At 43.2% G+C, this 133,182-nt stretch overlaps 7 protein-coding genes across 24 annotated transcripts in view; 5 read left to right on the top strand and 2 right to left on the bottom strand.

Moving 5' to 3' along the window:
* Positions 1–4,538, top strand: part of LOC109882158 (uncharacterized) — a 77,663-nt gene extending 73,125 nt beyond the window's left edge. The window contains exons 7-10 of the mRNA XM_031797262.1: positions 1–28; positions 156–287; positions 2,270–2,513; positions 3,104–4,538. The exon at positions 1–28 is cut by the window's left edge and continues 106 nt beyond it. Coding sequence (XP_031653122.1) covers positions 1–28; positions 156–287; positions 2,270–2,513; positions 3,104–3,375 — 676 coding nt within the window. The 3' untranslated portion in view covers positions 3,376–4,538. The remainder of the gene's footprint in view (positions 29–155; positions 288–2,269; positions 2,514–3,103) is intronic.
* Positions 4,539–17,401: 12,863 nt separating this feature from the next.
* Positions 17,402–22,039, bottom strand: LOC109883117 (ankyrin repeat and SOCS box protein 12-like). 3 transcript variants are annotated; one of them, XM_020475163.2, is made up of 5 exons: positions 21,826–22,039; positions 20,031–20,190; positions 19,549–19,731; positions 18,770–19,298; positions 17,402–18,495 (listed from the first exon to the last, which is right to left on the bottom strand). In XM_020475163.2, the coding sequence occupies exons 2-5, from the start codon at positions 20,151–20,153 to the stop codon at positions 18,362–18,364; spliced, it is 969 nt and encodes a 322-aa protein (XP_020330752.1). In that variant the 5' UTR covers positions 20,154–20,190; positions 21,826–22,039; the 3' UTR covers positions 17,402–18,361. The 3 variants fall into 3 exon arrangements, with proteins under 3 accessions (XP_020330752.1, XP_020330751.1, XP_020330753.1); XM_020475162.2 differs by having other exon boundaries at positions 21,752–21,902; XM_020475164.2 differs by lacking the exon at positions 21,826–22,039 and adding an exon at positions 21,757–21,820.
* A 1,090-nt stretch (positions 22,040–23,129) lies between these two features.
* On the top strand, positions 23,130–26,607 carry LOC109883120 (uncharacterized). Its single transcript, XM_020475175.2, has 3 exons — positions 23,130–23,999; positions 24,125–24,277; positions 25,611–26,607. The coding sequence occupies exons 1-3, from the start codon at positions 23,637–23,639 to the stop codon at positions 25,809–25,811; spliced, it is 717 nt and encodes a 238-aa protein (XP_020330764.1). The 5' UTR covers positions 23,130–23,636; the 3' UTR covers positions 25,812–26,607.
* A 6,479-nt stretch (positions 26,608–33,086) lies between these two features.
* Positions 33,087–38,692, top strand: cuedc2 (CUE domain containing 2). Its single transcript, XM_020475165.2, has 3 exons — positions 33,087–34,239; positions 34,415–36,998; positions 37,106–38,692. The coding sequence occupies exon 2, from the start codon at positions 34,429–34,431 to the stop codon at positions 35,266–35,268; it is 840 nt and encodes a 279-aa protein (XP_020330754.1). The 5' UTR covers positions 33,087–34,239; positions 34,415–34,428; the 3' UTR covers positions 35,269–36,998; positions 37,106–38,692.
* A 1-nt stretch (position 38,693) lies between these two features.
* Positions 38,694–77,708, bottom strand: LOC109883119 (zinc finger C4H2 domain-containing protein). Of its 16 annotated transcripts, none has more exons than XM_031797914.1 (7): positions 77,423–77,708; positions 55,339–55,550; positions 53,501–53,564; positions 48,634–48,805; positions 39,720–39,892; positions 39,470–39,632; positions 38,694–39,329 (listed from the first exon to the last, which is right to left on the bottom strand). In XM_031797914.1, exons 2-7 carry the CDS (start codon positions 55,340–55,342, stop codon positions 39,216–39,218), a joined length of 690 nt encoding a protein of 229 aa, XP_031653774.1. In that variant the 5' UTR covers positions 55,343–55,550; positions 77,423–77,708; the 3' UTR covers positions 38,694–39,215. The 16 variants fall into 16 exon arrangements, with proteins under 16 accessions (XP_031653774.1, XP_031653775.1, XP_020330759.2 ...); XM_031797915.1 differs by lacking the exon at positions 77,423–77,708 and adding an exon at positions 54,989–55,095 and having other exon boundaries at positions 55,339–55,485; XM_020475170.2 differs by lacking the exon at positions 77,423–77,708 and having other exon boundaries at positions 39,443–39,632; positions 53,501–55,095; positions 55,339–55,455.
* Positions 53,472–70,856, top strand: LOC109883121 (moesin-like). Its single transcript, XM_031797908.1, has 14 exons — positions 53,472–53,578; positions 54,612–54,695; positions 54,805–54,900; positions 55,370–55,492; positions 58,008–58,159; positions 58,459–58,542; positions 60,907–61,053; positions 61,890–61,986; positions 62,117–62,280; positions 62,375–62,505; positions 62,624–62,784; positions 66,770–66,853; positions 67,719–67,868; positions 70,262–70,856. The coding sequence occupies exons 1-14, from the start codon at positions 53,552–53,554 to the stop codon at positions 70,424–70,426; spliced, it is 1,665 nt and encodes a 554-aa protein (XP_031653768.1). The 5' UTR covers positions 53,472–53,551; the 3' UTR covers positions 70,427–70,856.
* LOC109883122 (androgen receptor-like) lies at positions 77,466–119,514 on the top strand. Its single transcript, XM_031797907.1, has 9 exons — positions 77,466–78,600; positions 85,295–85,434; positions 85,837–85,953; positions 114,297–114,533; positions 114,925–115,134; positions 116,528–116,672; positions 117,235–117,365; positions 117,450–117,601; positions 117,908–119,514. The coding sequence occupies exons 1-9, from the start codon at positions 77,762–77,764 to the stop codon at positions 118,073–118,075; spliced, it is 2,139 nt and encodes a 712-aa protein (XP_031653767.1). The 5' UTR covers positions 77,466–77,761; the 3' UTR covers positions 118,076–119,514.
* Positions 119,515–133,182: the final 13,668 nt, after the last annotated feature.

Genomic DNA, 133,182 nt, shown 5'->3' with positions numbered 1-133,182 from the left:
ATGGCAGGCCTCCGTCCTGGACTGGGAGGTAGGTACTGTGCACCACTCTGAACAAACCATCCCTCAACGGAGTGTGTGTGTGTGTGTGTTTAAAACAAGCGTTTTTAGGTCCTTGAATAGTACTAAATAAAGACATGTATTATTATGGTCCCCAGGGTGATGACATCCTGGACCGGAGCTCGGAGTTGATCTATACAGGAGAAATGTCTTGGATCTACCAGCCTTATGGACGCAGTCAGCAACGGGTCTTCTTCCTCTTTGATCACCAGCTGGTCCTCTGTAAGAAGGTATGAAACCTCCCCTCTCTGTCCTGAAACCTCCCCTCTCTGTCCTGAAACCTCCCCTCTCTGTCCTGAAACCTCCCCTCTCTGTCCTGAAACCTCCCCTCTCTGTCCTGAAACCTCCCCTCTCTGTCCTGAAACCTCCCCTCTCTGTCCTGAAACCTCCCCTCTCTGTCCTGAAACCTCCCCTCTCTGTCCTGAAACCTCCCCTCTCTGTCCTGAAACCTCCCCTCTCTGTCCTGAAACCTCCCATCTCTGTCCTGAAATCTCTCCCCTCTGTCCTGAAACCTCCCCTCTCTGTCCTGAAACCTCCCCTCTCTGTCCTGTTCCAAACCAGTTCAGGTATATGTAGAAGGTATGAAGCCTCCCCTCTCTGTCCTGTTCCAAACCAGTTCTGGGAGGATCTACAGTGCAAGGCATGATGGCCTGTGTCCTAACATGGCTTGGCCATCCTACACACACACACACACACACACGCACACACACACACGCACACACACACACGTACACACACACACACGCACACACACACACACGCACACACACACACACACACACGCACACACACACACACACACACACACACACACACACACACACACACACACACACTGCTCGGGGATGTCTGCGGAACATGCTTAATTATGAATCCCTCATCTTTGTTCTTGAGTTTCTTATTCACGATGTACAACACAACATGTGCAATGGCTGCCCTCAGGGTGTGTTTCTGGCATGTTCCTCTCTCTCTCTTCCTTCCTTCCTTCCTTCCTCCTCTATAATAAGGGCAGTGTTGTTCCCATCTCCGTCTCGTTGTGTTGAATGACCACTGGTATAAGACGTCTATAATTCACAGCTATGCATATCTCTGTTGCTTAATGGTTTAGCTTGAGGTTTGTGAGCTTTAAACCAGGGCTTTGTTTTTGTTATTGAGAAGAGAGGATAGAGATTTGTTGTTGGGGACAGAGAAGAGAGAGAGGGGGTGAGATAGGGTGAGAGAGAGACAAAGAGAAAGAGAGAAAGAAAGAAAGAAAGAAAGAAATGAGAGGATAGAGCTTTGTTGTTGAGAGTTTAAGGAGTTGTGTGTTTTTGTGGCAGATGGAGAGGGTTGCATAAGAGGATAATATGTGGAAACGTCTCCAGGATAAAACCAATCAGAGACACAACACACACACACGCACACACACACACACACACACACACACACACACGCGCACACACACACACGCACACACACACACACACACACACACACATACACACACAAACTGACACCACTTCCCTCTCTCTCCTCTAGGACCTGATTCGTAGGGACATCCTGTACTATAAGGGCCTAACAACACCTCTCTCTAGGATCTGATTCGTAGGGACATCCTGTACTATAAGGGCCTAACAACCTCTCTCTCCTCTAGGACCTGATTCGTAGGGACATCCTGTACTATAAGGGCCTAACAACCTCTCTCTCTCTAGGACCTGATTCGTAGGGACATCCTGTGCGATAAGGGCCTAACAACCTCTCTCTCTCTCTAGGACCTGATTCGTAGGGACATCCTGTACTATAAGGGCCTAACAACCTCTCTCTCTCTAGGACCTGATTCGTAGGGACATCCTGTACTATAAGGGCCTAACAACACCTCTCTCTCTAGGATCTGATTCGTAGGGACATCCTGTACTATAAGGGCCTAACAACCTCTCTCCTCTAGGATCTGATTCGTAGGGACATCCTGTACTATAAGGGCCTAACAACACCTCTCTCTCTAGGATCTGATTCGTAGGGACATCCTGTACTATAAGGGCCTAACAACCTCTCTCCTCTAGGACCTGATTCGTAAGGACATCCTGTACTATAAGGGCCTAACAACCTCTCTCTCTCTAGGACCTGATTCGTAGGGACATCCTGTACTATAAGGGCCTAACAACCTCTCGCTCTCTAGGACCTGATTCGTAGGGACATCCTGTACTATAAGGGCCTAACAACCTCTCTCCTCTAGGACCTGATTCGTAGGGACATCCTGTACTATAAGGGCCGTATCGACATGGACCGCTATGACGTGCGGGACGCCATCGATGGTCGTGACGAAGACTTCAACGTGAGCGTGAAGAACGCATTCAAATTGCACAACAAAGACAGCGAGGAGCTCCACATCTTCCTGTCCAAGAAACTGGAGGAGAAGATACGATGGCTCCGGGCTTTCCACGAGGAGAGGAAGATGGTGCAGGAGGATGAGAAAATCGGTTCGACACACACACACATTCTTACACACTTACAGACACACACACACATTCTTAAACACTTACAGACAATCACACACACACACACACACAAACACACACACACGCACACACACACACACCCACCACGTATACTCATGCACATACACACACACACACACACACGCACAGACACACCACACACACGCACAGACACACCACACACACACACCACTTATACTCACACACACACACAAACACACACACACCACTTATACTCTCTCACACACACATACACATACACATACACATACACACACACACACACACACACACACATACACATACACATACACATACACACACACACACACACAAACACACACACACCACTTATACTCTCACACACAAACACACACAAACACACACACACCACTTATACTCACACTCACCTTCTTCAGACATTTTTCACCTACTTGAGATGATGTCAAATGTTAATGTTACATTAAAGAAAGAGGGTCTATTCTATTCTATTTGTGTTCAGACAGTAGGCTTGCAGTCATGGTGTACACTCTGCATTAACTCAAGGTTAACATAGAGCCTGTGTGTTTCAGGGTTTGAGATCTCAGAGTACCAGAAGCGTCAGGCAGCCCTGACTGTGAGGAAGGTATCTAAACAGAAAGGTGAGACATCACGAAGACACCAGGTGATTTACCTTTCTCTCTCTCTCTTCTCTCTGACACTCTGTCTTCTCATCGCTGTTTACTTAACAAGCCTCACACACACTCCGTACAAACACACCGCACATCACTCTTTTACTGTAAATACACACCGCACATCACTCTTTTACCGTAAATACACACCGCACATCACTCTTTTACTGTAAATACATACCGCACATCACTATTTTACTGTAAATACACACCGCACATCACTATTCTACTGTAAATACACACCGCACATCACTCTTTTACCGTAAATACACACCACACATCACTCTTTTATTGTAAATACACACCGCACATCACTCTTTTACCGTAAATACACACCGCACATCACTCTTTTACCGTAAATACACACCGCACATCACTCTTTTACCGTAAATACACACCACACATCACTATTTTACCGTAAATACACACCGCACATCACTCTTTTACCGTAAATACACACCGCACATCACTATTTTACCGTAAATACACACCGCACATCACTCTTTTACTGTAAATACACACCGCACATCATTATTTTACCGTAAATACACACCGCACATCACTATTTTACTGTAAATACACACCGCACATCATTCTTTTACCGTAAATACACACCACACATCACTCTTTTACCGTAAATACACACCGCACATCACTATTTTACTGTAAATACACACCGCACATCACTATTTTACTGTAAATACACACCGTAAATACACACCACACATCACTCTTTTATTGTAAATACACACCGCACATCACTCTTTTACCGTAAATACACACCGCACATCACTCTTTTACCGTAAATACACACCGCACACCACTCTTTTACCGTAAATACACACCGCACATCACTATTTTACCGTAAATACACACCGCACATCACTATTTTACCGTAAATACACACCGCACATCACTATTTTACCGTAAATACACACCGCACATCACTCTTTTACTGTAAATACACACCGCACATCATTCTTTTACCGTAAATACACACCGCACATCACTATTTTACTGTAAATACACACCGCACATCATTCTTTTACCGTAAATACACACCGCACATCACTCTTTTACCGTAAATACACACATCACTCTTTTACCGTAAATACACACATCACTATTTTACCGTAAATACACACCGCACATCACTATTTTACCGTAAATACACACATCACTATTTTACCGTAAATACACACATCACTATTTTACCGTAAATACACACATCACTCTTTTACCTATGCCTCTCACCATGTGTGACCTGATCTTCGGCTTTCTGTTTACAAATCGATTTACAACCGTTCAAAAAGCGTCAAATCCATATATATACTATACAAATCCATATATATACTATACATATCCATATATATACTATACATATCCATATATATACTATACATATCCATATATATACTATACATATCCATATATATACTATACATATCCATATATATACTATACATATCCATATATATACTATACATATCCATATACTATACATATCCATATATATACTATACATATCCATATATATACTATACATATACATATCCATATATATACTATACATATCCATATATATACTATACATATCCATATATATACTATACATATCCATATATATACTATACATATCCATATATATACTATACATATCCATATATATACTATACATATCCATATATATACTATACAAATTCATATCACACATAGTTTTCCAGCAGAGACTTGTGAATCAAAAGACTGCTAAACACCTATGAAAAGACAGAGGGTTTTATGCATGGTGAATATTAAATCATAGTTTTCATGAAGTGAATATGCAGAAGGTGTAAAGAATGCCAGTTGGATGTGTGTTTTCCGTTGTTGATGTGATGTGTGTTTGGTACCGTTAGACTCATCATAACAGATGTGCGTTTGCCATTGTTGATGTGATGTGTGTTTGGTACCGTTAGACTCATCAACAGATGTGTGTGGTCTCTCTGTGAATGTTGTTTCTGTTAAGATGGCCCATTCCTCAGTCTAGGGGCTCTATTGGAATGAAATTGTCTTTGGAAGAGAGATGTGCCATTTGTACCGTATTTAGAAGCATAAAAACCATTTGGTCCCCTCCCCATTTTATTTCATTTGATAAGAAATCAAGTGTAGCCTCCCCTCCCCTTAATTAAGCCTGGTTTATAAGCATTGCATTTATCCTGGCCATTAGCCAAGTAGCCTCTGGATACAGGGCTTTTAAATTGTCTACTGAGAGTGACGTGAAATATTTTGGAGATTTTTGCCCTCATGCTTTTTCCATTGACATACCTGCATACTTCATTCAGCTTGTTCAGTAGGTTATCCATCCCCATTCTCAAAGAGAGCCCCTCGTTTGGTAACCAAACTATTCAGTCCTCCTATAAATGCTCTACCAACAGCAGATTGTTTTGAGGATCTGCCTCGCACATAGATCTGCCTCGCACATAGGCAACGATACAATCGACAGTATCCTAGTATTTTGTATAGATGTGCCAGTGTTATGTGTAAAGACATTTAGACCTACCTGTGCACACTGTGCCATGGGAACGAGCGATGCGCTTTATGACATCATGCTTCTGACCCCACCCTATTTATAAATATTGTTGCTGGTTTTTTCATTTATTCTTGTTTTCCATTTCATATCAGGCCCTACATAGTGCTACCCTTACCCTGGGCCTAGGGTACTAAGGCTGGTTCTACAGCAATACGTCTTGTCTGTTTTATCCTGGCCTGGCAACGCTGCCGATCCTTAAAAGGTGTTTAAATGTTCTATCCGTCAGAGTACCTTGAATTGAAAATATACTGCACATCCAACAACAGACACACACATGCCTACCTGCTTGCTACCTTTCACTTGTTCAGGTATCCATTCCCCATCTCCAAAGAGCCCATCTCCTCAGGTGACCAAAGACGCTCGCCTCCAAACTTATTTCAAATGTTCAGTCCTATAATGCAGCATCGGCGGTAGTCCTAGGCTATATCTGGCTTATTGAGAACCTGTCTCACACATACAATACAATTTACAGGAACCTAAAATGTTTTATTTCAGGAGAATTGCGATGCGCTTGTTGGCTAGGCTTGGTGAAGCCAATTACAACCATTTTGACTGCCAACACTCCCAAGTGTGGCTATTGAGCAAACACTGGATGTTTTTTAATTTACTGTTGCTATTAAGTTATTGTATGTAGCCTATGCTATTTAATAAACTGTAGTATCAATATACTATAAACTGTAGTATCAATATACTATAAACTGTAGTATCAATATACTATAAACTGTAGTATCAATATACTATAAACTGTAGTAGTATCAATATACTATAAACTGAAGTATCAATATACTATAAACTGCAGTAATGTCAATATACTATAAAGTGTAGTATCAATATACTATAAACTGCAGTCGTATGAATATACTATAAACTGTAGTATCAATATACTATAAACTGTAGTATCAATATACAATAAACTGTAGTATCAATATACTATAAACTGTAGTAGTCTCAATATACTATAAACTGTAGTATCAATATACTATAAACTGTAGTATCAATATACTATAAACTGTAGTATCAATATACTATAAACTGTAGTATCAATATACTATAAACTGTTTTATCAATATTCTATCAACTTTAGTATCTATATAATGTAAACTGCGGTAGTATCAATATACTATAAACTGCAGTAGTATCAATATACTATGAAGTGTAGTATGAATATACTATAAACTGTAGTAGTATCAACATGCTATAAACTTTAGTAGTATCAATATACTATAAACTCTACTATTATCAATATACAATACACTGTAGAATCCATATACTATAAACTGTAGTATCAATATACTATAAACTGTAGTAGTATCAATGTACTATAAGCTGTAGTATCAATATACTATGAACGGTAGTAGTGTCAATATACGTACTATAAAGTGTAGTATCAATACACTATAGACTGTAGTAGTATCACAATACTATCAACTGTAGTATCAATATACTATAAACTTTAGTACTATCAATATACTATAAACTTTAGTACTATCAATATACTATAAACTTTAGTACTATCAATATACTATAAACTTTAGTATCAAAATACTATCAACTGTAGTGGTATCAATATACTATAAGCTGGAGTGGTATCAATATACTATAAATGTTGTATCAATATACTGTAAACTGTAGTAGTATATATATATATTATGGACCAGGAGGAAAATATGCCATGTCCCCAGCCGAACTTAAAGACCGTCAATAACTTACAGAACTCGAGACAAATGCATGCAGTAGACTAAGCCATGGAACACATGGATTGGCCAGTGAGTGGCCAGGCCCTAGTCACACCTACAGGTTGTTTATTCTTCAAAACCCCGCCCTTTCACACCACCGCCAGCTACTGCACTCATAATTCTGGCTGTGAAAATAGTACAAATATTTTGACCTATAGCGCTACTGCCATCTCTGAGATTTACCACTGGGTTAGGCTTGTTAAAATAGAGCCCTAGATGTGTGTCAGAACTGTGTTGTTCTGTGTTTGGTTTGGTGTGTCACAGTACTGTACTGTCCTGTGTGTGTATTACATCGTGGTTTGACAGTAACTATGTGTGTATTACATCGTGGTTTGACAGTAACTATGTGTGTATTACATCGTGGTTTGACAGTATCTGTGTGTGTATTACATCGTGGTTTGACAGTAACTATGTGTATTACATCGTGGTTTGACAGTATCTGTGTGTAAGTATTACACGGTTGGCACAAGGTGAAGTACTGCTCTTGAATTTTCAGATTCATTGTTAGATATCATCTTGAGAAAGAGGGCCTTGTTTTATGGACATGGTTTGAAAATGATAAAGGTATATCATTCATTAGAGTTTTGTTTACTGTAGAGATAATGCAACAAGATGCCATGGCAACTGATAAGAAATCTACTACTACTATAATGACCAATGGCATTAGAGCATGTTGATCTAGTATGTTCTATTTTACTCTCAAGGCTCTCCAAGATCTCCATAGAGAAACCGTGTCTATAATCAGTTAAAAAAATATGAAGAAGGACACTGTGTTTTTCAAGATGCCATGGCAACTTTAAAACTTTCCATCATCAAATATTGATTATTCACAGTTTTATATTGGCTGTGGAGTAGTTGTTGTAATGCTCATAGATCGTAGTCCAGCAGCTTTCTATTCTTATAAATCTATTTTGATTGCTCTTACTTTGCGTAGTCTTAGGGTGCTATTCAATCAAACACGTAATCAGCAAAGACGGAATAACACTCTCCTTCGTCAATGGAAATGCCTGATTTCATATATGTGCTGGAAGAATGTTATTTCCCCGGGTCCTCGTGTTTGCCTGATTCAAGGATTGTTTGAATAGCATCTCTAGTTCTCCCTTGTGTCATTACTACAGCAGAGATGTGTATTTTCCATCATCAAGCATCATCATATGATCACAATATCACATGCTACAATAGTAACACAGAGCTGAACAACGTAGTACATAGTTGTAGTTGCTTGTTTGTTGTGAAAGCATGACTAGATGTTGTGTACAATGTTCTGTTTCTGATCCAATACTGACCATGTTTCTCTGGTTATCCACTTCTCCACCCCCTTGATTCTACTCTTTGCCTCTTCCCCTACTCTGTTCCCTCCTTCCTGCCCCCTACTCTGTTCCCTCCTTCCTGCCCCCTTCTCTGTTCCCTCCTTCCTGCCCCCTACTCTGTTCCCTCCTTCCTGCCCCCTACTCTGCACCTGCCTTCAAGGTGTGAACAGGTGCGTTCCCCCCTCCTACCCCCCTCCCCAGGATCCCCTACCCCTGGGACAGTATGACCTAGCAAAGGACTTGGCACATGCAGAGGTTTTTGAATTGAGTCAATCCAAACGAGGCCAGGCTCCTTTCTGGCACAACAATTTTACTAGATTAACACCTTTTAAGAAATAGAGAAACAGACTCTTTCCAAGGACCATCTATTTTTTTTCTGAGAAACACTCAAACTAAAATATTTGGAAGATTACATCATTGTCCTGTGAAAAATAATTGAAGACAAAAAAAAGAACTACTGGAAGAAGGACCAATGATGTTTATTTGTGAGTTTCATTGTGGAGACTGAGTTTGTGAGTTGTCACCCAGGAGACTGGAGAACTATGGATTCTAACTTCTTCACTTCATTCTAACTGTTCTTGGTTCTGAGTTCCAATGCTTCTCTACTCCAGTAGACACTCCTGTTCCATACTGAACTGTACTGTACAGGAATCTACTACCACATCCCTCAACCCCACCATCACCATCTGAATGTCCTGGATTCATGGAGATAGCTTTTATTTTGTTCTTTTCAGGCTCTGCCTCTTTTCCATATTTGAAGTAAGCATATTTAATGTTTCTTTACCAGAACTAGTGAGTCCACCTACCTACAGTACAGTATGATTGTGTAGATGACAGGCGTTGTGTTGATGTGTGTGTCTGTGAGGATTATGTTGTTGTGAGTGTGCACTGCAACGATGAGGCTGAAATGGCATCCTATTCCCTATATTGTTTGGTAGGTGGGGTGCCACTTTGACTGACAGGAGAGCTGTTGGCCGGTTCTAATGTTTCTCAGAAGTTCTGTCGTCAGCATCACTGACGACTGTCCCATTAAAGACTGGTCAGACCATATCTCTCTCTCTCTCTCTCTCTCTCTCTCTTCTCTTTACCCTCTGTCTCTCTGTCTCTCTCTCTCTCTCTCTCTCTTCTCTTTACCCTCTGTCTCTCTGTCTCTCTCTCTCTCTCTTCTCTTTACCCTCTGTCTCTCTGTCTATCTCTCTCTCTCTATTCTCTTTACCCTCTGTCTCTCTGTCTATTTCTCTCTCTCTCTTCTCTTTACCCTCTGTCTATCTCTCTCTCTCTCTCTCTCTCTCTCTCTTCTCTTTACCCTCTGTCTATCTCTCTCTCTCTCTCTCTCTTCTCTTTACCCTCTGTCTATCTCTCTCTCTCTCTCTTCTCTTTACCCTCTGTCTATCTCTCTCTCGCTCTCTCTTCTCTTTACCCTCTGTCTATCTCTCTCTCTCTCTTCTCTTTACCCTCTGTCTATCTCTCTCATTCTCACTCTCTCTCACTCTATTCATTCTGTCTATTTCTCTCTCTGTCATTTCTGTTTTTCTCTATTCCCTTTCTTTCTCTCTCTTTACCATCTGTCTCCTCTCTCTCACCCTCTCTCTCTCTCCCTCCCTCCCTCCCTCTCTCTTTCTCTCTTCTCAATCCCCATTCCCCTCTATATCTGTCTTATCTCACTCTTTCCCCTCTCTCTGTCTCTCTTTTCCCTCTCTCTGTCTCTCTTTCCCCTCTCTCTGTCTCTCTTTTCCCTCTCTCTGTCTCTCTTTACCCTCTCTCTGTCTCTCTTTCCTCTCTCTCTGTCTCTCTTTCCCCTCTCTCTGTCTCTCTTTCCCCTCTCTCTGTCTCTCTTTTCCCTCTCTCTGTCTCTCTTTCCCCTCTCTCTGTCTCTCTTTCCCCTCTCTCTGTCTCTCTTTTCCCTCTCTCTGTCTCTCTTTCCCTCTCTCTGTCTCTCTTTCCCCTCTCTCTGTCTCTCTTTCCCCTCTCTCTGTCTCTCTTTCCCCTCTCTCTGTCTCTCTTTCCCCTCTCTCTGTCTCTCTTTTCCCTCTCTCTGTCTCTCTTTTCCCTCTCTCTGTCTCTCTTTCCCCTCTCTCTGTCTCTCTTTTCCCTCTCTCTGTCTCTCTTTTCCCTCTCTCTGTCTCTCTTTCCCCTCTCTCTGTCTCTCTTTCCCCTCTCTCTGTCTCTCTTTCCCCTCTCTCTGTCTCTCTTTCCCCTCTCTCTGTCTCTCTTTCCCCTCTCTCTGTCTCTCTTTCCCCTCTCTCTGTCTCTCTTTTCCCTCTATCTTAGTTGTCGCCCTCTTTCTGTTCCCTCCCTTCTATCTGACTATGTTTTTGTTTAATGAGGTTAGACATCTAGTTGGATGTCTGCCATTATCCATGATATTACGGCAGGTCAGGGAAATAATCAATAGCCGTAACATCAATACAACATTTACATTATCTACTACGCACCAAACACTGTTGACAGGGTATAATCATTGCGTCCATCCACAGAGGCTGGCTGTTGGGTCACAAAGGGTTTCATGTTCCTGTCTGTCTGAGTACCAAGATGTAGACCAGTAGAATGTCTGTCTGTCTCACCTGTCTGCCTGAGTACTGAGCTGTAGACAGGTAGAATGTCTGTCTGTCTGAGTACTGAGCTGTAGACAGGTATAATGTCTGTCTGCCTGAGTACTGCGCTGTAGACAGGTAGAATGTCTGTCTGTCTGAGTAATGCGCTGTAGACAGGAAGAATGTCTGTCTGTCTGAGTACTGAGCTGTAGACAGGTAGAATGTCTGTCTGCCTGAGTACTGTGCTGTAGACAGGTATAATGTCTGTCTGTCTGAGTACTGAACTGTAGACAGGTAGTATGTCTGTCTGCCTGAGTACTGCGCTGTAGACAGGTAGAATGTCTGTCTGTCTGAGTACTGAGCTGTAGACAGGTAGAACGTCTGTCTGTCTGAGTACTGAGCTGTAGACAGGTAGAACGTCTGTCTGCCTGACTACTGCGCTGTAGACAGGTATAATGTCTGTCTGTCTGAGTACTGAGCTGTAGACAGGTAGAATGTCTGTCTGCCTGAGTACTGCGCTGTAGACAGGTAGAATGTCTGTCTGTCTGAGTACTGAGCTGTAGACAGGTAGAACGTCTGTCTGTCTGAGTACTGAGCTGTAGACAGGTAGAATGTCTGTCTCTCTGAGTACTGAGCTGTAGACAGGTAAAATATCTGAGTACTGAGCTGTAGACAGGTAGAATGCCTGTCTGTCTCACCTGTCTGTCTGATCGGACTAACACATATCATCTAATTCCATGACAGAAATGACAAAATGACAAAATTATATGACAGATAATTTTTCTTTTTTTCATTTTGTTCAGCTGTCCCATATAATTAACATTCACAATGAAGCAAATAGGTTTTTTCTTGTTTTTTTTTTATTCTGCGTATGGTGAGGAAGCAGAGCCAACCATACAGTTGTGTGTGTTCCCTTGTTTTAGACATTAGTAAGAATACTACACTATTGGAGATGGTGTCAACCAGCGGAGGCTGCTGAGGGGAGGACGGCTCATAATAATGTCTGGAACGGCATCAATGGAATGGTATCAAACACATCAAAGACATGGTTTCCATGGTTTCCATGTGTTTGATACCATTCCATTGATGCCGTTCCAGACATTATTATGAGCCGTCCTCCCCTCAGCAGCCTCCACTGATATCAACTGGTGTCGGGTTTCATTTCAAGTTCTGATGTGGCTCAGTTGGTAGAGCATGGTGCATGTAATGCCAGGGTTGTGGGTTCGATTCCCTTGGTGGACCAGTATGAAAACGTATCCTCTCACGACTGAAAGTTGCTCTGTATAAGAGCATCTTCTGAAAGGTCAATGTTTTTTAAGGGTGAGAATGTTGTAAACTAGAGAGAAATATCCACTGAATATCTCTGTTTATAGGTCTTTGTTTTCCTGTTTCAAAGTTTGAATTTAAGTTAATCAAATCTGTCATATTAATGATCAACTCTGTCATATTAATGATCAACTCTGTCATATTAATGATCAACTCTGTCATATTAATGATCAACTCTGTCATATTAATGGAAGCGATGTTCATACTTAGACACATATACAGAAACTTTTTTATCAGATAATACCAGTTGATGGAAATCAAATACAGTATGCCAACTTGTGCAATGTGATATAAAACAATTATTATATAGTTTTATGTCATTTGTTTGCCTTCTCATAGGCCCTATATACATTAATTATTGAAGAAAAATCATTTCGATTTTATTTGTATGGTGTGTAATTTACGTTTTTTCATTTCAGTAAAACAAAAGTGATAAAAGGATGATTTGATTCCTGGTATCTCTAGAAAGTGTTCCTAGAATGATTGCTTTAGATCAGGGTGGCCAACCCTCCTCCTGGAGAGATACCCTTCTCCTGGAGAGATACTTTCCTCCTGGAGAGATACCTTCCTCCTGGAGAGATACCCTCCTCCTGGAGAGATACTTTCCTCCTGGAGAGATACCTTCCTCCTGGAGAGATTCCCTCCTCCTGGAAAGATACCCTCCACCTGGAGAGATACCCTCCTCCTGGAGAGATACTTTCCTCCTGGAGAGATACCCTCCTCCTGGAAAGTTACCCTCCTCCTGGAGAGATACCTTCCTCCTGGAGAGATACCTTCCTCCTGGAGAGATACTGTCCTCCTGGAGAGATACCCTCCTCCTGGAAAGTTACCCTCCTCCTGGAAAGTGACCCTCCTCTTGGAGAGATACTGTCCTCCTGGAGAGATACTATCCTCCTGGAGAGATACTTTCCTCCTGGAGAGATAACCTCCTCCTGGAAAGTTACCTCCTCCTGGAGAGATACCCTCCCGTTTGATTTTATTCCAACCCTGCACGTACACACCAGACTCTACTAACTAGCTGGTCTCCAAGACCGTGATTATCTTGAATCAGGTGTGTTAGAGCAGGGCTGGAACAAAAGCCTGCAGGAGTCTATCTCTGATCTAACTGTGCCCTAACAAATATGCATCCCAAATGGCACCCTATACCATATACAGTGCAATACTTTTGACCAGTGCCCATGGTCAAAAGTAGGGAATAGGGTGCCATTTGGGACACACTTTAACTGTGCCCTAACAGAGATGCTATCTAACAGAGATGCCCTAACAGAGATGCTATCTAACAGAGATGCTATCTAACAGAGATGCCCTGACAGTGATGCCCTAACAGAGATGCTATCTAACAGAGATGCTATCTAACAGAGATACCCTAACAGACATGCTATCTAATAGAGATACCCTAACAGAGAGGCTATCTAACAGAGATACCCAAACATAGATGCTATCTAACAGAGATACCCTAACAGAGATGCTATCTAACAGAGATGCTATCTAACAGAGATACCCTAACAGAGATGATATCTAACAGAGATGATATCTAACAGAGATGCCGTAACAAAGATGCTATCTAACAGAGATACCCTAACAGAGATGATATCTAACAGAGATGCCGTAACAAAGAAGCTATCTAACAGAGATACCCTAACAGTGCCTTCCAGCGTCCCACTAGTGATTACTGGATCTATTCATGCAGCAACGATGATTCAGGCATGTATTCTCTTTCCCACTCCAGTGTAAGACTTTTCGTCTTTCTGGGCCGTCCCAAATGGCAAACCAATTCCCTATAGGTCTCTGGCCAAAAGCAGTGCACCATATAAGGAATAGGGTGCCATTTGGGATGCTCTGTGCCTGCGAGTGGGGATTCCCAGTGTTAGAGAAACCAGACAGACAGAAACATGAAGGGCAGGAGCCTGGGAGGCAAACTGAATATCACTCTAAATATCACTCAGAATATCCTTCTAAATATCTCTAAATACACCAGTCAAGCACAACAACCTCTGCTCACATATGCAGTGTGTATTCCAGGATAGGTCAGGCTGTTTCCATGTGAGCGGAGGTTGTTGTGCTTGACTGGTGCATTTACCCCCTAACAAACCCCAAAATGATTATTGTAGTACCAGAGCATCTGTTGAATATCAGGGACATTTCACTCTTTTTGCCTGACGAATCCTAAGACTATCTAAAACCTACATTTTCGCCTAAAATGACATACCCAAATCTAACTGCCTGTAGCACAGGACCTGAAGCAAGGATATGCATATTCTTGATACCATTTGAAAGGAAACACTTTGAAGTTTGTGGAAATGTGAAATGAATGTAGGAGAATATAACACAATAGATCTGGTAAAAGATAATACAAAGAAAAAAATATGTTTTTTTTTTCATCATATTTTAAATGCAAGAGAAAGGCCATAATGTATTATTCCAGGTTTGGTATGATTTTGATTTTGGCCACTAGATGGCAGCAGTGTATGTGCAAAGTTTTAGATTGAACCAATGAACCATTGCATTTCTGTTCAAAATATTGTATCGAGTCTGCCCAAATGTGCCTAATTGGTTTATTGATACATTTTCAAGTTCATAACTGTCCACTCTCCTCAAAGAATAGCAAGCTATTCTTTCACTGTAATAGCTACTGTAAATTAGACAGTGAAGTAAGATTAACAAGAATTTAAACCTTCTGCCCGTATCAGATACATCTATGTCCTGGGAAATGTTCTTGTTACTTACAACCTCATGCTAATCACATTAGCCTGCGTTAGCTCAATCGATCCCGTAGAGGTTAAATTAAATGTAGATTGAATCAGTTCATTTAGATTTTAATTCATTTTCCTATTGATCTCCTCAGTGTATTAATGAAAGACGTAGGGGGTTTGACTGAATGGTGGGAGATGATTATATAGTTAGTCAGTATTTGGTTTATTTACATTACTTTTTCATTTTCCAGTTCAACTTCCACATTTTAGAGAAGCAAACTGACATAAAATGGTCAGGAAACAGACAGAACAGGCATACTACCTGTGACTAGCAGCTAGCTACATGTGCATACTGTATAAACAACAGATCATATATTATATTACAATATTAGTATTTTCTGTTGGAGACTGCCAACAGTGTTGCTTCAGTTCTAGTTTGAATCTCAAATGACAACATAATCCCCAATATAATGCACTACTTTGGACCAGAGCTCCAAGGCTCCTGTTCAAAAGTAGGGCACTGTAAAGGGAAGAAGGTGCCATTTGAGGCCCAGTTCTATCCTCAGTACCAGAGACCCAGTTCTATCCTCAGTACCAGAGACCCAGTTCTATCCTCAGTACCAGAGACCCAGTTCTATCCTCAGTACCAGAGACCCAGTTCTATCCTCAGTACCAGAGACACAGTTCTAGCCTCAGTACCAGGTAGATCATTATCATCATATCATGGTGTTTTATGGCATTCAGAGTTCTGCATGACACATGAGATTAACTCTTTGAAGATTTCATTTTCTCTTTTAACAACCAACATGTTTGCCATTATTTTACAACCTTCCACTGTTTCATTCCATGTAATGATATGATGATTTCTCTAGGCCATAATATTCTGTTTCCGTCTCTCAAGGGATTATATGTATTCATGGCAGACAACAGTAGAATATGAATCCACAGACATGTCATAATAATATTATTATAACACTTGATTGTGGTTTGCTATCAATCAATAATTAATTGATTGGTGGTTAAGACATTAACATAACACTGGACTCTAGTTTATACTTTGATAAATCATGTGTTCATTTGATCAGTTAGTTCTCTGCCACACACTGACTATTGATAGAATATCCTACCACTCCTACAGAACAGATTCAAGGTAAATGGGTCATTTTCTATGGCATCGGCACACCACATAGGAGATTTATCTACTGTTCATGGTGTTCGAATGTATTTATGCTGAACCAATCAGAAACCTGGTAGGAGGAGCTATATGTAACCATGGTCCTGAATACATTCATGTACTCCGTCTATTCATGGCAGCAGCTCTACTCAACACAGTTATGGATTCTTTGAGGTGCATTTTGGAGACACACTATTTATTTTCCTTCCAATATTATCACACATATTTATGAAATGTAATATGGTGTATTATGTTGATATTAATGTTGTTGTTTTAGTCATTGACAGAATAAGCCCTTGATTCTGTTGTTGGCCGGGTGAGTCTATATTTAGGGCTGGAAGGAAGGAGAAATCTGTAGCAGCCATGATACATATGATGCACTGGTTTCGTCCCAAATGGCATCCTATTCCCTATATAGTCCCCATGGGCCCTCGTCAAATGTAGTGCACTAAACAGGGAATAGGGTACCATTTGGGACGTACACACAGTCATCATTGCAAATCCTTGTTGCTTTTCTCTAGTTGGTTATACAGTAGTATGTGGTTTCAGAACAATCAGGGTACTAATGTATGGACACTGAAACAGGTAACAAGACAAGTAACAAGTTTAGTTGGAGCTACTAGGCTATTCACTGTACATTCACATTGCCATCTAGAATGGGGGGGGGTTGGACTCTGGTATGACTTCTATTTTATCTGTCAGTCTGAAATGTCATCACCATGTTTGTACAGTACAAATAGCAGGAACATATATTTTCTCTCTGGCCTTCGATTAGGTTTGTTTTGATTTGTTGTAGAAATGGAAAAAAAACAACCCTGAAACTAAGTAATGCCTATTCAAATCCTGAAACTGTGAATGGGGATCGTGGAGAAGTCTATGTATATGTTTTGATGTAATCAAAGAGCACTGGGAATTATTATGTTGTATTTCTCTGTAAAAACTGAACCACATTGATATAACTGTACTTCTGTTGAAATTAAAACCTCTATATACTGAACTGTGTTCTAAGGTCAATGTGGACGTTCGACAGGATATCCTTATCCTGTAATGTGATGTAATATCCTGTCTGTGTACTAATCCTTCTGTTCAAATAAGGCAATGTCTTGTTTCCCTGTTTGTTTGCTGCTCCAGTGACTGACTGGGTTTGAACCTGGTTTGATGCACTACACCATACTGTGTCGCTGAGCTATCAGCAAGGACACTCCTAATGCCAGCAAGATTCCACAAATTACATTGTTTTTAGCTTGACTAAAGATTACTTGCCAACGGTGAGAAGTGATTTCATAGATGGAGAATACATCTACAGGGGTAGTGTGACACCTAGTGGTTACTCATAGTTTTACACTTACTAAATGTTTCTCCTGAAGCTCTGTGCACTTATATAACTGTCCAGAAGAGGGCAGTGTCTTCACCATAGTTTCTTCAACCAATTTCCAATGATGACATTTACCAAACACTTGCTGAATTCAATCACAGAGAATAAGTTAAATAAACATGTTTATTCTAATTCAACCTCTACAGCTATTCAAAGGCAAAATTGGCATAATTATTATTCACACCTACAATAGAAACAGAACAAACTGGACTTTGCAGCCCATGATGCACTCAGTAGAGACAGAAGAGGATGGTATGAAATTGTTGCACTTTTTTTGAAAGTTTTTCAGAAATCATCCTCCATATTGTTTCACCTAACATGTGTTTTCAGAACAGTGGAGATGAAGCAGAGGAATCCACTGTAGACTATTGAGACACAGCCATATAGCGTATCCATTTGTGACATCATCTTCATGCAGAGTTCAGAGGTCAGGCGATAGAGGTCATGTGAGATGTTTCAGGTAGTTCCTCAGTATCTGGGGAATGTCCAAGCGGTCTATGGACGTCATTTTATTAACCACGGGGAGGTGTCTCCGAATCGCAAGCCGTGTCAGTGACATCAGAGTATTGGGACAAACTGGAAATAAAACACAGGGGAGGTTCTAGTTAATTCAGGGGAGGTTCTAGTTAATTCAATGAAATATGAGAATGTCTCCAATGTTCTCATCATTAACAGCAATCAATCAATTAGAGATACAGAACAGACTGAATATGTGACAGTCAAATATGTAACAAATGTATAACTTATGTGCAACAAATGTAATGAATCTGTAACCACTGTTTAACAAATATGAAACAACTGTTTCACAAATATGATACAAAAGTAAAACAAGTGTGTGTGATGTTCTCACCTCTCTCCTTGAGCAGCAGAGCCACCGCCTCGTTCTGCTTGGTGGTCTTGTCAATAATCAGCGTAGGCAGATACACGTCTGCCCCAAAGTCTATGAGCAGCTGTATGTATTCCACTTTACAGCCATACCTCAGACACATCTCCAGCACCGTCTTGGGCTGCTTGATCCTGGCCAGCATCTTCTCTGACTTACAGTTATAGTCAGGATTAGCCCCGTGGAGCAGCAGCAGCTTGAAACAGTCCAGGTGTCCATATACAGCGGATATGTACAGGGGTCCCCTGCAGGCTGTGGCGTTGGAGGCCCACTCAGGGACTTTGGGCCAGACGTCGACCTCGGCTCCGAACTGAAGCAGCTCCCTGAGGACCTCCACGTCTCCCTCGCGGGCGGCGGTCAGCACCGGGGAACAGTTGTTGTACGGGCTGCCGTTGGGGTCGGCTCCAGCCTTCAGTAAGACCACAACACAGTCCAGATGTTTACCACTGACCGCTGTAAACAGAGGGGTCTGGGCCTTCACATCTAGACTGTCCACCTGCAAAACCAATCAATCACCAAACAATAATGAATCAATAGGTTAAATCACATTTATTTCTAAAGCCATTTTTACATCAGCAGCTGTCACAACATGCTTATACAGTAACACAGAGTAAATGACTGTTGTTTGAATCAACCTTAACTCTTAAAAGTGCAGAATAAATTAAACCAGGATTTTTTTGTCCATGTCAGGAGTAGGTGTCTGAGTACGAGAAGCTAGTCCAAAGTACTCTATCTGTATATCTCACCTCCGCTCCGTGCTCCAGCAGGAATTCCAGACACCTCAGGTGTCCGTGCGCTGCGGCAGTCCGTAGGGGGGTAACAGGGATCCCCCAGCCGCTTCTGCTGTTGATAGACTTTCTGTAGCTCTCCTGGGACAACAGCTCAGCTAACAACACCACGTCATCACTGCTCACTGCCTGGTTCAGAGCCTGGGAAACAGAGCAGTATTATACCTCCACTTACCATACACACAGTGTTATTGGGCTGCACTGCTGGGTGGTATTCACTACACTCAAAACAAAACAAACTGAAGCAGGGAGGTACTATCTGAACTTGTTCAATTAAATAAGCTTGTCATTTGTAAATGATGTTCTTATGAATACGACCCTGGTTAGGTCACACCCATGTAGACTTGGAAGTCACACCCTCTGATGCTGTGCAAGTCTACTGATGCTGTCTCAGTGATAGGTTGCTAAGTTACAAAGCACTGCAAGCTCATTGGCTGTACCTGGCCATGCTCATTGTCCTCCTCATCCTCTTCCTTGGGCTGAAGCAGAGAGAAGATCTTGGAGACGTCCATTAGACTCATCTTGAGAGGGTTGGTGGCTGTGTTGATACTGTCTAGGACCATACTGTTACTATAGCTGTAACAGTTACAACTCCCCCATCTGAGGAGAGAGAAAGAGAGAGAGAAGGGGGGATACAGTTCAGTTAATGAATAACCTTTATAGATCCTCTGAGAGAAAATTGGAATCAGACAAAGACAGGGAGAATACAAACACACAGGCATAGCTAAACTGTTTGGGTTTGTACCAACCAGGACTCACCTGTGCTTCAGGACAGTAATAGATAGTGACAGGGAATAAATAGAGACAGGAAATAGATAGAGACAGGAATAGATAGAGACAGGGAATAGATAGAGACAGGGAATAGATAGAGACAGGGAATATATAATAGACAGGAATAGATAGACAGTGAATAGATATAGATAGGAATAGACAGAGACCAGAAGGGATAGAGAGAGGGAATAGATATTGACAGGGATTAGATAAAAGACAGGAATAGATAGAGACAGGGAATAGGTAGAGACAGGGAATAGATAGAGACAGGAATAGATAGAGACAGGAATAGATAATAGAAAGGAATAGATAGACAGTGAATAGATATAGATAGGAATATACAGAGACCAGAAGGGATAGAGACAAGGAATAGCTAGAGACAGGAATAGATAGAGACCGGAATAGATATAGATAGGGAATAGATAGAGACAGGGAATAAATAGAGACAGGGAATAGATATTGACAGGGATAGATATTGACAGGGATAGATAGAGACAGGGAATAGATAAAAGACAGGGAATAGATAAAAGACAGGAATAGATAGAGACAGGGAATAGATAGAGACAGGAATAGATAGAGACAGGGAATAGATATTGACAGGGAATATATAGAGACAGGAATAGATAGAGACAGGGATACATAGAGACAGGGAATAGATAGAGACAGGGATACATAGAGACAGGGAATAGATAGAGACAGGGATACATAGAGACAGGGAATAGATAGAGACAGGGAATATATAATAGACAGGAATAGATAGAGACAGGGATAGATAGAGATAGGGAATAGATAAAAGACAGGAATAGATAGAGACAGGGATACATAGAGACAGGAATATATAGAGACAGGGATACATAGAGACAGGGAATATATAATAGACTGGAATAGATAGAGATGGAAATAGATAGAGACAGGGAATAGATAGAGACAGGGAATATATAATAGACAGGAATTGATAAGCCACTTAAGTGCTGGGAATGTTTGTGTTACATGCATCTCTCACACACACTACATAGAGACCAGTTCACAGAATAATATATACAATTCAGTTAATTTACTATCAGACATATGTAAATGTGTTATTGGAAGCCAAGTAGGATGAGCACTTGTTGGAACAGACATTACTATGCAAGAGTTAAATTAGTAAAATCCACATCCTCACCATATGGGTTTGCACAACTTTGCAGAGAGGGCATAATGGGGAAATGAAAATGAAATATTTCTAAATATGATCATGGAAAATACGATCAAAAAGCAACAGATTTGGGGATTGTTAAAAACTTCCAACCCAGACAGAATCCCATTCCCCATTTAACTCCTGCTATAGCTACCATGACCCAAAGACCCAGAGCCACACAGCAAATGGTGGTTAACAATGATTTCCACTTACCTCACCTACAGGGTCACCAACCAGGGATTTTTCTGCCAACAATGTTAATCAGGACGTTGGTAGTAAACACTTACCACTCTCTTATAACTCCATGGTCCGTTGGTCACGTGGAGGAAGAGGAGACTCCAAGAGGAATGTGTTGCTGTATCCACACAGGGTCTGAGAGCTGTGTGTGTGTGTGTGTGTGTGTGTGTGTGTGTGTGTGTGTGTGTGTGTGTGTGTGTGTGTGTGTGTGTGTGTATGTGTATGTGTGCGCGGGTGTGCATATGTGTTGCTGTCTAACACAGCAGAGCAGAGAGGGGGTCTGGCTGGCTAGGTGCTGCTTGGGGGCTATTTTTAGTCCCACAGATGGACCTATCTAAACTTCCATTCTTGGAGAACTGTGGGGGGTTATAATTAGATGGGTGATAGACTAGTGACACTGACACTCAGGCAGTGAGTTTGGTTGGTGGGCAGGGGCCTTGGTACTCCCTGGTGTTTCACTGTGTCCTGAGTAAAGATCACATGATAAGGCAGCACTTCTAGTTCTGATGGTCAGTAGTAGAAATACACAACTAGACTACTCTACCAGCAAACATGTCATTCAATGATGTGTGATCTGAAATCAGATAGGCTTACTTCAGTCCATTTTCATTTTAGCCATAATCACCTAAAGTAAGTTTAACCCTTTAGGTTTCATTTTTTTTTAAGAGTGTAAGTGTGTAGTGAAATCCTTTAAGATAAATGATTTGTGCTGTATTGTGTCTACGTGTAACAGGCCTGTCATCACCTCCATTTCTTTAGTTTGCACTGTGACTGGCAACCATCTTATAGTCTGTGCACAGCTGTCTGATTGTCAGAGAGGCTGTTGTAGACTATCAGCTGTTCACACAGCCCTGCCCTGCCCTGCCTGCAGAACCATGATCAAGAAGACCTCTGCATTTGTAGAAGTATGGTGGGCATGGTCATCTTACATTCCTTTCCAAGATGATCTACACATTCCAGGCATTTTGGGAAGTGAAGTCTGATTCCGCCTCTCAAAAACACAGGGAAGGGAAATTATTTGATGTAACCATTGTTTGCTTATAGCTTAGATTACTTTGTCCTTATAACTAAACTGAAAATGTAGCCAATTTCTCAAAGTAGGCCTGCTTTTGTAGTTTAATTATGCCTGCCTATAACACACGTTTCTACAATCAAATGTATGCAGGTAATAAAGTATACCATGATATAATATCATAAAGCATCATGATTTACATAAAATGTTGTCACATAAAAATATATAAGCAGGCAGATAACAAGGGTAGCCAAAAGTATTTCTAAATATGAACTTTTCCTTTTTCGGACCCTCTTCATCTATCCCCCTCCAGTACGCTAGGTGGCGGTAAATACTCGTTGTTAGCAGCACTGCGCTCGCAAGAAGAAAATATTTGCTCTGTTGTAGTTTGGGGTGTGTAACTAGCTATCTAACGAGTTTTACATTTTATATAATAGCTAGCTAATTCATCACAACGTATGGGGATACATAATTGCGCCAACAAAGTTAGGTTTTTAATGTTACGTGTACGTTGTAGTTGTGTGCTCTTTACTATATTCGTTGAGGCTAGACGTTATGGTCTGCTGGCAGCGGTAAAGCTAGCTAGTTTAGGTAGCATCAATCCAACTTTCGTCAACTCCTCTCGTTTCGTGATTCAGTTGTCCGTCAGTTGATCAGAAAATCACGAAAATAATATCACATAGTGGCCACAGTGTTTGATATTAGGTCGGTTTGTTCAACCTTTGAAAGTCGAAGTTACGTTGGCAACATCATAAACAAATGCGTCGCCATGTTGGCGGAAGTTGTGTTCCCTAGACATTGAAGTGGCATTTCTGGCGGCGTGAAAATAGCTTTTTCTTGGCCCTAGGTATGGAGGAGAACGAGGCACTGGAGATCTACTGCAGGAGAATGATAACACAGGTCAACAATCAACTAAACCCAGAAACTGCAGGGGAGAGGGGGTGGAGAGAGAGGCAGGAGGAGAGGGGGGAAGAGGGGGAGAGAACAGCTCGGAGAGTGGGGGGGAGGAAGGGGTTGCAGAGTGAGGTGTGGAGGAGGATGATCATACAAATACACAGAAAACAGAACACAGAAACTACAGCAGCGAGTGAGAGGCAGAAGGAAAAGACTGTGAGGAGACAGAGGGAGTGTGAGGACCTTGCAGGAGAGCCTGTCCCTTTACAGCTCATTTCTGCCCTGAAGATGAAGACTTTCACAGAGGAGATGAGACGGGTGAGACAGACACTTTATCTGGGCATAGTAACTGTCTATCAGTTCTGGTGGGTCTACCCTGGTTTAGTCTCATTGTATCTCAGCCGTATCTCTCTATGTGTGTGTGTTTGTGTGTGAATTAACAGGCCATGGACACGGAGCTACATGACCCATCAGTGTGTGGAGTGTGTGTGCAGCAGCAGGCAGCTTTGTCCCTAAACACCTTCATCAGGAGGAAGACTACTCAACTAGACACTAACATACTGGAGGATAAACTACACACACACCTCTATAACAGGGTACAACACACACACCTCTGTAACAGGGTACAACACACACACCTCTGCAACAGGGTACAACACACACACCTCTGCAACAGGGTACAACACACACACCTCTGTAACAGGGTACAACACACACACACACCTCTATAACAGGGTACAACACACACACCTCTGCAACAGGGTACAACACACCTCTGCAACAGGGTACAACACACCTCTACAACAGGGTACAACACACCTCTACAACAGGGTACAACACACACACCTCTGTAACAGGGTACAACACACACACACCTCTATAACGGTACAACACACACACCTCTGTAACAGGGTACAACACACACACCTCTGCAACAGGGTACAACACACCTCTGCAACAGGGTACAACACACCTCTACAACAGGGTACAACACACCTCTACAACAGGGTACAACACAACACACCTCTACAACAGGGTACAGTACAACACACCTCTACAACGGGGTACAACACACATCTACAACAGGGTACAACACACCTCTACAACAGGGTACAACACACCTCTACAACAGGGTACAACACACCTCTACAACAGGGTACAACACACCTCTACAACAGGGTACAACACACCTCTACAACAGGGTACAACACACCTCTACAACAGGGTAGAACACAGGAAGACGGACTGCACATAGAGTACAACACAGGAAGACAGACTGCATATAGAGTACAACACAGGAAGACAGACTGCACATAGAGTACAACACAGGAAGACAGACTGCACATAGAGTACAACACAGGAAGACAGACTGCACATAGAGTACAACACAGGAAGACAGACTGCATATAGAGTACAACACAGGAAGACAGACTGCACATAGAGTACAACACAGGAAGACAGACTGCACATAGAGTACAACACAGGAAGACAGACTGCACATAGAGTACAACACAGGAAGACAGACTGCACATAGAGTACAACACAGGAAGACAGACTGCACATAGAGTACAACACAGGAAGACAGACTGCACATAGAGTACAACACAGGAAGACAGACTGCACATAGAGTACAACACAGGAAGACAGACTGCACATAGAGTACAACACAGGAAGACAGACTGCACATAGAGTACAACACAGGAAGACAGACTGCACATAGAGTACAACACAGGAAGACAGACTGCACATAGAGTACAGGATATTCAATTGTGGTGTTCCTTTCTGCTTCTGTCTTGTCAAAACATTCCCTGCTTTGGTCTGTTATTATTTTAGGTTTCTGTGCCAAAATGGCCGTCTAAACTACCAACTGTCCCAGAAAAAAATATGGTGTGTAGTGGGTGAAGTAACCTGTGTTCTCATGTGTTGTAGGACGCTGTGTGTCTGTTGGGAGAGTTGCTAAGGGGCCTCTCCAAGCCCTCTGACGCCCCCAGTGGGATTTGGGAACAACTGCAGGCCAGAGGAAGACAGCAACTTGGGGTTACCTTGGAGACAGAACAGGAATCTGGATGTACTCAGACAAGAGAACGTCAATCTGGGGTTACCCTGATGACAGTACAAGAACTGAGCTAAGTGCACCCTCATGCTGGCCATGTGACTGAGCATAGCAGAAATGGCACCCTTTTCCCTATGTAGTGAACTAGTTTTGCGTCGAGACAGCCCTACGTGGAAGTGGATTGCAGCCTGTGATTTTCACTGAGTGTCATTGATCATGTGTATTATAATGAGATTCATCCTAAAGTATAAAAGAAAATACAATTCCAACTGCAGTACAAAATACATTTTATTTTTGTATTCTTGTATTCAAGTTTCACATACAACACTGTTAAAAGCAAATGAGCATCGTGGTTCTCAGTCCTTGACCGTCCATTATGCCTTCAGTAAACATTAGAACAACTTCCTGGGTTATACAGTCCAATATCACAAACAGTTACAACACAGTCATTATAGTTCAGCCATGGAGAGTGTTCATGCAATGTAAACATGTTAAATACAGAGGAACAAGTAAATGCAGTACGTTTCACATTTAATGCCAGAACCAATCACAACATGGGTACAGCTACAGTATTGTGTATTATTGCATATAACATGTTAAATACAGAGTAACAAGTAAATGCAGTACGTTTCACATTTCTAATGTTAGAGCCAATAGCAACATTAGCTGAAAAACGCTCAACTCCGTTCGCTTATATCGAGGCAGAGTTGAGTTTTGATAACTGGTTGCATGATATGCGAGCAACAACATTGAGTCACCATCAGTTGATACTTGTTAAAAACGCCTACCTGTCCCTATGTTTGTCTACATCCGCGGTCCTTCCATAGGGTGCCGAAATTCATACTTTGAATAAAAACTTTTAGCGAATACAGACCTCGACTTTTTCCTAATTTATGTTGCTTGTAAACTCGCTGTTTATTATCTATGCATAGTCACTTTACCCCTACCTACATGTACAAATTACCTCAACTAACCTGTACCCCCGCACATTGACTCGGTACATTGAAAATTCTAGCCCTTCGGCTGCTGCCATAGAAGTGCCCATCCATGAAGGCTCAAGGTCATTGGCCATAGATAAAATGACTTCAAATCACGTTATATGTACAGTCGCTTTGATTGGACTGATCATGTCAACATCATACTTTCACAATTTTAGCTAGCAAGCTAGACAAGCAGTCATCATCATGAATCAAGACGACAATCTACTGGCAAATCCAATTTAATCCTTGTCATAGGGAGAGAAATAATGAAGAGAAATTATAGATAAAACGTATCGGTGCTCATCGGCCATTGGACATTAACATTAAGTTGGAAATCGTAAATTCAACAAGTGGTTTGGAAGGAATCAGTGACAGTGGCTGTGTGGACAAGGCTCTCCTGGCCTCTTATAGTCTGCACTTGGGTAAGATGTAAGTATCCCATGTGCCTCACCCTAATAATTTACCCCTCTTAATTTTGCCTACTGTTCTGTCTGTAGCCTATAAACTGTTTTGGAGAAATGTAAAAATCATATTTTATGAGCTTTCCTTGTCTGCTTCTATGACCCCTTTATTCATCCTACTGTTCTGACTTGGTGTACAGAGAGAACACTATAAGAACGGCCCATCTTCTGAATTCTGTCCCTGTACATTTCAAAAGTGCTAAACAAATAGTTATATTGACTGACATTACGTCTGTCCTAGCTCGCTCATTGTCTTAATCGAAATTGCTGATTGCCTCTTATCTGCTTGTCGTCCCCTTCTGCCATAGTTTGTACATCTCAATTGCCGGTAGAAACCACATTTGTTTAAGCAAGTCAGCCATATCAGCTATGTTTTTAAAAGGCAGTAAATGAGGCTGCCAGAGGCTCTGCTGATAGCCAGGTGTAGCAGTGGTAAGATGATGGGACTGCTGTTGTGTTTGTGGTCACCGTTATAGTGCAGTTCATGTATTGTTTAGTGTTGTGTTGTGTATGGGCTTTTCTGGCATGCATTCCACTTATTTTTTGCCCCACCAAGATTTACACGCTAAAATCACCGTTGGAAACCTGGCACCATCCCTATGGTGAATCATGGTGGCGGCAGTATCATGCTGTGGGGATGTTTTTCAGCAGCAGGGACTGGGAGACTAGTCAGGATCAAGGAAAAGATGAATGGAGCAAAGTACAGAGAGATCTTTGATGAAGACCTGCTCCAGAGCGCTCAGGACCTCAGACTGGGGCGAAGGTTCACCTTCCAACAGAACAACGACCCTAAGCACACAGCCAAGACAATGAGGGATTGGCTTCGGGGCAATTGCTCTGCCAAAACCCGTACTGAAAATAGCTGTGCAGCGACGTTCCCCATCCAACCTGACAGAGCTTGAGAGTATCTGCATAGAAGATAGAAGCATAGAAGACATTAAAACCAAGGTGGCATAGCAGTTCAGACGTCTTTTGTCCTCGTCTTGTCGTGTCCTGTATATATATATATTTACAACTTTTTCACATACATTTTATTTTTATTTTCCATCAACTCATCTTCAAAACACTCTCCTGCAACCCGCCTCACCAATGTATATTTATAAAAAAGTATTATTTACCTCAGATCTGTAATCCTCCAAGAAGCTAGCCAGAAACTCCAAGAAGCTAGCCTGAAACTAGCCAGAAGCTAATCCAGAAGCTAGTTCAGAAGCTAGTTAGCTCCTTTACTGGCAAATCGTTAGTATTCAGCTAACCACGGTTTGTGGTCATCAGCTATCCTTTAGCTCGAAAATCTATCGCCAGTTCTGTACGGCGCAGCGCGGCTCGGAACGGAACATACCGGACCAATTTTTCTCTCCATGTCCCTGGATTTCGACTGCTCTCTGGACATTCATACCCGGATCTCACAGCTAGCTAGCTGCTATCCGTGTGACTATCGGCCTTCGTCGATTCCGGAGCAAACATCAATTATTCCGGAGCTAGCAAGCTCCGTCAATCACTCCTGAGTTCCATCAATCACACCTGGGCTGCAGTCACCTATCCGGACCCGTTTTACTGCTTTCGCGGAGCCCCACCAGGCCTTCACAACTGGACTGCCGACGTTATCTACCCGAAGGAGTTATTCGGCTGGCTCCTGAACGCCCATCTGCGGCCTGCTAACCGTTAGCTGTCTTACCGGCTGCTATCTGAATAGACAATCGGACAATTTTTTTTATATATATTTTTATTTATTTTTTATTATTATTATTATGTTTTCTTCTTGGGCCTCTATAACTATATCTATTGTTTTTATTTTTGTTGTTGTTGTGTGATTTGGATTAATCCCCTCTACCACACGGAACCCCACTAATCTACTGACGGAACGCAAGAGGTAGCTAACAACAGACCTCCATCCTATGCTAGCTTGCTACCGATGCCCTGGCTAGCTGTCTAAATCACCAACCAACCTCTCCATTCACCGGACCCTTTTGATCACTCGACTAAGCATGCCTCTCCTTAATGTCAATATGTCTTGTCCATTTCTGTTCTGGTTAGTGTTTATTGGCTTATTTCACTGTAGAGCCTCTAGTCCTGCTCACTATACCTTATCCAACCTATTAGTTCCACCACCCACACATGCAATGACATCTCCTGGTTTCAACGATGTTTCTAGAGACAATATCTCTCTCTTCATCACTCAATACCTAGGTTTACCTCCACTGTATTCACATCCTACCATACATTTGTCTGTACATTATACCTTGATGCTATTTTATCGCCCCCAGAAACCTCCTTTTACTCTATGTTCCAGACGTTCTAGACGACCAATTCTCATAGCTTTTAGCCGTACCCTTATTCTACTCCTCCTATGTTCCTCTGGCGATGTAGAGGTGAATCCAGGCCCTGCAGTGCCTAGCTCCACTCCTATTCCCCAGGCGCTCTCTTTTGACGACTTCTGTAACCGTAATAGCCTTGGTTTCATGCATGTTAACATTAGAAGCCTCCTCCCTAAGTTTGTTCTATTCACTGCTTTAGCACACTCTGCCAACCCGGATGTTCTAGCTGTGTCTGAATCCTGGCTTAGGAAGACCACCAAAAACTCAGACATTTTAATTCCAAACTACAACATTTTCAGACAAGATAGAACTGCCAAAGGGGGCGGTGTTGCAATCTACTGCAAAGATAGCCTGCAGAGTTCTGTCCTACTATCCAGGTCTGTACCCAAACAATTTGAACTTCTACTTTTAAAAATCCACCTCTCTAAAAACAAGTCTCTCACTGTTGCCGCCTGCTATAGACCACCCTCTGCCCCCAGCTGTGCTCTGGACACCATATGTGAACTGATTGCCCCCCATCTATCTTCAGAGTTCGTGCTGCTAGGCGACCTAAACTGGAACATGCTTAACACCCCAGCCATCCTACAATCTAAACTTGATGCCCTCAATCTCACACAAATTATCAATGAACCTACCAGGTACCTCCCCAAAACCTTAAACACGGGCACCCTCATAGATATCATCCTAACCAACTTCCCCTCTAAATACACCTCTGCTGTCTTCAACCAAGATCTCAGCGATCACTGCCTCATTGCCTGCATCCGTAATGGGTCAGCGGTCAAACGACCGCCACTCATCACTGTAAAACGCTCCCTGAAACACTTCTGCGAGCAGGCCTTTCTAATCGACCTGGCCGGGGTATCCTGGAAGGATATTGATCTCATCCCGTCAGTAGAGGATGCCTGGATATTTTTAAAAAATGCCTTCCTAACCATCCTAAATAAACATGCCCCATTCAAGAAATTTAGAACCAGGAACAGATATAGCCCTTGGTTCTCCCCAGACCTGACTGCCCTTAACCAACACAAAAACATCCTATGGCGTTCTGCATTAGCATCGAACAGCCCCCGTGATATGCAGCTGTTCAGGGAAGCTAGAAATCATTATACACAGGCAGTTAGAAAAGCCAAGGCTAGCTTTTTCAAGCAGAAATTTGCTTCCTGCAACACTAACTCAAAAAAGTTCTGGGACACTGTAAAGTCCATGGAGAATAAGAACACCTCCTCCCAGCTGCCCACTGCACTGAAGATAGGAAACACTGTCACCACTGATAAATCCACCATAATTGAGAATTTCAATAAGCATTTTTCTACGGCTGGCCATGCTTTCCACCTGGCTACTCCTACCCCGGACAACAGCACTGCACCCCCAACAGCAACTCGCCCAAGCCTTCCCCATTTCTCCTTCTCCCAAATCCATTCAGCTGATGTTCTGAAAGCGCTGCAAAATCTGGACCCCTACAAATCAGCCGGGCTAGACAATCTGGACCCTTTCTTTCTAAAATTATCTGCCGAAATTGTTGCCACCCCTATTACTAGCCTGTTCAACCTCTCTTTCGTGTCGTCTGAGATTCCCAAAGATTGGAAAGCAGCTGCGGTCATCCCCCTCTTCAAAGGGGGGGACACTCTTGACCCAAACTGCTACAGACCTATATCTATCCTACCGTGCCTTTCTAAGGTCTTCGAAAGCCAAGTCAACAAACAGATTACCGACCATTTCAAATCTCACCATACCTTCTCTGCTATGCAATCTGGTTTCAGAGCTGGTCATGGGTGCACCTCAGCCACGCTCAAGGTCCTAAACGATATCTTAACCGCCATCGATAAGAAACATTACTGTGCAGCCGTATTCATTGATCTGGCCAAGGCTTTCGACTCTGTCAATCACCATATCCTCATCGGCAGACTCGACAGCCTTGGTTTCTCAAATGATTGCCTCGCCTGGTTCACCAACTACTTCTCTGATAGAGTTCAGTGTGTCAAATCGGAGGGTCTGCTGTCCGGACCTCTGGCAGTCTCTATGGGGGTGCCACAGGGTTCAATTCTTGGACCGACTCTCTTCTCTGTATACATCAATGAGGTCGCTCTTGCTGCTGGTGAGTCCCTGATCCACCTCTACGCAGACGACACCATTCTGTATACTTCCGGCCCTTCTCTGGACACTGTGTTAACAACCCTCCAGGCAAGCTTCAATGCCATACAACTCTCCTTCCGTGGCCTCCAATTGCTCTTGAATGCAAGTAAAACTAAATGCATGCTCTTCAACCGATCGCTGCCTGCACCTACCCGCCTGTCCAACATCACTACTCTGGACGGCTCTGACTTAGAATACGTGGACAACTACAAATACTTAGGTGTCTGGTTAGATTGTAAACTCTCCTTCCAGACCCATATCAAACATCTCCAATCCAAAGTTAAATCTAGAATTGGCTTCCTATTTCGCAACAAAGCATCCTTCACTCATGCTGCCAAACATACCCTTGTAAAACTGACCATCCTACCAATCCTCGACTTTGGCGATGTCATTTACAAAATAGCCTCCAATACCCTACTCAACAAATTGGATGCAGTCTATCACAGTGCAATCCGTTTTATCACCAAAGCCCCATATACTACCCACCATTGCGACCTGTACGCTCTCGTTGGCTGGCCCTCGCTTCATACTCGTCGCCAAACCCACTGGCTCCATGTCATCTACAAGACACTGCTAGGTAAAGTCCCCCCTTATCTCAGCTCGCTGGTCACCATAGCATCTCCCACCTGTAGCACACGCTCCAGCAGGTATATCTCTCTAGTCACCCCCAAAACCAATTCTTTCTTTGGCCGCCTCTCCTTCCAGTTCTCTGCTGCCAATGACTGGAACGAACTACAAAAATCTCTGAAACTGGAAACACTTATCTCCCTCACTAGCTTTAAGCACCAACTGTCAGAGCAGCTCACAGATTACTGCACCTGTACATAGCCCACCTATAATTTAGCCCAAACAACTACCTCTTTCCCAACTGTATTTAATTTTAATTTATTTATTTATTTTGCTCCTTTGCACCCCATTATTTTTTTATTTCTACTTTGCACATTCTTCCATTGCAAAACTACCATTCCAGTATTTTACTTGCTATATTGTATTTACTTTGCCATCTTGGCCTTTTTTGCCTTTACCTCCCTTCTCACCTCATTTGCTCACATTGTATATAGACTTGTTTATACTGCATTATTGACTGTATGTTTGTTTTTACTCCATGTGTAACTCTGTGTCGTTTTATCTGTCGAACTGCTTTGCTTTATCTTGGCCAGGTCGCAATTGTAAATGAGAACTTGTTCTCAACTTGCCTACCTGGTTAAATAAAGGTAAAATAAAATAAAATAAAAAAAGATTGGGAGAAACTCCCCAAATACAGGTGGGCCAAGCTTGTAGCGTCATACCCAAGAAGAATCGAGGCTGTAATCGCTGCCAAAGGTGCTTCAACAAAATACTGCGTAAATGGTCTGAATACTTGGAAAAACTGAAATATCACATTTACATATTTTCTTTAAAATTAGCAAACATTTTTCAAAAACTTTTTTGCTTTGTCATTATGGGATATTTTGTATAGATTGATGAGGGGGAAAAACAATTGAATCAATTTTAGAATTAAGCTATAATTTTAACAAAATCTGGAAAAAGTCAAGGGGTCTGAATACTTTATGAATGTAAGGTTAACAATTACATTTTAACACTCAAGCACTGATTTAAAAAGAAAACACATAGGATAATGAAGATGATACTAAATGTAGGTTCCATGGCATGGAGAAGGTTATAAAGACATGTATTACTGAATTCCAGCGATTTAAATGTATCAAAATGAGGTGGTCGTAGGAGAGTGTGTGTGTACTCTTGTCAGGCTTCATCTTGGGTTTCTTGTGGGAGAGACTCTTGGCGTTACACAACGGACAGATAGGAGCGTTATGATGGATCTGTTGGTGGCATGGCAGACAGGCATAGGATACATTTACATTTTTGTAATTTAGCAGACGCTCTGCAATAAGTGCATTCATTTGAAGATAGCTAGTTGAGGCAACTACTTGTCTTAATATTCCTTTCCTGAATAAAGTAGTTATCAGAAAGTCAGTTTCGTAGGAAAATACACGTGCGGGTTATATATATATATTTTTTACAAATAATGGAGTAATGCGACATATAAGCGAACAAATGAAAGTGTAGTTTAAAGTATCGTTATTTTTTGGGGATCCTTTTCATGATCTAATCCCACTCCAGTACGATAGGTGGCGGTAAGGAATCACTGTTGACAGCGCTGAACTCGCTAGAAATAAATGGTTCTGTTGTGGTTATTCGTGTGTAAACAATTGTGTTGCTAGCAGTCTTTATAATCTCTTAGCTGGCTAATTATTCACACAGTTTGTAGATACACAATTGGAACAGCATTTTTATTTCTTGCACGTTTAAGGTTAGATTTGTATTTGCACGTCGTAGTTTTTGTTGCACTTTACTACAACGATATTCGTTTCGGCTTGCTAGCTTTTTGTTCTGCAGCAGTACGGCTTTGAAGCCCGTTTAGCTACTATAGATAGTTAACGTCAACCCGATTCTCGTCATCTCTTCTGATTACGTGATTGTTGTCCGTCAATAGATCAGAAAATCCTGAAAATAATATATCATAGTGGCCACTTTTCTTTGATATTAGTTCGGTTTGGTCAACCTTTGAAAACTTACGTTAGCCATTCTTGTCTGCTTCACAGTCAGCGGTGGCCGGTACGATTCATTTGGTTTATTCGTTTTGTTTACTAATAGCTAACTATCTATCATCAATTCGTAATGCATTCGTGATAGCCTATAGTGTGGTTAAAGGCGGCATAATTCGCTATCCCGTTGATTTCCGTCGTCACGTTTGAATCAATCTGAATTTGGTATTGTTTTTTGTTAACAGGTTTTGAGCCCATTATGGACCTTCACAAGATAATCCACGATACCCTGCAGGAGTTCATTCAGACATGCATTCCCGAAGCAGACCTGAGTTCCCTGGATGACGTGTTGCTCCCCTACATCACTGGAGTCCTGGAGGATCTGGGATCTCAGGAGAGCGTGGAGGAGAACTTTGACGTGGAGGTCTTTGTAGAAATGCTGGAGGCCTACATTCCTGGCTTTGCTGAAATTGACAGTGTTAACGTTTGTGATATGATGTTCAGCCTGGCTTCAAAACTAGCCACAGCCCGGAGTTCAGAAAATAGTGTGCCAAAGGCTAGAATGGAGGTCCCACTGACAGTCAGCGCTACCTCCACTGGGCCTCCTGTGAGGGAGATGCACTGCCTTACTACACAGACTGAGGGGGCCACCGCCAAGGTGCCATTCCCTGAGTGGGAGGCCCAGGAGCCGCTCCTTCTGGAGATGTTCCCCAAGTGCAGACTATCAGAGGCCAGGAGTGCGTTGTCCATTGCTAAAGGTGACATGGAGGAGGCTGTCCGCCTCATCATCGAAGGAGACATCCAGCTCAGCCACACACCTCTAAACGTAAACCATGGGAAGATGGGTTCCCCTCAGGCAGAGCAGAAGATGAAAGAGAGCATCCTGGAGAAGTACATGCTAGTGGACAGGGAGGAGGATAAGAAAACACACAGGCCTGTTGCACCTAAAGATGCCCCTAAGAAACTGGTGCGTTACCATAGCAACCAGGTGGTGACCACAAAAGGGGAGCGGTACCAACTGGTGAAGAAAGAGGAGACGGAGGAGGTGAAGAAAACTTACGTCAGCATCAAACCCGCACGCAAATACAGATTCCATTGATGACTGACTGGCACTCTTCTGGAACACCAGCCATTGACTTTGTTGTTTACATCCTTTCTGAATGCCTTGTTTTTTTTGTTTGCCTGGTTATGGAAAATGTTTGTTTTTTGGTATGTGTAAGTGTCTGATTTGAAAAGTATGTGGCCATCGTCTTGCTTCGAATATAATTGCTCCTTTGCAGTGGTTCTCTGGCATCATTGTTTTGTTCTCTAGGTGGGTCATGATGTGCTCTTGTAGTGGGCTGGCCATGTGTATAAGACTTGAACAACTGCTACATTTGATTCTCATGTCCAAACTGTGTACTGTTTTTTTTCTCCATTTCAGCAGGTCTGACATGGTACAGATTTTTGGGGGTCAGATATAATTGTTATTGGTATTTTTCCTGGCAGGGGGACTTAGTGATTTGGGGCCTGTTTCAAAACACTATTTTCAGTACTCTATCGCAATACCTTATTCCTCATATAAGGGTAAGTTTAGTCCATTCAGGCTGTGCACCCATTTTTTTTTTATAAAATAAAAATATATTTTCTTTTTTTTTTACTAAAAAGTTATCGGTGACCTTATAAACATGCGGCGCCATGTTGGAGGAAGTTGTTCCTTAGACTGGAAGTGGTATTTCCCGCAGCATTTTTTACTAGCAAGGCACTGGAGATCTACTTCTGGAGAATGATAACACAGGTCAACAATCAGCTGAACGCAGAAACTGCAGGAGAGAGGGGATGGAGAGAGAGGCAGGAGGAGAGGGGGGAAGAGCAGTCCTCCGAGGGAGGGGGAGGCAGGAGGAGGGGGAAAGAGCAGTCCTCCGAGGGAGGGGGAGGCAGGAGGAGAGGGGGGAAGAGCAGTCCTCCGAGGGAGGGGGAGGCAGGAGGAGAGTGGAAAGAGCAGCCTTCCAAGGGAGGGGGGAGGCAGGGGTTGCAGAGTGAGACGTGGAGGAGGATGGTCATACAAGTACATAGAGAACAACCAAGAAAGGAGAGGGGAAGCACCCAGCCCTAAAGGACAGAGAGAGACAGGAGCAAGGGCTGCAGAGGGGTAGGCAGCAGAGGCAGTGAGAGTCTGGACCTTGTTAAGAGCAAGGAAAGGACCAACCCTGCTGCCCAGACTGGGACATAGCTGGTCTCCCTACAGCTCATCTCTGCCCTGCTGCCCAGACTGGGACCCAGCTGGTCCCCCTACAGCTCATCTCTGCCCTGAAGCTCCAGACTGGGACCCAGCTGGTCCCCCTACAGCTCATCTCTGCCCTGCTGCCCAGACTGGGACCCAGCTGGTCTCCTTACAGCTCATCTCTGCCCTGCTGCCCAGACTGGGACCCAGCTGGTCTCCCTACAGCTCATCTCTGCCCTGAAGCTCCAAACTGGGACCCAGCTGGTCTCCCTACAGCTCATCTCTGCCCTGAAGCTCCAGACTGGGACCCAGCTGGTCCCCCTACAGCTCATCTCTGCCCTGCTGCCCAGACTGGGACCCAGCTGGTCTCCTTACAGCTCATCTCTGCCCTGCTGCCCAGACTGGGACCCAGCTGGTCTCCCTACAGCTCATCTCTGCCCTGAAGCTCCAGACTGGGACCCAGCTGGTCTCCCTACAGCTCATCTCTGCCCTGCTGCCCAGACTGGGACCCAGCTGGTCTCCCTACAGCTCATCTCTGCCCTGCTGCCCAGACTGGGACCCAGCTGGTCTCCTTACAGCTCATCTCTGCCCTGAAGCTCCAGACATTCACAGAGGAGATGAGATGGGTAAAATAATATTTCTCTTCACATAACTGTCTGTATATTTTGAGCTGCATGTCCCTACTGGCTGTGCCATTTACTGACACACTCTGTGTTTGTGTGTGAATTAACAGGCCATGGACACGGAGCTGCATGACCCATCAGTGTGTGGAGTGTGTGTGCAGCAGCAGACAACTTTGTCCCTAAACACCTTCATCAGGAGGAAGACTACTCAACTAGACACTAACATACTGGAGGATAAACTACACACACACCTCTATAACAGGGTACAACACACACACCTTTGTAACAGGGTACAACACACCTCTATAACAGGGTACAACACACACACACCTCTGTAACAGGGTACAACACACACACACACCTCTGTAACAGGGTACAACACACACACACCTCTGTAACAGGGTACAACACACACACACTTCTGTAACAGGGTACAACACACACACACCTCCGTAACAGGGTACAACACACACACCTCTATAACAGGGTACAACACACCTCTACAACAGGGTACAACACAACACACCTCTACAACGGGGTACAACACAACACACCTCTACAACGGGGTACAACACACCTCTCCAACAGGGTACAACACACCTCTACAACAGGGTACAAGACACCACACCTCTACAACAGGGTAAAACACAACACACCTCTACAACGGGGTACAACACAACACACCTCTACAACGGGGTACAACACACCTCTACAACGGGGTACAACACACCTCTACAACAGGGTACAAGACACCACACCTCTACAACGGGGTACAACACAACACACCTCTACAACGGGGTACAACACAACACACCTCTACAACGGGGTACAACACAACACACCTCTACAACGGGGTACAACACACCTCTACAACAGGGTACAACACACCTCTACAACAGGGTACAACACACCTCTACAACAGGGTACAACACACCTCTACAACAGGGTACAACACACCTCTACAACAGGGTACAACACACAGTACTTTAGACTGCTCACTATCTGTGTTCTTTGCTGTTTAGGTCCTGTAGCTGCTGCCATGTTATTATAGTCACTTTCTGTCCTTATGTTTCTGTACACTTAAAAGGCCCTCTGAATGGCAAACAGTCCCAAGAACAACAAGTCTTATGAGAACAGAATATTAATCGGTGTTGTAGGACGCAGTGGGAGAATCTCAATTGCATACTCCTCTTAGCCCATTGGAGGAGGTCAGAGAGGTGGTGCCTGTAGCTTTCTCATCCAATGGGTTTTGAGGAGACAGGGAAAGAGGACACCAGGAGAATGCAAATGAGGTTTTCCCAGTATGTTTGTTGGGTGAGTTGCTGAGGAGCCTCCCCAAGCCCTCTGACTCCCCCAGCAGGATCTGGGAACAAATGCAGCCCAGAGGAAGGACATAGCAACTTGGGGTTACCTTGGAGACAGAACAGGAATCTGGATGTACTCTGCCAACGCAATGTCAATGAAGGGGTTACCTTGAAGGCCCAGAATGTTAACCTGACAGCAGTACAAGAACTGAGCTTAAGGTGCCTTCGTACTGGCACTATCACCGTGTGGACATATCTGAAATATTTCCTACGTACTGCACTACTTCTGATCAGAGCCCTGGTGGACCCAGCCTGTGATTTTCACTGAGTGTCATTGATCATGTGTATTATAATGAGATTCATCCTAAAGTATAAAAGAAAATACAATTCCAACTGCAGTACAAAATACATTTTATTTTTGTATTCTTGTATTCAAGTTTCACATACAACACTGTTAAAAGCAAATGAGCATCGTGGTTCTCAGTCCTTGACCGTCCATTATGCCTTCAGTAAACATTAGAACAACTTCCTGGGTTATACAGTCCAATATCACAAACAGTTACAACACAGTCATTATAGTTCAGCCATGGAGAGTGTTCATGCAATGTAAACATGTTAAATACAGAGGAACAAGTAAATGCAGTACGTTTCACATTTAATGCCAGAACCAATCACAACATGGGTACAGCTACAGTATAGTATTGTGTATTATTGCATATAACATGGTTATGGTCTATTAAACCTTAGGTTAACAATTACATTTCAACACTCAAGCCACTTAAAAAGAAAACCCTTAATGACGATTACACTAAATGTAGGTTCCATGGCATGGGGAAAGGTTATGACGACATGTTTTACTGAATTCCAGATGTGAAATTTAGCAATATGAGGTGGTAGTAGGAGTGTGTGTGTGTGTCTACTCGTCAGGCTTCCTCTTAGGTTTCTTGGGGTTGCGGGAGCGACTCTTGGCCTTGCACAGTGGACAGATAGGAGCGTTACGATGGATCTGTTGGTGGCATGACAGACAGGCCTGGAGAGAGGACAGAGGTGTTAGTGTGTTATTACTATGTAGACACACAGACGTCAGTACAGTGTCATTATTGTGTTGGTACACAGACAGGGGAGAGGTGTGTATGTGTGTACCTTCATAGGAGGGTGTGTACTGTGTACCTTCATGGGAGGAGGCTGTTGTCTGAAGGTGGCGGTCTGGCGGGCATCTTGTTTCCGGGAGACCTGGAGCTGTTGGGCCGCGGCAGCCGCTGCTGCAAGGGATTCTGGGATGGTGGGCTCATGAGGCTCCTTCTGCCACTCAGCCTTCTGCTTCTCAAAGTAACTATGGCAACAGAGATAGAAGATAGCACAGAGAACAGTTGATGTGTGTGTGAGTGTGTGTGTGTGTGTGTATAGTATGTGTACTGACTCCAGAGAGAGTTTCTCCTCCTCTTCGTTGAGGTTGGGAAGTCTGTGAAGGCCCAGGGTCATCCTCAGGGCGTCGACATGTTCCTTCAGGGGTTTGTACTCATCATGGAGCCTCCGCGTCGTCTCCAGCAGCTTGTTCAGGTCGTTCTCTGACTGCTTTATCGTGCTCTCCATCTGGGGAGTAGGAGGACAGAAATACATAAACTATTAAAGGGTAACTCTCAACCCCTTCACCTTTAAAAAATGGATCCAGGTGAGAAGTTGTGGGTGGACGAACAGCTCTGGACAGTTATCTGACAGTGTTGAGGTGCAGAGTTCCTGACATCTAGTACCACTTGCAGTAGTGTACATTTGAATTCTCCATTGGGTGCATAATAAATTGTTGAAATGAGGTGTTCACTTTTTAGAAGAATGAGGAGTGTGTGGGCACGGGATGTATATTGTGTATGTATATATCTCTGCCTCGTGGGATTAGAACCCACAGACTGCACCACTAATCAGTTGTAGGAAGTTGCTATGACCACCATTGTCCTCTAGTTCTTGTTACAATGGATATAGTCTCGCTATTGTTATTTCACTGCTCTTTAATTACTTGTTCCTTTTATTTCTTATTCATATTTTTTTAACTGCATTGTTGGTTAGGGGCTCGTCAGTAAACATTTCACTGTAAGGTCTACTACACCTGTTGTATTCAGCATTTCACTGTAAGGTCTACTACACCTGTTGTATTCAGCATTTCACTGTAAGGTCTCCTACACCTGTTGTATTCAGCATTTCACTGTAAGGTCTACTACACCTGTTGTATTCAGCATTTCACTGTAAGGTCTACTACACCTGTTGTATTCAGCATTTCACTGTAAGGTCTCCTATACCTGTTGTATTCAGCATTTCACTGTAAGGTCTACTACACCTGTTGTATTCAGCATTTCACTGTAAGGTCTACTACACCTGTTGTATTCAGCATTTCACTGTAAGGTCTCCTACACCTGTTGTATTCAGCATTTCACTGTAAGGTCTACTACACCTATTGTATTCAGCATTTCACTGTAAGGTCTACTACACCTATTGTATTCAGCATTTCACTAAGGTCTCCTACACCTGTTGTATTCAGCATTTCACTGTAAGGTCTCCTACACCTGTTGTATTCAGCATTTCACTGTAAGGTCTACTACACCTATTGTATTCAGCATTTCACTAAGGTCTCCTACACCTGTTGTATTCAGCATTTCACTGTAAGGTCTACTACACCTGTTGTATTCAGCATTTCACTGTAAGGTCTACTACACCTGTTGTATTCAGCATTTCACTGTAAGGTCTCCTACACCTGTTGTATTCAGCATTTCACTGTAAGGTCTACTACACCTGTTGTATTCAGCATTTCACTGTAAGGTCTACTACACCTGTTGTAGTCAGCATTTCACTAAGGTCTCCTACACCTGTTGTATTCAGCATTTCACTATAAGGTCTCCTACACCTGTTGTATTCAGCATTTCACTGTAAGGTCTACTACACCTGTTGTATTCAGCATTTCACTGTAAGGTCTACTACACCTGTTGTATTCAGCATTTCACTGTAAGGTCTACTACACCTGTTGTATTCAGCATTTCACTGTAAGGTCTACTACACCTGTTGTATTCAGCATTTCACTGTAAGGTCTACTACACCTGTTGTATTCAGCATTTCACTGTAAGGTCTACTACACCTGTTGTATTCAGCATTTCACTGTAAGGTCTACTACACCTGTTGTATTCAGCATTTCACTGTAAGGTCTACTACACCTGTTGTATTCAGCATTTCACTGTAAGGTCTCCTACACCTGTTGTATTCAGCATTTCACTGTAAGGTCTCCTACACCTGTTGTATTCAGCATTTCACTGTAAGGTCTCCTACACCTGTTGTATTCAGCATTTCACTGTAAGGTCTCCTACACCTGTTGTATTCAGCATTTCACTGTAAGGTCCACTACACCTGTTGTATTCAGCATTTCACTGTAAGGTCTACTACACCTGTTGTATTCAGCATTTCACTATAAGGTCTACTACACCTGTTGTATTCAGCATTTCACTAAGGTCTACTACACCTGTTGTATTCAGCATGTCACTAAGGTCTACTACACCTGTTGTATTCAGCATTTCACTGTAAGGTCTACTACACCTGTTGTATTCAGCATTTCACTGTAAGGTCTACTACACCTGTTGTATTCAGCATTTCACTGTAAGGTCTACTACACCTGTTGTATTCAGCATTTCACTGTAAGGTCTACTACACCTGTTGTATTCAGCATTTCACTGTAAGGTCCACTACACCTGTTGTATTCAGCATTTCACTGTAAGGTCCACTACACCTGTTGTATTCAGCATTTCACTGTAAGGTCTACTACACCTGTTGTATTCAGCATTTCACTGTAAGGTCTACTACACCTGTTGTATTCAGCATGTCACTAAGGTCTACTACACCTGTTGTATTCAGCATTTCACTGTAAGGTCTACTACACCTGTTGTATTCAGCATTTCACTGTAAGGTCTACTACACCTGTTGTATTCAGCATTTCACTGTAAGGTCTACTACACCTGTTGTATTCAGCATTTCACTGTAAGGTCTACTACACCTGTTGTATTCAGCATTTCACTGTAAGGTCTACTACACCTGTTGTATTCAGCATTTCACTAAGGTCTACTACACCTGTTGTATTCAGCATTTCACTGTAAGGTCTACTACACCTGTTGTATTCAGCATTTCACTGTAAGGTCTACTACACCTGTTGTATTCAGCATTTCACTAAGGTCTCCTACACCTGTTGTATTCAGCATTTCACTGTAAGGTCTACTACACCTATTGTATTCAGCATTTCACTAAGGTCTCCTACACCTGTTGTATTCAGCATTTCACTGTAAGGTCTACTACACCTGTTGTATTCAGCATTTCACTGTAAGGTCTACTACACCTGTTGTATTCAGCATTTCACTGTAAGGTCTCCTACACCTGTTGTATTCAGCATTTCACTGTAAGGTCTACTACACCTGTTGTATTCAGCATTTCACTGTAAGGTCTACTACACCTGTTGTAGTCAGCATTTCACTAAGGTCTCCTACACCTGTTGTATTCAGCATTTCACTATAAGGTCTCCTACACCTGTTGTATTCAGCATTTCACTGTAAGGTCTACTACACCTGTTGTATTCAGCATTTCACTGTAAGGTCTACTACACCTGTTGTATTCAGCATTTCACTGTAAGGTCTACTACACCTGTTGTATTCAGCATTTCACTGTAAGGTCTACTACACCTGTTGTATTCAGCATTTCACTGTAAGGTCTACTACACCTGTTGTATTCAGCATTTCACTGTAAGGTCTACTACACCTGTTGTATTCAGCATTTCACTGTAAGGTCTACTACACCTGTTGTATTCAGCATTTCACTGTAAGGTCTCCTACACCTGTTGTATTCAGCATTTCACTGTAAGGTCTCCTACACCTGTTGTATTCAGCATTTCACTGTAAGGTCTCCTACACCTGTTGTATTCAGCATTTCACTGTAAGGTCTCCTACACCTGTTGTATTCAGCATTTCACTGTAAGGTCCACTACACCTGTTGTATTCAGCATTTCACTGTAAGGTCTACTACACCTGTTGTATTCAGCATTTCACTGTAAGGTCTACTACACCTGTTGTATTCAGCATTTCACTGTAAGGTCTACTACACCTGTTGTATTCAGCATTTCACTGTAAGGTCTACTACACCTGTTGTATTCAGCATTTCATTGTAAGGTCTCCTACACCTGTTGTATTCAGCATTTCACTGTAAGGTCTCCTACACCTGTTGTATTCAGCATTTCACTGTAAGGTCTACTACACCTTTGGTATTCAGCATTTCACTGTAAGGTCCACTACACCTGTTGTATTCAGCATTTCACTGTAAGGTCTCCTACACCTGTTGTATTCAGCATTTCACTGTAAGGTCCACTACACCTGTTGTATTCAGCATTTCACTAAGGTCTACTACACCTGTTGTATTCAGCATGTCACTAAGGTCTACTACACCTGTTGTATTCAGCATTTCACTGTAAGGTCTACTACACCTGTTGTATTCAGCATTTCACTGTAAGGTCTACTACACCTGTTGTATTCAGCATTTCACTGTAAGGTCTACTACACCTGTTGTATTCAGCATTTCACTGTAAGGTCTACTACACCTGTTGTATTCAGCATTTCACTGTAAGGTCTACTACACCTGTTGTATTCAGCATTTCACTGTAAGGTCTACTACACCTGTTGTATTCAGCATTTCACTGTAAGGTCTACTACACCTGTTGTATTCAGCATTTCACTAAGGTCTACTACACCTGTTGTATTCAGCATTTCACTGTAAGGTCTACTACACCTGTTGTATTCAGCATTTCACTGTAAGGTCTACTACACCTGTTGTATTCAGCATTTCACTAAGGTCTCCTACACCTGTTGTATTCAGCATTTCACTGTAAGGTCTACTACACCTATTGTATTCAGCATTTCACTAAGGTCTCCTACACCTGTTGTATTCAGCATTTCACTGTAAGGTCTACTACACCTGTTGTATTCAGCATTTCACTGTAAGGTCTACTACACCTGTTGTATTCAGCATTTCACTGTAAGGTCTCCTACACCTGTTGTATTCAGCATTTCACTGTAAGGTCTACTACACCTGTTGTATTCAGCATTTCACTGTAAGGTCTACTACACCTGTTGTAGTCAGCATTTCACTAAGGTCTCCTACACCTGTTGTATTCAGCATTTCACTATAAGGTCTCCTACACCTGTTGTATTCAGCATTTCACTGTAAGGTCTACTACACCTGTTGTATTCAGCATTTCACTGTAAGGTCTACTACACCTGTTGTATTCAGCATTTCACTGTAAGGTCTACTACACCTGTTGTATTCAGCATTTCACTGTAAGGTCTACTACACCTGTTGTATTCAGCATTTCACTGTAAGGTCTACTACACCTGTTGTATTCAGCATTTCACTGTAAGGTCTACTACACCTGTTGTATTCAGCATTTCACTGTAAGGTCTACTACACCTGTTGTATTCAGCATTTCACTGTAAGGTCTACTACACCTGTTGTATTCAGCATTTCACTGTAAGGTCTACTACACCTGTTGTATTCAGCATTTCACTGTAAGGTCTCCTACACCTGTTGTATTCAGCATTTCACTGTAAGGTCTCCTACACCTGTTGTATTCAGCATTTCACTGTAAGGTCTCCTACACCTGTTGTATTCAGCATTTCACTGTAAGGTCTCCTACACCTGTTGTATTCAGCATTTCACTGTAAGGTCCACTACACCTGTTGTATTCAGCATTTCACTGTAAGGTCTACTACACCTGTTGTATTCAGCATTTCACTGTAAGGTCTACTACACCTGTTGTATTCAGCATTTCACTGTAAGGTCTACTACACCTGTTGTATTCAGCATTTCACTGTAAGGTCTACTACACCTGTTGTATTCAGCATTTCATTGTAAGGTCTCCTACACCTGTTGTATTCAGCATTTCACTGTAAGGTCTCCTACACCTGTTGTATTCAGCATTTCACTGTAAGGTCTACTACACCTGTTGTATTCAGCATTTCACTGTAAGGTCTACTACACCTGTTGTATTCAGCATTTCACTGTAAGGTCTACTACACCTGTTGTATTCAGCATTTCACTGTAAGGTCTACTACACCTGTTGTATTCAGCATTTCACTGTAAGGTCTACTACACCTGTTGTATTCAGCATGTCACTAAGGTCTACTACACCTGTTGTATTCAGCATTTCACTGTAAGGTCTACTACACCTGTTGTATTCAGCATTTCACTGTGAGGTCTACTACACCTGTTTTCAGCATTTCACTAAGGTCTACTACACCTGTTGTAGTCATCATTTCACTGTAAGGTCTACTACACCTGTTGTAGTCATCATTTCACTGTAAGGTCTACTACACCTGTTGTATTCAGCATGTCACTAAGGTCTACTACACCTGTTGTATTCAGCATGTCACTAAGGTCTACTACACCTGTTGTATTCAGCATTTCACTGTAAGGTCTACTACACCTGTTGTATTTGGCGCATGTGACTAATAACATTTGATTTGACATAGATGTGCGTGAAACGGTAAACCAAAATGTATAATTTGTGCGCCTTACTGCCTTTTGAATTTTGTGTAACGTCAGTAGTCTAGTCAAGGAAGCATCAAGCAAAATATATTGGTACACTCCACTATATATTGGTACACTCCACTATATATTGGTACACTCCATTGCCAAATAAGGTGCTTGTTTCTATACGAAACCAGAAGGTGGTACCACCCAGCACATCTAGAAGGGAGTGTATTTCATACCGAACCCCTCCCTTGAGGTGACGTATAGGAACCTTCTCCAGGTGCCTCTACATCACAATTTCAATGGTAGAGTTGAACCACTGGGGCAAAAAGAGCTAGATGTACCACTAAAAGACCAAATTACAAAACATAATGAACACCTGCTCTTTCCATGATGTAGACCGACCAGGTGATACCAGTTGAAAGCTATTATTGATCTCACTTGTCAAATCCACTTCAAGGGGAGGAAACAGGTTAAAGAAGGATGTTTAAGCCTTGAGACAATTGAGATATGTATTGTGTATGTTTGCCATTCAGAGGGTGAATGGGCAAGACAAAAGATTTGTGTCTTTGAACGGGGTCTGGTAGTAGGTGTCAGGCGCACCGGTTTGTGTCAAGAACTGCAACGCTGTTGGGTTTTTCACGCTCTACAGTTTCACGTGTGTATAAAGAATGGTTCACCACCCAAAGGACATCCAGACAACTTGACACAACTGTGGGATGCATCGGCATCAAGATGGCCAGCATCCCTGTGTAATGCTTTCGACACCTTATGTCCATGCCGTGACAAATGTAGGCTGTTCTTAGGGAAAGGGGGTGCAACTCAATATTAGAAAGGTGTTCTTAATGTTTTGTAAATATCAAAATGAACACACCAGAATTTAGGTTTCACTATAACTAAGCCTAAAATGTATTTTTCAAACAAAATAACTATTTAAAAAATCATGCGTTACTTTTTAAAATCTTTTTGTGCATTCAGAAGTTGAATAGTGGCTTCTGTCTCACACACACTCTTTATTGCTCTCTCTACTAGAGGTCGACCGATTAATTAGGGCCGATTTCAAGTTTTCATAACAATCTGAAATTGGTATTTTTGGGCGGCGATTTAAAAAATAATGATTATAATTATACCTTTATTTAACTAGGCAAGTCAGTTAAGAACACCTTATTTTCATTGACGGCCTAGGAATGGTGGGTTAACTGCCGTGTTCAGGGGCAGAACGACAGATTTTCCCCTTGTCAACTCGGGGGATCCAATCTTGCAACATTACCAGTTAACTAGTCCAACGCTATAACCACCTGCCTCTCGTTGCACTCTACGAGGAGACTGCCTCTTACGCGAATGCAGTAAGCCAAGGTAAGTTGCTAGCTAGCATTAAACTTACCTTATAAAAAACAATCAAATCAATCATAATCACTAGTTATAACTACACATGGTTGATGATATTACTAGTTTATCTAGCGTGTCCTGCATTCCATATAATCGATGCAACGCTGGGAAATGATTTAACAAAAGCGCATTTGCGAAAAAAGCACAATCGTTGGATGACTGTACCTAACCATAAACACCAATGCCTTTCTTAAAATCAACACACAGAAGTATATATTTTTTAACCTGCATATTTAGCTAAAAGAAATCCAGGTTAGCAGGCAATATTAACCAGGGGAAATTGTGTCATTTCTCTTGCGTTCATTGCATGCAGAGTCAGGGTATATGCAACCGTTTGGGCAGCCTGGCTCATTGCGAACTAATTTGCCAGATTTTTACGTAATTATGACATAACATTGAAGGTTGTGAAATGTAACAAGGATATTTAGACTTAGGGATGCCACCTGTTAGATAAAATACCAAACGGTTCCGTATTTCACTGAAATAATAAATGTTTTGTTTTTGAAATGATAGTTTCTGGATTCGACCATATTAATGACCCTAAGGCTCGTATTTCTGTGTGTTATTATGTTATAATTAAGTCTATGATTTGATAGAGCAGTCTGACTGAGCGATGGTAGGCAGCAGCAGGCTCATAAGCATTCATTCAAACAGCACTTTTGTGCGTTTTGCCAGCAGCTCTTCGCAAGCACAGCGCTGTTTATGACTTCAAGCCTATCAGCCTAATGGCTGGTGTAACCGATGTGAAATGGCTAGCTAGTTAGTGGGGTGCGCGCTAATAGCGTTTCAAACGTCACTCGTTCTGAGACTTGGAGTGGTTGTTCCCCTTGCTCTGCATGGGAAACGCTGCTTCGAGGATGGCTGTTGTCGATGTGTTCCTGGTTCGAGCGCAGGTAGGGGCGAGAAGAGGGACGGAAGCTATACTGTTACACTGGCAATACTATAGTGCCTTTAAGAACATCCAATAGTCAAAAGTATATGAAATACAAATGGTATAGAGAGAAATAATCCTATAAATATATTAACTACAACCTAAAACCTCTTACCTTGGAATATTGAAGTCTCATGTTAAAAGGAACCACCAACTTTCATATGTTCTCATGTTCTGAGCAAGGAACTCAAACGTTAGCTTTCTTACATGGCACATATTGCACTTTTACTTCTAACACTTTGTTTTTGCATTATTTAAACCAAATTGAACATGTTTCATTATTTACTTGAGGCTAAATTGATTTTATTGAAGTATTATATTAAGTTAAAATAAGTGTTCATTCAGTATTGTTGTAATTGTCATTATTACACATTTTAAAAAATTGGCTGATTAATCGATATTGGCTTTTTTTGGTCCTCCAATAATCGGTGTTGGCGTTGAAAAATCATATTCAGTCGACCTCTACTCTACCCACCACATTGATATCAGCATGTATGAGTCGTAGCTCCTCTACATGGGCCATCTTCTCCTGCATTAGGAGGTCCATCTCCTGTTTGTATTCCTTCAGATGTTTCTCCTCAGACTCTAGGGACTCAAACTCTGACTTCAGACGAGACTTGATCTTCTGCATCTGTACTGTCTTATTCCTGAAATGATAGAAAACACAATTGAATCAATACAATACTACTTAGTTATCACTGTACACCCCTAGTTACCAATGTAACATGGGACTATGGGACTCTTAATCACGTCCGGTTGTGATACAGCCTGGAATCGAACCAGTCTTTAGTAACGCCTCTAGCACTGAGATGCAGTGCCTTGGACTGCTGCACCACTCAGTAGTTACATACCACTGGGCTACTTACCAATGATCCAGTTACCAATTCTACAGCATTAGGTAGTTACCTACCACTGCACTATTTACAATTGCAAGTATTAATTTGATTACAGGGCAGAAGGCACAAAGACAACATTCTGTCAGTTCAACTTCACATCACTCAATCATGCTTCAGAAACCAATTGCCCTAAGGCATCTTCTATTGTTTCTCCTTTATTTAACCAGGTTAGCCTCTTCAGATAAAAATGTTTTTTTTTGTAAAGAAAGACCAGAACACGATACATCATAGTGTATTATTGTGTTGCTTTTTCAATAGATGAGTTTGTGAAACAAGGAGCATAAGTAATATAATGCATGCATAACCGACATATTCGTGCACGACATGCCATTGTTACAATTGGAGCAATTCTTGTCTAGACATCTTTTTTTCTACTGATGCCAAGCTAATCAGCGTCACATCTATTCAACAATGTGCAAATTTGCAACTGGTTCCGCCTGAATGAACTCAGACATTGTGGGAACCGGACCACCAACCATGGTTAGCCAATTATTAGCTAACGTTACCTGGCTAATGACAGAAAGCTAGCTAAGTAGCCAACTAGCCGATAATCTGGCAAAGCACTTCGCATCTGGATTTTTGTTGATGCAAACAGCTGGATTGGTTATGCATAATACATAGCAAGCAATTTTGTAATGTGCAAAACAAAAGCGAGAGTTTATCTGCAGTTATTTCAAGAACAATAGAACGGTCACCACTGCTGGCTAACCTTGATCAAGGCTATGTCGCCACATTTAGCTAGCTCCCTAGCTCAATAACAAAGCCAAGACGCTAATATTAGCTTCTCGCTGCTCTTTTCCTGAGCCATCCAGCTACCTGATTTACCAGATGTGGTTTCTTTGAAGAAGAAAAAAAATCTTTACCGTATTTCCATAATGTTTTCTAGTTTGCACATTATCTCTTGTTCGTCCCCCATGATTTAGACTTTAGGCCCTGATAAATTAGATCTTAATGGAAGGACAGGGTGGTCTGCCAGCTAGCTAATAAAAACACAATACCTTCAGCCGTGACATGCGCTATGAAGCACCACGCATGCGCTAGGAAAGCCAGTGCCTACGTGTCCTGTACTGCAGTGACCCTGGCTGGAAACTGTTACATAGCGTCCGTCTGGCACTGAAACTATCTGATAAAACCCGTTACATCAGGGGTTCTTAAACTTTTTCAGCCTGGGACCCAAATAAGAAATTCTGTGTTTTCCTGGGACCCAAGGGTAGGAAAATATGCAACTATACGTAAATATCATTGCCCTTATGTCCCCCCAAAAAATGCAATATAGACATAAACAAATAATGAAATACCCATAGATATCTTTTGTTTATTTTCCCCTATTAAAAACACTCTTACATACCTGTCTAGATTGGAATTTTTGCTGTTAAAATACAATAAATAATTGAATTCTGAACTTGAATAAACGGATTGATCACGTTACACAGATGTATAACAGAACACACACACGCACACAAGCTTTTTGATCGTGCAACCCAAAGTAACAGTATAGATAAAACATTAGCAGGCCTACTGTACATCTTACTGTATAAATTATTGTTGATAGAATGTCTAGATTGGAACTGTTGCTGTTAAAATACATATTTTTATATTCTGAACTGGAATAAACTGATCATATCACACAGATGTAGACCAGAAAACACACACATACACACAGTCCTAATGAGAGGTGTATGGCTGGTTGAAGTTTTCAACAAACATGTATATTCTGGGCTGCTTTAGACAGGAGAACCCTGACTTGCATAGGTGTGTGGTGCCAAACTGTATCAGAACAACTTACTGCTTTCTCAGTCAGGTTGGAGACCGCTTCCTGCTGCATATGAGCAACCCAGAACTGTGTGAGTGTTTGCCTCAAAAAGCATCTTGCTTCAATCAGTCAGTTTATTCCAGTTCAGACTAAAAATGATTACCTGTAACAGCAACAGTTCCAACCTAGTTTCGTTTTCAACAATCATTTCTACAGTAAAATTTACAGTAGGCCTGATCATTTTTAATCTTCATCTATAGTGTTTCTTAGGGTTGCTCTATCAGTGGCTAGTTAGCTTGCTTTGGCTAATGTTAGCTATTAGCTGTATAACGTTAAAAGGCCAGGGGATTGTTGAAAGAGAAACTCACATCTACTACTATGAGAGATAGTACTCCATTATTTATGCCCATCGTCACTTGTTATAAAATGACACTGCCTTGCTAGTTGAATTACTGTTCCACTTTTGAAGCAGTTTCTTGAAGCCCGGTTCTGAAATCACTCCCTGGGTTTACCGCCATGTACAGTAGTGCCTGGATGTTTGGTCAGGACGTGTCGTTTTATTCATTTGTTCGTTTTGAGACTCATTACTAACCACTTCCCCACACAGAAAAAAAAACATTGTGGGCGCTCCTCGTTATTTCTCAAAGTTTGTATGCCAGAGACAAAAAGTAATCACTGTATTTGCGTTTCATGACGATTGAGCTCAGTGAGAACGTGTGGCTAGAATGAGTCCATTTCCTGTGACAGCGGTGAAGAACAACAAGTCAGTGGCTTGAACCACAGCGCTGCAGCGGGTGGGTCGCGGAGGGATCTTCAACAAAACTGGAGAACAAAAGATCCGATAAACCGCGAAGCACACGGGTATCTCCCTCTCGCGCAGCTGCCAAACTGAGCAGAAACCGCTGCAAAGCAGAGAGCGCGCTGAACCGAGAGCGCAGTTGCACTTGACCAAATCAATTCTAGTAATTCATGAAATAATTATACATTTACGTCGCGACCCACCATTAACAGGTCGCGACCCATACTTTAAGAAACGCTGCGTTACATTGTTGTTGTAACATTGTAATGGAAACGGTTGCAATTGTTTCAATGTAATTCTAAAGATAATGATGCCAACTGCCTACACTCATAGGGTAAAGTTGATAGTAGATTTCTTATTGTGTTTCACAAAATAACAATTACATGTTGTATTAAAAAAGAACAATGAAAAAGACATAGAGGGTCTTTTACAAAACAACAACAATGTAGAAGTAGGAATGAATGTCTTGAGTGTTGTATTTACTAATCACTTTTTCCTTCGCTAGTGGCAATGTGGTCTAGGGTTTAAGGTTTGGTCTACAGTATATTATCAACATTGCCTTATATCATATATCTCATATGAAAGTATCGTATTCTAAAGGTGGATGTAAATTCAACGTCTTGTGCGCCATTTTGCGGTGGTCCTGTGAGGGTCAAGTGTTAGTTAGTACACAGCAATAATCCACCTTGAGTTAGATTCCTGGGCTGCCATTGGATTAGTCCTGAGAACACAACAATGGCTCGTTTTAATTCACCATAATCCCAGTGAATATTGAAAGCACTTTCATATGACTCTGTGGAGAAGAGGCTAATGCCGAAAGAAGAAACTCTCAGGAACGTAATAATATAGGAGATCAAATATTTACAAATGTCTTCTGTGAGTATCCATTTATACTCTTAATCCTATAAAATCTGGATTGAAGTTCAAATGTGGCTGTTTGTGTAAAATTAGGGTGAGATTGTGTAAATGTAGCATTTGACAGTAAAACAAGGCCAACTTTTTCCCATAGTAATGTCTCTGTTGCTCTGTGAGACAGAATAATGGTCTAGAAAACGATTTATTGTATATAATATGCTTACTTCCTTTATTGTTTATTTCGCATTTCCTATTCTTATTTATTGTGTTCTTTTTCTAGTATTACATTGTTATTTATTATTGTATTGTTGGGGTTTTGAGTTTTCAAGAATCGCATTTCACGGTACGTGTGCATGTGACATTACAACTTGAAACCAGCCATTTTAAAGGTTTACGGTATTACTACCCTGAGTTATACCGTGTTTGTTAAAAGTTACATTTTTGTTTGTTAACCACTCACATCAGACACAAATGTTTTTTAAAGTTTGTGTTTCAACACAACAGTACGTTGTTCTGTGAGATACTTGTAGTACAGTGAGTTCACTCAACTTTGAAACTCAATCTTTTATATCTTAGCACTTTTGAGTAATATAAACATTGTACTTGTAGAAACATTCATATTTTTTGTGGTTGAAGTATCCTGGTCAGAATAGGCCGATGTGATCAACATTAAACATCTGATAATTGGCCTAAATGTGGGCCTTCCTGGTTGGCCTGGTCGTCTCTGATCTCAGCTGTTTAGTAACTTTATCCCAATTTGCTCCATAATCAGTGTTAATAGAAACTACCTCGGGAATCCTAGCAAGGGCTACCTGGGATAGGTTTGAACTTATTATAGATATTTTTACTGTCCACACAATGTGGAAACTTTCACTAACATGATTGACATCAAAACAACAACAGCAACAACAGAAACCTACACTACAGTTCTGTGTGGATCATGGAATCCTAGAATAAACCTTCCCCTGTTCTGAGAATACTCTCAACTCTATTTTGTTCTGAGAATTCTCCCTAAATAATATTTAACGTTTAAAAATACCTTGTGGGCTTCATGTTTTGATTGTAGTCCCCTACGACCTCTTGCGATTGGATGATCCTGCAGGCTGAACAGAAAAATGTAAGAAACATAATTATATTATATTTTGGGGGTCTTCTACATCCCTAAGAACCTAGAACACAATTTTACAATCATAGTAAGAGACATATAATTCGCTTAGCCCCTTAGTACACTGAACAAAAATATAAACGCAACATGTAAAGTGTTGGTCCCATGTTTTATGAGCTGAAATAAAAGATCCCAGACATTTTCCAGACACACAAAAAGCATATTTCTCAAAAATGTTGTGCACATATTTGTTTACATCCCTGTTGATGAGCATTTCTCATTTGTCAAGATAATCCATCCACCTGACAGATGTGGCATATCAAGAAGCTGATAAAACAGCATGATAATTACACAGGTGCACCTTGTACTGGCAACAATAAAAGGCCACTCTAAAATGTGACATTTTGTCACACAACCCAATGCCACAGTCTCAAGTTTTGAGGGAGCGTGCAATTTGCATACTGACTGCAGGAATGTCCACCAGAGCTGAATGTTAATTTCAGGCGCCTCCAACGTTATTTAAGAGAATTCGGCAGTAGGTCCAACCGGCCTCACAACCGCAGACCACATGTATGGCGTTGTGTGGGCGAGCGGTTTGCTGCTGTCAACGCACTGAACAGAGTGCACCATGGTGGTGGTGGGGTTATGGTATGGGCAGGCATAAGCTAAGGACAACAAACACAATTGCATTTTATCTAAGGCAATTTGAATGCACAAAATGCCCATTTAAAAAAAAAAAGGTATCTGTGACTAACAGATGCATATCTGTATTCCCAGTCATGTGAAACCCATAGATTAGAACCTACTTAATTTATTTCAATTGACTGATTTCCTCATTTGAACTTTGAACTCAGTAAAATCTTTGAAATTGTTGAATGTTGCGTTTATATTTCTGTTCAGTGTATTTTGCATGCCTATCCCCTATTGTAAAGCATTCTACCTATTATACTAACCATTACTCTATCTATGTGTTTTAATAGGCTATTAAGTTCTCTCTCCTCCCATTCATACTCCAGTTTGTGTCTATGTGAACGCCCTCTGGTAGATCAATGTTCGTGTCACCACCATGGACGCTGAGCTGGAGTTTGCCGTCCTGCCCAGCACCACTGGCAAACAACTCTTCGACCAGGTACGTGGACAGGTGGACGGACGGACAGGCAGACAGGCAGACAGACAGACAAATCTTTGTTTCCTCGAATATGGACAAACAACTGATCTTCTTCTTCATTGTTGTGTAGATAGTGAAGACCATCGGGCTGAGAGAGACCTGGTTCTTTGGCCTACAGTACCAGGACAGCAAAGGCTTCTCTACCTGGCTCAAACTCAACAAGAGGGTGAGTACATTCTCACTACTCTCCTCAGACAGTAACAACATATTACAGCCTCTTCCGCTGCCATGCGCTCCTTCTCCAGACGCTCTACCTCCTCCTGGGCAAACGTCCTCTCCTTCTCCAGACGCTCTGCCTCCTCCTGGGCAAACGTCCTCTCCTTCTCCAGCTCCAGGGCCCTGCGAGTCTGCTCATCCAGCTCTGCACGCACGCACGCACACACAGAGTAAACACACACGCATGCAAACACACACACACACAAACACACACACACACACACACACACACACACACACACACACACACACACACACACACACACACACACACACACACACACACACACACACACACACACACACACACACACACACACACACACACACACACACACACACACACACACACACACACACATGCTCATTCATTCACTTATTAACTCACTCATGTTGTTGCAATGCTGTAATGTTCCCAGGTGACAGCTCAGGATGTACGCAGGGAGAACCCTCTGTTGATAAAGTTCCGGGCCAAGTTCTACCCTGAAGACGTAGCTGAGGAACTGATCCAAGAGGCCACGCAACGACTTTTCTTCCTGCAGGTCTCACACACACACACACACACGACTACATGCGCATACACAGACACACAGACACGAGCTGGCCAGACACACGTGCACACACACATACATCAAATCAAAGTTTATTTGTCACGTTCACAGGAAACAACAGGTGTGAACAGTACAGAGAAATGTTTACTTACAAGCTTTTCCTCAACAATGCAATGTTCTATATCAAAGGTAAAGGAGACTTGATTGTTTTCATCAAGGATCTCTCTGTACTTTGTTCCATTCATCTTTCCCTTGATCCTGACTAGTCTCCCAGTCCCTGCTGCTAAAGAACATCCCCACAGCATGATACTGCCACCACCATGCTTCACCGTAGGAATGTTGCCAGGTTTCTTCCAGACGTGACGCTTGGCATTGCTTGGAGAGAATCTTGTTTCTCATGGTCTGAGTCCTTCAGGTGCCTTTTGGCAAACTCCATGTGGGCTGTCATGTACCTTTTACTGAGGAGTGGCTTCCGTCTGAACACTGTCGTGTCTTTACTATCATTAACTGAAGACTGATAGTTTTTATCAAAGATTCTCTGTAATTAGTTATTACGCGATCAACTGATTATTCACGTAACTAATTAACAAGGAAGTCGGGGCACCAATGAAAAATATTCAGATTACAAAGTTATCATTTCCTAAAATAACTTTTCAGATATTTATCTGATCAATTAGTCTTTGAATTAATTTATTATTTACTTTACCTCACGTTAGTCTCATTACAAACGTCGTAAATTGTTGGTTATCTGCACGAACCCAGTCTTCACTATGAGTCATGCATACATCAATTGTCTTAAATCATTTATTTATTATTAACTAATTCACAGAAATGCATAAACAAACAAACAAACAAGGTAAATGTGGTTACATGAAATGATAGGAGAATGTGCCCTAGTGGGCTAAACCGGCATGGTGGCTTGTTAGACAAAAGGGGAAGTGGGGTCGACTAAGAAGTCACTACAGAGTGATAATTATAACAATTGAAATGCTAATCCTTTACCCATGAACGCTCACTCATTCGGGAACAATTGCAATCAATATACATATTTACGCTCAGTGTCCATCTCTCTCGGTTGTGGTTAGAGGGGATTGTTCAGAGTGACATTTGTTATAGAATGGATGTTTCGGCGGTTGTCGTTCTTCGCGTTCAATGATACCGAATTCCTAGCTGCAGACTAGTAATTAATATCAAAGGCTTGTTCTTATTCTGCCGGTATCGATAGTCTAAGAGTTTAACCACGTGGTATGGTTAAAAGATTCAGCAATGGTCTACAACCTTTGTCTTCCTAATGGAGAAAAACATGGTCTGCAACCTTTAGCCATCTCGTAATTGAGGTAAGCTCGGTCTGCTGATCGAAAACCCGAGTGGGGTTTTTATTTGGAATGGCAGAAAAGGCCGTCCCAGGATGTCTGACCCTACTGGGCTCAGGGGCGGTCCTCTGATTTAGTTAACTCCAATCCCCTTTTTGAGTTTTCCTTCATTAAACAGTCCAAAATTAAACAGTCCAAAATCACATGGTAAAATTGTGTAAACAGTATCATAGTCACTCATTCATCTTATACAACAATTAGATGTAAACCTCATATCTGGGGCTATTATATAAACAGCGTTATGGTAATGCAGCCACACCGTCTCCCATGAGCTTCCCCAAGTCGTGACAAACGGACCAGTTCGTAGCTGGATTCTTCACCGATCTTTTATACTTTCTCCGGAACATGAAATTTGTTTGTACCTCAAGTTCTGTGAGGTGGAAGATTTTCCTTTGTCCTCTATGAAAATGTACTCTCTCTATACTATGTGGCAGGGTCTTCTCAGGAATTTATGACCTCTGACCACAGCAGCCTAGTTGAAGGAGGCAAGGGGGAGGCAGGGAAAGGGGGACGGGTTTTCTATACCCAAAGAGGCTAATGTCATGACACCACTATACCATAAAGTCATGTTTGGTGGAGTACGGCAGAGAAGGTTGTCCTTCTGGAAGGTTCTCCCATCTCCACAGAGGAACTCTGGAGCTCTGTATGAGTGACCATCCATTTCTTGGTCACCTTTCCCAGATCTGTGCCTCGACATAATTCTGTCTCGGAGCTCTACTGACAATTCCTTAGACCTCATGGCTTGGTTTTTGTGGGACCTTATATAGACAGATGTGTGCCTTTCCAAATCATGTCCAATAAATTGAATTTACCACAGGTGGACTCCAATCAAGTTATAAAAACATCTTAAGGATGATAAATGGTAACAGGATGCACCTGAGCTCAATTTCGAGTCTCACATCAAAGGGTTTGAATACTTATGTAAATAATGTATTTCATATTTGAATTGTTTTTAATTTGCCCCAAAAAATTGACGAGGAACATTTTTATTTGATCTATTTTAGAATAAGTCTGTAATGTAGCATAATGTGGAAAAACTCAAGGGATCTGAAATGCACTGTATGTATATTAAGATGTACACAGGTTAGACACACACACACAGCTCACACTGTTTATAATGTATGTCACTGCAGGTGAAGGAAGGCATCCTGAATGATGATATCTACTGTCCTCCTGAGACGGCTGTGCTGTTGGCCTCCTACTCTGTTCAGACCAAACATGGAGACTACAAGAAGGACTACCACTTCCCGGGTTACCTCAGCAGGGACAAGCTGCTTCCCCAGAGGTGTGTCGTCTCTCCCCGTCCCCCTGTGTGACATACCTCAGCCCACAAACAGAAGCTAAACTGGTGACCATTTTGAAGAGAGATCTATTCCAAGTCTCCCTGAACACTCCTCTGATTGTTGTCTTCCATACTCAGATCAGTGTTGGGGTCAATTCCATTTCATTTAGCAGACACTCTTATACAGAGAGAGTTACCTAGTCTGCTCTGGGATTTGAGTACCGGCCCAACGCTCTTAATCACTAGGCTACCATCTTCTCTCTACCCTCCTAATTGACCCTTCTCGGTTCCTCTACCCTTAGGGTTCTGGAGCAGCACAAGCTGAACAAGGAGCAGTGGGAGAATAGGATAAAGGTGTGGCATGAGGAGCACAAGGGAGTGCTGAGGTAAGACCACATGTCCTCTCTACTCACAGTCCTCTCTACTCACAGTCCTCTACTCACAGTCCTCTCTACTCACAGTCCTCTCAGTCCTCACTCACAGTCCTCTCTACTCACAGTCCTCTCTACTCTCAGTCCTCTCTACTCACAGTCCTCTCTACTCACAGTCCTCTCTACTCACAGTCCTCTCTACTCACAGTCCTCTCTACTCACAGTCCTCTCTAACTCACAGTCCTCTCAGTCCTAACTCACAGTCCTCTCTAACTCACAGTCCTCTCTACTCACAGTCCTCTCTAACTCACAGTCCTCTCTACTCACAGTCCTCTCAGTCCTAACTCACAGTCCTCTCTAACTCACAGTCCTCTCTACTCACAGTCCTCTCTACTCACAGTCCTCTCAGTCCTAACTCACAGTCCTCTCTACTCACAGTCCTCTCTACTCACAGTCCTCTCAGTCCTCACTCACAGTCCTCTCTAACTCACAGTCCTCTCTAACTCACAGTCCTCTCTAACTCACAGTCCTCTCTAACTCACAGTCCTCACAGTCCTCTCTACTCACAGTACAATCCAAGTTAACACTGGCTTACTTGTATTGCACTGATTTTACACTGATGTACAAAACATTAAGAACACCTTCCTAATATTGAATTTCACACCCCTCTTTTTCCCTCAGAACAGCCTCAAATCGTCGGGGCATGGACTTTATAAGGTGTCGAAAACATTGCACAGGGATGCTGGCCCATGTTGACTCCAATGCTTCCCACAGTTGTGTCAAGTTGGCTGGATGTCCTTTGGGTGGTGGACCATTCTTGATACACATGGGAAACTGTTGAGTGTGAAAAACCCAGCAGCTTTGCAGTTCTTGACCCAAACCGATGTGCCTGGCACCTACTACCAGACCCCGTTCAAAGGCACTTAAATATTTTGTCTTGCCCCTTCACCCTGTGAATGGCAAACATACACAATCCATGTCTCAGTTGTCTCAAGACTTAAACATCCTTCTTTAACCTGTCTCTAATCCTTCATCTCCCGTAATTGAAGTGGATTTAAAAAAAACGAAAGTCAATGTCCGCACCCCTGTGGAAATCTAATTGGCATAATAAACAAATCCCCAGGAAATATATGTCAGTTTAAGCCAGAGATATCTTTAGTTTGCTTTGGATATGTCTCAATCCACCGCATTCGGACTTCTGCATATGTTTGTAAGACCATGAGACATCCCAGAAACTCACAAAATCGTCTGTAGCATCCTAACGGTTTGGCCTACAAACCACTCTATGGGAAGATGAGACTGTCATGAACACAATGGTGGTTCTCCGTTTTGCCCTACGACCTCCACAAGCGTCTTGGTACTCGTCTGAAGTCGGTACAGCCGATCTGCCAACTTCTGTCTGTAGCGTCCCAACAGTTTGGGCTACACACTAATAGGACCCCTCTGTGGAAAGGTCTCACGAACACATTTTTTGTTGGTTGTTTTGCTCCACAGGCCACACAAGACTCGTCTGAAGGTCCCCCAGTACCAGTTGAAAAAACGTATGGAATTATATATGGAGAATGTTTAGTGCCAAAAATAAGGGGTTAAATACATGTATAAAAATCTAAAAAAACAACAACAAATGTTTCCTGATCTTTCTTATATCTCTCAGATATAGGACAGACACTTCAGAACAAACTTCCTTTACATTCTTTGGGTGACTATCTGTTATTCAATGCATTTGCTAATAGCAGTTAAGACCAATTTAAAATATTCATCCAATAATAATATTGTTGGGATACATCAAGGGGTCTTAAAATTCAAAATAAAATATCTAAATGATCCTTGGTATGTTCTTCTGAAAACATTTCCCTCCCCCGGTATATAGACAAGGTTAAGTCTGTAGACTGTAGAGGGTTCAGGTGACATTAATAAGAGATCATAGCTTTCACCTGGATTCACCTGGTCAGTCTATGTAATGGAAAGAGCAGGTATCCTTCATGTTTTGTACACTCAGTGTATGTAGAATGTGCTAAGCATTATGATAGCTGCATACAGAGCATCTTCCTCACTGATTGTCTTTGTCTATGTGTGTCTATGTGTGTCTGTGTGTGTCTATGTGTGTCCATGTGTGTCTGTGTGTGTCTATGTGTTTCTGTGTGTGTCTATGTGTGTCTATGTGTGTCTGTGTGTGTCTATGTGTGTCCATGTGTGTCTGTGTGTGTCTATGTGTTTCTGTGTGTGTCTATGTGTGTCTATGTGTGTCTGTGTGTGTCTATGTGTGTCTATGTGTGTCTATGTGTGTCTGTGTCTGTCTCTGTGTGTCTGTGTGTGTCTGTGTGTGTCTGTGTGTGTCTATGTGTGTCTATGTGTGTCTCTGTGTCAATCTGTCCCCAGGGAGGATGCCATGGTGGAGTATCTGAAGATAGCTCAGGATCTAGAGATGTATGGAGTCAACTACTTCAGCATCAAGAACAAGAAGGGTTCAGAGCTGTGGCTGGGGGTAGACGCTCTGGGCCTCAACATATACCAGAACACTGACAGGTTGGAACCGTTAACTACACTGAACAAAAATATAAACTTAATATGTCAATTTAGCAGTGCCCCATGGTGGCGGTGGGGTTATGGTACGGGCAGGCATAAGCTACGGACAACGAACACAATTGCATTTTATCTATGGCAATTTGAATGCACAGAGATACCGTGACGAGATCCTGAAGCCCATTGTCGTGTCATTCATCTGCCATCACCTCATGTTTCAGCATGATAATGCACGGCCCCATGTTGCAAGGATCTGTACACAATTCCTGGAAGCTGAAAATGTCCCAGTTCTTCCATGGCCTGCATACTCACCAGACATGTCACCCATTGAGCATGTTTGGAATGCTCTGGATTGAGGAGTACGACAGCCTGTTCCATTTCACACCAATATTGAGCAACTTTACACAGCCATTGAAGGTGGTGTAGGACAACATTCCACAAGCCACAATCAACAGCCTGATCAACTCTATGTGAAGGAGATATGTCGCGCTGCATGAGGCAGAGTGGTCACACCACATACTGACTGGTTTTCTGATACACGCCCCTACCTTTTTTTTTAAGGTATCTGTGACCAACAGATGCATATCTGTATCCCCAGGCATGTGAAATCCATAGATTAGGGCCTCATTTATTTATTTAAATTGACTGATTTCCTTATGAACTGTAACTCAGTAAAATCTTTGAAATTCTTTGAAATTGTTGCATTTATATTTTTGTTCAGTATAGATCCGAATTCTCCATAGATTCATCATGATATTAGACTACTTTTGTCTGAAGTCTGAAAACATTGGATAAACGTTGATTTTGGAGTGAACTATTCTACAGTGTTTTCTTTATAGGATGACCCCTAAGATCGGCTTCCCATGGAGTGAGATCAGAAACATTTCCTTCAACGACAAGAAGTTTGTTATAAAGCCCATGGACAAGAAAGCCCCGGTACGTCACCTCGGTTTCTTTGTCTGCTGTATATTTGGTTATAATTCAAACCTCTGACCCGTTTGTTAAGTATTAAAAAAGGTCACGTAATTTTTTCAAGAGGCATTTGTGGTAAATGAGTCTGTTCCAGGATTTTGTGTTCTACGCCCCTCGTCTACGGATCAACAAGCGTATCCTGGCGCTGTGCATGGGGAACCATGACCTGTACATGAGGAGGAGGAAGCCAGACACCATCGAGGTCCAGCAGATGAAAGCCCAGGCCCGTGAGGAGAAGACTAAGAGACAGATGGAGAAGTGAGGACAGAGACATGGAGAAAAGAGAGAGCGAGAGAGAGAGAGATGAGTTTGTTAGCACATGTTTACTCATCCCTTGTGTCCCTCGTTCCAGAGCTCTGCTCGAGAGCGAGAAGAAGAAGAGGGAGAATGCGGAGAAGGAGACAGAGAAGATCGCCAGAGAAACCATGGAGCTGATAGGCAGACTGAAACAGATTGAGGAAGAGACCAAGAAAGCTCAGGAAGGTCAGACTCATTCTGTCATCTGACAGTGTGTGTGCTGTATGTGCATGCATTCTTGTGTGTGTTCATATTATTTTGTGTGTGTGTGCATGTGTGCGTGTGTGTGTATGTGTATGTGTAGAGCTGGATAAGAGGACTCGCAGGGCCCTGGAGCTGGAGAAAGAGAGGACGTTTGCCCAGGAGGAGGCAGAGCGTCTGGAGAAGGAGCGCAGGGCAGCGGAAGAGACCAAGGCAGCCCTCCTACAGCAGTCAGAGAGCCAGATGAAGAACCAGGAGAACCTGGTACACACATACATAGACACACACACACACATAGATAGACAGACAGACACCACACGAAGACAGCCAGATAGCCACACATACATAGACAGACAGAGACAGACAGACAACCACACAGCCACACAGACAGACACACACACACACACGCACTATACATACACATGGATTTAGTACTGTAGATATGTGGTGGTGGTGGAGTAGGTGCCTGAGGGCACACAGTGTGTTGTAGATATGTGGTGGTGGTGGAGTAGGTGCCTGAGGGCACACAGTGTGTTGTAGATATGTGGTGGTGGTGGAGTAGGTGCCTGAGGGCACACAGTGTGTTGTAGATATGTGGTGGTGGTGGAGTAGGTGCCTGAGGGCACACAGTGTGTTGTACATATGTGGTGGTGGTGGAGTAGGGCCCTGAGGGCACACAGTGTGTTGTAGATATGTGGTAGTGGTGGAGTAGGTGCCTGAGGGCACACAGTGTGTTGTAGATATGTGGTGGTGGTGGAGTAGGGGCCTGAGGGCACACAGTGTGTTGTAGATATGTGGTAGTGGTGGAGTAGGGGCCTGAGGGCACACAGTGTGTTGTAGATATGTGGTGGTGGTGGAGTAGGGGCCTGAGGGCACACAGTGTGTTGTAGATATGTGGTGGTGGTGGAGTAGGTGCCTGAGGGCACACAGTGTGTTGTAGATATGTGGTAGTGGTGGAGTAGGGGCCTGAGGGCACACAGTGTGTTGTAGATATGTGGTGGTGGTGGAGTAGGTGCCTGAGGGCACACAGTGTGTTGTAGATATGTGGTGGTGGTGGAGTAGGGGCCTGAGGGCACACAGTGTGTTGTAGATATGTGGTGGTGGTGGAGTAGGGGCCTGAGGGCACACAGTGTGTTGTAGATATGTGGTGGTGGTGGAGTAGGGGCCTGAGGGCACACAGTGTGTTGTAGATATGTGGTGGTGGTGGAGTAGGGGCCTGAGGGCACACAGTGTGTTGTAGATATGTGGTGGTGGTGGAGTAGGTGCCTGAGGGCACACAGTGTGTTGTAGATATGTGGTAGTGGTGGAGTAGGTGCCTGAGGGCACACAGTGTGTTGTAGATATGTGGTGGTGGTGGAGTAGGTGCCTGAGGACACACAGTGTGTTGTAGATATGTGGTAGTGGTGGAGTAGGTGCCTGAGGACACACAGTGTGTTGTAGATATGTGGTAGTGGTGGAGTAGGTGCCTGAGGGCGCACAGTGTGTTGTAGATATGTGGTAGTGGTGGAGTAGGTGCCTGAGGACACACAGTGTGTTGTAGATATGTGGTAGTGGTGGAGTAGGTGCCTGAGGACACACAGTGTGTTGTAGATATGTGGTAGTGGTGGAGTAGGTGCCTGAGGGCACACAGTGTGTTGTAGATATGTGGTGGTGGTGGAGTAGGTGCCTGAGGACACACAGTGTGTTGTAGATATGTGGTAGTGGTGGAGTAGGTGCCTGAGGGCACACAGTGTGTTGTAGATATGTGGTGGTGGTGGAGTAGGGGCCTGAGGGCACACAGTGTGTTGTAGATATGTGGTAGTGGTGGAGTAGGGGCCTGAGGGCACACAGTGTGTTGTAGATATGTGGTGGTGGTGGAGTAGGGGCCTGAGGGCACACAGTGTGTTGTAGATATGTGGTGGTGGTGGAGTAGGTGCCTGAGGGCACACAGTGTGTTGTAGATATGTGGTAGTGGTGGAGTAGGGGCCTGAGGGCACACAGTGTGTTGTAGATATGTGGTGGTGGTGGAGTAGGTGCCTGAGGGCACACAGTGTGTTGTAGATATGTGGTGGTGGTGGAGTAGGGGCCTGAGGGCACACAGTGTGTTGTAGATATGTGGTGGTGGTGGAGTAGGGGCCTGAGGGCACACAGTGTGTTGTAGATATGTGGTGGTGGTGGAGTAGGGGCCTGAGGGCACACAGTGTGTTGTAGATATGTGGTGGTGGTGGAGTAGGGGCCTGAGGGCACACAGTGTGTTGTAGATATGTGGTGGTGGTGGAGTAGGTGCCTGAGGGCACACAGTGTGTTGTAGATATGTGGTAGTGGTGGAGTAGGTGCCTGAGGGCACACAGTGTGTTGTAGATATGTGGTGGTGGTGGAGTAGGTGCCTGAGGACACACAGTGTGTTGTAGATATGTGGTAGTGGTGGAGTAGGTGCCTGAGGACACACAGTGTGTTGTAGATATGTGGTAGTGGTGGAGTAGGTGCCTGAGGGCGCACAGTGTGTTGTAGATATGTGGTAGTGGTGGAGTAGGTGCCTGAGGACACACAGTGTGTTGTAGATATGTGGTAGTGGTGGAGTAGGTGCCTGAGGGCACACAGTGTGTTGTAGATATGTGGTGGTGGTGGAGTAGGTGCCTGAGGACACACAGTGTGTTGTAGATATGTGGTAGTGGTGGAGTAGGTGCCTGAGGACACACAGTGTGTTGTAGATATGTGGTAGTGGTGGAGTAGGTGCCTGAGGACACACAGTGTGTTGTAGATATGTGGTGGTGGTGGAGTAGGTGCCTGAGGGCACACAGTGTGTTGTAGATATGTGGTGGTGGTGGAGGAGGGGCCTGAGGGCACACAGTGTGTTGTAGATATGTGGTGGTGGTGGTGGAGGAGGGGCCTGAGGGCACACAGTGTGTTGTAGATATGTGGTGGTGGGGGAGTAGGTGCCTGAGGGCACACAGTGTGTTGTAGATATGTGGTGGTGGGGGAGTAGGTGCCTGAGGGCACACAGTGTGTTGTAGATATGTGGTAGTGGTGGAGTAGGTGCCTGAGGGCACACAGTGTGTTGTAGATATGTGGTGGTGGTGGAGTAGGTGCCTGAGGGCACACAGTGTGTTGTAGATATGTGGTAGTGGTGGAGTAGGGGCCTGAGGGCACACAGTGTGTTGTAGATATGTGGTAGTGGTGGAGTAGGGGCCTGAGGGCACACAGTGTGTTGTAGATATGTGGTAGTGGTGGAGTAGGTGCCTGAGGGCACACAGTGTGTTGTAGATATGTGGTAGTGGTGGAGTAGGTGCCTGAGGGCACACAGTGTGTTGTAGATATGTGGTGGTGGTGGAGTAGGTGCCTGAGGACACACAGTGTGTTGTAGATATGTGGTAGTGGTGGAGTAGGTGCCTGAGGGCACACAGTGTGTTGTAGATATGTGGTAGTGGTGGAGTAGGGGCCTGAGGGCACACAGTGTGTTGTAGATATGTGGTAGTGGTGGAGTAGGGGCCTGAGGGCACACAGTGTGTTGTAGATATGTGGTAGTGGTGGAGTAGGGGCCTGAGGGCACACAGTGTGTTGTAGATATGTGGTAGTGGTGGAGTAGGGGCCTGAGGGCACACAGTGTGTTGTAGATATGTGGTGGTGGTGGAGTAGGTGCCTGAGGACACACAGTGTGTTGTAAATATGTGGTAGTGGTGGAGTAGGTGCCTGAGGGCACACAGTGTGTTGTAGATATGTGGTAGTGGTGGAGTAGGGGCCTGAGGGCACACAGTGTGTTGTAGATATGTGGTAGTGGTGGAGTAGGGGCCTGAGGGCACACAGTGTGTTGTAGATATGTGGTAGTGGTGGAGTAGGGGCCTGAGGGCACACAGTGTGTTGTAGATATGTGGTGGTGGTGGTGGAGGAGGGGCCTGAGGGCACACAGTGTGTTGTAGATATGTGGTGGTGGTGGAGTAGGGGCCTGAGGGCACACAGTGTGTTGTAGATATGTGGTGGTGGTGGAGTAGGGGCCTGAGGGCACACAGTGTGTTGTGAAACCTGTGAATGTATTATAATGTTTTTAAAATTGTATAAACTGCCTTCATTTTGCTGCTTTAACATCAGCTAATGGGGATCCATAATAAATACAAATAGACAGACAGACCGACAGACAGACAGACAGACGGACGGACGGACGGACGGACGGACGGACGGACGGACGGACGGACGGACGGACAGACAGACAGACAGACAGACAGACAGACAGACACTAGGAGAATCATTTATTATTCTAAGGTTATTTTTCCAGGCTACTGATCTGACCTCTAAGATCTCCCTTCTGGAGGACGTAAAGCAGAAGAAGGACGACGATACAAAGAGATGGCAGAAAAGGGTGAGAGAATAAATTAATAAATGAAGGAATTAATGAATAAATGTGTGTGTGTGCCAGCGTAACCCTCCATCTAACCACAGTGATTAAATGTGAGTGTGTGTGTGTGTGTGTGTGTGCCAGCGTAACCCTCCATCTAACCACAGTGATTAAATGTGAGTGTGTGAGTGTGTGTGTGTGTGTTTGTGTGCCAGCGTAACCCTCCATCTAACCACAGTGATTAAATGTGAGTGTGTGAGTGTGAGTGTGTGTGTGTGCTAGCGTAACCATCCATCTAACCACAGTGATTAAATGTGAGTGTGTGAGTGTGTGTGTGTGCCAGTGTAACCCTCCATCTAACCACAGTGATTAAATGTGAGTGTGTGTGTGTGTGTGCTAGCGTAACCCTCCATCTAACCACAGTGATTAAATGTGTGAGTGTGAGTGTGTGTGTGCTAGCGTAACCCTCCATCTAACCACAGTGATTCAATGTGAGTGTGAGTGTGTGTGTGTGCTAGCGTAACCCTCCATCTAACCACAGTGATTAAATGTGAGTGTGTGAGTGTGTGTGTGTGTGTGTGTGTGCCAGTGTAACCCTCCATCTAACCACAGTGATTAAATGTGAGTGTGTGTGTGTGTGCGTGCTAGCGTTATCCTCTATCCAACCACAGTGATTCAATGTGAGCGAGCGTGAGTGTGAGTGAATGTGTGTGAGTGCGTGTGAGTGTGTTATCCTCTATCTAACCACAGTGCATCAACGTGAGCGAGAGTGTGTGTGCGTGTGTGTGTGATAGCGTTATCCACTGTGAGCGGTCATGTGTGTGTTTGTCATCTGGCGGTCATGGTGGATGTTGATTTGAAGACTAAAGTCATCCGTGTCCACATCCAGGACTCTGTGCAGGGGGACCACGACGAGACCGACGAGAGCAGCGCCGAGGCCAGCGCCGAGCTGACATCACCAGGCATGGTCAGAGACCGCAGCGAGGAGGGACGCATGACGGAGGCTCAGAAGAATGAACGGCTACAGAAACACCTCAAGGTCAGAAACACCTAACTTAAAGGGGAACTCCCATTAGTCCACTGTTGATACGGTCCCAAAATGTTTTTCATGTCAGCAGTCAAGCTGTCAAGATATTGGATTTTCATGAAGAAAAGTGTCACCAACCACATCATCATGATGATCCTTGCTCCAAGATGGCATAGCAGTCAGACGTCTTTTGTCCTCGTCTTGTCGTGTCCCGTATATATACAGTGAGTCAGCCACCAATTGTGCAAGTTCTCCCACTTAAAAAGATGAGAGAGGTCTGTAATTGTCATCATAGGTACACTTCAACTATGACAGACAAAATGAGAAAATAAAATCCAGAAAATCAAATTGTAGGATTTTTTTATGAATTTATTTGCAAATTATGGTGGAAAATAAGTATTTGGTCAATAACAAAAGTTTATCTCAATACTTTGTTATATACCCTTTGTTGGCAATGACAGAGGTCAAACGTTTTCTGTAAGTCTTCACAAGGTTCACACACACTGTTGCTGGTATTTTGGCCCATTCCTCCATGCAGATCTCCTCTAGAGCAGTGATGTTTAGGGGCTGTTGCTGGGCAACACGGACTTTCAACTCCCTCCAAAGCTTTTCTATGGGGTTGAGATCTGGAGACTGGCTAGGCCACTCCAGGACCTTGAAATGCATCTTACGAAGCCACTCCTTCGTTGCCCGGGCGGTGTGTTTGGGATCATTGTCATGCTGAAAGACCCAGCCACGTTTCATCTTCAATGCCCTTGCTGATGGTAGGCTTTGTTACTTTGGTCCCAGCTCTCTGCAGGTCATTCACTAGGTCCCCCCGTGTGGTTCTGGGATTTTTTCTCACTGTTCTTGTGATCATTTTGACCCCACGGGGTGAGATCTTGCGTGGAGCCCCAGATCGAGGGAGATTATCAGTGGGCTTGTATGTCTTCCATTTCCTAATAATTACTCTCACAGTTGATTTCTTCAAACCAAGCTGCTTACCTATTGCAGATTCAGTCTTCCCAGCCTGGTGCAGGTCTACAATTTTGTTTCTGGTGTCCTTTGACAGCTCTTTGGTCTTGGCCATAGTAGAGTTTGGAGTGTGACTGTTTGAGGTTGTCTCTTTATCCACACGATAGCAAGGGGTGTAAAGCCATAACACATACATTTTTCCAGCAGACTATGATCGATAATGTCAAAAGCCGCACTGAAGTCTAACAAAACAGCTTATAAAAACTTTTTACTATCAGTTTCTCTCAGCCAATCATCAGTCATTTGTGTAAGTGCCGTGCTTGTTGAGTGTCCTTCCCTGTAAGCGTGCTGAAAGTCTGTTGTCAATTTGTCTAGAGTAAAATAGCATGTATCTGGTCAAACACCATTTTTTTCCAGAAGTTTAATAAGGGTTAAGGTAGGTAAAGGGGGATTTACTACTCATTTATTTACTTATATTCTTATTTTTTTACCCCATTTTCTCCCGAATTTTGTAGTATCCAATTGGTAGTTACAGTCTTGTCCCATCGCTGCAACTCCCGTACGGACTCGGGAGAGGCGAAGGTCAAGAGCCTTGCGTCCTCCAAAACACAACCCAGCCAAGCCGCACTGCGTCTTGACACACTGCTTGCTTAACCCGGAAGCCAGCTGAGGAAACACTGTACACCTGGCGACCGTGTCAGCGTGCATTGCGCCTGGCCCGCAATCAGGAGTCGCTAGTGTGTGATGGTACAAAAACATCCCTGCCGGCCAAACCCTCCCCTAACCTGGACGACGCTGGGCCAATTGTGCGCTGCTCCATGGGTCTCCCGGTCACGGCCGGCTGCGACAGAGCCTGGACTCAAACCAGGATCTCTAGTGGCATAGCAAGTGCCTTAGACCACTGCGCCACTCGGGTGGCGGGCTCTACTGTTCTTGGGTGAAGGAATGACTTTGGCTTCCCTCCAGGCCTGATGGAACACACTTTCTAGTAGGCTTAGATTGACGATAGAGCAAATAGGAGTGGCAATATCGTCTGCTATTATCCTCAGTCATTTCCCATCCAGGTTGTCAGACCCCGGTGGCTTGTCATTGTAGATAGACAATCATAATTTTTTCACTTCTTCCACACTCCATGACCTTTAACCTTAAACCCATGACTCTAATTCATGACCATGACAGAGGCCCAGAAGGATGACCGACTGACTATACAAAAGCCAGACCCTAACTTATTTAACATATAACCTATGGCCCTAACCTAACCATAATTCTGCATGGTTGGGTTCAGTCCTGACTAAATGTAAAAATGTCCTCCAGGCCTGAGCCCTGAAATGAGAGCTATGGTTCTTAGACGACATGCGTTACACATGCACCACACATTCATTCCCATGGATAGTATATTATGTTGACGCTCCACAAGTTTATTTGTGCCCTTGTTGTCCGTTTGTCCTCAGGCCCTGAGTAGTGAGTTGGCCAGCGCTCGAGACGACAGTAAGAATACTCCCAATGACCTGATCCACGCGGAGAACGTTAAGGCCGGCCGGGACAAGTACAGGACCCTCCGTCAGATACGACAGGGCAACACCAAGCAACGCATCGACGAGTTTGAGTCCATGTGAAGGATAGAAATAATGCGAATGAGAGAGAAGGTGTGTGTGTGTGCGCGTGTGTGGGAGTGTGGGAGTGAGAGAGAGAGAGAGAGAGAGAGAGAGAACAAGAGTCTGTACTGAATCTATGTATTTAAATGGGAGTCATATAGGCAGGTACAGTGTACTAAGTCATTAATGCTTCTCCCTAGTAGTATGTTGTCCCCTGTGACTAAAGAGTGCCAACTTCATGGGATTTGTAGTTTGGTCAAGTAAAATTCTGTGGACTACAAACTGTAGGCTACTAGTACCACAATCAAAGTGAGTGAATCTTGAAATGAATCTATGCAAAATAATTATTAGCTGATATAGCATGAAAAACATATTTTTATGTATGGATAGATTAGTGACAGGAAGGGTATGGATAGATTAGTGAGAGGAAGGGTATGGATAGATTAGTGACAGGAAGGGTATGGATAGATTAGTGAGAGGAAGGGTATGGATAGATTAGTGAGAGGAAGGGTATGGATAGATTAGTGACAGGAAGGGTATGGATAGATTAGTGAGAGGAAGGGTATGGATAGATTAGTGAGAGGAAGGGTATGGATAGATTAGTGAGAGGAAGGGTATGGATAGATTAGTGAGAGGAAGGGTATGGATAGATTAGTGAGAGGAAGGGTATGGATAGATTAGTGAGAGGAAGGGTATGGATAGATTAGTGAGAGGAAGGGTATGGATAGATTAGTGAGAGGAAGGGTATGGATAGATTAGTGAGAGGAGGGGTATGGATAGATTAGTGAGAGGAAGGGTATGGATAGATTAGTGAGAGGAAGGGTATGGATAGATTAGTAAGAGGAAGGGTATAGATAGATTAGTGAGAGGAAGGGTATGGATAGATTAGTGAGAGGAAGGGTATGGATAGATTAGTGAGAGGAAGGTATAGATGGATTAGTGAGCGGAAGGGTATGGATAGATTAGTGAGAGGAAGGGTATAGATGGATTAGTGAGAGGAAGGGTATGGATAGATTAGTGAGAGGAAGGGTATAGATAGATTAGTGAGCGGAAGGGTATGGATAGATTAGTGAGAGGAAGGGTATGGATAGATTACTGAGCGGAAGGGTATGGATAGATTAGTGAGAGGAAGGGTATGGATAGATTAGTGACAGGAAGGGAATGGATAGATTAGTGACAGGAAGGGTATGGATAGATTAGTGACAGGAAGGGTATGGATAGAGTAGTGAGAGGAAGGGTATAGATAGATTAGTGAGCGGAAGGGTATGGATAGATTAGTGAGAGGAAGGGTATGGATAGATTAGTGAGAGGAAGGGTATGGATAGATTAGTGACAGGAAGGGTATGGATAGATTAGTGAGAGGAAGGGTATGGATAGATTAGTGACAGGAAGGGTTTGGATAGATTAGTGAGAGGAAGGGTATGGATAGATTAGTGACAGGAAGGGTATGGATAGATTCGTGAGAGGAAGGGTATGGATAGATTAGTGACAGGAAGGGTATGGATAGATTAGTGAGCGGAAGGGTATGGATAGATTAGTGAGAGGAAGGGTATGGATAGATTAGTGACAGGAAGGGTATGGATAGATTAGTGAGCGGAAGGGTATGGATAGATTAGTGAGAGGAAGGGTATGGATAGATTAGTGACAGGAAGGGAATGGATAGATTAGTGACAGGAAGGGTATGGATAGATTAGTGACAGGAAGGGTATGGATAGAGTAGTGAGAGGAAGGGTATGGATAGATTAGTGAAAGGAAGGGTATGGATAGATTAGTGACAGGAAGGGTATGGATAGATTAGTGACAGGAAGGGTATGGATAGATTAGTGAGAGGAAGGGTATAGATAGATTAGTGAGCGGAAGGGTATGGATAGATTAGTGAGAGGAAGGGTATGGATAGATTAGTGAGAGGAAGGGTATGGATAGATTAGTGAGAGGAAGGGTATGGATAGATTAGTGACAGGAAGGGTATGGATAGATTAGTGAGAGGAAGGGTATGGATAGATTAGTGAGAGGAAGGGTATGGATAGATTAGTGACAGGAAGGGTATGGATAGATTAGTGAGAGGAAGGGTATGGATAGATTAGTGAGCGGAAGGGTATGGATAGATTAGTGAGAGGAAGGGTATGGATAGATTAGTGACAGGAAGGGTATGGATAGATTAGTGACAGGAAGGGTATGGATAGATTAGTGACAGGAAGGGAATGGATAGATTAGTGAGAGGAAGGGTATGGATAGATTAGTGACAGGAAGGGTATGGATAGATTAGTGACAGGAAGGGTATGGATAGATTAGTGAGAGGAAGGGTATGGATAGATTAGTGACAGGAAGGGTATGGATAGATTAGTGAGAGGAAGGGTATGGATAGATTAGTGACAGGAAGGGTATGGATAGATTAGTGACAGGAAGGGTATGGATAGATTAGTGACAGGAAGGGTATGGATAGATTAGTGACAGGAAGGGTATGGATAGATTAGTGACAGGAAGGGTATGGATAGATTAGTGACAGGAAGGGTATGGATAGATTAGTGACAGGAAGGGTATGGATAGATTAGTGAGAGGAAGGGTATGGATAGATTAGTGACAGGAAGGGTATGGATAGATTAGTGACAGGAAGGGAATGGATAGATTAGTGACAGGAAGGGTATGGATAGATTAGTGACAGGAAGGGTATGGATAGATTAGTGAGAGGAAGGGTATGGATAGATTAGTGAGAGGAAGGGTATGGATAGGTTAGTGATAGGAAGGGTATGGATAGATTAGTGACAGGAAGGGTATGGATAGATTAGTGACAGGAAGGGTATGGATAGATTAGTGAGAGGAAGGGTATGGATAGATTAGTGAGCGGAAGGGTATGGATAGATTAGTGAGAGGAAGGGTATGGATAGATTAGTGAGAGGAAGGGTATGGATAGATTAGTGACAGGAAGGGTATGGCTAGATTAGTGAGAGGAAGGGTATGGATAGATTAGTGACAGGAAGGGTTTGGATAGATTAGTGAGAGGAAGGGTATGGATAGATTAGTGACAGGAAGGGTATGGATAGATTCGTGAGAGGAAGGGTATGGATAGATTAGTGACAGGAAGGGTATGGATAGATTAGTGAGCGGAAGGGTATGGATAGATTAGTGAGAGGAAGGGTATGGATAGATTAGTGACAGGAAGGGTATGGATAGATTAGTGAGCGGAAGGGTATGGATAGATTAGTGAGAGGAAGGGTATGGATAGATTAGTGACAGGAAGGGAATGGATAGATTAGTGACAGGAAGGGTATGGATAGATTAGTGACAGGAAGGGTATGGATAGAGTAGTGAGAGGAAGGGTATGGATAGATTAGTGAAAGGAAGGGTATGGATAGATTAGTGACAGGAAGGGTATGGATAGATTAGTGACAGGAAGGGTATAGATAGATTAGTGAGAGGAAGGGTATAGATAGATTAGTGAGCGGAAGGGTATGGATAGATTAGTGAGAGGAAGGGTATGGATAGATTAGTGAGAGGAAGGGTATGGATAGATTAGTGAGAGGAAGGGTATGGATAGATTAGTGACAGGAAGGGTATGGATAGATTAGTGAGAAGAAGGGTATGGATAGATTAGTGACAGGAAGGGTATGGATAGATTAGTGAGAGGAAGGGTATGGATAGATTAGTGAGCGGAAGGGTATGGATAGATTAGTGAGAGGAAGGGTATGGATAGATTAGTGACAGAAAGGGTATGGATAGATTAGTGACAGGAAGGGTATGGATAGATTAGTGACAGGAAGGGAATGGATAGATTAGTGAGAGGAAGGGTATGGATAGATTAGTGACAGGAAGGGTATGGATAGATTAGTGACAGGAAGGGTATGGATAGATTAGTGACAGGAAGGGTATGGATAGATTAGTGACAGGAAGGGTATGGATAGATTAGTGAGAGGAAGGGTATGGATAGATTAGTGACAGGAAGGGTATGGATAGATTAGTGACAGGAAGGGAATGGATAGATTAGTGACAGGAAGGGTATGGATAGATTAGTGACAGGAAGGGTATGGATAGATTAGTGAGAGGAAGGGTATGGATAGATTAGTGAGAGGAAGGGTATGGATAGATTAGTGATAGGAAGGGTATGGATAGATTAGTGACAGGAAGGGTATGGATAGATTAGTGAGGAAGGGTATGGATAGATTAGTGACAGGAAGGGAATGGATAGATTAGTGACAGGAAGGGTATGGATAGATTAGTGAGAGGAAGGGTATGGATAGATTAGTGAGAGGAAGGGTATGGATAGATTAGTGAGAGGAAGGGTATGGATAGATTAGTGACAGGAAGGGTATGGATAGATTAGTGAGAGGAAGGGTATGGATAGATTAGTGACAGGAAGGGTATGGATAGATTAGTGACAGGAAGGGTATGGATAGATTAGTGACAGGAAGGGTTTGAGCTTAATTACAATATTTTCTTAGGATGTTATTTCACAGGTACAGTTGAAGTCAGAAGTTTACATACACTAAGTTGACTGTGCCTTTAAGCAGTTTGGAAAATTCCAGAAAATTATGTCATGGCTTTAGAAGCTTCTGATAGGCTAATTGACATTATTTGAGTCAACTGGAGGTGTACCTGTGGATGTATTTCAAGGCCTACCTTCAAACTCAGTGCCTCTTGACATCATGGGAAAACCAAAAGAAATCAGCCAAGACCTCAGGAAAAAAATTGTAGACCCCCACAAGTCTTGTTCATCCTTGGGACCAATTTCCAAACGCCTAACGGTACCATGTTAATTTGTACAAACAATAGTACACAAGTATAAACACCATGGGACCATGCAGCCATCATACCACTCAGGAAGGAGACTCGTTCTGTCTCCTAGAGAGGAACGTACTTTGGTGCGAAAAGTGCAAATCAATCCTAGAACAACAGCAAAGGAACTTGTGAAGATGCTGGAGGAAACAGGTACAACATGATCTATTTCCACAATAAAACGATTCCTCCACAGTAAAATGATTCCTATATCGACATAACCTGAAAGGCCGCTCAGCAAGGAAGAAGCCACTGCTCCAAAACCACCATAAAAAAGCCAGACTACGGTTTGCAACTGCACATGGGGACAAAGATCGTACTTTTTGTAGAAATGTCCTCTGGTCTGATGAAACATAAATAGAACTGTTTGGGCTTAATGACCATTGTTATGTTTGGAGGAAAAAGGGGGCGGCTTGCAAACTGAAGAACATGTGAAGCATGGGGGTGGCAGCATCATGTTGTGAGGGTGCTTTGCTGCAGGAGGGACTGGTGCACTTCACAAAATAGATGGCTTCATGAGGAAGCAAAATTATGTGGATATATTGAAGCAACATCTCAAGACATCAGTCAGGAAGTTAAAGCTTGGTCGCAAATGGGTCTTCCATATGGACAATGACCCCAAGCATACTTTCAAAGTTGTGGCAAAATGGCTTAAGGTATTGGAGGTATTGTCAAGGTATTGGAGTGGCCATCGCAAAACTTTGAACTCAATCCAATAGAAAATTTGTGGGCAGAACTGAAAAAGTGCGTGCGAGCAAGGAGGCCTACAAACCTGACTCAGTTACACCAGATCTGTCAGGAGGAATGGGCCAAAATTCACCCTACTTATTGTGGGAAGCTTGTGGAAGGCTACCCGAAACATTTGACCCAAGTTAAACAATTTAAAGGCAATGCTACCAAATACTAATTGAGTGTATGTAAACTTCTGACCCACTGGGAATGTGATGAAAGAAATAAAAGCTGAAATAAATCATTATCTCTACTATTATTCTGACATTTCACATTCTTAAAATAAAGTAGTGAGCCTAACTGACCTAAGACAGGGAATTTTTACTAGGATTAAATGTCAGGAATTGTGAAAAACTGAGTTTAAATGTATTTGGCTAAGGTGTATGTACACTTCTGACTTGAACTGTATCAATGAGTACAACATCCTTTGCAAAGTGTTTTGCTATGACTCCAATAAATACCATTAACCAACACTGAATATGTGTTAAGTGCTGTGTATTTTGCTACTGTATCATTCTAGGCATATATTATTGTACTTGATGTGAGTGTGTTTGTTGTTTTATGTGTCTGTGTGTGTCTCTGTGTGTGTGTGTGTGTGTGTGTGTGTGTGTGTGTGTGTGTGTGTGTGTGTGTGTGTGTGTGTGTGTGTGTGTGTGTGTGTGTGTGTGTGTGTGTGTGTGTGTGTGTGTGTGTGTGTGTGCGTGCGCGGGTGCAGGTATGACATATGTTTGTACGGAGTGTGTGTGTTTGTTGTTTTATGTGTGTGTGTGTGTGTGCGCGCGTGCAGGTCTGACATATGTTTGTATGGAGTGTGTGTGTTTTTCAGTAGGCATGTTATGACTGAAAACATATAGTAAGGACTGTTTTTTTTTTTAAATAGATTGATTCCACATACAATTGTAAGATAACCAGCTGGAGCAAAAATGTTGTTGAGCCAACTCACAATCATATTGCAGCTGGTTGCTTTCAGTTGAATCAACATCTTTATTTTTTTTATACAGTGTTATAAAATCTGAGGTCTACTATTCTGGAAGACAAAATCCCTCCCTAGGGAAAATACAGTTATGTTCTTTGGGAAGTAAGGCTATTGAGCAGCTCAGTTACATTAAATTTGAGTCAATTAGCAGAAGCTCTTATCCAGATAGACTTACAGTTAGTGCATTCATCTTATGGTACTGTAACACGGTGAACATAGCTTTCAATCATTTTTTTAAATACATTACCGGAGAGTCTGTGGGTGAGAAAAACACTAACAAGTCACTGTTGTTGTGTTATTACACTGAAGGAGGAGGAGAGCACACACTGTGTTTTGACTGGGAGATAAGAGGAACCAGCAACAGAGGCACTCTTGTCTCTTCAACTTTATTAAAACGATATTTCAAATATATTTTACAGTGAGAATAGCAACAGTCAAATAAGTAAGAGACAGATTTAGATCAACATAGATTTAGAACCATATACATTTAGAACAATGTGTTATAAACAGACAATAAGAATACGGTAGAGAATGCACTTTACCCCACACAAGTCTCAACTTGGACACGCGCCAGCCATTCCCTTCACTGAGCTGCGGAGGTCACACCCGAATGAGCAAAGCGCGGAGGCGTCGAAGTGACTTGTTGTTAATGTAGATCCCGTAGTTCGATGTGGTTATAGGTGGTGGCCAGACATAACGACATAGCAGGAGTCTCCGGTGACACGGTTGCGTTTGGATTTGACGTAGTTGCTTCTACTCTCACATTACGGGACATTTTTTTTGTAGCTCCTCGAGTTTTAGGTTCTACTGTGCACAACTGAGACCTAGATATCACGTATTTGTTTAGAACCGTGCGCGTCTGTGACGGAATCAAAACAACAATGCAGAGTGGCACAAATAAATCACATACAGCCAATGAATTAAGTGACGCGGTGCCTGTGTTTTTAGGTGTGAGTTCGCAGTTTAACGAGATAGTGGATAATGGACGGGGCGACATTCCGTTCTCTGCAGACAGCGGCCCAAATTACGGAAACCGTTTCTCCGTCTCGGAGGATTTTGGAGCTGGCGCCAGTTTGACCTCATTAACCACCCAGATGTCGAGGAAAACGATAATTATATCAAATGGGCCACCATTCGAAGTAAATCAAGACATTTGTGGACAAAATGACTTGGGTTTTTTACAAACTCTGGAGCGCGAAAGGGACTGCGAATGGAACGTGACAAGGCCTACGCACGATTTGGAGATGGCCCAAGGTCTCCGTAAAAACTCGGACATGTTCGTGAATCTGGATAACGGTAACGCAGTGCCCTCTCAGTTTGACGAACTGTTACCTTTAAGTCCTCCATTACGTAAAGACCCCCCAGCCCTGGTGTTTGGTAGGGACTTTCCGGACACATCGGCAGTCAATTACCAAACCAGCAGCCGTAACATCAAAATCGAACCAGGGCATGAGGGACCCTGTCCCGTGGCGGATGGATCTTGGTTCTGTAAATATTGTGACAACGGAAATTGCATGTCTCGTGGAGCACGTAAACCCTTTCCCTGTACCTCGTTCCCTGGGGTTAACTATACGGACTATGACTCTGGGATGCCACAGGAGTTTCATGTCCAGGCGCAAAGTTACCAAAGTGTGATGATGGGTGAAAGGGGTCTCCAAGTGTATCATTCCGCTATCAAGAAGGATAGTTCTGGATGGATGGGTGCTGACCCCAGTTTGAGGTAGATATACTCTTTATAAGACATTTTATTTAAATTGTTTGTTTGTTTCCCATAAAACCAAGCGGGCCAGAGGAACATCAATGTAGCTTCTCTAACTATGTTTGTGTCATCATAACAAAACAACAGTTTTTATAATCTGTCAAATTCAATAATAGTTGTAATGCCATCTGTTATATTGTTATGACAGTATTATGTAGAGTTAAGTGTTGTGATGCTTCTGGATGGCACCATATTCACTATGTGTCCTGCCATGTGTCCTGCTATGTGTCCTGCCACCTGGTAAAATAAGGGTAAAAAAAACATTCTGACCAGACCACAAGCACATGTGTGTCCACATGCCCTATCTCGCACATGTTGATTTTGTCCACCACACACCAGGCACGATCAGGACACACAAGTTGAAATATCAAAACAAACTCTGAACCAACTATATTCATTTGGAAAATAACTAAACATTTATGGCAATAGCTAGCTAGCTTGCTGTTGCTAGCTAATTTGTCCTGGGATATAAACATTGGGTTGTTATTTTATCTGGAATGCACAAGGTCCTCCACTCCGACAACTAATCCAACAATAAAAGGGTAAACCCAGTTAGTTTCTAGTAATCTATCCTACTATCCTTCTAGTAATCTATCCTACTTCAGACTTCTTCTTCTTCTTTGTACTTTATATGGCAGTTGGCAACCAACTTTAAGGTGCATTACCACCACCAACTGGACGAGAGTGTGGACCTCAGTTCATCTTTCAATCACCCACGTGGGTATATGTTCCTAAAAACCAATGAGGAGATGACACATGGGTATATGCTCCTAAAAACCAATGAGGAGATGGGAGAGGTGGGACTTAAAGCACGTCAAGCGTCACAAATAGAACCAAGTTCTATTTTAGCGCCTGGCTATGCAGACGCTCGTTGACGAGCGCGAGCAGTGTGGGTGCAATGATTGAATAACGTGTGCGTAAATATATTTTGCAACGCTCGTGCAAGCAATGGGATTGGTGTGGTAAGCATGTTAGTGAATATCCATTTTAACATGTGACCTAATTCCCTTCACCAGCTGCCTCAGAGACTCACTACAATATCCCCTTGCTGGAGAGGACAGACTGCAGCTGTCTTTTCCAGCATGGCCGTCTACTGACTACTACCCACCAGTGGGTCTGCCCCTGACACAACTGTTTACTTCCTAACCAGTGTTTATTTAAGGGGTATTAGAGTAATAGGCTTCCAGTCAACTATCCGCTGGCCTTCAACTAACCAGGTGTAATGTATTTAGTCTCAATCCGCCGGCCCAGTAGGACATTTGGCAACACTCACCACTTAAAAATGCACTATGCAGAAATCACTAAGCCATTTCCTGGTTGCTGAAATTCTAATAGTTTGCCTAATTTCAGTTAATGTGACCAAAACAAGCAAGTATAATGTAGAAAATCATTGTTCCATTTAAAGATCTGTGAAATATATTTTCCATAAGCAAACATATTGTATTTTCTGCTATTTGAAGCTGGTGTACAAGCCGAAAGTAAAAGACGCAAAAAAACGAACTTAAGCATGGGAAGTATAGAAACAGCGCATATAGAACATATATACTGCTTCTTAGACATGCTTTCAATGAGAATGACAGATCTATTACTCATATTTCTATGTGAATTTGGTCAGGCTGCCCCAAAAGTGACATATTGCAGCTTTAATAATCAGGGGGCACAGCTTTGGGACATAATATACAGTACCAGTCAAAAGTTTGGAATCAAATTGTATTACACATGTTTAGCAGATGTTATTGTGAGTGTAGCGAAATGCTTGCGCTTCTAGTTCTGACTGTGCAGCAATATCTAACAAGTAATATAACAATTCCACACAACAAATCAAAACTATGAAATAACACATGGAATCATGTAGTAACCAAAAAAGTGTTATACAAAACAAAATATATTTGAGATTCTTCAAAGTAGCCACCCTTTGCCTTGATGACAGCTTTGCACACTCTTGGCAGTCTCTTAACCAGCTTCATGAGGTAGTCACCTGAAATGCATTTCAATTAACAGGTGTGCCTTGTTAAAGTTAATTTGTGGAATTTCTTTACTCTTAAATGCGTTTGAGGCAATCAGTTGTGTTGTGACAAGGTAGGGGTGGTATTAGGGTTGCACATTTTGGGGAATATTCTGAGGTGGAAACTTTCCGTGGGAATTAACCAGAATATAGGGGAATTAACGGAAATGCAAATTAATATTAATACCATTTAAATGTAGATGTTTTCTGCATTTAATATATTTACCATATCATATGGAGACAGAAACATAAACCTTTAACCTCATCATAAATAGACATAATTGAAAATGATAAAATCTTTCCAATAGAAAGAAAAAACAATTTCGTTACGAATTGAACTTTTATTAAATGAGTTGACTCTTCACATGGGATGATTTTCAACAAAAGAATGGGAATATTCAATGATCCCCAATGATCCATCGCATCTTCCAAAAATGTTTTCAACATGCATCTGTAAAATTATAGTCTAGAAACTAAAGCTTTGGTTGTTTTCCTCTCAGGCTTCCATGTCTTCGCTCTGGACCTCCTCAATGTCCACCTCTTGAACATCAGACTCTGAGGCCTGATCTTCACTGTCACTTTCCAACTTTGTTGAGGATGGCTCGTGGTCAGGCTCAAAAAGCCTCAAATTTGCCCGGATGGCCACCAATTTTTCAACCCTTGTATTGGTCAGCCAGTTGCGTGCTTTGGTGTGTGTGTTCCCAAACAAGGACCAGTTGTGCTCTGAGGCAGCTGATGTTGGTGGGATTTGGAGGATGATGGAAGCAACAGGGGAAAGAGCCTCAGATCCACAAAGTACCTTCCACCCGGTGGCTGATGAAGTATGTTGGCACGACTGCCATATTGCATCTCCATCCCAAAGCCCTTGCTTGGAAGTGTACTTCGCCAGACTGCCAAGAACCTTGGCCTCATCCAGGCCAAGGTGGCAAGACATGGTATTGATGACACCATAGGCCTTGTGGATCGCTGCACCAGACAGGGTGCTCCTGCTAGCAGTCCAACATGTACGCTGTGGCGTGTATGGGCTTCAGGCAGAAGTCTTCACGCTTTTTGATGTATTTCAGAACTGCAGTTTCCTCTGCTTGGAGCAACAGTGAAGTGGGCAGGGCAGTACAGATTTATTCTCTTACATCTGCAAGCAGAGTCTGAACATCAGACAGGATGGCATTGTCTCCCTCAATCCGTGCAATGGCTACTGCTATAGGTTTCAGGCTGCTTACCACTCTCTCCCAATATACATTATCCAGGAGGATCCTCTTGATGCGGCTGTCCATATCGGCAGACTTTGACATGGCCATTTCTTGGAGACTCCTTCCCCTCCAGGAGACTCCCAATGGGTGTTATTTGGCAGCTTCAATGTGGTGCTCTTATTCTTTCTCACTTTACTTGGTGAGGTAGATTGCTGCTATAACTTGATGACCATTCACATACCTAACCATTTCCATGGCTCTCTTGCAGAGTGTATCCATTGTTTTCAGTGCCACAATGTCCTTGAGGAGCAGATTCAATGCATGAGCAGCACAGCCAATGGGTGTGATGTGAGGGTTGGACTCCTCCACGTTAGAACAAGCAGCCTTCATGTTCGCAGTATTGTCTGTCACCAGTGCAGATACCATCTGTGGTCCAAGGTCATGATAACTTCCTTCAGCTCATCTGCAATGTAGAGACTGGTGTGTCTGTTATCGCTTGTGCTTGTGGTCTTGTAGAATACTGGTTGCAATACAGTCTGCTTTCTCTATGATTTTCTTGGCCTTCACTTGAACTCTGTTTGAACTCTGCATCCAGCAAATTAGTAGATATAGCATGTCTGGTTGGAGGGGTGTATGCTGGGCAAAGAACATTCAAAAATCTCTTTCAACACACTGCCTGTGAGCATCAGAGGTGAATCAGTTGCATACATAGCTCGAGCAAGATATTCATCAGAATTTCTCTGAATACGTTCCTCCGTTAAGTCAAAAAAACTTCTGATTCCAGGAGGTACATGAGCTGTTGCTATCGATAAGGTATCTGATTCATCATTTTCACCTCGAATAGAAGTAGAGGGACTTTTGTCAAAGGTTGCTTGCTGTGAGGGCTGAGGGAACTTTATGCACTTGGCCAGATGATTCTGGATCTTTGTTGCGTTCTTCACATATGATTTGGCACAGTATTTGCAAATGTACACTGCTTTTCCTTCTACTTTAGCTGCAGTGAAATGTCTCCACATATTAGATAGTGCCCGTGCCAGTTTCTTGTAAAGATGATAAATTGTTAACAACAATACTACAAAGTATTAACTTAAGGGGGCTGAATAATTTTGCACGCCCAATTTATCAGTTTTTGATTTGTTAAAAAAGTTTGAAATATCCAATAAATGTCGTTCCACTTCATGATTGTGTCCCACTTGTTGTTGATTCTTCACAAAAAAATACAGTTTTATATCTTTATGTTTGAAGCCTGAAATGTGGCAAAAGGTCGCAAAGTTGAAGGGGGCCGAATACCTTCGCAAGGCACTGTAAAACATGATTTCTGAATGGGGGGGGGGCATTCCCCTGTCCCCAGTGTAAGTTGCACCCCTGTTAATAATAATATCACACTTAATGCCAAGGCTGTGGGGTAATGTGTCAGTCAAATGTCTAGTAGTGGATATTAATCAAGTTGAATTAATTCACATTCAAGGACCATTTAATTTATACAGTGCATTCGGAAATTATTCAGACCACATCACCTTTTCCACATTTTGTTACGTTACAGACTTATTCTAAAATTGATTGAACAACATTTTTCCTCATCAATGTACACACCATACCCCATAATGAAATAGCAATGACTGTTTTTTTTAATCAATTTTAGCAAATTTATTACAAAAATATTACAAAAAATACCTTATTACACCTTATTACATAAGTATTCAGACCCTTTGCTATGAGACTCAAATTTGAGCTCAGGTTCAATTGATTGGACATGATAGGAAAGGCACACACCTGTCTAAATAAGCTCCCACAGTTGACATAGCATGTCAGAGCAAAAACCAAGCCATGAGGCCAAAGGAATTGTCCGTAGAGGTCCGAGACATGATTGTGTCCAGGCACAGATCTGAGCAAGGGTACCAAAAAATGTCTGCAGCATTAAAGATCCCCAAGAACACAGTGGCCTCCATCATTCTTAAATGGAAGTCATTTGGAACCACCAAGACTCTTCCTAGAGCTGGCCACCCAGCCAAACTGACCAATTAGGGAGGAAGGGACTTGGTCAGGTAGGTGACCCAGAACCCGATGGTCACTCTGACAGAGCTCCAGATTTCTTCTGTGGAGATTCCTTCCAGAAAGACAACCATCTCTGCAGCACTCCACCAATCAGGCGTTTATGGGAGAGTGGCCGACGGAAGCCACTCCTCAGTAAAAGGCACATGACAGCCCGCTGGTTCTCTGATCTGATGAAAGCCAATATTGAACTCTTTGGCCTGAATGCCAAGCGTCACGTCTGGAGGAAACCAGGCACCACTCATCACCTGGCCAATAACATCCCAACGGTGAAGCAAGGTTGTGGCAGCATCATTCTATGGGGATGTTTTTAAGTGGCAGGGACTGGGAGACTAGTCAGGATTGAGGGAAAGATGGAATTAGCAAAGTACAGAGCGATCTTTGATGAAAACCTTCTCCAGAGCACACAGGACCTCAGACTGGGACTGAAGGTTCACCTTCCAACAGGACAATGACTCTAAGCACACAGCCAAGAAAACGCAGGAGTGGCTTCGGGACAGGTCTTTGAATGTCCCAAATACAAGTGTGCCAAGCTTGTAGCGTCATACCCAAGAAGACTCAAGGCTGCAATCGCTGCCAAAGGTGCTTCAACAAAGTACTGAGTAAAGGGTCTGAATACTTATGTAAATGTGATATTTCAGTTTTTCCATTTTTTATACATTTGCAAAAATGTTTAAAAACCTGTTTTTGCTTTCTTATTATGGGGTATTGTGTGTAGGTTGATGAGAGAAAAAAACAAATCAAATCAATTTTAGAATAAGGCTGTAATGTAATAAAATGTGGGAAAAATGAAGGGGTCTGAAAACTTTCAAAATGCACTGTAGATATGCTACCTAATGTCAAACCAACTTTGTCACGGTCGTACACCAGCTGGCTGAAGCAAATTTGCAAAATTATTTGGCTAACTTTTCCACCTGTGAACACACAAAACACCCACATCAAACCACACCCCGAAACCAACTTGTTTGAATCCACTAGCAGTTTTTTATTAACCAAATCTAAAAAACGGCCAAACCAGAAAGTCCAGTCGCCCTTTAAAAGGATAGCTGGCTAACTTAAAATGTAACATTTGTCAGACTTGTCATACCTCAAATGTAGTGTAAAGTCGACCTGAGACCGTATTCCACACCATATCTGGTAAACAGATTCTGCTGCTAAATGAATGAAAAAGAATCATAATGACTCAATCCCAATCATCAATAGGCAGGTATGTGCAGATAGGCAGGTATAGGCAGCTAGTCAGGTAGGTGCTTTTCAGAAGTGAGGGTGTATCTGTAAGATCTAAACGAGCGTTAGGTGTGTTGTGTGTTTTCAGGCGTGTGTGTGTGTGGTTATGAGGTGTATATATAAGATCTGAAGGAGTGTTAGGTGTGTGTTGTGTGTTTACAGATGTGCGTGTGTGTTTCAGATGTGAGGATATGTTGCCAGTGAGGGTGTATTTCTCAGACCGGAGGGTGTGTAAGGTATGTGGAGACGAGGCGTCAGGCTGTCACTATGGAGCTGTTACCTGTGGGAGCTGCAAGGTGTTCTTCAAGAGGGCCGCAGAGAGTGAGCCACACACACTCATGCACGCACATACACACACACATATCAAACACGACACACATGCACACCAAACACGGCACGCACACATGCCATACACATACACTCGCACACATACTGTAAGTTTGTCTTACTATCCTCTTGGGGAACAAACAATTGATTCCCATTCAAAATCCTATTTTCCCTAACCCCTAACCCTAACTCATAAACCTAACCCCTAAGCCTAAAATGGCCTTTTCCCCTGTGGGGACTGGAGAAATGTCCCCACTCCTTGTTTTACTATCCTTGTGAGCGCATCTGGTCCCCACAAGGATAGACAAAAACAAAAACATCCTTGCACGCGCACACACACAGGAAATGGGATACCCAATTCCCCTGAAGCAGCCTTGTTTGTTATTGTGTCCCCAGGTAAGCAGAATCACCTGTGCGCCAGCCGTAACGACTGCACCATCGACAAGCTGAGGAGGAAGAACTGTCCTTCCTGTCGTCTCAGCAGATGCTTCCGGTCTGGAATGAGCCTCAAAGGTAACAACTTTTACCATAACATACATGACTGTTAAATGGAGTGAACGACATAACGAAAAAGAAGGGGTGAAGAGGGGAGCAGAGATAAAGATGGGAGGGCAGGAAGCCTAGACACGCCTGTATTTTGGTTACAGGGTCTATGAAAAAGCAGGAATCATGACTAGGTCTTTAGGATTTAATTGACCATGTTTTTTTACCCCCTACCTACCCTCTTTCAGCTATACCAACAGCTGTATACAGAAGCAGGCATGGTAAAATAGTGGGATTTTCTCTGTCTGTCTCTCTCTTTCTTTGACAGTTTTAACATAGCAAAGGTATTTTGAAAATTCTGTCAAATTGGTTGTTGATCATAGATAGACAGCTATTTTCAGGTCTTGACATAGATTTTCAAGCAGATTGAAGTCTGTCCAACTGCAACTCTGCCACTCAGGAACATTCACTGTCTCCTTGGTAAGCAACTCCAGTGTAGATTTCAAACTCAAATCAAATTTATTCGTCACATGCGCCGAATACAACAAGTGTAGACCTTACTCTGAAATGCTTACTTACAAGCCCTTAACCAACAATGCAGTTCAAGAAATATAGTTTTTTAAATGAAGTAACACGATAAAATAACAATAAATAATAAGATAAGATTTGTATAAAAAATACTTATAATTCACAGCAGACAAAAAAACTGTAAAAACTATTCTGGTTGTGTAGAAACCAGGGTCTGTCCCCAAGCCATCTCTCCCTGGTACCTTATAGAAAAGAAACATTAACTCCTACTCTGGAATGCGGTATCACCCAAAGACATCGTAAATCTCCTGTCAGTGTTAAATCTCCTAGAGGCCCACGTTCAGTTCACACAGACACGATAGAGTTATAAGAACCCTCTATTCTGTTGTTTAAAACTACCAGTTGATGCAATTACAGTATTATTACATAATCTTACAATTTTGCTCTCACATTGTTAAGGAGCTTTTTGACCTAGACTTGGCACTCTGGTATCGCTCGCAGTGCGGTAGCAGAGAGAACAGTCTATGACTTGGGTGACTGGAGTTAAAAAAAAAAAATTGTGGGCCTTCCTCGGAAATCGCCTAATATATTGGTCCTGGATGGCAGGAAGCTTGGCCCCAGTGATGTACTCTGCCTTACGCACTACCCTCTGTGGGTCTTTATGGTCAGATGCCGAGCAGTTACCATACCAGGTGGTGATGCAACCGGTCAGGATGCTCTCGATGGCGGGGCTAGTAGAACTTTTTGAGGATCTGGGGACCCATGCCAAATCCTTTCGGTCTCCTGAGGGGGAAAAGGTGTTGTCGTGCCCTCTTCACGACTGTCTTGGTGTGTTTGGACCATGATAGTTTGTTGCTGATGTGGACACCAAGGACCTTGAAACTCTCGACCCGCTCCACTACAGCCCCGTCGATGTTAATGAGGGCCTGTTCGGCCCGCCTTTTCCTGTAGGCCATGATCATCTCCTTTGTCCTTCTCACATTGAAGGAGAGGTGGTTGTCCTGGCACCCCACTGTCAGGTCTCTGACCTCCTCCCTATAGGCTGTCTCATCGTCGTCAGTGGTCAGCCTACCACTGTTGTGTCGTCAGCAAACTTAATGATGGTGTTGGAGTCGTGCTTGGCCACGCAGTTGTGGGTGAACAGGGAGTACAGGAGAGGACTAAGCACACACCCCTTATGGGCCCCTGTGTCGAGGATCAGTGTGGCAGATGTGTTGTTGCCTACTAGAGGTTGATCGATAATGATTTTTAAACACCGATACCGATTATTGGAGGACCAAAAAAAGCCGATACCGGTTAATCGGCCGATTTATATATATATATAATGACAATTACAACAACACTGAATGAACAATGAACACTTATTTTAACTTAATATTATACATAATAAAATCTATTTAGTCTCAAATAAATAATGAAACATGTTCAATTTGGTTTAAATAATGCAAAAACACAGTGTTGTGGAAGTGTAATATGGACATGTAAAAAAGCTAACATTTAAATTCCTTGCTCAGAACATGAGAACATATGAAAGCTGGTGGTTCCTTTTAACATGAGTCTTCAATATTCCCAGGTAAGAAGTTCTAGGTTGTCATTATTATAGGAATTATGACATATCAACTATTTCTCTCTATACCATTTGTATTTCATATACCTTTGACTATTGGATGTTCTTATAGGCACTTTAGTATTCCCAGCTTAATCTCGGGAGTTGATAGACTTATAAACAGTGCTGTGCATCAAGCATTGCTAAGAGCTGCTCGCAAACGCAGTAAATTGCTGTTTGAATGAATGCTTATGAGCCTGCTGCTGCCTACCACATCTCAGTCAGACTGCTCTATCAAATATCAAATCATAGACTTAATTATAATATAATAAAGACACAGAAATACGAGCCTTTGGTCATTAATACGGTAAAATTCGGAAACTATCATTTAGAAAACAAAACATTTCTTCTTCCAGCGAAATACGGAACAGTTCCGTATTTTATCGAACGAGTGGCAACCCTAAGTCTAAATATTGCTGTTACATTGCACAACCTTCAATGTTATGTCAGAATTATGTAAAATTCTTGCAAATTAATTACGGTCTTTGTTAGGAAGAAATGGTCTTCACACAGTTCACAACGAGCCAGGCGGCCCAAACTGCTGCATATACCCTGACTCTGCTTGCACTGAACGCAAGAGAAGTGACCATTTCTATAGTTAATATTGCCTGCTAACATACATTTCTTTTAACTAAATACACAGGTTTAAAAATATATACTTCTGTGTATTCATTTTATGGAAGGCATTGATATTTATGGTTAGGTACATTTGTGCAACGATTGTGCTTTTTTCGCAAATGTGCTTTTGTTAAATCATCACGCGTTTGGCGAAGTTGAAGTAGGCTGTGATTCGATGATAAATTAACATGCACCACATTGATTATGTGCACTGCAGGACAAGCTAGTTAACCTAGTAATATCATCAACCATGTGTAGTTAACTAGTGATTATGATTGATTGATAGTTTTTTATAAGATAAGTTTAATGCTAGCTAGCACCTTACCTTGGCTCCTTGCAGCCACAAGGTCCTTTTGATGCTGCACTCACGTAACAGGTGGTCATCCTGCCACGCAGTTCCCTCGTGGAGTAACAGGTGGTCAGCCTGCCACGCAGTTCCCTCGTGGAGTAACAGGTGGTCAGCCTGCCACGCAGTTCCCTCGTGGAGTAACAGGTGGTCAGCCTGCCACGCAGTTCCCTCGTGGAGTAACAGGTGGTCAGCCTGCCACGCAGTTCCCTCGTGGAGTAACAGGTGGTCAGCCTGCCACGCAGTCTCCTCGTGGAGTAACAGGTGGTCATCCTGCCACGCAGTCTCCTCGTGGAGTAACAGGTGGTCAGCCTGCCACGCAGTCTCCTCGTGGAGTAACAGGTGGTCAGCCTGCCACGCAGTTCCCTCGTGGAGTAACAGGTGGTCAGCCTGCCACGCAGTCTCCTCGTGGAGTAACAGGTGGTCAGCCTGCCACGCAGTCTCCTCATGGAGTAACAGGTGGTCAGCCTGCCACGCAGTCTCCTCGTGGAGTAACAGGTGGTCAGCCTGCCACGCAGTCTCCTCGTGGAGTAACAGGTGGTCAGCCTGCCACGCAGTCTCCTCGTGGAGTAACAGGTGGTCAGCCTGCCACGCAGTCTCCTCGTGGAGTAACAGGTGGTCAGCCTGCCACGCAGTCTCCTCGTGGAGTAACAGGTGGTCAGCCTGCCACGCAGTTCCCTCGTGGATTGCAATGTAATCGGCCATAAACGGCGTCCAAAAAGGCCGATTACCGATTGTTATGAAAACTTTAAATTGACAGCTGATCATCCCCGCAGTGGCAGACAACGTGTAACAACACCTGCACAGGATCGGTACATCCGAACATCACACCTGCGGGACAGGTACAGGATGGAAACACACTATCCCTCCAACAGTGCTCAGACTGTCAGCAATAGGCTGAGAGAGGCTGGACTGAGGGCTTGTAGGCCTGTTGTAGGCCTGTTGTAGGCAGGTCCTCACCAGACATTACCGACAACAACGTTGCCTATGGGCACAACCCACCATCGCTGGACCAGACAGGACTGGCAAAAAGTGCTCTTCATTGATGAGTCAAGATTTTGTCTCACCAGGGGTGATGGTCGGATTTGCTTTTGTCGTAGAAGGAATAAGTGTTACACCTGTACTCTGGAGCGGGATCGATTTGGAGGTGGAGGGTCCGTCATGGTGTGTGGCGGTGTGTCACAGCATTATCAGATTGAGCTTGCTGTCATTCCAGGCAATCTCAACGCTGTGCTTTACAGGGAAGACATCCTCCTCCCTCATGTGGTACCCTTCCTGCAGGCTCATCCTGGCATGACAATGCCACCAGCCATACTGCTCGTTCTGTGCGTGATTTCCTGCAAGACAGGAATGTCAGTGTTCTGCCACGGCCATCGAAGAGCCTGGATCTCAATCCCATTGAGCACGCCTGGGACCTTTTGGATCGGAGGGTGAGGGCTAGAGCCATTCCCCCCAGAAATGTCCAGGAACTTGCAGGTGGCTTGGTGGAAGAGTGGGGTAACATCTCACAATAAGAACTGGCAAATCTGGTGCAGTCCATGAGGAGGAGATGCACTGCAGTACTTAATGCAGTTGGTGGCCACACCAGATACTGACTGTTACTTTTGATTTTGACCCCCCTTTGTTCAGGGACACATTGTTCCATTTCTGTTAGTCACATGTCTGTTGAACTTGTTCAGTTTATGTCTCAGTTGGTGAATCTTGTTATGTTCATACCAATATTTACACATGTTAAGTTTACTGAAAATAAATGCAGCTGACAGTGAGAGTTTACAATGTTGTTGATACATCCTCAGTTTTTATCTTATCACAGTGGCAGTGTAGACTAGTGGTTAGAGCGTTGGACTAGTAACCAGAAGGTTGCAAGTTCATAAACCACTGAGCTGACAAGGTACAAGTCTGTCGTTCTGCCCCTGAACAGGCAGTTAATTACCGTGAGACCGGCAGTTATTTGTTTGACAGTCACTAGCTGACAAAATGTCATGACCGCCACAGCCCTATCCACATTTGTGCCAAGTTAGCTGGATGTCCTTTGGGTGGTAGAACATTCTTGATACCCAACAGGAAACTGTTGAGCAGCATTGCAGTTATTGACACAAACTGGTGCACCTGGCACCTACTACCATACCCCGTTCAAAAGTACATACAATCTGTTTCTTGCCCATTCACCCTCTGAATGACGCACATTCTGTACACAATCCATGTCTCAATTGTCTCAAGCCTTAAAAAGAGATAAGGGATCATAGCTTTCACCTGGATTCATCTGGTCAGTGTATGTAATTGAAATGTTTTGTACACTCAGTGTAGATCAAGCATATACAGGAAATTCACAAAGTATTCACACCCCTTGAATTTTTCACATTTTGTTGAGTTACAGCCTGAATTCAAAATGTATTACATTGAGATGTCATGTCACTGGCCTACACACAATACCTCATCATTTCAAAGTGGAATTCTGTTCTTAACTGACTTGCCTAGTTAAATAAAGGTAAAATAAATAAATAAAACAGCCATTAAACTCTGTAACTATTTTAAAGTCACCATTGGCTTCATGGTAAAATCCCTGGGCAGTTGTCTTCCTCTACGGCAACTGAGTTAGGAAGGACGCCTGTATATTTGTAGTCACTGGGTGTATTGATATACTCTTAGAAAAAATTTGTAATTTAAATTTCTACACATTTACCAATAGGTGCCCTTCTTTGCGAGACATTTTAAAACCTTCGTGGTCTTTGTGGTTGAATCTGTGTTTGAAATTCACTGCTTGACTGAGGAACTTTACAGATATTTGTATGTGTGGGGTACATAGATTAACACTATTATTGCAGACAGAGTGAGTCCATGCAACTTATGTGACTTGTTAAGCAAATGTTTACTTGTGAACGTATTTAGGTTTACCATAACAATGGGGTTGAATATTTAGACATTTCAGTTTGTATATTTTTTATAATTTGTAACATTTTTGCGAAAAACAGAATTCCACTTTGAAATGATGAGGTATTGTGTGTAGGCCAGTGACATGACATCTCAATGTAATACATTTTGAATTCAGGCTGTAACTCAACAAAATGTGAAAAATTCAAGGGGTGTGAATACTTTGTGAATTTCCTGTATATGCTTGATCTACACTGAGTGTACAAAACATTTCAATTACATACACTGACCAGATGAATCCAGGTGAAAGCTATGATCCCTTATCTCTTTTTAAGGCTTGAGACAATTGAGACATGGATTGTGTACAGAATGTGCGTCATTCAGAGGGTGAATGGGCAAGAAACAGATTGTATGTACTTTTGAACGGGGTATGGTAGTAGGTGCCAGGTGCACCAGTTTGTGTCAATAACTGCAATGCTGCTCAACAGTTTCCTGTTGGGTATCAAGAATGTTCTACCACCCAAGGGACATCCAGCCAACTTGACACAAATGTGGATAGGGCTGTGGCGGTCATGACATTTTGTCAGCTAGTGACTGTCAAACAAATAACTGCCGGTCTCACGGTAATTTACCGTTAATTAACGTAAACACATTTAGCATCTCCTGGCTTCCACACACAGCCTGCAAGCCACTGATGCAGACCTTTTGGAACATCTACATTTTTAAAGTTTAATACATCTATGTTAAATAGCCTACACTATCACATTAAATCCATTATTTATTCTAGACAGGTCTAAAGAAACATGATATAGAAGAAATGTAGTCTATTTCAGAAGAACAGAATAGCATACTCTGAGTTGTCCTTGTGTTAGGCCCTGATCTGGCTATGCATATGGCTGTGGGCTACTCTAGTTCATTTAGCAGACAAGATTTTCTTAGAATTCCGTGGCATTATTTTATATTATTTTATAGTATGAAGAATACAATTGAACAAAGCTGAATAATGTATAAAGGATGTTTTCTCCAATAGATTTGAGGTGTGAACACATGCAGCTGTTCTGTGTTGAGCGGTTAACAAAGAAACAGGTCCTCCTATATGCTTCATTAAAAGTTATTTATGCAACTTTACCTGTGATACAAACGTTGGCCTGTATGTTTTGATTTTAAATACATTCTAAAGCTGCAAGATGCCACTCTAATTATGATTTGAAAAATGTCACATGAAAAATGTCACATGAAAGGCATGAGCTTTGATTTGTGCCTTGTGAAGGCTGCACACACTCCATCAGTCTCTCATTCACAATGTGATAAAAACCTGATAATATTTTCACCAGGCCTCGATTTTTTTCCCCGGCGGCATCCCCTTTGTGTGGCTGTAACGCCCCATAAAACATACATGTATTTTGCGGCCAAAGTTGCCATTGTGCCCTTGGGCTGAATATAATAATTATAATTCCCTTCTCCCGGCAGCAGTACTCAAAAGCACCTCTCACTCACATGACTCTCTCAGTTATCTCAATTCTTATTAGCCAATGCCTGTCACACGATCGGGTTCTTCTCTCAGGCATCTGAGCTCTGAAGTAGGCTACAAGTGAAGACATCGGGGATGCAACTGCGCGCATCCCTCTTATCGAATTCCGATGTAAAAAATATTGAAGATTTTAGAACTGTCCACATTTACTTTTCGTCAGCCAACAAGATGAGTAGGAACGAACGGCAAAAGCACTAGTCTATGTCAGTCTACTATCCCCATAGTACAAAAGTTTACCTATTGTGTCGGTCAACTTCAATTTTTAAAAGCAATGAGGCTGATGCAACAGATCAGAACGTTTAGCTTTTAAGATTGATAAACTATTAGTCTATTTCTTCACATTATAAGCGCAGCAATGCACACACGGCAGTAGGCTGTAAGCGCGAATGTTTCAAAATGCAATCAATTAGCAGGAAAACACTATTCTCAAAAGTGACCGTAAATGCGATTATGCATGTAATGATTTTATTATAAAGGTGCATTTTTAAGGTGAAAATGATCTTCCCCAAACTTGAAACTGACGCGCCGCCTATGTATGCCAGTTAGGATCTACAGTCATGGCCAAAAGTTTTGAGAATGACACAAATATTAATTTCCACAAAGTTTGCTGCTTCAGTGTCTTTAGATATTGTTGTCAGATGTTACTATGGAATACTGAAGTATAATTACAAGCATTTCATAAGTGTCAAAGGCTTTTATTGACAATTACATGAAGTTGATGCAACGAGTCAATATTTGCAGTGTCGACCCTTCTTTTTCAAGACCTCTACAATCTGCCCTGGCATGCTGTCAATTAACTTCTGGGCCACATCCTGACTGATGGCAGCCCATTCTTGCATAATCAATGCTTGGAGTTTGTCAGAATTTGTGGGGTTTTGTTTGTCAACTCACCTCTTGAGGATTGACCACAAGTTCTCAATGGGATTAAGGTCTGTGGAGTTTCCTGGCCATGGACCCAAAATATCGATGTTTTGTTCCCCGAGCCACTTAGTTATCACTTTTGCCTTATGGCAAGGTGCTCCATCATAATGGAAAAGGCATTGTTCGTTACCAAACTGTTCCTGGATGGTTGGGAGAAGTTGCTCTCGGAGGATGTGTTGGTACCGTTCTTTATTCATGGCTGTGTTCTGAGGCAAAATTGTGAGTGAGCCCACTCCCTTGGCTGAGAAGCAACCCCACACATGAATGTCTCAGGATGCTTTACTGTTGGCATGACACAGGACTGATGGTAGCGCTCACCTTGTCTTCGCCGGACAAGCTGTTTTCCGGATGCCCCAAACAATCAGTAAGGGGATTCATCAGAGAAAATGACTTTACCCCAGTCCTCAGCAGTCCAATCCCTGTACCTTTTGCAGAATATGAGTCTGTCCCTGATGTTTTTCCTGGAGAGAAGTGGCTTCTTTGCTGCCCTTCTTGACACCAGGACATCCTCCAAAAGTCTTCGCCTCACTGTGTGTGCAGATGCACTCACACCTGCCTCCTGCCATTCCTGAGTAAGCTCTGTACTGGAGGTGCCCTGATCCCACAGCTGAATCAACTTTAGGAGATGGTCCTGGAGCTTGCTGGACTTTCTTGGGCACCCTGAAGCCTTCTTCACAAAAATTGAACCGCTTTCCTTGAAGTTCTTGATGATCCGATAAATAGTTGATTTAGGTGCAATCTTACTGGCATTAATATCCTTGCCTGTGAAGCCTTTTTTTGTGCAAAGCAATGATGACGGCACGTGTTTCCTTGCAGATAACCATGGTTGACATAGGAAGAACAATGATTCCAAGCACCACCCTCCTTTTGAAGCTTCCAGTCTGTTATTCGAACTCAATCAGCATGACAGAGTGATCTCCAGCCTTGTGCACGTCAAAACTCACACCTGTGTTAACGAGAGAATCACTGACATGATGTCAGCTGGTCCTTTTGTGGCAGGGCTGAAATGCAGTGGAAATGTTTTTGGGGGATTCAGTTCATTTTCATGGCAAAGAGGGACTTTGCAATTCGTTGCAATTCATCTGACCACTCTTCCTAACATTCTGGAGTATATGCAAATTGCCATCATACAAACTGAGGCATCAGACTTTGTGAAAATTAATATTTGTGTCATTCTCAAAACTTTTAGCCACTGGTTGTAAAGCGGATTAATGTGCTTAATTTTAAGAAGGTATTTGGCCACATTTAAAAACATATAGGCCTATGGGCTAGGCTGCATGAGCTGAGCGACTAGGATTTCAAAAAGTCGGGGGAAAAAGGCATGCTCTGTTTATTACCACATGCTGGCATCATTCAAGTGATGATACATCACTCACAAGTGATAGGCTAATATTGTCACCCATCAGACTATTCTTAATTTCATATTTCTTTACATAGCCTATACAAATAATATACAAGTACCTTTGGAAAGTATTCAGACCCCATGACTTTTTCCTCATTTTGTTATCTTACAGTCTTATTCTAAAATGGATTCTTGTTTTTAAAATTCTTATTCTTGTTTTTTCTCCCTCATCAAACTACTCACATAATGACAAAGCAAAAACAGGTAATATCACATTTACATAAGTATTCAGACCCTTTACTCAGTACTTTGTTGAAGCACCTTTAAGAGCGATTGCAGCCTCGAGTCTTCTTGGGTCTGACAGTACAATCTTGGCACACCTGTATTTGGGGAGTTTCTCCCATTCTTCTCTGAAGATCCTCTCAAGTTCTGTCAGGTTGGATGGGGAGCGTTGCTGCACAGCTATTTTCATGTCTCTCCAGAGATGTTCGATCGGGTTCAAGTCCGGGCTCTGGCTGGGCCACTGTCATGACGTTGGCCTGTGGGTAAGGTTTATGACACCCCCCCATAAATACTTTTCTCCCTTCCCTCTCTCTTGACTCTACAGAGGGACTCTTGAATAGCCTTTGTTAAACAGAGAGTCTCGGAACATCAAACAAAGTGAAGGGAAAATAACCATATTTCGGTAATAGAACCAGTTGAAAATATGCGTTGGTACTGAATGAATATGATGTTCGGTTGTCATCTGAGACATTATGACTGATGACATGACGACCTAAACTGTATCTGGGAAAGTCTACACATTATAGTTAGCAGATTCACATGGAATTGTGGGCAATTCAAATGTTTAAATATAAAATTATTGGAGAAAAGATGAAATGTAATTTTAGCTTCCAAATGAGAGATTTGGGTTTTAATAAGGTTAGGGCTCTGCTCAATCAGTGGCCCGCCCCTGTGAAGAGACATGGGCTATAAACTATGAAACACACCCTTCTCCATCCACTATATAAGCCCTTGACGAAAATGTAACCTCCTGTTCCGGGTACATTAGGATGACGATCCGATGTCAGAAGGATTCAGATAATAACTACAGAACGATGCCAACCTCAGCATGAGCTTTGGTTGCGAATGGTATGAACTTTGAACTCTTATTCGCTACAGAAGTGATACCTCCTAGCCGTTGAGTTAGCAGTGGGCGCTGTAAACATGGGCTAGGAAAGGACGGACAGAGTATTCCGTCTACCACACAATGACGACACTACAACGTTTCCCGTTCACCACCAGAGACACTCTTCAAAGGACTCTGTTGGGCAACACGGCCTTCCATCTACCACCAACCTATTGAAGGGCAGCTCAGAGTAAATATTTATTGCATTTTCCTTTTCCAAATGGACGGTAATTTAGAATGCATAAGATTCTGTATTTACGATAGAGTAGCTGCCTACGGCCCGATAGAGACATCGCTTCTCCCTTTGTTCTTCAGTCTTCCCGCTCTTTCACTCAAATCCAGCCCCATTTTCATCTGTTCCTTCCGCTAGGGACGTTTTCTTTTGACATAATTTGTAATCAAGGTATGATTCATTCTGTGTATATGTAATTCTGTGTATATGTAATTCTGTGTGATTAGTTAGGTATTTAGTAAATAAATAATTAAACCCAATTTTGCATTGCTGATTCAACTTGTTAGCCAGGGTTCGTGAAGATAACCAAGAATTTACAACTTTCAAATGAGACTGAAATAAGGTGACAATTATTGACAATATTGACTGCTATTGATGTAAAATAGTACTAGGTCTTTTAACTTTTATCGGGAAAATGACAGCTATATAAATATTATTTTGTGGTGCCTGACTTTCTACTTAATTACATTTACATGATTAGCTCAATCAGGTAATATTAATTACAGAGAAAGGATTTTACAGAATAGCACGTCATATCATTTAATCCAGCATAGCCAAAGACACGACACCAGTCAAGGACATTCAGAGACTTGTCCCAAAGCCACTCCTGCATTGTCTTGGCTGTGTGCTTAGGGTCATTGTCCTGTTGAAAGGTGAACCTTCGCCCCAGTCTGAGGTCCTGCGCGCTCTGGAGCAGGTTTTCATCAAGGATCTCTCTGTACTTTACATTGTTCATATTTAGCTCGATCCTGACTCGTCTCCCAGTCCCTGCCGCTGAAAAACATCCCCACAGCATGATGCCTCCACCACCGTGCTTCACTGTAGGGATGGTGCCAGGTTTCCTCCAGACGTAACACTTGGCATTCAGGCCAAAGAATTCAGTCTTGGTTTCATCAGACCAGAGGATCTTGTTTCTCATAGTCTGAGAGTCTTTAGGTGCCTTTTGGCAAACTATTGAGGAGTGGCTTCTGTCTGGCCACTGTACCATAAATGCCTGATTGGGGTAGGGCTGCAGATATGGTTGTCCTTCTGGAAGGTTCTCCCATCGCCACAGAGGAACTCTAGATTGCTCAGCTTGGCCAGGCTGCCAGCTCTAAGAAGAATCTTGGTGGTTCCAAACTTCTTCCATTTCGATTACATTGTGTCTGAATATCCTTTGGGTGTGTTGTGGTAATTCTAACCGGAAGGAGAGACAGTGTTCTTCAAAACAACTTTATTATAAGATTTGCAAAAATGAAGCAATCAATAACATCCACTCAACACTGTTAGGAGAGCCGGGGTAGGCCGTCATTGTAAATAAGAATTTGTTTTTAACTGATTTGCCTAGTTAAATAAGGGTTCAATTCAAAAAGCTGATTTACGTACTTTGTCTATGCAGATTTAAGATACCACAATTGTCTGTTCCTTCCTGCTTGTTTCCACACATCTAAGTTCTTGCAGATTCAGAAAACAGGATGTCACATACTGCAGTCGCACCCACACAAGACAAGTGTGTATCAAAACTAACAAATGACAATGGACAATTCTCTAATTAAACAACATAATGGGTAATTAAATAATTTCCTCTACAGGTAAAATACCATTCTTGATACACACAGGAAAGTGTTGAGCATGAAAAACCCAGCAGCGTTGCAGTTCTTGACTCAAACCAGTGTACCAGGCACCTACTACCATAACCTGTTCAAGGACACTTAAATCTTTTGACCTCTGAATGGCACACATACACAGTCCATGTCTCAATTGTCTCAGGGCTTTAAAAACCTTCTTTAAACTGTCTCCTCCCCTTCATCTACACAGATTTGAAGTGGATTTTAAAAACCTTTGAGTCGATGTCCGTGCCCTGGTGAACATCTAATTAGCATAATAAAAAAATCTCCAGGTGTAAAAATCCTTCTCCTTCCGGATTGAAGTGGATTTAACAGGTGACATCAATAAGTGATCATAGCTTCCACATGAGCTGTAATTAAATACCCATACTAACATACTTTATACTGCATACTTAATGATACAGTGGCAAGAAAAAGTATGTGCACCCTTTGGATTTAATATCTGGTTGACCCTCCTTTGGCAGCAATAACTTCAACCAAACGTTTTCTGTAGTTGCGGATCAGACCTACACAATGGTCAGGAGGAATTTTGGACCATTCCTCTTTACAAAACTGCTTCAGTTCAGCAATATTCTTGGGATGTCTGGTGTGAACTGCTCTCTTGAGGTCAGGACTCTAACTGAGCCACTCCAGAAGGCATGTTTTCTTCTGTTGAAGCCATTCTGTTGTTGATTTACATCTGTGCTCTTTGTCCTGTTGCACCACCCAACATCTGTTGCGTTTCAATTGGTGGACAGCCTAAAATTCTCCTGCAAAATGTCTTGATAAACTTGGGAATTCATGTTTCCGTCAATGATAGCAAGCTGTCCAGGCCCTGAGGCAGCAAAGCAGCCCCAAACCATGATGCTACCTCCACAATACTTTACAGTTGGGATGAGGTTTTGATGTTCGTGTGCTGTGCCTTTTTTTCTCCACACATAGTGTTGTGTGTTCCTTCCAAACAACTCAACTGTAGTTTCATCTGTCCACAGAATATTTTTCCAGTAGTACTGTGGAACATCCAGGTGCATTTTTGAAAACTTCAGACACGCAGCAATGTTTTTTTTTTGGACAGCAGTGTCTTCTTCCATGGTGTCCTCCCATGAACACCATTCTTGTTTAGTGTTTCAGGTATCGTAGACTCGTCAACAGAGATGTTGGCATGTTCCCAGAGATTTCTGTAAGGTTTTAGCTGACACTCTAGGATTCTGCATTGAGCATTCTGCGCTGTGCTCTTGCACTCATCTTTGCAGGAAGGCCACTCCTATGGAGAGTAGCAACAGTGCTGAACTTTCTCCATTTATAGACAATTTTTCTTACTGTGGACTGATAAAAAAACATCAAAAATCAAATTTATTTATATAGCCCTTCTTACACCAGCTGATATCTCAAAGTGCTGTACAGAAACCCAGCCTTAAAACCCCAAACAGCAAGCAATGCAGGTGTAGAATGAACATCAAGGCTGAACATCAAGGCTTTTAGAGATACTTTTGTAACCCTTTCCAGCTTTATGCAAGTCAACAATTCTTAATCTTAGGTCTTCTGAGATCTCTTTTGTTCGAGGCATGGTTCACATGAGGCAATGCTTCTTGTGAATAGCGAACTCAAATTTTGTGAGTGTTTTTTATAGGGCACGGCAGCTCTAACCAACATCTCCAATCTCGTCTCATTGATTGGACTCCAGGTTAGCTGACTCCTGACTCCAATTAGCTTTTGGAGAAGTCATTCGCCTAGGGGTTCACATGCTTTTCCCAACCTACACTCAATATAGACAAGAAAAATACAGTAATTTGTGTCTTATTAGTTTAAGCACATTATGTTTGTCTATTGTCTTATGTAGAAATCCAGGTAATTCCAAAAGGTTCACATACTTTTTCTTGCCATTGTATACTACATACTATATAGTATTAGTTCATTTTAGTACACCGTAAACTAATGGTATCCTTTCAGTTGAGCGAGCAAAGCCCTTTGCCTGTCTACCGGAAGTTGATGCTGTTGCTGATCTTATAACCAGTGGTGGAAAAAGTACTCAAATCTCCTACTGGAGTAAAAGTAAAGATACCTTAATAGAAAATGACTCATGTAAAAGTGAAAGTCACCCAGTAAAATACTACTTGAGTAAAAGTCTAAAAGTATTTGGTTTTAAATATACTTAAGATTCAAAAGTAAAAAATTATGAATAATAAAAACATTCCTTATATTAACCAAACTAAACAGCACAATTAAAAAAATAAATAATAATAATTACGGATTGCCAGAGTCACACTCCAACACTCAGACATAATTTAAACACAAAGCATTTGGGAATTCATGTTTCCGTCAATGATAGCAAACCATGATGCTACCTCCACAATACTTTACAGTTGGGATGAGGTTTTGATGTTCGTGTGCTGTGCCTTTTTTTCTCCACACATAGTGGAGGGTAGCCTAGTGGTTAGAGCGTTGGACTGGTAACCGGAAGGTAGGAAGTTCAAACCCCCGAGCTGACAAGGTACAAATCTGTCGTTCTGCCCCTGAACAGGCAGTTAACCCACTGTTCCTAGGCCGTCATTGAAAATTTGAATTTGTTCTTAACTGACTTGCCTGGTTAAATAAAGGTAAAATAAAAAATTTGTGAGTCCGCCAGATCAGAGGCAGTAGGGATGACCAGGGATGTTCTCTGTTTAGTGAGTCCACCAGATCAGAGGCAGTAGGGATGACCAGGGAGGTTCTCTGTTTAGTGAGTCCACCAGATCAGAGGCAGTAGGGATGACCAGGGATGTTCTCTGTTTAGTGAGTCCGCCAGATCAGAGGCAGTAGGGATGACCAGGGATGTTCTCTGTTTAGTGAGTCCGCCAGATCAGAGGCAGTAGGGATGACCAGGGATGTTCTCTGTTTAGTGAGTCCGCCAGATCAGAGGCAGTAGGGATGACCAGGGATGTTCTCTGTTTAGTGAGTCCACCAGATCAGAGGCAGTAGGGATGACCAGGGATGTTCTCTGTTTAGTGAGTCCACCAGATCAGAGGCAGTAGGGATGACCAGGGATGTTCTCTGTTTAGTGAGTCCTCCAGATCAGAGGCAGTAGGGATGACCAGGGATGTTCTCTGTTTAGTGAGTCCACCAGATCAGAGGCAGTAGGGATGACCAGGGATGTTCTCTGTTTAGTGAGTCTGCCAGATCAGAGGCAGTAGGGATGACCAGGGATGTTATCTGTTTAGTGAGTCTGCCAGATCAGAGGCAGTAGGGATGACCAGGGATGTTCTCTGTTTAGTGAGTCCGCCAGATCAGAGGCAGTAGGGATGACCAGGGATGTTCTCTGTTTAGTGAGTCTGCCAGATCAGAGGCAGTAGGGATGACCAGGGATGTTCTCTGTTTAGTGAGTCCACCAGATCAGAGGCAGTAGGGATGACCAGGGATGTTCTCTGTTTAGTGAGTCTGCCAGATCAGAGGCAGTAGGGATGACCAGGGATGTTCTCTGTTTAGTGAGTCCACCAGATCAGAGGCAGTAGGGATGACCAGGGATGTTCTCTTGTGCGAATTGGACCATGTTCTGTCCTGCTAAGCATTCAAAATGTAGCTAGTACTTTTGGGTGTCAGGGAAAGTGTATGGAGTAAAAAGTACATCATTGTCTTTAGGAATGTAATGAAGTAAAAGTTGTCAAAAATATAAATAGTTAAGTAAAGTACAGATACTCCCAAAAAACTACTTAAGTAGTACTGTAAAGTATTTTTGCTTAAGTACTTTACACCACTGCTTATGACTTCATTAACAATGCCCATTAAGAACACAACCACTATACCACTTAGCTAAGCTAAGAATGACCTGAATAATCAAGTCAATAGATTGTGTTTATAAAGCCACTGTGGTTATCTACTCCGATTTCAGAGCGCGGAATAACTGACACATTTATGAACAAAACACCCTTTAATATGGCAGGTGTCAGTAAATAATTGGCCCAGCGTCGTCCGGGTTTGTCCGGAATAGGCCGTCATTGTAAATAAGAATTTGTTTTTAAACTGACTTGCCTAGTTAAATAAAACAAGTTTTTTAAAAAGTCATCAAAAAACCATAATTAAATTGTTGCCAGCAGCACAGTTACAGTCAACAACGCTCTGGATGACATAAAAACAGCCTAACCAGCTCTGCTAGGGCGAGTAAAATGGTCAGAGGGAGGTGTTCTCTCATTTGTGTCTGGAAGTAGCTAGCAAGCTAGACAACTTTATCCAGTTAGCTTGGGTGCTTAAACTGAGGTCAGAACGCTCGGATCAACCCTACTCCTCCTCCAGAGTACAGTGTGCGCTCTGATGCTCCTCATTTAGAATGGACAATCTGACAACGCTCTGAATTTACGGTCACCCAGAGCGAAATCTGGCACTCAAGATTGAATTAATGAACACACCCTTAGAAGCCAACTAACATTAGGTAGCTAGCTAACATACAGATACATTTATTTATTTTACCTTTATTTAACTAGGCAAGTCAGTTAAGAACAAATTCTTATTTTCAATGACGGCCTAGGGGCAGAACAACAGATTTGTACCTTGTCAGCTCGGGGGGTTTGAATTTGCAACCTTCCGGTTACTAGTCCAATGCTCTAACCACTAGGCTACCCTGCCACACCAATTACTGCTGTAATTATATGCTATGCGGTTTGTAAGTAGCGTAGTTTACAAATTGTCAGCCAACGTAAATTAACTTATTCGAAAAGTAAGTAATTACTTATTACATTGGCCAACATTTTCTTAACATTTGTCATAATTAGATAAAGCAATGAATTTGTATCGGACTTCGTCTGCATATAGGCCTATGGGCTAGGCTACATGAGCTGAGCGACTAGGATTTCAAAAAGTCGGGGGAAAAAAGGCATGCTCTGTTTATTACCTTACTGCACACGCTGGGCATCATTCAAGTGATGATACATCACTCACAAGTGATAGGCTAATATTGTCACCCATCAGACTATTCTTAATTTCATATTTCTTTACATAGCCTATACTAAATAATATACAAGCACCTTTGGAAAGTATTCAGACCCCATGACTTTTTCCTCATTTTGTTATCTTACAGTCTTATTCTAAAATGGATTCTTGTTTTTTAAATTCTTATTCTTGTTTTTTCCCCCTCATCAATGACAAAGCAATCCTTCTGACATCGGATCGTCATCCTAATGTACCCGGAACAGGAGGTTATATTTTCGTCAAGGGCTTATATAGTGGATGGAGAAGGGTATGTTTCATAGTTTATAGCCCTGGCAAGTAGCTTCCAACCCCCTTAATGACAAAGCAAAAACAGGTAATATCACATATACATAAGTATTCAGACCCTTTACTCAGTACTTTGTTGAAGCACCTTTAACAGCGATTGCAGCCTTGAGTCTTCTTGGGTATGACACTACAATCTTGGCACACCTGTATTTGGGGAGTTTCTCCCATTCTTCTCTGCAGATCCTCTCAAGTTCTGTCAGGTTGGATGGGGAGCGTTGCTGCACAGCTATTTTCATGTCTCTCCAGAGATGTTCGATCGGGTTTAAGTCCGGGCTCTGTCTGGACCACTGTCACAACGTTGGTCTGTGGGTGAGGTTTATGACACCCCCCCCCCCCCATAAATACTTTTCTCCCTTCCCTCTCTCTTGACTCTACAGAGGGACTCTTGAATAGCCTTTGTTAAACAGAGTGTCTGATCAAACAAGTGGAGGGAAAAAAACATATTTCGGTAATAGAACCAGTTGAAAATATGCGTTAGTACTTAATATATATTAAGAATATATGATTTAAGTTCGGTTGTCATCTGAGACGTTATGACTGATGACAGGACGACCTAAACTGTATCTGGGAAAGTCTACACATTATAGTTTATCAGATTCACATGGAATTGTGGGCAATTCAAATGTTTAAATTAAAAATGATTGGTGAAAAGATGAAATGTAATTTTAGCTTCCAAATGAGAGATTTGGGTTTTCATAAGGTTAGGGCTCTGCTCAATCAGTGGCCCGCCCCTGTGAAGAGACATGGGCTATAAACTATGAAACATACCCTTCTCCATCCACTATATAAGCCCTTGACGAAAATATAACCTCCTGTTCCGGGTACATTAGGATGACGATCCGATGTCAGAAGGATTCAGATAATAACTACAGAACGATGCCAACCTCAGCATGAGCTTTGGTTGTGAATGGTATGAACTTTGAACTCTTATTCGCTACAGAAGTGATACCTCCTAGCCGTTGAGTTAGCAGTGGGCGCTGTAAACATGGGCTAGGAAAGGACGGACAGAGTATTCCGTCTACCACACAATGACGACACTACAACGTTTCCCGTTCACCAGCAGAGACACTCTTCAAAGGACTCTGTTGGGCAACACGGCCTTCCATCTACCACCAACCTATTGAAGGGCAGCTCAGAGTAAATATTTATTGCATTTTCCTTTTCCAAATGGACGGTAATTTAGAATGCATAAGATTCTGTATTTACGATAGAGTAGCTGCCTACGGCCCGATAGAGACATCGCTTCTCCCTTTGTTCTTCAGTCTTCCCGCTCTTTCACTCAAACCCAGCCCCCTTTTCATCTGTTCCTTCCGCTAGGGACGTTTTCTTTTGACATCATTTGTAATCAAGGTATGATTCATTCTGTGTATATGTAATTCTGTGTGATTAGTTAGGTATTTAGTAAATAAATAATTAAACCCAATTTTGTATTGCTGATTCAACTTGTTAGCCAGGGTTCGTGAAGATAACCAAGAATTTACAACTTTCAGATGAGACTGAAATAAGGTGACGATTAATATTGACTTCTATTGATGTAAAATATTACTAGGGCTTTAAGCATTTATTCGGGAAAATAACAGCTCTATAAATATTATTTTGTGGTGCCCCGACTTTCTAGTTAATTACATTTACATGATTAGCTCAATCAGGTAATATTAATTACAGAGAAAGGATTTTACAGAATAGCATGTCATATCATTTAATCCGGCATAGCCAAAGACACGACACCACTCAAGGACATTCAGAGACTTGTCCCAAAGCCACTCCTGCGTTGTCTTGGCTGTGTGCTTAGGGTCATTGTCCTGTTGAAAGGTGAACCTTCGCCCAAGTCTGAGGCCCTGAGCGCTCTGGAGCAGGTTTTCATCAAGGATCTCTCTGTACTTTACATTGTTCATATTTCGCTCGATCCTGACTCGTCTCCCAGTCCCTGCCGCTGAAAAACATCCCCACAGCATGATGCCTCCACCACCGTGCTTCACTGTAGGGATGGTGCCAGGTTTCCTCCAGATGTAACACTTGGCATTCAGGCCAAAGAATTCAGTCTTGGTTTCATCAGACCAGAGGATCTTGTTTCTCATAGTCTGAGAGTCTTTAGGTGCCTTTTGGCAAACTATTGAGTGGCTTCTGTCTGGCCACTGTACTATAAAGGCCTGATTGGGGTAGGGCTGCAGGGATGGTTGTCCTTCTGGAAGGTTCTCCCATCGCCACAGAGGAACTCTAGATTGCTCAGTTTGGCCAGGCGGCCAGCTCTAGGAAGAATCTTGGTGGTTCCAAACTTCTTCCATTTCGATTACATTGTGTCTGAATATCCTTTGGGTGTGTTGTGGTAATTCTAACCGGAAGGAGAGACAGTATTCTTCAAAACAACTTTATTATAAGATTTGCAAAAATGAAGCAATCAATAACATCCACTCAACACTGTTAGGAGAGCCGGGGTAGGCCGTCATTGTAAATAAGAATTTGTTCTTAACTGATTTGCCTAGTTAAATAAGGGTTCAATTCAAAAAGCTGATTTAGTTTGTCTATGCAGATTTAAGATACCACAATTGTCTGTTCTTCCCTGCATGTTTCCACACATCTAAGTTCTTGCAGATTGAGAAAACAGGATGTCACACACTGCAGTCGCACCCACACAAGACAAGTGTGTATCAAAACTAACAAATGACAATGGACAATTCTCTAATTAAACAACATAATGGGTAATTAAATAATTTACTCTACAGGTGAAATACCATTCTTGATACACACAGGAAACTGTTGAGCATGAAAAACCAAGCAGCGTTGCAGTTCTTGACTCAAACCAGTGTAGCAGGCACCTACTACCATAACCTGTTCAAGGACACTTAAATCTTTTGACCTCTGAATGGCACAACATACACAGTCCATGTCTCAATTGTCTCAGGGCTTAAAAATCCTTCTTTAAACTGTCTCCTCCCCTTCATCTACACAGATTTGAAGTGGATTTTAAAAACCCTTGAGTCGATGTCCGTGCCCTGGTGAACATCTAATTAGCATAATAATAAAAATCTCCAGGTGTAAAAATCCTTCTCCTTCCGGATTGAAGTGGATTTAACAGGTGACATCAATAAGTGATCATAGCTTCCACATGAGCTGTCATCAAATACCCATACTAACATACTGTATACTGCATACTTAATGATACAGTGGCAAGAAAAAGTATGTGCACCCTTTGGAATTACCTGGATTTCTGCATAAATTGGTCATAAAATTTCATCTGATCTTCATCTAGGTCATAACATAGACAAACACAGTCTGCTTAAGCTAATAACACACAAACAATTCTACGTTTTCATGTCTTTATTGAACACACTGTGTAAACATTCACAGTGCAGGGTGGGAAAAGTATGTGAACCCTTGGATTTAATAACTGGTTGGCCCTCCTTTGGCAGCCATAACTTCAACCAAACGTTTTCTGTAGTTGCGGATCAGACCTACACAACGGTCAGGAGGAATTTTGGACCATTCCTCTTTACAAAACTGCTTCAGTTCAGCAATATTCTTGGGATGTCTGGTGTGAACTGCTCTCTTGAGGTCATGCCACAGCATCTCAATTGGGTTGAGGTCAGGACTCTAACTGAGCCACTCCAGAAGGCATGTTTTCTTCTGTTGAAGCCATTCTGTTGTTGATTTACATCTGTGCTCTTTGTCCTGTTGCACCACCCAACATCTGTTGCGTTTCAATTGGTGGACAGCCTAACATTCTCCTGCAAAATGTCTTGATAAACTTGGGAATTCATGTTTCCGTCAATGATAGTAAGCTGTCCAGGCCCTGAGGCAGCAAAGCAGCCCAGGCCCTGAGGCAGCAAAGCAGCCCCAAACCATGATGCTACCTCCACAATACTTTACAGTTGGGATGAGGTTTTGATGTTCGTGTGCTGTGCCTTTTTCTCTCCACACATAGTGTTGTGTGTTCCTTCCAAACAACTCAACTGTAGTTTCATCTGTCCACAGAATATTTTTCCAGTAGTGCTGTGGAACATCCAGGTGCACTTTTGAAAACTTCAGACATGCAGCAATGTTTTTTTTTGGACAGCAGTGGCTTCTTCCATGGTGTCCTCCCATGAACACCATTCTTGTTTAGTGTTTCAGGTATCGTAGACTCGTCAACAGAGATGTTGGCATGTTCCCAGAGATTTCTGTAAGGTTTTAGCTGACACTCTAGGATTCTGCTTAACCTCATTGAGCATTCTGCACTGTGCTCTTGCACTCATCTTTGCAGGAAGGCCACTCCTATGGAGAGTAGCAACAGTGCTGAACTTTCTCCATTTATAGACAATTTTTCTTACTGTGGACTGATAAAAAAACATCAAAAATCGAATTTATTTATGAAGCCCTTCTTACACCAGCTGATATCTCAAAGTGCTGTACAGAAACCCAGCCTTAAAACCCCAAACAGCAAGCAATGCAGGTGTAGAATGAACATCAAGGCTGAACATCAAGGCTTTTAGAGATACTTTTGTAACCCTTTCCAGCTTTATGCAAGTCAACAATTCTTAATCTTAGGTCTTCTGAGATCTCTTTTGTTCGAGGCATGGTTCATCAGGCAATGCTTCTTGTGAATAGCGAACCCAAATTTTGTGACTGTTTTTTATAGGGCACGGCAGCTCTAACCAACATCTCCAATCTCGTCTCATTGATTGGACTCCAGGTTAGCTGACTCCTGACTCCAATTAGCTTTTGGAGAAGTCATTCGCCTAGAGGTTCACATGCTTTTACCAACCTACACTCTGAATGTTTAAATTAGGTATTCAATATAGACAAGAAAAATACAGTAATTTGTGTCTTATTAGTTTAAGCACATTATGTTTGTCTATTGTCTTATGTAGAAATCCAGGTAATTCCAAAAGGTTCACATACTTTTTCTTGCCATTGTATACTACATACTATATACTATTAGTTCATTTTAGTACACCGTAAACTAATGGTATCCTTTCAGTTGAGCGAGCAAAGCCCTTTGCCTGTCTACCGGAAGTTTATGCTGTTGCTGATCTTATAACCAGTGGTGGAAAAAGTACTCAAATCTCCTACTGGAGTAAAAGTAAAGATACCTTAATAGAAAATGACTCATGTAAAAGTGAAAGTCACCCAGTAAAATACTACTTGAGTAAAAGTAAAAGTATTTGGTTTTAAATATACTTAAGATTCAAAAGTAAAAAGTAATGAATAATAAAATCATTCCTTATATTAAGCAAACTAAACGGCACAATTATTATTATTATATATATTTTTATTACGGATGGCCAGAGTCACACTCCAACACTCAGACATAATTTAAACACAAAGCATTTGTGTTTAGTGAGTCCGCCAGATCAGAGGCAGTAGGGATGACCAGGGAGGTTCTCTTGTGCGAATTGGACCATGTTCTGTCCTGCTAAGCATTCAAAATGTAACTAGTACTTTTGGGTGTCAGGGAAAGTGTATGGAGTAAAAAGTACATCATTGTCTTTAGGAATGTAATGAAGTAAAAGTTGACAAAAATATAAATAGTTAAGTAAAGTACAGATACCCCAAAAAACTACTTAAGTAGTACTGTAAAGTATTTTTGCTTAAGTACTTTACACCACTGCTTATGACTTCATTAACAATGTCCATTAAGAACACAACCACTATACCACTTAGCTAAGCTAAGAATGACCTGAATAATCAAGTCAATAGATTGTGTTTATAAAGCCACTGTGGTTATCTACTCCGATTTCAGAGCGCGGAATAACTGACACATTTATGAACAAAACACCCTTTAATATGGCAGGTGTCAGTAAATAATTGGCCCAGCGTCGTCCGGGTTTGTCCGGAATAGGCCGTCATTGTAAATAATAATTTGTTTTTAAACTGACTTGCCTAGTTAAATAAAACATGTTTTTTTTTAAAGTCATCAAAAAAGCATAATTAAATTGTTGCCAGCAGCACAGTTACAGTCAACAACGCTCTGGATGACATAAAAACAGCCTAACCAGCTCTGCTAGGGCGAGTAAAATGGTCAGAGGGAGGTGTTCTCTCATGTGTGTCTGGAAGTAGCTAGCAAGCTAGACAACTTTATCCAGTTAGCTTGGGTGCTTAAACTAAGGTCAGAACGCTCAGATCAACCCTACTCCTCCTCCAGAGTACAGTGTGCGCTCTGATGCTCCTCATTTAGAATGGACAATCTGACAACGCTCTGAATTTACGGTCACCCAGAGCGAAATCTGGCACTCAAGATTGAATTAATGAACACACCCTTAGAAGCCAACTAACATTAGGTAGCTAGCTAACATACAGGTACATACTGCTGTAATTATATGCTATGCGGTTTGTAAGTAGCGTAGTTTTCAAATGGTCAGCCAACGTAAATTAACATATTCGAAAAGTAATTACATTGGCCAACATTTTCTTAACATTTGTCATAATTAGATAAAGCAATGAATTTGTATCGGACTTCGTCTGCATATAGGCCTATGGGCTAGGCTACATGAGCTGAGCGACCAGGATTTCAAAAAGTCGGGGGAAAAAGGCATGCTCTGCTTATTGTCACAAATAGTACCATTAGTGTGGTTAGTATGAGTATTCGAACACAGCTCTGGATTCACATGGTCACTCTATGTCATGGAAAGAACAGGTGTCCCCAATGTTTTGTACACTCGGTGTAGTTTGTAATGCCTAGCCTCCTGGCTAGTGGCTACTGTGACATTCACAGTACTTTTAAGCTGCGAAGCAAGAACGTGAATCGAACCCTCTCGGCTCGTGACATTCCCTTTGCTAAAGTTAATTGAAAAGTGTATGTTCATATGATGTCAATTGACATTTCAGACCGATAATGCCATTCATTGATAATAAGAAAGAGCCTCTTCACAATTTACTCACACTTTACTTTTCATAAAAAATACTATCGGCTACACATTACTCAAATGTAAACTCACGTACTTGCCGTGTCTCGACCGCTACCTCCGAAGGTATTGTATGACACTCGCCCGACAGTTGTCCGGCTTGAAGCAGGGCAGTGTAAACATAATTGTCTTGTTGAGTCAACACTCCTACAGTATAAATGGTAATAGCAGAACAATGTTTTTCAAACAGCTGAAATGTACAGACATTTTCCTAATAGTTGAGACTTGTTTTATTGTGTTTTTAACTTAAATTGAAGTAACATGCTGTTACATTCTGAAATTGTTGCAGTAACTGCAGGCTGCACTGAGCCATGTAAAGCTCCACCACAAAAACATGTCAAATGTAGATTATACAAATAGGATATTTTTGTTTTATTTATAACCAGTGTTGCCGATTTAGCAAGCAACTTTTTCGCTATATATAGCAAGTTTTCAGACTCTTCCAGCGACTGAAAACTCCTCCAGCGACTGAAAAGATTCTAGCGATAAATTCAGTTGCTTTTCAGGCTGCCTTTGGGGAGTTTTGACACAGAGGGTTTATATGGTTTAGGTGGCATTTAGCGACATTAACACACTCATTTATGCCAAAAACGAGAGTTGGAGAAGGTGTCTGTGCAACAGAAGTCACAGCAATGGCACACGCACTGGGGATGGGGTGTGCGGCGGGAGAGGGGGAGAAAACGTTATTTCGGTGACTCCGCAGCTGTGCCACACGAGAACTGTAACGCGCTGCATCATCTCTTCCGTAGCGGTCGGGCAGTGTTGTGTAGGCAACGACGGTTGCTTGGTTCCTTCATCTGATCAACAGTATAGGCTATGCATCAAAGAAGCCTATTTTGCATTGACAAGCAAATATAATCTCCACTACTGTTCAAACAATAAACCAAACAACATTTAACCTTAATAGAATCCACACAAAATTGCATTTTGTTAGGGTTAGGGTTAGGGGCGGCAGGGTAGCCTAGTGGTTAGAGCGTTGGACTAGTAACCGAAAGGTTGCAAGTTCGAATCCCCGAGCTGACAAGGTACAAATCTGTCGTTCTGCCCCTGAACAGGCAGTTAACCCACTGTTCCTAGGCAGTCATTGAAAATAAGAATGTGTTCTTAACTGACTTGCCTAGTAAAATAAAGGTAAAATAAAAAATAAAAAAATATTAAAAAACATGAACTTCAACCACGCTGCGTTTTGGTCCGCCTCTCCTTCAACTGAAGAAAACCGTTACAGAATGGACAGAAACTAACAGGGCTGAGCTGGCTGTATGCAGGATTGCATGGTTTAGGGCTTTGCATCTGTAATTAAAAAGATACTCATACTGTATGTCATCACTATTGTGTTGATCGATTAATTTCAGCCAATCATTTTCGATTAAAAAGGCCTAGGTAGCCTAGCCACCCGAAGTGTGAATATAAACCAAATTTGATCACAGTCACATTTTGTCAGAACACAAATAATTTGGCCAATTTTAGGCTATAAATACATTGTTTAGGCCAGTTTCCCCAGATAGGCTCAGAGACAATATGCTTCTCTAGGCTATCTGGATCTGTATTTATCTATTTCATAATTATTATTGTTTTTAAAAATCAGATATTATGTATTTTACCACAATTTCCACAAAATTCTCATTACCGCAACAATCCAAAAAAGTAATAAACAAATCAATTGCTAATATATATTTTTTTACATTACTCTCCTAATGAAAATGCCTTAGTTAAAAACAACACTGAAAATAAAAATAAAACATCTAATTATAAAATGATGATAACATTTAATCAGTCTTTTCCTCTACATTTTAGTAATGAGAAGGATAAGAACCTCATTCTGAAGGCACACACACAAATACATTAGCTTCTACTCCTCTAGATGATGCATCATGGGTGAATATAACTTTATTTGAAAACTGATTGGAGTTTTTACAGGAACTTTAACAAGTGTTATGGTAATGAGATGTAGTTTTTTACAGGAACTTTAACAAGTGTTATGGTAATGAGATGTAGTTTTTTTATAGGAACTTTAATAAGTGTTATGGTAATGAGATGTCGTTTTTTTACAGGAACTTTAACAAGTGTTATGGTAATGAGATGTAGTTTTTTACAGGAACTTTAATAAGTGTTATGGTAATGAGATGTAGTTTTTTACAGGAACTTTAATAAGTGTTATGGTAATGAGATGTCGTTTTTTACAGGAACTTTAACAAGTGTTATGGTAATGAGATGTCATTTTTTATAGGAACTTTAACAAGTGTTATGGTAATGAGATGTCGTTTTTTACAGGAACTTTAACAAGTGTTATGGTAATGAGATGTCGTTTTTTACAGGAACTTTAACAAGTGTTATGGTAATGAGATGTCGGTTTTACAGGAATTTGAACAATTGTTATGGTAATGAGACACTATTTGTACGTGATAAATATTATAGTTTCATGTCAAATTCAACTAGTATACAATTTTTATGGTCAAACTGCAGCCACATATTTTGTGTTTAATTCAAATCAGTTAGGTTTTTCTCAAATAACATTTTATAAAATGACCCGAGAAATTGAATCCGGACTCATTTCGGCAATGAAAATCTGGGGTGAAAATGTGCAAAATTCAGGCATAAATGTCAAATGTATTTAAAATAATACACTTTGCCAAAAACTAGACAGTAACTTAGTCCCAAAAATGATAGCTGATTTTACAGATGCATCATGTTTTTTTTTTCAACTCAATTTGCTATAGACATGCTTAAAATGGTTTCATGACAATCACCCATCTGCAGCTGTGGGTGTTATCTATAGGCTACAGTTGTTCAGATTGAAGCACAGACTAATTGTGCACGTTGACAAATCACAAGGCATGTTTATGTTTATTTCATTTAATGGTGGCAGGTATGGACTTCCATATAAAACATATTGCAGTGAATTCACTTGTAACCATGTTTTCAGTCACAATTAGCTTTTACCACATCTACTGATTTGCATGATATTGATAAAAAATGAAGCCAGGTTTGTTGTAAGGTAGTCCTTTTGTAATTTTATATTAGAATGAGAGCATTAATCGTTCATTTTTGATAGGCTAACATTACGTGATGAAGACATGCTGTTACAAAAGCAACTCTGTGCCTTTTTCTTAAAGCCAAAATGTAAGTGCAGCCTACAGATGAGAACATCAACCTATTAATTGTCTGCATGTACATGCTTGTGAATTATTGCCTTATTCAAGAGTGTAATATGGTTTGGTTGTATTATTCAAGAGTTTAAAATGTTTTAAAATAAAAGTTTGTCATTGTTAAATAGTTTGTGCTTACTGGCTAGTGGCTACTGTGATATTTACGGTCAATTTGAGCTGCAGACCAGGAATGTCACATGGCCAGCAGCCACAACGAAAGGTTAAGGCAAGGATGTCATGTGAATGGAAACCTAGCATTCTCTTTCTTCACCCCACTCCTCAGACTCCTTCATATCACCTAGTGTTAATGGGGCCTTTCTCTCTGTCCTACTTCTGTGTGTGGTGCATTTCAGGCCGGAAGCTGAGGGGAGCTGGCCCACTGAAAGGAGGAGTGGAGGGGGGAACACAGGCACCTGGCAGAGAGAGGCCTGGAGAGAGGGAAGGAGAGAGGCCTGGAGAGAGGACTGGAGAGAGGGAAGGAGAGAGGACTGGAGAGAGGACTGGAGAGAGGACTGGAGAGAGGACTGGAGAGAGGACTGGAGAGAGGACTGGGGGACTACAGTTAGCCACCATTTCCCCACAGGCTCAATGTGAGGATCAATATTTTATTTTACCTTTATTTAACTAGGCAAGTCAATTAAGAACAAATTCTTATTTTCAATGACGGCCTAGGAACAGTGGGTTAACTGCCTGTTCAGGGGCAGAACAACAGATTTGTACCTTGTCAGCTCGGGGTTTGAACTTGCAACCTTCCGGTTACCGCTCTAACCACTAGGCTACCCTGCCGCCCGTATGTGAAATATTTTTCTTAACCAGAATGTAATTTTTTCAAATGATCCCTAACAAAGAAAGCAGTTACAACTTCATTCAGAATTTACGACCAACCCTGGATGAAAGGCAGCACATATTCAGTCTCAACTTGTCTAATTCTGTCACATATCTCTTGTCTCAACTCATCTCATCTCATATCCCTCTCTGCAGGCTGTGGTGCTTCGCAGGCTCCCACTCTTGGCCCCTCCCCTAGTCTACGCCCCTCCCTCCTCAACGTCCTGAGTTCCATCGAGCCAGGAATGGTCAACGCAGGCCATGACACCTCCCAGCCAGACTGTTTCACCTCCCTACTGTCCAGCCTCAACGAGCTGGGAGAGAGGCAACTGGTGTCTGTGGTGAACTGGGCTAAAGCCATGCCAGGTAAACCATTCTTCTTGTATTCTACTGTTACCTAACCACTACATGTTACCAACCCTCTAACCCTCTATCTTACTGTTACCTAACCAAAACATGTTACCAACCCTGTATCCTACTGTTACCTAACTACTACATGTTACTAACCCTGTATTCTACTGTTACCTAACTACTACATGTTACTAACCCTCTAACCCTCTATCTTACTGTTACCTAACCACAACATGTTACTAACCCTGTATCCTACTGTTACCTAACTACTACATGTTACTAACCCTGTATTCTACTGTTACCTAACCACTACATGTTACCAACCCTGTATCCTACTGTTACCTAACTACTACATGTTACTAACCCTGTATTCTACTGTTACCTAACTACTACATGTTACTAACCCTCTAACCCTCTATCTTACTGTTACCTAACCACAACATGTTACCAACCCTGTATCCTACTGTTACCTAACTACTACATGTTACTAACCCTGTATTCTACTGTTACCTAACCACTACATGTTACCAACCCTGTATCCTACTGTTACCTAACCACTACATGGTACCAACCCTCTAACCCTCTATCTTACTGTTACCTAACCACTACATGTTACCAACCCTCTAACCCTGTATCCTAACCACTACATGTTACCAACCCTCTAACCCAGGTCTGATATCAGTGCTGTAGCCTCGGTTCTAGTTTTCTATGTCCTTCCCACCAGAGGAGGCTCTACTCATCACGTATTTTATTCTCCCTGCACTGTGTGTTTCAAAGAGCTGCATGTAGAAGACCAGATGTCTGTGATCCAGTCTTCATGGCTGGGGTTGATGATGTTCTCTGTGTAGGTTTCAGACAGCTGCATGTAGAAGACCAGATGTCTGTGATCCAGTCTTCATGGCTGGGGTTGATGATGTTCTCTGTGTAGGTTTCAGACAGCTGCATGTAGAAGACCAGATGTCTGTGATCCAGTCTTCATGGCTGGGGTTGATGATGTTCTCTGTGTAGATTTCAGACAGCTGCATGTAGAAGACCAGATGTCTGTGATCCAGTCTTCATGGCTGGGGTTGATGATGTTCTCTGTGTAGATTTCAGACAGCTGCATGTAGAAGACCAGATGTCTGTGATCCAGTCTTCATGGCTGGGGTTGATGATGTTCTCTGTGTAGATTTCAGACAGCTGCATGTAGAAGACCAGATGTCTGTGATCCAGTCTTCATGGCTGGGGTTGATGATGTTCTCTGTGTAGGTTTCAGACAGCTGCATGTAGAAGACCAGATGTCTGGGATCCAGTCTTCATGGCTGGGGTTGATGATGTTCTCTGTGTAGGTTTCAGACAGCTGCATGTAGAAGACCAGATGTCAGTGATCCAGTCTTCATGGCTGGGGTTGATGATGTTCTCTGTGTAGGTTTCAGACAGCTGCATGTAGAAGACCAGATGTCAGTGATCCAGTCTTCATGGCTGGGGTTGATGGTGTTCGCTCTGGGCTGGAGGTCTTACACTAACACAGACGCTGGAGAGCTCTACTTCGCTCCTGACCTCATCTTCAACGAGTCAGTACAACTATTGTCTTGCTGAATACAATATTGATAAATCTCTCTCTTTCTCTAGACAATAAATAAAAGGGAAATAAACAATCCTAAATTAAGAATAAACATGATACTGAGCCTCTCTCTCAACTTCTGACCCTCTCTTTCTCTCAACTACTGACCCTCTCTGCTCTCAACTTCTGACCCTCTCTCTCAACTGCCGACCCTCTATCAACTCCTGACCCTCTCTCTCTCTCAACTTCTGACCCCCCCTCTCCCTGTCTCTCTCAACTTCCGACCCTCTCTCTCTCTCTCTCAACTTCTGATCCTCTCTCTCAACTTCTGACGCTCTCAAATTCTGACTCTCACTCTCTCTCTCGATCACCTTCTCTCTCTCCCTCTCTCTCGCTCTCTCCCTCTCTCTCTCTGACCCTCTCTCTTTTTCTCACTTTCTCACCCTCTATCTCTCTCACCCGTCTCTCACACCTTCTCACCCTCTCTCTCTCTCTTTCCCTCTCACCTTCTTACCTATCTGCTTCGCTTTCTGTCTGTCTCTCTCTACCCCCCCCCCCCCCCCCCACTCCAGTCAGAGAATGCGTGTGTCCAGTATGTATGAACATTGTGTCCGGTTCCGTCTGCTGTCCCAGAGGTTCTGTGTGCTCAGAGTCACCCAGGACGAGTTCCTCTGTATGAAGGCTCTGCTCCTCTTCAGCATCAGTGAGTCACATCACTGACACACTGACACCAAGTGTCTGTATCATTATCTGGTTCAATATCTGCTTGTTTATTTGTGTCTGTTAGTCCCTGTGGAGGGTCTGAGGAATCAGAAGTGTTTTGACGAGCTGAGGATCTCTTACATCAAGGAGCTGGATCGTCTGGCCAGCCACCATGGAGAAAAACACCACACACAACGTCTGTTCCAGCTAACACAGCTACTGGACTTCCTACACCCGGTAATATACACTAACCCTGACCTCTGACCCCTATCCAACGCCTGTTCCAGCTAACACAGCTACTGGACATCCTACACCCGGTAATATACACTAACCCTGACCTCTGACCCCTAACCCGTACACAACACCTAACACAGCTACTGAACTACCTACACCCGGTAATATAGATCTACTATCCCTAACTTCTGACCCCTGACCTGATCAACCCCCCCTGCTTTGGTGGTATTGAAAGTTAACGTCTCTCCCCCTGTTCGCTCTCTACCCACCCACCCTCTTTCTCTCCCTCTCTCTTTTTCTTTCTCTCAGATTGTAAGGAAGCTGCACCAGTTCACCTATGATCTGTTTATCCAGGCCCAGTCTCTGCCCACCAGAGTCAGCTATCCAGAGATGATCTCTGAGATCGTCAGCGTTCACGTGCCCAAGATTCTCACAGGCATGGTTCAGCCAATCCTCTTTCACAATGCACCTTGCTAGAGGGTCATCCCATTACAATTCATCCTAAAAGAGGGACAGACAATAACAAAACAATCTGCTAGACATTCAACCCAGGGTCCCCCATTGATTTTGTCAGTCTCTCTCACTCAGATATCATATGAACTCATAAGTCCTGGCAAAATGTGTAGAATTGTAGAAAATTGGCTTTAAAACAGCAAGATTTTCTCTCCACTCCATTGCAAAATGAGTAGAATAGCATGAAATGTGTTTTAAAACTGCAGCATTTTCTCTCTGCCTCATGGCAACATTTGTAGAATTACAGAACATGTGCTTTAAAACCACAACATTTTCTCTCCTCCCCATGTCAAAATGTGCAGAATTGCAGAAAATGTACTTAAAAACATTTCTTTTTTTTTGCCGTCAAGAGGGGTACCAGTGAAATGTTTTACCCGCGAGGTGGGGGTAAACCTAACCCTGGTTCAATATATCACAAAACACCTTGGAGGTCAAAACTATAACTATAACCTTGTTAGACACCCAACCATTTACTGTACATAATTAGACACAAAGCCATCGATGACATCATATCAAGTCGGTTTTAGCATGCTAAGATGGCATCTCATGAGGGAGATTTATGTAGACATCACATGCACGGTTTGAGCTACTCCAGGAAGTGATGTTGCAGGCTAGCTCAGTGCTGCCCCTCTCATTGAGTTTCTCAAGTTGAAATGATAGCCGACCGGGGTACTGCAGGCTGCCATAGCAACTAAATTATCCATATAACTTCTTTGTGTGATTTAAAAAAAATAAGTTTATTTGAAGGACATACATCTGTTGTAATAGAAGCAATTATCTGGAACATGATTGTCTTCGAATGTTTTTTTCTTTGAATATTGACCTGAAGGTTGCTATTTACTATATGGCAACCAAACAGCCTGGCTTCAATGAGAGGTGGCAGTTGGTCTCCCCTGGGTCCCACACATACTCTTCATTTGCGCTGCTAGTCACTAGCCTGGAATCCCAAACTGAATATCATTCTGTATTGTTCACTATCCTTCACTTCACCGACAGTCACCAGAATCTATGCCATTGATTACGTTGGATCCCCTGATCTCAAGCTGGGGTTTGATCCTGAATGTGCATCTCAGATGGTTGTTTTTCTCTTTTACTTTTCAGTTTACCATTATTTTTCTCTTTCATAGTTTCAGCAAAATGTAGTAAGTAGTACATTACACAATATGTCAAAATAAGACACAATTCTTCTGAATTACACATCATTCATACTCTATAGACACAGACAAAGAGGTGCCTATAGCTGTTCATTTGACCTTTGTATATTACACCATATCAAACACAAAGCATACATGACTTCTGTACATATGGAATGGATTATATGTTGCATATTCTATAAAAACAAATCAGACTTCTTTCAAATTCGATCTAAAACGAACAAATAAAACAATCTATATTCCACTTCACTGGGGTCCCTCGCTTTATTTAGTGTTTTCCGTAGTGTGTCCAGAGGGAATCCACTTCACTGGGGTCCCTCGCTTTATTTAGTGTTTTCCGTAGTGTGTCCAGAGGGAATCCACTTCACTGGGGTCCCTCGCTTTATTTAGTGTTTTCCGTAGTGTGTCCAGAGGGAATCCACTTCACTGGGGTCCCTCGCTTTATTTAGTGTTTTCCGTAGTGTGTCCAGAGGGAATCCACTTCACTGGGGTCCCTCGCTTTATTTAGTGTTTTCCGTAGTGTGTCCAGAGGGAATCCACTTCACTGGGGTCCCTCGCTTTATTTAGTGTTTTCCGTAGTGTGTCCAGAGGGAATCAGACATACAGGGTGTGTCCAGAGGGAATCAGGCATACAGGGTGTGTCCAGAGGGAATCAGGCATACAGGGTGTGTCCAGAGGGAATCAGGCATACAGGATGTGTCCAGAGGGAATCAGGCATACAGGGTGTGTCCAGAGGGAATCAGACATACAGGATGTGTCCAGAGGGAATCAGGCATACAGGGTGTGTCCAGAGGGAATCAGGCATACAGGGTGTGTTCAGAGGGAATCAGGCATACAGGGTGTGTCCAGAGGGAATCAGGCATACAAGGTGTGTCCAGAGGGAATCAGGCATACAGGGTGTGTCCAGAGGGAATCAGGCATACAGGGTGTGTCCAGAGGGAATCGGGCATACAGGGTGTGTCCAGAGGGAATCGGGCATACAGGGTGTGTCCAGAGGGAATCAGGCATACAGGGTGTGTCCAGAGGGAATCAGGCATACAGGGTGTGTCCAGAGGGAATCAGACATACAGGGTGTGTCCAGAGGGAATCAGGCATACAGGGTGTGTCCAGAGGGAATCAGGCATACAGGGTGTGTCCAGAGGGAATCAGGCATACAGGGTGTGTCCAGAGGGAATCAGGCATACAGGGTGTGTCCAGAGGGAATCAGACATACAGGGTGTGTCCAGAGGGAATCAGACATACAGGCTGTGTCCAGAGGGAATCAGACATACAGGGTGTGTCCAGAGGGAATCAGACATACAGGCTGTGTCCAGAGGGAATCAGGCATACAGGGTGTGTCCAGAGGGAATCAGGCATACAGGGTGTGTCCAGAGGGAATCAGACATACAGGGTGTGTCCAGAGGGAATCAGACATACAGGCTGTGTCCAGAGGGAATCAGACATACAGGGTGTGTCCAGAGGGAATCAGACATACAGGGTGTGTCCAGAGGGAATCAGGCATACAGGGTGTGTCCAGAGGGAATCAGGCATACAGGGTGTGTCCAGAGGGAATCAGGCATACAGGGTGTGTCCAGAGGGAATCAGGCATACAGGGTGTGTCCAGAGGGAATCAGACATACAGGGTGTGTCCAGAGGGAATCAGGCATACAGGGTGTGTCCAGAGGGAATCAGGCATACAGGGTGTGTCCAGAGGGAATCAGGCATACAGGGTGTGTCCAGAGGGAATCAGGCATACAGGGTGTGTCCAGAGGGAATCAGGCATACAGGGTGTGTCCAGAGGGAATCAGGCATACAGGGTGTGTCCAGAGGGAATCAGGCATACAGGGTGTGTCCAGAGGGAATCAGACATACAGGGTGTGTCCAGAGGGAATCAGGCATACAGGGTGTGTCCAGAGGGAATCAGGCATACAGGGTGTGTCCAGAGGGAATCAGGCATACAGGGTGTGTCCAGAGGGAATCAGGCATACAGGGTGTGTTCAGAGGGAATCAGGCATACAGGGTGTGTCCAGAGGGAATCAGACATACAGGGTGTGTCCAGAGGGAATCAGGCATACAGGGTGTGTCCAGAGGGAATCAGGCATACAGGGTGTGTCCAGAGGGAATCAGCCATACAGGGTGTGTCCAGAGGGAATCAGCCATACAGGGTGTGTCCAGAGGGAATCAGGCATACAGGGTGTGTCCAGAGGGAATTAGACATACAGGGTGTGTCCAGAGGGAATCAGGCATACAGGGTGTGTCCAGAGGGAATCAGGCATACAGGGTGTGTCCAGAGGGAATCAGGCATACAGGGTGTGTCCAGAGGGAATCAGACATACAGGGTGTGTCCAGAGGGAATCAGGCATACAGGATGTGTCCAGAGGGAATCAGGCATACAGGGTGTGTCCAGAGGGAATCAGGCATACAGGATGTGTCCAGAGGGAATCAGGCATACAGGGTGTGTCCAGAGGGAATCAGGCATACAGGGTGTGTCCAGAGGGAATCAGGCATACAGGGTGTGTCCAGAGGGAATCAGACATACAGGGTGTGTCCAGAGGGAATCAGGCATACAGGGTGTGTCCAGAGGGAATCAGACATACAGGGTGTGTCCAGAGGGAATCAGACATACAGGGTGTGTCCAGAGGGAATCAGACATACAGGGTGTGTCCAGAGGGAATCAGACATACAGGGTGTGTCCAGAGGGAATCAGACATACAGGGTGTGTCCAGAGGGAATCAGGCATACAGGGTGTGTTCAGAGGGAATCAGGCATACAGGGTGTGTCCAGAGGGAATCAGGCATACAGGGTGTGTCCAGAGGGAATCAGACATACAGGGTGTGTCCAGAGGGAATCAGGCATACAGGGTGTGTCCAGAGGGAATCAGGCATACAGGGTGTGTCCAGAGGGAATCAGGCATACAGGGTGTGTCCAGAGGGAATCAGACATACAGGGTGTGTCCAGAGGGAATCAGGCATACAGGATGTGTCCAGAGGGAATCAGGCATACAGGGTGTGTCCAGAGGGAATCAGGCATACAGGATGTGTCCAGAGGGAATCAGGCATACAGGATGTGTCCAGAGGGAATCAGGCATACAGGGTGTGTCCAGAGGGAATCAGGCATACAGGGTGTGTCCAGAGGGAATCAGGCATACAGGGTGTGTTCAGAGGGAATCAGGCATACAGGATGTGTCCAGAGGGAATCAGGCATACAGGGTGTGTCCAGAGGGAATCAGGCATACAGGGTGTGTTCAGAGGGAATCAGGCATACAGGATGTGTCCAGAGGGAATCAGGCATACAGGGTGTGTCCAGAGGCAATCAGGCATACAGGATGTGTCCAGAGGGAATCAGGCATACAGGGTGTGTCCAGAGGGAATCAGGCATACAGGGTGTGTTCAGAGGGAATCAGGCATACAGGGTGTGTCCAGAGGGAATCAGGCATACAGGGTGTGTCCAGAGGGAATCAGGCATACAGGGTGTGTCCAGAGGGAATCAGGCATACAGGGTGTGTCCAGAGGGAATCGGGCATACAGGGTGTGTCCAGAGGGAATCGGGCATACAGGGTGTGTCCAGAGGGAATCAGGCATACAGGGTGTGTCCAGAGGGAATCAGGCATACAGGGTGTGTCCAGAGGGAATCAGACATACAGGGTGTGTCCAGAGGGAATCAGGCATACAGGGTGTGTCCAGAGGGAATCAGGCATACAGGGTGTGTCCAGAGGGAATCAGGCATACAGGGTGTGTCCAGAGGGAATCAGGCATACAGGGTGTGTCCAGAGGGAATCAGGCATACAGGGTGTGTCCAGAGGGAATCAGGCATACAGGGTGTGTCCAGAGGGAATCGGGCATACAGGGTGTGTCCAGAGGGAATCAGGCATACAGGGTGTGTCCAGAGGGAATCAGGCATACAGGGTGTGTCCAGAGGGAATCAGACATACAGGGTGTGTCCAAAATAGAACCGTATAACTTATAGAGCACTACAGGAAACGGCAGAGGGAGCACGCCCCTATCCACATCGACCGCAGTGGAGAAGGTGAAAAGCTTCAAGTTCCTCAGCGTACACATCACCGACGATCTGAAATGGTCCACCCACACATACAGTGTGGTGAAGAAGGCTGCAACAGCACCTCTTTCAACCTCAGGATGCTGAAGAAATTCAGCTTGGCCCCTAAGACACAAACTTACAGATGCACAATTGAGAGCCTTAGAAGCTGCTGCCTTATATACATAGACATGGAACACTAGTCACTTTAATAATGTTTACATACTGCTTTACTTTCCTACTGTATTCTACTGTATTCTAGTTAATGCCACTTCGACATTGCTCGTCCTAATATTTATATTTTTCTTAACTCCATTATTTTACTTTAAATTTGTGTGTATTGTGAATTGTTAGATATTATTGCACTGTTGGAGCTAGGAACTCAAGCATTTCACTACACCCACAATAACATCTGCTAGATATGTGTACGTGACCAACACAATTTGATTCGATTTTTGAGTTGGGCCCTCAGGGCTCTGGCCAAATATCCTGCACTATATAGGGTGCCAATTTCTGACTCAATCCCAGTCGTTTTCCATGAAAAGCCTATATTTCTCTTTCAGGTAAGGTGTTACTATCTATTGAAGTATTGAGCTTCATCAATACTTTATCCTGTCCGAGTTCACATTTCTACTTACCAAATAAATACCTTACCTCACTAATAAGTCAGTGGCCTGACTCTAAAAGGTGTAGAGCGTTGGGCCAGTAACCAGCAGGTAGCCTCGTGGTTAGAGCGTTGGGCCAGTAACCAGCAGGTAGCCTCGTGGTTAGAGCGTTGGGCCAGTAACCAGCAGGTAGCCTAGTGGTTAGAGCGTTGGGCCAGTAACCAGCAGGTAGCCTAGTGGTTAGAGCGTTGGGCCAGTAACCAGCAGGTAGCCTAGTGGTTAGAGCGTTGGGCCAGTAACCAGCAGGTAGCCTAGTGGTTAGAGCGTTGGGCCAGTAACCAGCAGGTAGCCTAGTGGTTAGAGCGTTGGGCCAGTAACCAGCAGGTAGCCTAGTGGTTAGAGCGTTGGGCCAGTAACCGAAAGGTTGCTAAATCGAATCCCTGAGCTGAGTAAAAATCTGAAAGTAAAAATCTGTTGTTCTGAACAAGGCAGTTAACCCACGGTTTCTACTCCATTATTGTGAGTAAGAATTAGCTCTTAACTGAATAAATAAACAAAAAAATGTTGCATCCTGAACAGGCCCCAGTGATCGTCTGTTTCTGGGTCTTGTAGTTCTTACTTCTCAGCCTGATAAGAGCCCACAGCAACATAATTAACAACAGCTTGTCTGAGCAGAGCACTTCAGTGATCAACTACAGCCATCTAGTGGACTGTAGTGTTACTGCAACAAGCAGCAAACGAAGACCAGCTGGCAATGCAACTGACAGTCTGCCACATTGATACCAACTGCATTAGTTCTACATGCTGGAATCATCATGAAAATACATCAATCATCCCGTGGCTTATAATGAAACTGTATTTTCTGATCTCATAACTTTCTTCATGTATTATTCATGAACATGCCTCAACAACCTCTTGCCCTCAATGTTTTATGTTGAAATACTGTATAAGAATATGTTTTAGGGCCGGCTCAAGCCCTAGGCTCTATATTCCAATGTCCACACTGGTACGACACTTAGTATGAAGCATTTCAATGGGCATGTGCTCTAAGCTAGGTGGTACAGTAGTACGGAGATTGGAACAGGACCTAAATAGTCTCGTTCAAAACAGCCACTGTCTACAAGTCTGTGGGTTTGTCCCAAATGGCACCCTTTATAGTGCACTACTTACTCTAACCCTTACATAGTGCACTACTTTTGACCAGGCCTCTGGTCAAAGTAGTACACTATATCGTGAATAGGGTGTAATTTCGGACTCACACTCCGACCAGTCTTAACCAGAACCAATGTCACATTGAATCACTCTGTTTCCTGTGGGTTTTAACAGTCCATTTAGTCTCTCTGTTTGTATGAAAAATGAAAAACATTCTTCTTTCTGTTAGGGAAATGTTTTAGTACATCTCTCCACAGAGAGGAGTGACATGACTCCGACTGAAAGCCACTGGTCTATTTTAGTTCATTGGATTGGATGTCCAAAAGACCCCCACTGTAAAAAGCCGAGCTCTGTCAGAGTAACATCCTGCACTACGGCCATGTTAAGTACACACACACACGCACACACACACACACACACACACACACACACACACACACACACAGTTCGTGCTCTAAACAACACTCAATAACTATTTGTCTCCTCATAAATGACGCAGAACTAAGAGTGATCGAGCGCTGAAATATCACTTATCTCTAACTATATTCTTTGCAACATTGCCCTTGTGGTTTGACTTTAAAAGGACTGGCATCTCGTACAGTTGAAATGATCAAAAATGGATGTGTTGACGTCGACAGTTGAACTTTTAGTTGTGATTCCATTTGATTTGTGTGTGTGTGTGTGTGTGTGTGTGGTCTCCCAGCCATTTGTACATCAATATTTCATTGCCACTGTAGTGGAGGTACTGGAGAGTAGAGACAAACATCATAATCACAAATAACTCTAGTCTTTTACATTCCTATTGGATGTATATTTATATACATATGAACACTTAAAACCCAATGCTCACCAGAGTAGAACATGCAGTAGAAACAGAATCAATGTCCAAGGAGTCGTTCTGACTGGTTATACACTACATGACCAAAAGTATGTGGACACCTGCTCGTCGAACATCTCATTCCAAAATCATGGGTATTACAGTAATATGGAGTTGGTCCCCCTTTGCCGTTACAACAGCCTCCACTCTTCTGGGAAGGCTTTCCTCTAGATGTTGGAACATTGCTTTGGGGACTTCCTTCCATTCAGTCACAAGAGCATTTGTGAGGTCGGGCACTGATGCTGGGCGATTAGGCCTGGCTTGCAGTCGGCGTTCCAATTCTTCCCTAAGGTGTTAGATGGAGTTGAGGTCACGGCTCTGTGCAGGCCAGTCAAGTTCTTCCACAGCGTTTTCGACAAAGCATTTCTGTATGGACCTCACCTTTGTAAAAGGGGGCATTGTCATGCTGAAACAGGAAAGTGCCTTCCCCTAACTGTTGCCACAGAGTTGGAGGCACAGAATGGTATAGAATGGCATTGTATTCCATAGCGCTAAGATTTCCCTTCAGTGGAACTAAAGAGCCTAGCCCGAACCATGAAAACCAGCACCAGACCATTATTCCTCATCCACCAAACTTTACAGTTGACACTATGCATTGGGGCATGTAGCGTTCTCCTGGTATCCGCTAAACCCAGATTCTTCCATCAGACTGCCAGATGGTGTTGTGTTTCCACTGCTCCAGTCCAATGGCAGCAAGCTTTACACCACTGCAGCCGACGCTTGGCATTGCACATGGTGATCTTAGGCTTGTGTGCAGCTCTTCGGCCATTGAAGCCCATTTCACGAAGCTCCCGACGAACAGTTCCTGTGCTGATGTTGCTTCCAGAGGCAGTTTGGAACTCGGAGGTGAGTGTTGTTGATTTTTACGCGCTTCAGCACTCGGCGGTCCCGCTCTGTGAGCTTGTGTGGCCTACCACTTCACGGCTGAGCCGTTGTTGCTCCTAGACCTTTCCACTTCACAATAAAAGCACTTACAGTTGACTGGGGCAGCTCCAGCAGCTCCAGCATCTCCAGCAGCTCCAGCAGCTCCAGCAGCTCCAGCAGCTCCAGCAGGGCAGGAGTTGACTTGTTGGAAACTGACTTGTTTGGAAGGTGGCATCCTATAATGGTGCCACGTTGAAAGTCACTGAGCTTTTCAGTACAGGCCATTCTACTGTCAACCTTTGTCTATGGAGATTTGCATGGCTGTGTGCTCTATTTTATACACCTGTCAGCAACGGGTGTGGCTGAAAGAGCCAGATCCACTCATTTGAAGGGTTTCCACATACACTGTGTATGTTAGTGGAAGAACTGTTCGTCGGAAGCTTCATTAAATGGGTTTCTATGGCCGAACTGCCACACATAAGCCTAAGATCACCAATGCCTTGCATCGTCTGGAGTGGGGTAAAGCTCGGCGCCAATGGACTCTGGAGCAGTGGAAACGCATTCTCTGGAGTGATGAATCACGCTTAACCATCAAGCAGTCTGACAAACTAATCTGGGTCTGGCGGATGCCAGGAGAACACTACCTACCCCAACTGTAAAGTTTGGTGAAGGAGGAGTAATGGTCTGGGGCTGTTTTTCATGGCTCGGGCTAGGACCCTTAGTTCCAGTGAAGGGAAATCTTAACCTTACAGCATACAAGTACCCTCAAAGCTAAGCTAAACACCCCCTTCTGCAACTGGATCCTGGACTTCCTGACGGCCGTCCCCAGGTGGTGAGGGTAGATAACAACACATCTGCCACGCGTTCCTCAACACTGGGGCCCCTTATGGGTGCGTGCTCAGTCCCCTCCTGTACTCCCTGTTCACTCATGACTGCATGGCCAGACACAACTCCAACATCATCATTAAGATTGCTGCCGACACAACAGTGGTAGGCCTGATCACCGACAATGATGAGACAGCCTATAGGGAGGAGGTCAGAGACCTCGGCAATGTGGTGCCAGGACAACAACCTCTCCCTCAACGTGATCAAGACAAAGGAGATGATTGTGGACTACAGGAAAGGAGGACTGAGCATGCCTCCATTCTCATCGACGGGACTGTAGTGGAGCAGGTTGAGAGCTTCAAGTTCCTTGGTGTCCACATCACCAACAAACTAACATGGTCCAAGCACAGTAGTGAAGAGGGCACAACAAAGCCTATTCCCCCTCAGGAGACTGAAAAGAATTGGCATGTGTCCTCAGATCCTCAAAAAGTTCTATAAAAAGTTCTACAGCTGCACCATCGACTGGTTGCATCGACTGGTTGCATCGACTGGTTGCATCGACTGGTTGCATCGACTGGTTGCATCGACCGGTTGCATCACTGCCTGGTACGGCAATTGTTCGGACTCCGACCGCAAGGCACGACAGAGGATAGTGCGTACGGCCCAGTACATCACTGGGGTCAAGCTTCCTGCCATCCAGGACCTCTATACCAGGCGGTGTCAGAGGAAGGCCCTAAAAATACTCCAACCCCCCTAGTCATAGACTGTTCTCTCTTCTACCGCACGACAAGTGGTACCAGAGCGCGAAGTCTAGGTCCCAGAGGCTTCTTAACAGCTTCTAACCCCAAGCCATAAGACTCATAAGACTCTGAACAGCTAATCAAATGGCTACCCAGACTATTGGCGCATCCCCCCCCTCTGTTACGCTGCTGATACTCTCTGTTAATTATCCATGCATAGTCACTTTAACTCTACATACATGTACATATTACTTCAATTACCTCGACTAACCGGTGCCCCCGCACATAGACTCTGTACCAGTATGTCCAGTATATAGCCTCCTCACATTGACTCTGTACCGGTACCCCTTGTATATAGCCCCCTCACATTGACTCTGTACCGGTACCCCCTGTATATAGCCTCCTCACATATACTCTGTACCGGTACACCCTGTATATAGCCTCCTCACATTGACTCTGTACCGGTACACCCTGTATATAGCCTCCACATTGACTCTGTACCGGTACACCTTGTATATAGCCTCCTCACATAGACTCTGTACCAGTACCCCCCTGTATATAGCCTCCTCACATTGACTCTGTACCGGTACACCCTGTATATAGCCTCCACATTGACTCTGTACCGGTACACCCTGTATATAGCCTCCTCACATTGACTCTGTACCAGTACCCCCTGTATATAGCCTCCACATTGACTCTGTACCAGTACACCCTGTATATAGCCTCCACATTGACTCTGTACCAGTACCCCCTGTATATAGCCTCCTCACATAGACTCTGTACCAGTACCCCCTGTATGTAGCCTCCTCACATAGACTCTGTACCAGTACCCCCTGTATATAGCCTCCACATAGACTCTGTACCAGTACCCCCTGTATATAGCCTCCACATTGACTCTGTACCAGTACCCCCTGTATATAGCCTCCACATTGACTCTGTACCAGTACCCCCTGTATATAGCCTCCTCACATTGACTCTGTACCAGTACCCCCTGTATATAGCCTCCTCACATAGACTCTGTACCAGTACCCCCTGTATATAGCCTCCTCACATAGACTCTGTACCAGTACCCCCTGTATATAGCCTCCACATTGACTCTGTACCGGTACCCCCTGTATATAGCCTCCTCACATAGACTCTGTACCAGTACCCCCTGTATATAGCCTCCTCACATAGACTCTGTACCAGTACCCCCTGTATATAGCCTCCACATTGACTCTGTACCGGTACCCCCTATATATAGCCTCCTCACATAGACTCTGTACCAGTACCCCCTGTATATAGCCTCCACATTGACTCTGTACCGGTACCCCCTGTATATAGCCTCCTCACATAGACTCTGTACCAGTACCCCCTGTATATAGCCTCCTCACATTGACTCTGTACCGGTACACCCTGTATATAGCCTCCACATTGACTCTGTACCGGTACACCCTGTATATAGCCTCCTCACATTGACTCTGTACCAGTACCCCCTGTATATAGCCTCCACATTGACTCTGTACCGGTACAACCTGTATATAGCCTCCACATGGACTCTGTACCAGTACCCCCTGTATATAGCCTCCTCACATAGACTCTGTACCAGTACCCCCTGTATATAGCCTCCACATTGACTCTGTACCGGTACCCCCCTGTATATAGCCTCCTCACATAGACTCTGTACCAGTACCCCCTGTATATAGCCTCCTCACATAGACTCTGTACCAGTACCCCCTGTATATAGCCTCCACATTGACTCTGTACCGGTACCCCCTGTATATAGCCTCCTCACATAGACTCTGTACCAGTACCCCCTGTATATAGCCTCCACATTGACTCTGTACCGGTACCCCCTGTATATAGCCTCCTCACATAGACTCTGTACCAGTACCCCCTGTATATAGCCTCCTCACATTGACTCTGTACCGGTACACCCTGTATATAGCCTCCACATTGACTCTGTACCGGTACCCCCTGTATATAGCCTCCTCACATAGACTCTGTACCAGTACCCCTGTATATAGCCTCCTCACATTGACTCTGTACCGATACACCCTGTATATAGCCTCCACATTGACTCTGTACCGGTACACCCTGTATATAGCCTCCACATGGACTCTGTACCAGTACCCCCTGTATATAGCCTCCTCACATAGACTCTGTACCAGTACCCCCTGTATATAGCCTCCACATTGACTCTGTACCGGTACCCCCTGTATATAGCCTCCTCACATAGACTCTGTACCAGTACCCCCTGTATATAGCCTCCTCACATAGACTCTGTACCAGTACCCCCTGTATATAGCCTCCACATTGACTCTGTACCGGTACCCCCTGTATATAGCCTCCTCACATAGACTCTGTACCAGTACCCCCTGTATATAGCCTCCACATTGACTCTGTACCGGTACCCCCTGTATATAGCCTCCTCACATAGACTCTGTACCAGTACCCCCTGTATATAGCCTCCTCACATAGACTCTGTACCAGTAACCCCTGTATATAGCCTCCACATTGACTCTGTACCGGTACCCCCTGTATATAGCCTCCTCACATAGACTCTGTACCAGTACCCCCTGTATATAGCCTCCACATTGACTCTGTACCGGTACCCCCTGTATATAGCCTCCTCACATAGACTCTGTACCAGTACCCCCTGTATATAGCCTCCACATTGACTCTGTACCGGTACCCCCTGTATATAGCCTCCACATTGACTCTGTACCGGTACCCCCTGTATATAGCCTCCTCACATAGACTCTGTACCAGTACCCCTGTATATAGCCTCCTCACATTGACTCTGTACCGGTACACCCTGTATATAGCCTCCACATTGACTCTGTACCGGTACACCCTGTATATAGCCTCCTCACATTGACTCTGTACCAGTACCCCCTGTATATAGCCTCCACATTGACTCTGTACCGGTACACCCTGTATATAGCCTCCACATTGACTCTGTACCAGTACCCCCTGTATATAGCCTCCTCACATAGACTCTGTACCAGTACCCCCTGTATATAGCCTCCACATTGACTCTGTACCGGTACCCCCTGTATATAGCCTCCTCACATAGACTCTGTACCAGTACCCCCTGTATATAGCCTCCACATTGACTCTGTACCGGTACCCCCTGTATATAGCCTCCTCACAAATACTCTGTACCAGTACCCCTGTATATAGCCTCCTCACATAGACTCTGTACCAGTACCCCCTGTATATAGCCTCCACATTGACTCTGTACCGGTACCCCCTGTATATAGCCTCCTCACATAGACTCTGTACCAGTACCCCCTGTATATAGCCTCCTCACATTGACTCTGTACCGGTACACCCTGTATATAGCCTCCACATTGACTCTGTACCGGTACACCCTGTATATAGCCTCCTCACATTGACTCTGTACCAGTACCCCCCTGTATATAGCCTCCACATTGACTCTGTACCGGTACCCCCTGTATATAGCCTCCTCACATAGACTCTGTACCAGTACCCCCTGTATATAGCCTCCTCACATAGACTCTGTACGAGTACCCCCTGTATATAGCCTCCACATTGACTCTGTACCAGTACCCCCTGTATATAGCCTCCACATTGACTCTGTACCAGTACACCCTGTATATAGCCTCCTCACATTGACTCTGTACCAGTACCCCCCTGTATATAGCCTCCTCACATTGACTCTGTACCAGTACCCCCTGTATATAGCCTCCTCACATAGACTCTGTACCGGTACCCCCCTGTATATAGCCTCCTCACATTGACTCTGTACCAGTACACCCTGTATATAGCCTCCACATAGACTCTGTACCAGTACCCCCTGTATATAGCCTCCTCACATAGACTCTGTACCAGTACACCCTGTATATAGCCTCCACATTGACTCTGTACCAGTACCCCCTGTATATAGCCTCCACATTGACTCTGTACCAGTACCCCCTGTATATAGCCTCCACATTGACTCTGTACCAGTACCCCCTGTATATAGCCTCCACATTGACTCTGTACCAGTACCCCCTGTATATAGCCTCCACATTGACTCTGTACCAGTACCCCCTGTATATAGCCTCCACATTGACTCTGTACCAGTACCCCCTGTATATAGCCTCCACATTGACTCTGTACCAGTACCCCCTGTATATAGCCTCCTCACATAGACTCTGTACCGGTACCCCCTGTATATAGCCTCCACATAGACTCTGTACCGGTACCCCCTGTATATAGCCTCCTCACATAGACTCTGTACCGGTACCCCCTGTATATAGCCTCCACATAGACTCTGTACCGGTACCCCCTGTATATAGCCTCCACATAGACTCGTACCGGTACCCGTAGCCTCCTCACATAGACTCCTGTACCGGTACCCCCTGTATATAGCCTCCTCACATAGACTCTGTACCAGTACCCCCTGTATATAGCCTCCTCACATAGACTCTGTACCGGTACCCCCTGTATATAGCCTCCTCACATAGACTCTGTACCAGTACCCCCTGTATATAGCCTCCACATTGACTCTGTACCGGTACCCCCTGTATATAGCCTCCACATTGACTCTGTACCAGTACCCCCTGTATATAGCCTCCTCACATTGACTCTGTACCGGTACACCCTGTATATAGCCTCCTCACATAGACTCTGTACCAGTACCCCCTGTATATAGCCTCCTCACATATACTCTGTACCAGTACCCCCTGTATATAGCCTCCTCACATATACTCTGTACCGGTACCCCCTGTATATAGCCTCCTCACATATACTCTGTACCGGTACCCCCTGTATATAGCCTCCTCACATATACTCTGTACCGGTACCCCCTGTATATAGTCTCCACATTGACTCTGTACCGGTACCCCCTGTA

The sequence above is a fragment of the Oncorhynchus kisutch genome, linkage group LG19 (genome assembly GCF_002021735.2).
Source record: "Oncorhynchus kisutch isolate 150728-3 linkage group LG19, Okis_V2, whole genome shotgun sequence".
Lineage (NCBI taxonomy): Eukaryota > Metazoa > Chordata > Actinopteri > Salmoniformes > Salmonidae > Oncorhynchus > Oncorhynchus kisutch.
This window is presented reverse-complemented; position numbering and strand designations above follow the sequence as displayed.

What these genes read in the sequence shown, in the direction of transcription:
- LOC109883120 (XM_020475175.2), top strand. Translation starts at nt 23,637, where the DNA reads ATGGAGGAGAACGAGGCACTGGAGATCTACTGCAGGAGAATGATAACA. An exon ending in TCACAGAGGAGATGAGACGG is followed by an intron (nt 24,000 to 24,124) that starts GTGAGACAGACA and finishes GTGAATTAACAG; the next exon opens with GCCATGGACACGGAGCTACA. An exon ending in ACACACACCTCTATAACAGG is followed by an intron (nt 24,278 to 25,610) that starts GTACAACACACA and finishes CATGTGTTGTAG; the next exon opens with GACGCTGTGTGTCTGTTGGG.
- LOC109883119 (XM_031797909.1), bottom strand. Translation starts at nt 53,589, where the DNA reads ATGTTTCTTACATTTTTCTGTTCAGCCTGCAGGATCATCCAATCGCAA. An exon ending in CAAAACATGAAGCCCACAAG is followed by an intron (nt 48,806 to 53,500) that starts GTATTTTTAAAC and finishes CTATCATTTCAG; the next exon opens with GAATAAGACAGTACAGATGC. An exon ending in TACATGCTGATATCAATGTG is followed by an intron (nt 39,893 to 48,633) that starts GTGGGTAGAGTA and finishes CCTACTCCCCAG; the next exon opens with ATGGAGAGCACGATAAAGCA.
- LOC109883121 (XM_031797908.1), top strand. Translation starts at nt 53,552, where the DNA reads ATGATCCTGCAGGCTGAACAGAAAAAT. An exon ending in GGCTCAAACTCAACAAGAGG is followed by an intron (nt 54,901 to 55,369) that starts GTGAGTACATTC and finishes TAATGTTCCCAG; the next exon opens with GTGACAGCTCAGGATGTACG. An exon ending in GGCTACAGAAACACCTCAAG is followed by an intron (nt 67,869 to 70,261) that starts GTCAGAAACACC and finishes GTTTGTCCTCAG; the next exon opens with GCCCTGAGTAGTGAGTTGGC.
- cuedc2 (XM_020475165.2), top strand. Translation starts at nt 34,429, where the DNA reads ATGGACCTTCACAAGATAATCCACGATACCCTGCAGGAGTTCATTCAG.
- LOC109883117 (XM_020475163.2), bottom strand. Translation starts at nt 20,153, where the DNA reads ATGGTCCTAGACAGTATCAACACAGCCACCAACCCTCTCAAGATGAGT. An exon ending in AGGACAATGAGCATGGCCAG is followed by an intron (nt 19,732 to 20,030) that starts GTACAGCCAATG and finishes TCTGTTTCCCAG; the next exon opens with GCTCTGAACCAGGCAGTGAG. An exon ending in TGCTGGAGCACGGAGCGGAG is followed by an intron (nt 19,299 to 19,548) that starts GTGAGATATACA and finishes TTGGTTTTGCAG; the next exon opens with GTGGACAGTCTAGATGTGAA.
- LOC109883122 (XM_031797907.1), top strand. Translation starts at nt 77,762, where the DNA reads ATGCAGAGTGGCACAAATAAATCACATACAGCCAATGAATTAAGTGAC. An exon ending in CTGGGCTAAAGCCATGCCAG is followed by an intron (nt 115,135 to 116,527) that starts GTAAACCATTCT and finishes TTCTCTGTGTAG; the next exon opens with GTTTCAGACAGCTGCATGTA. An exon ending in TCTGCTCCTCTTCAGCATCA is followed by an intron (nt 117,366 to 117,449) that starts GTGAGTCACATC and finishes TGTGTCTGTTAG; the next exon opens with TCCCTGTGGAGGGTCTGAGG.